Source organism: Gadus chalcogrammus, chromosome 2, assembly GCF_026213295.1.
Source record: "Gadus chalcogrammus isolate NIFS_2021 chromosome 2, NIFS_Gcha_1.0, whole genome shotgun sequence".
Lineage (NCBI taxonomy): Eukaryota > Metazoa > Chordata > Actinopteri > Gadiformes > Gadidae > Gadus > Gadus chalcogrammus.
Genome location: NC_079413.1, coordinates 23,264,011 through 23,403,563, shown reverse-complemented (window position 1 = coordinate 23,403,563; position 139,553 = coordinate 23,264,011). Strand labels below are relative to the sequence as shown.

At 49.0% G+C, this 139,553-nt stretch overlaps 13 protein-coding genes across 19 annotated transcripts; 5 read left to right on the top strand and 8 right to left on the bottom strand.

Annotated features, from left to right (window-relative positions):
- The first annotated feature begins 11,762 nt into the window (after positions 1-11,762).
- LOC130401603 (dual specificity tyrosine-phosphorylation-regulated kinase 4-like) lies at positions 11,763-13,603 on the top strand. Its single transcript, XM_056605488.1, has 5 exons — positions 11,763-11,914; positions 12,162-12,433; positions 12,812-12,969; positions 13,113-13,249; positions 13,414-13,603. The coding sequence occupies exons 2-5, from the start codon at positions 12,421-12,423 to the stop codon at positions 13,589-13,591; spliced, it is 486 nt and encodes a 161-aa protein (XP_056461463.1). The 5' UTR covers positions 11,763-11,914; positions 12,162-12,420; the 3' UTR covers positions 13,592-13,603.
- A 446-nt stretch (positions 13,604-14,049) lies between these two features.
- Positions 14,050-15,634, top strand: LOC130401659 (dual specificity tyrosine-phosphorylation-regulated kinase 2-like). The gene is made up of 5 exons (XM_056605576.1): positions 14,050-14,281; positions 14,368-14,428; positions 14,539-14,635; positions 14,883-15,154; positions 15,532-15,634. The coding sequence occupies exons 1-4, from the start codon at positions 14,138-14,140 to the stop codon at positions 15,103-15,105; spliced, it is 525 nt and encodes a 174-aa protein (XP_056461551.1). The 5' UTR covers positions 14,050-14,137; the 3' UTR covers positions 15,106-15,154; positions 15,532-15,634.
- On the top strand, positions 15,142-16,595 carry LOC130402636 (dual specificity tyrosine-phosphorylation-regulated kinase 4-like). The gene is made up of 4 exons (XM_056606888.1): positions 15,142-15,154; positions 15,532-15,689; positions 16,032-16,174; positions 16,333-16,595. The coding sequence occupies exons 1-4, from the start codon at positions 15,142-15,144 to the stop codon at positions 16,469-16,471; spliced, it is 453 nt and encodes a 150-aa protein (XP_056462863.1). The 3' UTR covers positions 16,472-16,595.
- A 4,636-nt stretch (positions 16,596-21,231) lies between these two features.
- LOC130401492 (uncharacterized) lies at positions 21,232-24,616 on the top strand. The gene is made up of 2 exons (XM_056605304.1): positions 21,232-21,574; positions 22,223-24,616. Exon 2 carries the CDS (start codon positions 22,642-22,644, stop codon positions 23,539-23,541), a length of 900 nt encoding a protein of 299 aa, XP_056461279.1. The 5' UTR covers positions 21,232-21,574; positions 22,223-22,641; the 3' UTR covers positions 23,542-24,616.
- A 1,524-nt stretch (positions 24,617-26,140) lies between these two features.
- Positions 26,141-27,203, bottom strand: LOC130401643 (dual specificity tyrosine-phosphorylation-regulated kinase 4-like). Its single transcript, XM_056605551.1, has 3 exons — positions 27,077-27,203; positions 26,798-26,934; positions 26,141-26,639 (listed from the first exon to the last, which is right to left on the bottom strand). The coding sequence occupies exons 1-3, from the start codon at positions 27,077-27,079 to the stop codon at positions 26,525-26,527; spliced, it is 255 nt and encodes an 84-aa protein (XP_056461526.1). The 5' UTR covers positions 27,080-27,203; the 3' UTR covers positions 26,141-26,524.
- LOC130402630 (dual specificity tyrosine-phosphorylation-regulated kinase 4-like) lies at positions 27,152-33,180 on the bottom strand. Its single transcript, XM_056606876.1, has 13 exons — positions 33,172-33,180; positions 32,139-32,285; positions 31,014-31,212; positions 29,904-30,061; positions 29,625-29,761; positions 29,328-29,468; positions 28,982-29,120; positions 28,797-28,878; positions 28,516-28,688; positions 28,369-28,429; positions 28,162-28,258; positions 27,629-27,899; positions 27,152-27,234 (listed from the first exon to the last, which is right to left on the bottom strand). Exons 1-13 carry the CDS (start codon positions 33,178-33,180, stop codon positions 27,205-27,207), a joined length of 1,644 nt encoding a protein of 547 aa, XP_056462851.1. The 3' UTR covers positions 27,152-27,204.
- On the bottom strand, positions 32,226-52,924 carry scaf1 (SR-related CTD-associated factor 1). Its single transcript, XM_056605055.1, is given in 11 exon segments — positions 32,226-32,285; positions 36,574-36,726; positions 42,541-42,658; positions 45,154-45,282; positions 45,868-46,149; positions 46,317-46,399; positions 47,475-48,514; positions 48,516-49,492; positions 49,550-51,390; positions 51,634-51,726; positions 52,659-52,924. Coding segments are annotated over 8 exon segments (4,536 nt in total). The 5' UTR covers positions 51,308-51,390; positions 51,634-51,726; positions 52,659-52,924; the 3' UTR covers positions 32,226-32,285; positions 36,574-36,577.
- Positions 52,925-56,097: 3,173 nt separating this feature from the next.
- si:ch211-195b15.7 (synembryn-A) lies at positions 56,098-66,541 on the top strand. Its single transcript, XM_056605095.1, has 13 exons — positions 56,098-56,140; positions 56,475-56,572; positions 56,854-56,901; positions 58,694-58,903; positions 59,300-59,382; positions 59,493-59,628; positions 60,305-60,502; positions 61,371-61,465; positions 61,857-61,995; positions 62,587-62,682; positions 63,593-63,737; positions 64,966-65,242; positions 66,255-66,541. Exons 2-13 carry the CDS (start codon positions 56,483-56,485, stop codon positions 66,388-66,390), a joined length of 1,653 nt encoding a protein of 550 aa, XP_056461070.1. The 5' UTR covers positions 56,098-56,140; positions 56,475-56,482; the 3' UTR covers positions 66,391-66,541.
- Positions 66,542-70,607: 4,066 nt separating this feature from the next.
- On the bottom strand, positions 70,608-95,128 carry prr12b (proline rich 12b). Its single transcript, XM_056606860.1, has 20 exons — positions 94,888-95,128; positions 90,239-90,396; positions 89,516-89,680; positions 85,809-88,066; positions 83,355-85,739; positions 82,898-83,128; positions 81,736-81,810; positions 79,599-80,297; positions 79,307-79,535; positions 78,811-78,884; positions 78,450-78,585; positions 78,040-78,299; positions 76,569-76,685; positions 75,270-75,403; positions 74,093-74,907; positions 73,327-73,446; positions 72,800-72,897; positions 72,447-72,578; positions 71,743-71,838; positions 70,608-70,778 (listed from the first exon to the last, which is right to left on the bottom strand). Exons 1-20 carry the CDS (start codon positions 94,968-94,970, stop codon positions 70,641-70,643), a joined length of 8,403 nt encoding a protein of 2,800 aa, XP_056462835.1. The 5' UTR covers positions 94,971-95,128; the 3' UTR covers positions 70,608-70,640.
- Positions 95,129-96,131: 1,003 nt separating this feature from the next.
- On the bottom strand, positions 96,132-100,796 carry prrg2 (proline rich Gla (G-carboxyglutamic acid) 2). Of its 3 annotated transcripts, XM_056605424.1 has the most exons (8): positions 100,592-100,792; positions 100,366-100,388; positions 99,902-100,001; positions 99,172-99,335; positions 98,470-98,503; positions 97,783-97,909; positions 97,000-97,137; positions 96,132-96,865 (listed from the first exon to the last, which is right to left on the bottom strand). In XM_056605424.1, exons 3-8 carry the CDS (start codon positions 99,984-99,986, stop codon positions 96,826-96,828), a joined length of 588 nt encoding a protein of 195 aa, XP_056461399.1. In that variant the 5' UTR covers positions 99,987-100,001; positions 100,366-100,388; positions 100,592-100,792; the 3' UTR covers positions 96,132-96,825. The 3 variants fall into 3 exon arrangements, with proteins under 3 accessions (XP_056461399.1, XP_056461390.1, XP_056461383.1); XM_056605415.1 differs by having other exon boundaries at positions 100,366-100,796; XM_056605408.1 differs by lacking the exon at positions 100,366-100,388 and having other exon boundaries at positions 96,133-96,865; positions 100,592-100,791.
- A 1,832-nt stretch (positions 100,797-102,628) lies between these two features.
- On the bottom strand, positions 102,629-111,867 carry rras (RAS related). The gene is made up of 6 exons (XM_056605394.1): positions 111,033-111,867; positions 110,753-110,840; positions 108,508-108,610; positions 107,013-107,121; positions 103,547-103,665; positions 102,629-102,981 (listed from the first exon to the last, which is right to left on the bottom strand). Exons 1-6 carry the CDS (start codon positions 111,117-111,119, stop codon positions 102,894-102,896), a joined length of 594 nt encoding a protein of 197 aa, XP_056461369.1. The 5' UTR covers positions 111,120-111,867; the 3' UTR covers positions 102,629-102,893.
- An 87-nt stretch (positions 111,868-111,954) lies between these two features.
- si:ch211-195b15.8 (dual specificity protein phosphatase 8) lies at positions 111,955-119,823 on the bottom strand. The gene is made up of 5 exons (XM_056605099.1): positions 115,752-119,823; positions 115,384-115,484; positions 115,043-115,202; positions 114,474-114,597; positions 111,955-114,266 (listed from the first exon to the last, which is right to left on the bottom strand). Exons 2-5 carry the CDS (start codon positions 115,474-115,476, stop codon positions 113,102-113,104), a joined length of 1,542 nt encoding a protein of 513 aa, XP_056461074.1. The 5' UTR covers positions 115,477-115,484; positions 115,752-119,823; the 3' UTR covers positions 111,955-113,101.
- Positions 119,824-119,921: 98 nt separating this feature from the next.
- ap2a1 (adaptor related protein complex 2 subunit alpha 1) lies at positions 119,922-139,051 on the bottom strand. Of its 5 annotated transcripts, XM_056605066.1 has the most exons (23): positions 138,178-139,051; positions 136,470-136,681; positions 133,425-133,618; positions 132,577-132,706; positions 131,347-131,448; positions 130,313-130,572; positions 129,677-129,845; positions 129,167-129,304; positions 128,730-128,912; positions 128,172-128,269; positions 127,722-127,953; positions 126,674-126,859; positions 125,688-125,842; positions 124,664-124,726; positions 124,152-124,223; positions 123,704-123,786; positions 123,302-123,390; positions 122,783-122,907; positions 122,372-122,488; positions 121,844-121,913; positions 121,214-121,348; positions 120,990-121,001; positions 119,922-120,015 (listed from the first exon to the last, which is right to left on the bottom strand). In XM_056605066.1, exons 1-23 carry the CDS (start codon positions 138,242-138,244, stop codon positions 119,938-119,940), a joined length of 2,970 nt encoding a protein of 989 aa, XP_056461041.1. In that variant the 5' UTR covers positions 138,245-139,051; the 3' UTR covers positions 119,922-119,937. The 5 variants fall into 5 exon arrangements, with proteins under 5 accessions (XP_056461041.1, XP_056461042.1, XP_056461043.1 ...); XM_056605067.1 differs by lacking the exon at positions 120,990-121,001; XM_056605068.1 differs by lacking the exon at positions 124,664-124,726.
- Positions 139,052-139,553: the final 502 nt, after the last annotated feature.

Sequence of the window (139,553 nt, the reverse complement as noted above, 5' to 3'; positions counted from 1 at the left end):
ATTTGTCATGACAACTGTTGCACTCATATTGAAGACGCTTCTGATCTGAAGAGATATTGCTCGACGATTTCACTCTGATTATAAATAAGTGTCTTTAGTCTCAGTATTGTTTCTGCAAGGAACGAACGGTCCAGTTGACGATTTGATCCAATAGAAAACCACGGTAGGTGTCCGTGACTTTCTGCCGTATAGTTCGATTTTTTTCATTACACACCGATGAAACTATTTTAATGATTCACTCAGGTATTGGCAGATTAGCAGGATTATTTTGTTTAGGAGTTGATAGGCCCTGTCATTCGCGTTTGTTTAATCGTTTATCTGATGAATCGTTTGAACTGATATGAAGGTAACCATAATGCAGCCATCAAGTCGTCCAAGTATTTTTTTTAAATAATTGGCAAACAAAATCAGATAAATATTTATGTTTGAAAAATATTTTTTTTATACATTTATTATTATTATTATGACTTCAATTTTCTCGATTAGTCAATTGCGCGGGCCAAAATCAGGACTTCAATTAATAGGCCATAGGCTACTCAATTGTGCAGCCCTTAATTAAAATGTGTCGGTTACAAGCTCTTCTGGAGGCCAAAAACCGTGGCAAGAAGTTTATTCATAGTGTATTATATGCCACGAAATAGTCTTCAGTAGGCCTAAATATGGTGATCTCACGGAAATATTTATAATGTATACACATGCACGCACACACACACACAGACAAACACACGGCCACGGTCGAGAGATCATCTCTCTCATGACGTCACAATGAGCTGCGTCAATATCGAGATCTATTTTCTCAGAACCTTTATTGTTTGCATTTGTCATGACAACTCATATTGAAGACGCTTCTGATCCGAAGAGATATTGCTCGACGATTTCGATGATTTCCTTCTGATTATAAATTGGTTTCTTTAGTCTCAGTATTGTTTCTGCAAGGAACGAACGGTCCAGTTGACGGTTTCATCCAGTAGGAAACAAAGGTAGGTTTTCCGTAACTATCAAACACCGAAGAAAAAAAATCGAATGATTCCCTCGGGAATTGAATTGTTTCCCCGTGATATCAAGGCCTCCTATGCGGCCCTCAAGATGGCCCAATTGGCATTAATTAGTTCAGACACAGTTCTCTGACATCTCTTTGCACTTGAGAATCGCGTCTTGATATTGTAAGGCTAGATGTTTATGAGGAGTCACTGAATTAGGCAGCAATTCTTTGAGTTATATCTACAACTTTAAGCACCTGTTTAATAGATCATCGAAGTCGAGGTTTCGGGTTGATAATAGTTGTGTTCTGTCTCACGTCAAATGTTCACTTTTCCTATCAAATAATAATAATAGTAATTATCAAAATAGTAAAAATGATATCATTATTCATAATTATAAATTAAGTTACGTCCCGCCCGGCGCCATTGTGAGACAGAACCATCAGAGGCGACCTCTCATCATGGCCTGTTAGCCATGTTTACGTCAACCTCATCTGCCCTTAAGAACGTATTAAAAATATCAATCTTAAATTATATTATTATTATAAATATCAAGTAGGCTATCTGACACAACCTCCCTCTCCTTGTATCGCATCATAAGGAGCTGAGGAACATGGACGCCCGCCTCCCCAAGCGTGCGCCCCAGCCCAAGCCTCCTGCTCAGAAGAGGGCCGTGCTTCCAGCGCTCACCAAGACCCAGCTGCGACCCCTCCGCTGTGATGGTGTCCTGGTCAGTGGTGCTGCTGAACTAGTCCGCTATAGTGCCCCACATGGCCACATTACCGGAATCATTTCATATGAGACTCCCCACTTTACGGTAGCCTACGTGTATAGTGCATCCACATAGACGTAGCCGGTATGGTAAATCTGGATATGTCTTTGAGAAAATTAATCACGCATGCGCAGAACACCACACGAAATCCTGATTTGCAGACCAAAAAAAGTGTTTTGAATCTAATTAGATTGACTTTAATGCAAAGTGCTCGGTAACGTCTAGTGAGATCATAACCATTGCGTCGCTCCTCCCTCAGGAGCCAATCAAAAGGAAGGACCCTCTGCCCCCGCCGGCCTTAAAGTCTGCGGTGGTGAACAAGGCTCCTCTTCAGGAGGAGAAGACCCCCGTCCTCCCAGACAGCCCCAAGACCCAGCTGAGACCCGCTCTACGTGACGGTTCCCTGGTCAGTGTTCGTGCTGAGCTAGTCCGCTAATGTCCTACACGTCCATATGACCGTAATCATTTTAAATGAGACCCCCCCCACACACACACACTATACGCTATCTGTGTATAGCGCATGCACATAGACATGGTAGCCTATATGTTAAATCTGGATAGGCCTACATCTTTGGTCAAATTAACCACACTTCATGGTGTTGGCCAATATGTCTGCCTGTGCGTTTCTGTAGCCTAGAATTGGATGAAAATGACATGTAGAACACCACATGGAACCCTGATTAGCAAAACAAAAAGAAAGTGTTTTAATTCTAATTCAAATGACTTCAATGTAAAGCTCTCAGCAACGTCTACTGAGATCGTAACCATTGCGTCTTTCCTCCCTCAGGAGCCGATCAAAAAAACGGTCACCTGGAATCTGCCTCTGCTGGTCTATTCGTCTGCGGCGGTGAACAAAGCTCCTCTTCAGAAGGGGAAGACCCCCGTCCAACGAGACAGCACCAAGACCCAGCTGAGACCCCCCCGCCGTGATGGTGACCTGGTCAGTGTTCCTGCTGAACTAGTCCACATTACTTACATCATTTCAATCGTATCAATCGTTAGCCTCATAGCATAATCGCCTAAGTCATATTTTTGCCAAATTGTGATATCTAACCTAACTCTACTCTCCTTACTTCGATACATTTCCCCTTTGCATCTCCGCGACAATATAAAAGCTGAATAAATTAGAAATGTCATGATGTGGGAAGTGGGAACAGCAGGTTTGGCCGATCAACGGTGTGGTCCTAGCTAGAACTGTAACGTTGATTGACAAGTGCTCTCAACCCACCCAGTAGGTACAGTGCACAGGTGGGAGATGGGCTAATAGTATCTGTCTGCGTCCTGCAAGACGGAGGCGTAACTTGTAGTAGGAGGCGTAACTTGTAGTAGGAGGCGTAACTTGTAGTCTGAGGCGTGTCTAGTACTTTTCTAAATCACGGTAGTGATCTTGTCTGTAGCAGTGGTGCGCGGGTACATAAATGACCGCAACTCAGACCTCAAATATTAGGCCTTATATAAAAATAATGCTCCCGACCCGCTCATTTAAAAATATGCTCTTGATTAGCTTAATCATAGCCTTACTTGAAACTGACATCCCTGAGTCATATGCATTTAAGAAAAGAAACCTATTACAATATTACAATGTAATGCATATAGCAGTTTAACATGGGGAACCTGCTTAAGTTTAGCCTACTTAATCCCTTTATACCTTTAACAAAAAGACTGCAGATTAATAATTCAAAGAAATAAAGACAGCAGATTAATAATTCAAATAATACATATTGTTATTGATCGCATGTTGCATGTTTTCAAGGTCCTGCATGAGATAGAAAACAATGATAAATATTACTGATAGAAACAAGACAAGAACAATGTCACTAACAGGAGGATAGTTATGAGAAAGCCTTCAAATTATAGCGTTCACATTACAAGCCCTCATTTTATATATATTTGCCGGTCTTCAATCCATGGATTTCTCAGGTACGTCATCACTGTTGCACTGTGCAAACTCGCAAAGCAAGCAACATCTACTAGCCTGTACAGTATAGAGTATTTTGTGACTATTCACTGTGCATCTCAAACGTGTGCATCGGACTAACTTCACCGAGGTGGCGAAAGCTGGGGTTTCTTCCAACGTTAAAACAGTAGGCCTAAGCGTTCGAACATTTCGTAAAGAATGTTAAACAGTATCACAAACACAAGTAGTCTGCCCTAGTTCTAGAGTTCATTAAGCTTGTAAAAACAAAAAAAAACATTCTTGTTAATCCACTTCTTTTTACTTGCCGACATGAATATCTGAAGATCCGACTTCAAGGAAGATCTCGCGTGGACCACGATTTAGAAAAGTACAAGTAACGCCTCCTACTACAAGTTTCGCCTCTGTCTTGCAGGACGCAGACAGACAAACATACATTTTCTGTGGCTGTATCCATGCACACGGAGCACGCGTGTGTACGTGTGTACGTGTGTGTGTGTGTGTGTCTGTGTGTGAGAGTGTGTGTATTTATTGAAGAGTGTGTGTATTTATTGAATACTTAAGTACAATTAATGTCGGATACTTTAAGCCTTTTACTCAAGTAGTATTCTATTGTGTGACTTTACTTTCACCAGTCAGTTTCTGGGAAGATATCTGTACATTCACTCAAGTATGGCTTCCAGGTACTTCTTCCACCACTGACACCACTTAGTTGCAAACAATAATTGAGACAGTTACTTCAACAAAGGTCCCAATTACAATATCTCGGGAAGATTAACAAATAGTTTGAGGTTGGTTCCAACAGATTGCATTTTATGTTCGCTTCTTGAATTTGAACGGCAATTCATTGCCGTGCAATGAGAGGTCACTGCATTAGCCATTGATGAATGATTGATAAAAACACAAGAAAGTGTTTTAATTCCAAATCAAATGACCTCAATGCAAAGCGCTCAGTAACGTCTACTGGGATCATAACCATTGCGTCCTTCCTCCCTCAGGAGCCAATCAAAGGGAAGGACCCTCTGCCCCCGCCGGCCTTAAAGTCTGCGGCGGTGAAAAAGGCTCCTCTTAGGCACGGGAAGACCCCCGTCCTCCCAGACAGCACCAAGACCCAGCAGAGACCCCCCCGCCTTGCTGGTGACCTGGTCAGTGTTCCTGTTGAGCTAGTCGGCTAGTGTCCTACACGGCCGAGATAACCCCCTCTAAGAGTCTCGTTGTGGAAGTAACGGGAGTCCGCAAACGGCCAAAATCCCTTTCTCCTCCATGTCGGGGTTCAGTCTGTGCTTCAGATTGATGTGGAAGTGGAAGAACCAGAGACGTCTGAGAACCCGACGCAGTCGTTTCAGATTCATAATATTAACCGGAGGCGCACAGCTTTTAGCCCTGATAATATATATTATATTATATAGATATCTATATATTATAGGATATTATTTAGATATAGAGCACCAGGACTCCAGCCGGAGCCCCTTGTTTTAGAATATTTAACAGAACACGGCCAAAAGCTGTGTGCGCCTCCGGATGAGATTATGAATCCGAGCCATTGCGATACATCCACTGTAAACATAAGTGCGTGGTACCGTAGCAGCAAGCTGCTCAGGGCCACACCCCCACTCTCCAGCTTGACCCGCCTCTCTCCTCCTCATTAGCATTTAAAGCTACAGACACAGAAACGGCACGTTTGTGGAAAGCTCATTGTGGGACTGGCTCGTAGTGGCTGTAATTGTGCACCAATGCTGAATTTGGGGAAAGAGACTTCAGATACAGTATTAGGGGACCACTGAGACCAATATAAGGGCATCCAAAAAGTAGCATGCCATGGGACCTTTAAGAAAGAGAGAAATACTCGGTCCTACTGTAATTGTTATCTGGACGCCTGACAACGCTAGCGATTCAGGAGTATTGACCCATTGGCTAATTCGGTGAGAAGTACTTTATGTTTGCTTCTTCAATTTGACGGCAAATCATTAACATTCAAGCATTCCATGCAATGAGAGGTCACTGCATTAGCCAGTGATGAATGATTGATAAAAACACAAACAAGAGTTATATTTCTAATTCAAATGACCTCAATGCAAAGCGCTCAGTAACGTCTACTGGGATCATAACCATTGTGTTGTTCCTCCCTCAGGAGCCAATCAGAGGGAAGGACCCTCTGCCCCCGCCGGCCTTAAAGTCTGCGGCGGTGAAAAAGGCTCCTCTTCCGAAGGAGAAGACCCCCGTCCTTCCAGACAGCACCAAGACCCAGCAGAGACCTTTCCTCCATTATCGTGTCCTGGTCAGTGCTCCTGCTGAACTAGTCCTCTAGTGTCCTACACGTCCATATGACTTACATCATTTCAAGTCGGTTGTAAGATTTGATTCATGATGTATTAGTCGAGGTGGCGTTGACTGTACATAGTTCTCCAGTTTATGTTCGTTAAGTTCTACATAAAAGTAAGTAAGTAAGTTTTATGCATGAATATTTTGAGGGTAATTTATGGGTAATTTTAGGGTTTTATTTAAGCTCATGTACTAAACATACATTTTCTGTGGCTGTGTCCATGCACACGGAGCACACGCTCGTGCGTGTGTGTGTGTGTCGGTGAGAGAGAGTGTGAATGTGTTGATACTTAAGTACAATTAATATCAGATACTTTACTCAAGCAGTATTCTACTGGTCTACTTTTACCTTTTCCAGGGTCATTCTCTGGGAAGATATCTGTACTATTACTCAAGTATGGCTTTCGTGTACTTCTTCCACCACTAACACCACTGAGATATACATCAACAATTAACACTCTGCTACTTCAACATAGGCTCCAATTATAAAAGGGAAGATGAACAAATGGTTTCTAGACTGGTTTCCCGACACATATTATCCATAGAGTCGGGACGGACACTTAATTCAGGGCTGAACTAGCGGTGAATAGTTTAGAAAGACAATACTCTGCCCTAGTGTATTTGTTTTCTGGATGCCTTGCAATGCTAGCGATTCATTCGTTTGGACCCATTGGCTAATTCGGTGTCATGTGATTGTACTTTATGCTTGCTTGTTAAAATTGAACTGCAAATCATTACCGTGCAAATATTTCTTCCGTGTAATGAGAGGTCAGTGCATTAGCAAGGGATATCTGATCACTTGCTAAAACACAGAAAATAGTTTGAATTCAAATTCAAATTACTTCGTTCCAAAGCGCTCAATAACGTCTACTTCGATCATAACCATTGCCTCTTTCTTTCCCCCCTCAGGAGCCGATCAAGAGGAAGGACACTCTGGTCTTAAAGTCTGCGGCGGTGAAGAAGGCTCCTCTTAAGAAGGGGACAACCAACATCCTTCCACCCCTCACCAAGACCCAGCGGAGACTCGTCCGCCTTGCTGGTGACCTGGTCAGTGTTCCTGCTGACTGTGCCTCATTGGCTATAGCATAAGCCAATCAGAGTGCTCTTCTATATTCCATAATCTGCCTAAATCAGCTATTTGATTTAGGAATTTTTGACACTAAGTAATAGATGAACCTTAAAATATGACTTGGGTGATACTTTGAGGCTAACCAAATGACCACAGGCTTTCCTGAACCCCCTTAAATGGTAAGTGTATAGTGCATACACACCGACATGGTTTAATCTGGACGCATCTTTGGGGAACTTCTATTACTGTTTGGGGGTAATATATCTACCATATCTTTCCTGTACAATAAAAATACATGAGAATGACAACACCAAGTAAAACACCACTGTGTTACACAATGATAATTGACACTCTTACACCAACAAAAGCCCCAATTACAAAACCTAGGGAAAATGAAAAAATGGTTCTAGGCTGGTTTCCACAGACACATGTTATCCATAGAGTCGGGACGGACACTTAATTCATTGCTGGACGAGCAGTGAATTGTTAAGAAAGAGAAATACAATGCCCTTAGTGTATTTGTTTTCTGGATGCCTTACAACCCTAGTAATTCAGGAGTTTTAACCCATTGGTTAATTCTGTGACAACTGATTGTACTTTATGTTTTCTCCTTGAATTTTACGGCAAATTATTAACATGCAAGTTTTCCATGCAATGAGAGGTCACTGCATTAGCCAGTGATGAATGATTGATAAAAACAGAGATCATAACCATTGCGTCTGTCCTCCCTCAGGAGCCGATCAAAAGGAAGGACCCCCTGCCCCCGCCGGCCTTAAAGTCTGCGGCGGTGAAAAAGGCTCCTCTTCCGAAGGAGAAGACCCCCGTCCTTCCAGACAGCACCAAGACCCAGCAGAGACCTTTCCTCCATTATCGTGTCCTGGTCAGTGCTCCTGCTGAGCTAGTCCTCTAGTGTCCTACACGTCCATATGACTTACATCATTTCAAGTCGGTTGTAAGATTTGATTCATGATGTATTAGTCGAGTTGGCGTTGACTGTACATAGTTCTCCAGTTTATGTTCTTTAAGTTCTACATAAAAGTAAGTAAGTAGGTTCTACGCTTGAATATTTTGAGGGTAATTTATGGGTAATTTTAGGGTTTTATTTAAGCTCATGTACTAAACATACATTTTCTGTGGCTGTGTCCATGCACACGGAGCACACGCTCGTGCGTGCGCGCGCGCATGCGCACGTGCGTGCGTGCGTGTGTGTGTGTGTGTGTCGGTGAGGGAGAGTGTGTATGTGTTGATACTTAAGTACAATTAATATCAGATACTTTAAGACTTTACTCAAGCAGTATTCTACTGGTCTACTTTGACCTTTTCCACTGGTTTCCCCAGACACACATTATCCATAGAGTCGGAACGGACACTTAATTCAGGGCTGAATGAGCGGTGAATAGTTAAGAAAGACAATACTCTGCCCTAGTGTATTTGTTTTCTGGATGCCTTGCAATGCTAGCGATTACTACGGCAAATCATTACCGTGCAATTCTTCCGTGCAACGAGAGGTCCGTGCATTAGCCAGTGATATCTGATCACTTGCTAAAACATAAAAAATTGTTTGAATTCAAATTCAAATTACTTCGATCCAAAGCGCTCAATAACGTCTACTTAGATCATAACCATTGCGTCTTTCTTTCCTGCCTCAGGAGCCGATCAAAAGGAAGGACACTCTGGTCTTAAAGTCTGCGGCAGTGAAGAAGGCTCCTCTTAAGAAGGGGACGACCAACATCCTTCCACCCCTCACCAAGACCCAGCAGAGAGACCTCCGCCATGCTGGTGATCTGGTCAGTGTTCCTGGTGAACTTCTCCACTAGTGACCTGCATGTCAAAATTACTTAAATATTTTCAGATGAGCCTCCCTATACGCTATGTGTGCAGTGCATCCACATCCACATGTTGTATGGTAAAGCTGGATACATCTTTGAGAAAGTGAGCCACACGTCATGGTGGTTGCCAGTACGTCTACCTGTGCGTTCCTGTATTATGGGATGAAAAGGACATGTAGAACACCACATGAAACCCTGATTTGCAGACACACATAAGTGTTTTAATTCAAATGACCTCGACGCAAAGCGCTCAGCAACGTCTACCGAGATCATAACCATTGCGTCGTTCCTCCCTCAGGAGCCAATCAAAAGGAAGGACCCTCTGCCCCCGCCGGCCTTAAAGTCTGCGGTGGTGAAAAAGGCTCCTCTTAGGAAAGGAAAGACCCCCGTCCTTCCAGACAGCACCAAGACCCAGCTGAGACCCCTCCGCCTTGCTGCTATCCTGGTCAGCGATCGGCTCCTTGAGTCACAATCGCTCTCTCATCTTCTCAATGTTACAAAGAGGATGTCTCTTCACGGTGTGTGTGTGTGTGTGTGTGTGTGTGTGTGTGTGTGTGTGTGTGTGTGTGTGTGTGTGTGTGTGTGTGTGTGTGTGTGTGTGTGTGTGTGTGTGTGCGCGCGCGCGCGCATGCATATGTGTTTTCTATCTTGGACCTAAAGCAGCAGAGAGCGCAGAAACAGGAGAAGTGCTGGAGTTGTGATGGCAAACGAATGACCGCAGCAGGTAAACACACTAGTAGCGGAAATCTTCATCTGTCGACAGCCTTGGCCAGGGGTTTCCCATTTAATGTGCTGTAGTTCATGTAACTGCTATTATTTGAATGCAAAGTTGTTAGAAACGGCCCGCCGTCAGCGAAACGCTTTGTGAGATTTGTGATTGGTTACCGGTCCCTTTAGCGGATCATTTAGATTGCAGACGTCTGTTGGCTCATATCTGATCCATCAGGTCGTCTCTACCCTGATTGGTTTGGGGAATCCATCTTGTTCTCTCTCTTTTTAACTCTTGAATCTTACCTACAGCACCATTTAAACCATTTGGAAAAAACATTTAAACCCCAAGTGTCTCATGAAGAACAGGAAGCCTGTCCCATTCAATCAGGCCATCACTTCCTGCTGAGGAGGCAAGGCATCAACATGCTCCCTGTGTCTTGTTCCTTTCCCTGCACACAGAGGCCTCGACGGCCTTCAGAAAATACCTGACACCGTTTGAGCTGAGGGAAATCAAGAATTACAAAGAGGTTTGGTACCTTGGCATAGATGCACAGAAGATCCAGCAGAAATGCCCCTTCCACCATGGTTATGACGACAGTGAGGGACACTACAAGATGGTAAATACTAACAGGTGTCCTCCTGAGGGATCCTACCACAAACCCTTCAGAGTAGAAGAATGGGCTGTGTTGGGTTCAGCCAGATGTATTCATATTTATTAACATTTGGTTCTCTAAGTTATGATTGGGGGTGTTAAATGCAGGTTATCAAAGACCACATCGCCTACCGCTATGAGATCCTGGAGCTGATGGGTGAGGGCACCTTCGGTCGAGTCCTCAAGTGCAGAGACCACAAAACCCAGCAGCTGGTGGCCATGAAGGTCATTGCGAACGACCCGAGGTATCTTATCATAGATCAAGCCCAATGATAGAGTGAAATCGTTACATTAAACTAACATTTCAAATGTTACCATTCAAATCACATTGCGTCATCAATATGCCAATCCGTATAATCCTAAACATTTACTATGCATGACCCTCAAACCAACCAATCTTTAGGTATGCAGATGAGGCGATGGCAGAGGTGGAAATTCTGGAGCTGCTCCAAAAGAACGATAAGGATCGTGTGGCCAACGTCGTCCACATGAAGGAGTACTTTCAGTTCCGTGACCATCTGTGCATCACCTTTGACCTCATGGGGTGGGTTTGGAAAACAAAAGCCTCATATCCTGCCCACTCATGTAGAAACAACAAACAAGATGTTGGCAATTGATAATATCAGTCCCAATAACAATGCAAACGTTGCTTCAAATAATTGTTCTTGACAAAGGCAAGAAAGAGAGAAAGACGTAGGACAAAGCTTAATGAATATGTAATCTTTCCAGAAAGAACCTGTACGAGATGATGAAGGAGAGAAAATTCAGAGGGCTGAGCACCTCTCGGGTGAGGAGCCATGCCATCTCTCTGGTGCAGTCTCTCCAGCTTCTCAGTAGGTCTGGCATTATCCACTGCGACCTGAAACCGGTAGGAGCCTCATCATGATCCAAGTCCTCCATGTTGACACATTCAGTTAGAATATACACTTTATGCACATGGCTTTGTGTTTCAATATCTATTTTCTGTTTAGGAGAACATCCTCGTATCACACGATAACTCAGAGGTCATAAAGGTGGCTGACTTTGGGGCGAGCCTTCTGGAACGTCGTAACAGTGAGTGTCTCGTCCTTTACCCTGACCGAAAAACACCCATCTTTCAAGGAAGCTACTTCAGAGGAACCGTGTCCTTCTCCACAGCCGCCCCTGTTGCCCAAACACTGATCTACATGTCCCCGGAAGTTATTCTGACGAAGGACTTCAGCAAGGCCATCGACATGTGGAGTCTGGGCTGCATCTTAGCTGAGCTCAAGAGAGGCGTGGTCCTCTTCCAAGTGTGCGACGAGTGTGAGCTGATGCTGGAAATGACGAAGGTAATGAATACCTAGTAAGGTTAGCTTTAGTATTTCAAGGCCCTTCTGTTTTTCTAATGGGTTGGTGTGTGCGTGTTCTGTTGAAGCTGCTGGGTGTTCCCCCAAAGCATATGCTGAAGGACACCCCGCTTGAGAACTTGCTCTCTGGTGAGTAGGAACTAAACCATCCTCAAGTTGTCCGCCCAGTGACACGACGCAATGGTGGTTGGTTGTTGTGTACTTCAGTTGTGTGATGCTGTTGTGTGACGTTGATGCAGGTCCAAGAACCAGCAGACGCCGGGCCAGGCGCCATTTGTCTAAGGCCCTGGACACGGAGAACAAACTCTTCCTTGACTTCATCCAGAGCTGCCTCGAGTAGGTGTACCTCCATTCTGACCCCGGTGTGATGTTTGATACGGTCCCCAAGTCCTCGCTCATGTATTATGTCAAGTTGTTATGAGGACATACAAAGTAGTCCTGGAGGATGCAGCACTAGAACCAGGGTCAGGTCGTGACCATTGGCGGGAAATTATTTAGCGCATATAGAAGGAAACAATGTCTTCCAAATCCAGCCTGTTGCAGATATGTTGATCCCTGTTCTTGTTGATCTGGCGATGTTAAGATACGAGCCGGCGAAGCGCATGACCCCGGATGAGGCCAGGCAGCATCCCTGGATTCTGATGCACTTCCAGAGTCCCAGCTCTAGCGAGGACTCTTCTCCCCACCAGTCCACCAACTGGGAGCCCATGGTGGACTCCACCAGCGCCACAGCCCCGTCCACCTCCGGACCAGGGCCCAGACCGGTCGGAGCCAGGGACAGCAGGAGGGAGGGGCCGCCAAATTAAGGGGGTCCCCCCCCTAATGGGGACAAGAACCGTGACATGAGGCCCCCAAGTGAGTCATGTCCATTTTTGTGTTGTTACAATGACCAACAGTTTTGTCCGTACATGTTTGATCTGATATTAGTTACGAAAAAATACATGGGAGACTAAAGCTTTGCAGTCCAAGGACGTGGAACAACATACATTTAGACTCCAATGTTGTTGCTTGGAGGACATTTTCAGACCAACCCTAGTTTACCATCTCATCATCAACCTTGAGACGAGTTAAGACTTAAAAAGACCACAGCACATTCTCAACCCTTTTGCTGAGAAATAGCATTAAAACCTTCATGAAGGAACGGATGCCTGTCCCTTTCATCAGGCCATCACTTCCTGCTGAGTACAAGCCCTCAACATGCTCCCTGTGTCACGTTTCTTTCCCTGCACACAGACGCCTCGACGGTCTTCAGAAAACACCTGACACCGTTTGAGCAGAGGGGAATCAAACAGTACAAGGAAGTGTGGTACCTTGGCATAGCTGAAGAGAAGGTTCAGGAGACATTCCCCCTCCGCAGTGGTTATGATGACCGCAAGGGACACTATAAGATGGTAAATACTAACAGGTGTCCTCCTGAGGGATCCTACCCCAAACCCTTCAGAGTAGAAGAATGGGCTTTGTTGGGTTCAGGCAGATGTATTCTTATTTATTAACATTTGGTTCTCTATGTTATGAATGGGTTTTTTAAATGCAGGTTATCAAAGACCACATCGCCTACCGCTATGAGGTCCTGGAGCTGATGGGTGAGGGCACCTTCGGTCGAGTCCTCAAGTGCAGAGACCACCAAACCCAGCAGCTGGTCGCCATGAAGGTCATTGCAAACGACCAGAGGTATCTTATCATGGATCAAGCTCAATGATAGAGTGCAATCGTTACAGTAAACGATTACTAACATTTCATATTTTAACTTTCAAATCACATTCCGTCATCAATATGCCAATCCGTATGATCCTAAACATTTACTATGCATGACCCTCAAACCAACCAATCTTTAGGTATGCAGATGAGGCGATGGCAGAGGTGGAAATTCTGGAGCTGCTCCAGAAGGACGATGAGGATGGCGTGGCCAACGTCGTCCACATGAAGGAGTACTTTCAGTTCCGTGACCATCTGTGCATCTCCTTTGACCTCATGGGGTGGGTTTGGAAAACAAAAGCCTCATATCCTGCCTAATATCAGTGCCAATAACAATGCAAATGTTGCTTCAAATAATTGTTCTTGACAAAGGAGGGAAAGAGAGAAAGACCTAGGACAAAGCTTAATGAATATGTAATCTTTCCAGAAAGAACCTGTACGAGATGATGAAGGAGAGACACTTCAGAGGGCTGAGCACCTCTCAAGTGAGGAGCCATGCCATCTCTCTCGTGCAGTCTCTCCAGCTTCTCAGTAGGTCTGGCATTATCCACTGCGACCTGAAACCGGTAGGAGCCTCATCATGATCCAAGTCCTCCATGTTGACACATTCAGTTAGAATATACACTTTATGAACATGGCTTTGTGTTTCAATATCTATTTTCTGTTTAGGAGAACATCCTCGTATCACACGATAACTCAGAGGTCATAAAGGTGGCTGACTTTGGGGCGAGCCTTCTGGAACGTCGTAACAGTGAGTGTCTCGTCCTTTACCCTGACCGAAAAACACCCATCTTTCAAGGAAGCTACTTCAGAGGAACCGTGTCCTTCTCCACAGCCGCCCCCGTTGCCCAAACACTGATCTACATGTCCCCGGAAGTTATTCTGACGAAGGACTTCAGCAAGGCCATCGACATGTGGAGTCTGGGCTGCATCTTAGCTGAGCTCAAGAGAGGCGTGGTCCTCTTCCAAGTGTGCGACGAGTGTGAGCTGATGCTGGAAATGACGAAGGTAATGAATACCTAGTAAGGTTAGCTTTAGTATCTCAAGTCCCTTCTGTTTTTCTAATGGGTTGGTGTGTGCGTGTTCTGTTGAAGCTGCTGGGTGTTCCCCCAAAGCATATGCTGAAGGACACCCCGCTTGAGAACTTGCTCTCTGGTGAGTAGAAACTAAACCATCCTCAAGTTGTCCGCCCAGTGACACGACGCAATGGTGGTTGGTTGTTGTGTACTTCAGTTGTGTGATGCTGTTGTGTGACGTTGATGCAGGTCCAAGAACCAGCAGACGCCGGGCCAGGCGCCATTTGTCTAAGGCCCTGGACACGGAGAACAAACTCTTCCTTGACTTCATCCAGAGCTGCCTGGAGTAGGTGTACCTCCATTCTGACCCCAGTGTGATGTTTGATACGGTCCCCAAGTCCTCGCTCATGTATTATGTCAAGTTGTTATGAGGACATACAAAGTAGTCCTGGAGGATGCAGCACTAGAACCAGGGTCAGGTCGTGACCATTGGCGGGAAATTATTTAGCGCATATAGAAGGAAACAATGTCTTCCAAATCCAGCCTATTGCAGATATGTTGATGCCTGTTCTTGTTGATCTGGCGATGTTAAGATACGAGCCGGCGAAGCGCATGACCCCGGATGAGGCCAGGCAGCATCCCTGGATTCTGATGCACTTCCAGAGTCCCAGCTCCAGCGAGGACTCTTCTCCCCACCAGTCCACCAACTGGGAGCCCATGGTGGACTCCACCAGCGACACAGCCCCGTCCACCTCTGGACCAGGGCCCAGACCGGTCGGAGCCAGGGACAGCAGGAGGGAGGGGCCGCCAAATTAAGGGGGTCCCCCCCCTAATGGGGACAAGAACCGTGACATGAGGCCCCCAAGTGAGTCATGTCCATTTTTGTGTTGTTACAATGACCAACAGTTTTGTCCGTACATGTTTGATCTGATATTAGTTACGAAAAAAGACATTGGAGACTAAAGCTTTGCAGTCCAAGGACGTGGAACAACATACATTTAGACTCCAATGTTGTTGCTTGGAGGACATTTTCAGACCAACCCTAGTTTACCATCTCATCATCAACCTTGAGACGAGTTAAGACTTAAAAGACCACAGCACATTCTCAACCCTTTTGCTGAGAAATAGCATTAAAACCTTCATGAAGGAACGGATGCCTGTCCCTTTCATCAGGCCATCACTTCCTGCTGAGTACAAGCCCTCAACATGCTCCCTGTGTCACGTTTCTTTCCCTGCACACAGACGCCTCGACGGTCTTCAGAAAACACCTGACACCGTTTGAGCAGAGGGGAATCAAACAGTACAAGGAGGTGTGGTCCCTTGGCATAGCTGAAGAGAAGGTTCAGGAGACATACCCCCTCCGCCATGGTGATGATGACAGTGAGGGACACTACAAGATGGTAAATACTAAGAGGTGTCCTCCTGAGGGATCCTACCTCAAACCCTTTAGAGTAGAAGAATGGGCTTTGTTGGGTTCAGCCAGAAGTATTCCTATTTATTCACAGTTAATAATAATAATACATTGGATTTATATAGCGCTTTACAGAGGAAACAAACAACTAAATAAACAAAGAAATGCAAAGTTGACGGGGGATGGGCTGGGGGTGGTCTAGGAGTAGGCAGAGGAGAAGAGACGGGTCTTGGGGTTGGACTGGAAGGTGGTGAGGGACTGGGAATCGCGTATATGTTGGGGGAGGTTCTCAATGTTGGTTTTCAATGTAATGAATGAATGGGTTTTTTAGATGCAGGTTATCAAAGACCACATCGCCTACCGCTATGAGATCCTGGAGCTGATGGGTGAGGGCACCTTCGGTCGAGTCCTCAAGTGCAGAGACCACAAAACCCAGCAGCTGGAAGCCATGAAGGTCATTGCAAACGACCAGAGGTATCTTATCATGGATCAAGCTCAATGATAGAGTGCAATCGTTACAGTAAACTAACATTTCAAATTTTACCATTCAAATCACATTCCGTCATCAATATGCCAATCCGTATGATCCTAAACATTTACTACGCATGACCCTCAAACTAACCAATCTTTAGGTATGCAGATGAGGCGATGGCAGAGGTGGAAATTCTGGAGCTGCTCCAGAAGAAAGATGTGCTTGACGTGGCCAACGTCGTCCACATGAAGGAGCACGTCCACTTGCGTAACCAAATGGACACTCATAACTATATTTAAGATCGATATTTCATTTGGGAAAAATATACCTCCTGCCGTCTCGGTACCTCTGGAGGTACTGAGACGGGGACCGGTGGGTGGAGGCAGTGGAAACGACCACCGGTCGCCAGACACTGGGTCGTTGTCGGACGGAGCTGGTTGAGGATGCAGAGACGGTGGCCAATCGAACGACAGAGACTCAACGCTAAACGAAGGGTCCACAGGAGGTACAAACTGAAGAAAAACCTGACGCACAGCTGGACCTCCCAAAGAGGAGCTTCACCATTTGTTCACAGACTGAGTGTTGCTGGGGGTTATCAGGAGATACTCCATAACCCTGACAAGGTGAAGGAACCCTCTCTGGGGGTTCCTGTTGTGCAGGGCCTGATTATTTGAGGAGGTTTCAGCGTCAGCTGGACACCTATACTCCTGTCTTTTGTTTTATTTATGACATGATTTATTTTGTAATCTCTTCCATGTTTGCATGTCAATAAATCTGTTTTTGTTTGTTTAATACTGGCACTAAATGTACATACTGTACATACTTTGAATGTGAAGGTACATACTGAACTTACTGTGCCTACAATGGGCCAGGGCAGTGGCGTTTCATTACGCCTAAAGGCTTTTCCAACAGACGGGATTGCTGTGGCCCATAGTTTACAGCGGCTATCAGATGGACGGTGTCTGCCTTCTAGCATACTGAAGAGATTGCCGTCTTTTATTACCACCTTTTTTTGTTTTATTTGTATTTTGTTTTATTTATAGTCCTTTACAAATTTGCATGGCAATAAATCTGTTTTTTTATACTGTACATACTGTGCCTACAATGTTTCAAAAGTAAATTGTTCAAGAAAATTATTTTTATTTGTGTCTTTATTGAAAACATCCAGTGGGAAAAATGAGTGAACCCTAGGAGTCAAATACACTTTGAGCCTTCATAAAGTGTTGGGTAACTGGATTAGAACTGCAAAATGTCCCATTGCAAATCTCCTATTCCTCGACGACTGTATTGGTTTCGGACAGAATCTCCAAGAGTTCCTTTATTTGAGGCTACCCACTTATTTCTCAAGAGAGTTGATTTCTCAACTGCTTTCGTAGAAGATAAGGCCTACTGCACAACCAATATTCTCATTAGATTTAGCTACCATGGAGCCTAACTGAAATAGTTTTGTTGTAATATCAGTAATTGAAATCTAACAAAGCCTCTCAAAAGTTGGTTGCTACCTGACGTCTGCCTATCCTACACGTGAATCAAATGTAAGCTTATTAAGATGTTATTAGGCTTACGTTTCTGTAATTGGCCTAGTTTGCCAACGTTAGTTCTATGCTAGCATTAGCCATCCTATACTCTAACTAGATGTTATTTCGAAACTTCTGTTGGAGAAAAACAAACTAGCGAACGTCGTTATATTAACCTGGATGTGGACAGTCGCAGTTCAGCAGAAGAGGCGAAGAAGAAGGGGGCCGGATGTTGACAGGGACAGATACAGTTAGTTATTACAGTTACTTTAATTGCCCCCTGGGGATGAATAAAGTTTTCTTGAATCTTGAATTGAAAGCTACAGTTCAATGAGAAAGGTGAAGAAGAAAGGAGCCTTCCAGTCTGAGAAAACAGGAACCCCCCCCAGAACGGGAACACCCATTTGTGTCCGCAGCTGGATGATATTGGATTTGAGACAAATTTGCCTCTTGACGCGTCTTTGCATCGACTTCTCATGGAGTCGCACCACCCACTCTATTTGGTGTGACCGTACCTTAGGGGTGATTGCAGTGGGTTAACAGCACCATTCATGAGGGCTCCAGAGGGGGTGATCAGGGACAGCTGTGGTATCTGGTGTCTTCCTCTCTTTGCCTGGGCCCAATTTCGGAAAGTCAAATCTCCAAACCTTTATGCCACCTTCCTTTAACCTTTGTGGAAAGCGTCAACGGGTCAAGGCGAGATCAGAACATGGGAAAGGTAAGCACTGTTTAAAATGAATTAGACACTTTTCCTAACCGATGTCATCGCGCAAAGGCGAGCATTGCAAAAATGTACAACAAGCGCTCTTTCATATTGATTTAAATCAGGTTAATCACTTAGGTCGGTATTTTAGGCCACTTGAATCCCAATTCACATAAAAAAAAAAGCCTAAACTTATGTTGACGCAGAGAGTCTGTAAACTTTGTCGGTGAACTGTTGCTTTAAATATGGCTGCCTTACAGGATCATGGGTTACAAATATCTCCTTTCCTTTCGTAAAGGTTGGTCAGGAGTAACCTAAGCTAAAGGTGGGTTAAAGGTTGCATCGAGGCACCTTTCCTAAGCATTTTAAGAATTCTAACAACCTTTTCCAATTATTTCTGGGTCAAAAAACTGAATCCATGAGGCCCCTGGGTTATGTAGTCCTTTCCTTTGTGTTTGCTCAGCGAATGCGGGTGTCTCTGTGTTCCGAAGTCCGAGGTCCTTTTGCCTACATTTGGTGTGGTGCTGGGGCAATCTGAAGCCCGCTGCCCACTGCGGAACGAGAGCGCCACGAGCGCGCAGAGCCGGCAGTATCGCGCTCTGAGTGGCCACTGAAGCGGCAGCAGCCTGGAGTTCCAGTGAACGCACGGCGGGCCTCGAAGCGCCCGACAGCAACCTGGTTTTTATATTTCATTCTCATGTCTGTATGTGTACGATTATTAATGTCCACAAGCAACAGGAAACAATCCACGATAAGTGTAGCTCCCTCCGTTAGGAGGCACGGACACAAGGCGTTCCGTGCGGGCATTCATCATCATGCCGTGAGAACTAAATAAAAACATAGAAATCAAATAACTTACAGAATCAAGAAGATTCTCACAGAGAATAGCATTTGCATAACAACACAACGTACAAATGACTCTTGATTAACTGTGTCCGTTTTGCTGACAGTTACCTACCACACTCGTTATTACCCGGGTAGACAGCCCGTAACCTAACGTCTGTCCCTACGTGGTGGGTTGGACTTGAACCATGTTCTTAATCTTTCCCTGGGTGAGTGCAATCTTACCTATCTAGGGGGTTAGGGAGGTACTCACCGCAGGTCCACAGCCACCGTATAGGCCAACAGCTCTCCCCGTGACACGCGGCACCTCGTCTCCAGGTGACCAGCCCACGCTGTGAATCCCGTTTTTCAGCTTCCCTGTGTATTTAAAAACAAGAGTTCCCTTGTAGAAGTGTCTTGACAGAAATGTGTTTCCTTGGTGTTTCCAGAGGTCCTTTAACTCTGAGTCTCACCTGCAGAATGCCACTCCCAGAGCTCCACCGGCGGCCTCAGCATCGGCGCCGATGCTGAGGCCGCCGGTGGAAGTACCATATCGGCTATATATGTTACATTGTCTGATAATTTGTGGCCCGACAGGAACGTCAGGAGTTGTCGGATGACTGCACTGTAATTCCTACAGCAATGCATGTACAGTTTACCCTAAGGAGATTTTCCTATGTTCACATTTCTAGCAATGACATGGTCTCGGTCTGTCAACAAATTACAGTTCAAACAGTCAAAGCGTAAATGTGAATCTTGTCCAGTCTCTTGCAATCAATCTCCCACATACACTAAGGTATAACTTACAATTTACAATAATTGTCTTCAAAACTTTAGCCATAGTTTACATCAGAACATCCCTCCAGAGTACACTGTTGTATTAACAACATGACTAAGCAATTTGACTGTCTTATCCGTAGACAATGACACAAGGACTTGTCATTCTGATGGCACTGACATGTTCATTGAAACAGTTATTTACTTTTGAGAGATGAGCTAAGGATTTTGAGCAAGAGACTGGCTTTTGCAGGTAATCCATGGTGTTTTGCTATTTGAACGCATTGTTTTGAGGAATGCACTTACTGCTTTGCAAATTTCAATTCTGATCTGAGAAATGTACCAAATCGACTGAGAAAAACTGTAAAACAGACTTGAGTTTGTCGTATTTAAAAATGGGCAAATAAGGTGGTCCAGCAGCACAAGGTAAGACAATATTATAGACAATTAGAGGCAGATATTACATGAATGATGATTCAGAGTAAGAATGTAGGAATGCAAAAGTGCAAATAACATGTGATAAATATGTTGGAGTGCAGTCGAGCAGAATGTAACATAACTAGACCTAATATAAATACGTCAGAAAAGGAGAAGCTATAGAGGAATTGTTCTAACTATTCCTGTCCACTCATACATAGTTGCTGAATTTAAAATAATTATTAGCCTCAATCTCTAATGCCCTTCAGCTTTACAATACGAGTATCAGTTTGTGTCCCATGGTGCGTGTATACTGTATTTACAGAAAGAGAAGAGCCATATGCTCCAGCTTAAAGTCAACAGCGAGAGTCAAGTCTTCTGCCAAAACCGGAAGCGTTTATTCGATTTTATACCGTAATGTATTGCGTTAATTTACACATTACGTAACGCCCAAGCTTTATTTTATTTTCCGATTTCGCCCGTTCATTTCTGTAAACACATTTATTTTATTTTCAGATTTTTATTTTCAGATTTCCGGTGGATGTTTCTGTGCGTGGATGTCTGAAGCGGAAGTTCTGTGGGTGGATGTCCGCAGCCAGACTCTCTTGTGTTGAACTACAACTGTCCCTGTCAACATCAGGCCCCCTTCTTCTACGCCTCTTCGGATGAACTGCGACTTGTGGCACAAATAAGCATATAAGCTGTAACATCCACACAAAGCCACAAGATGGCAGCACCATCACACATACGAGGAAGCCGGAGGCGGGCGATCAACTGTAATTTGACCAATGAGAGCACGTTATACATCATGCGCCTACTCCGTATCTAAAGAGAGAACGCAACCCAGAACAGGCAGTCAGACACTCGAGACAGGCAGCTCATGTATTAGTTGAGGGACGCTCAAGGCAGGGCATCCACGGATTCCAAGATAAGTGTCTCTCCACGCGCGCCTATACAATTCACTTCCTTTAGCTTCTTAGAGATTAGACCAAACCTTGACCAAATAAAGTGAGTTAAAAGCGATCCTGATTCGGTCACCTTTTCAAGAAGAACAAGACCATTTGGCGACTATTGACGTGATTCTGAGGAAGAACCTGGGTTTGGGACTCGTTGCAGACGAGCGACGGGCTGAGGATCACCAGCCCTCCAGGGGCTCATAGAACCAGGTGAGCAGAACCTATTGTCTTAAAGAATGAATTGTCATAGAACCAATATAGACATTTTAAGTGGGGTTGGCGGTCAACCGGCAGCCCCTCGTGTGCCCACCGTAATCCCGGTCCTGGGTTTAGAAAAAGTATGACCCGACGTGAAGTTGAACAATCGCTGAGAGCTCTGAAGGAAGAAAGCGCTTTGGATTTATTGGGAGACAGAGCTGCCCTTAGAGTGGGGGAGGTTGCATTCCAAGCTTATCTGGCCTCCCCCAGATGCAGCCTGGTACACAGGAGATAGAGTGAGAGGGGCTGAAGCTTGGAGAACATATTCCTGGTGGTTGTAAGAACTGCTAACCATGAGGGGCTTAAGCTTTGAATTGACAATCCTAGCGGTTTTAAGACGTTTACTGAGTCCAAATGCAATATATACTTCTAACCCCATGGGGCTAAGCCAACTTGCATGATTCATAAGACTTTTTTTGAATAACTACTAACACGCTTGAATGCATTGAATGCAGTTGTTTTTTCTCCTGTTTTTCTCACAAACACCACAGCTTTACATTGATTTTTTTTTTCATGTGGCCGACAAATCCCTTTGTCTATGAGAGATGGGCTACATTCCAACTCCAACCTTATCTGTTGTTTGTTTCCATCTGTCCGTAGGTGCCGAGGACGTAGAGAGCGGGGAAGGGCTCAGCCCAAAGGGCAATAAATCAAGAGAGAACCCCCTCTATAGTTAAAGTCACACCTAAACGACTCCCCCAGCTCGCAGAGAATAGGAACCATCACCAGTTCTACCTCAGTGACTCCCTCTGCTGGCCAAGAAGAGGAACTACCACCATTTCCACCTCAGTGACTCCCTCTGCTGGCCAAGAAGAGGAACTACCATCAGTTCTACCTCAGTGACACCCCCTACTGGCCGAGAAGAGGAACTGCCACCAGTTCTACCTAAACGACTCCCACTGCTGGACAAGAAGAGAACTACCATAAGTCCCAACTAAGCCCCCCCCTGCAGGTCAAGAAGCGAACTACTACTGCTTTTCCCAACACCTAGCTCCAGAACACGCGCGCTTCCGGACTGGATGATCGTAATGCCAATCGTCATGGCAGCCCGTCCGACAGACGTAGAGGGGAGAGATAGCTACACACCGTGGGGCCATCGTCGGGACATGGTCGGTCTGGCCGCCCGCTTGCCCCGTCTGACGGACGGAGCAGCGGCCTGGATCAGGGAGTTCGAGAAAGAGTCGTCTGGAGTCGTCCTGGGCTTGGGCGATGTACGAGCCATGCTCGACCGTGCGCAAGCTTTCGAACTGGAAAAATTGACCCGAACCGCCGAACTACCCGACAGAACCTTCTTCAATCCATACCGGAACCTCTTCTGGGAGCGCCTCAGAGAACTCTTCCCGGCCGTCACAGTGGGAATCCCCGGCGTGAGCATCAAACCCGGAGAATCCATCTCTGAGTACATCGACAGGGCCCGAGGGCTGTGGGCGGACTGTAACGACTGCTACGCACACAGCTGGCCAGCGGTCGAGATATTCAAGACACAGCTCCTAAAAGGACTGCCAGCCGAGGTCCGGAAGGCCCTGGAGACGGTGGTGGCACTGTCCGACAAACCGTGGGCAGAGTGGAAAGAGCACCTTGTCCATCACTACCGTCTCGATCTAGAGCGGCGGGTAGCCATGGACGATGAACTCAAAGAACTGAAGAGGCAACTCATGAGGTTGCAGATTAAGAAGCTCGAAGAGAAGTCCCTGCTAGATGAAAAAGCTGAAGACACCCAGGAGCCGCCGACACTCTTCCCAACACTTCTGGCCCTGCCACCGGCGTACCAGGGCATCTCGCCGCCCGGGTGGCTGCCCCCGGGATACCAAGACACCGATCCCCCTGAGTACATGATGGCCGCCCTGCAGCTACAGGACCAGGACCAGGGCCAGGGGGGCCGGGCGGGAGGAGGCCGGCGAGGGCCACGACCAAAGTGATCATATCATCTAGAGATAATAGTCGACAATACTTAAAATTAGACTTAATACGTACGATAAAATGTTATCCAAATTTCTATTTCATGTTATCCACAGTGAAGGATTGGGGGGGGGGAGTCTGTTGTGTATGTTGGGGCTGCCGAGATAAGGGAGGTGCTTCCCCACTCAGAGTGGTGGAACACACCAGGGGGTACTGAAAGCATACTTCTGATAAAACAATACGGTTAGTAAGGAAATGGTCTTCACTATAATTGATTACAATTACATTTGTGTCAACCAATTTATGACTTGTGATCAGATATTCACATTATGGCTAATTTGTTTTTCTTTAGGTTTTGTTTATTGTGTGTCACTGTACCGTTATTAACCAAAAGTATGACCATAATTGTTGGGATGACTATTCTACCCAGTGTTCTGTAGTAACACCTGTATCTAAGAGAATCAATATTCCTTGCTTACTTGAATGACGAATTGTTGAATAACCACTGACGGTTATGTTCGTTATTGCATAGTATTGTTTGGTTGCAATTGTAACAAGTCGATTCTGTATCACTGCACTGATAATGGAACTGTTGAATTTCTTTGAGCCAGTTGGGAACATGTTCCTAACTTTTGGTACAGCCGGGTTGACGACACCTGGAGGAGGCTCACATGTGATCGTGCTAGTAACCTCTCCATGCGAGCCGCGCCCTGGACAAAAAGGGACGAACATTGGATTCATGAATTACAGGTCCTGATGACACCAAAGGAAACGGGAGCGACTACAACGATGTCCGAAACCCCCCACATGCATACAGCGCACCAATACATGAAGATCACCCGAGCCAGTCAAATCCATGCGAGCCTGCAGGGAATTTTAAATCTTAACTTGTATTCTTATGTCACATTTTTTGTACTTTCGACTTTCAATGCATGCTGAAAGTGTTCAACTTTGTATTATTCATATCTAGAAGTATTAGTTGGGATTTATATGGATGCATTTATCTGCCTATACAATTCCCCTCGTTTTGCTACACAGACCAAACCTTTACCAAATAAAGTGAGTTGAAAGCAATCCTGATTCTGTCACCTTTTCAAAAAGAACAAGGCAGACGGTCCACAACTGGGTTGATATAACAAAATTGCTATGAATCTTTTCTCAAACAGAAGTTTCAAAATAACCTCTAGTCAGTATAGGATGGGTAGCCTAGCATAAACCTGACGTTAGCAAACTAAGCCAATTACAGAACATCAGTCCAATAACAGTTTAATAAGCTTACATTTGATTTACGTGTAGGATAGGCAGACTTCAGCTAACATCGAACTAGCTCGCTAAGCCAATTTTTTAGAGGCTTGGTTAGGTTAAATGACTGATATTACAACACCACCATTACAGGGAGGCTCCATGGTAGCTAAATCTAGCAAAAATGTTAGGGTTGTGCAGAAGGCCTACGTGTCAATTATCTTCTACGAAAGCAGTTGAGAAAACTTGTGTCACTGTTAGCGTGTGGCAGGCAGGCAGATAGGACCCAATAGCAGACAGTTTAGGTAAAGGGTCATTCATTAACATTCATTCATTAACGCAAAAGGCAGGGAACCCCGGGAACACACAGGACACAACTCACCACGAACTACAAAGATCCGACAAGGAACAAAGGAAAGACAAGGGCTTAAATACCAAACACACACAGAGGAACAGCTGAAACACATTAGGGGAGGGAGCAGTAATCACACAGGAGGGAAACCTGACCGGACATGGGGAGAGACAAGACAGGGATACCAGAGTAAAACAGGAAACACACCAATAAAAGACAAGGAAACAGACAGACCATGACAACAACTCTGTGACTCTGCCCTAGATATAATTGAGTGGCTTCAAATTAAGGAACTCTAGGACATTCAGTCCGAAACCAATACAGTGGATTAGGAACTCTGCAATGGGACATTGTGCAGTTCAGTTACCAAATACACTTTATGAAGGCTCAAATAGTTTTTGACTCCTAGGGTTTATGGGAGAAATTAACCATTACTTTTATATTAACTATGAGTATTATCAGGCCTATATATCATATCGATACATTAATAGTGGAAAGCAGCTAAAATCATCTCTGAATTCATGTGCACACTATGGGACTCGGCACGGTGCCACTGAGTCTGGGGTCAAGGCGCACTGACGTCAACCCTCATGTTTAGATTAGATTTGCGTCCACCAGATGTTTAGATTAATCAACCTAATGTTCAGATTAGCGTCAACCTAATGTTCAGATTAGCTTCGACCTAATCTTTGGATTAGATTTTCTGAGGATGTTGACCACAAAGCTAGTAACGTATGACTGACAGCTGTGGGCAGGCATACGATGTGGAGAACAGCTCTGTGTGTGAGGATAAAAAGCCCGGGATCTTCTGATCGTTAGTGTCTTTGCAAACCATACTCGGCTCTGTTGTTCCTAGTTTGTGGGAACAATAAAGTCTCTCTCAGTACTTGCTCCGGACTCCTCGATTTCTTTTGCTATCTCTCAGTTAGTCGAAGTGTTAGAGAACTCAGGTGTAGTTTCTCCCACAGGTTCACTTATTCTTCCCACTGGATGATTTCCATAAAGACGCAAAATTAAAATAATTTCTTGGAACAATTTACTTTTGAACCTTGTTGGCACAGTATGTACAGTATAAAGACAACGATTTGGTGGCATGCAAAAATTAAAAGGATTATAAAATAAAACAATAGAAGGGAGTGATAAAAGAGTGCAATCTCTTCAGTATGCTAGTAGGCAGACATCTTCCATCTGATAGCTGCAGTAAGCTGTTGACCTCAGCAGTTCCTACTGTTGGAAAAGCCTTTAGGCGTAATGCAACGCCACTGCCCTGGCCCATTGTAGGCACAGTAAGTTCAGTATGTACCTTCACATTCAAAGTATGTACAGTATTTACATTTAGTGCCAGTATTAAACAAACAAAAAACAGATTTATTGACATGCAAACATGGAAGAGATTACAGAATAACACGTCACAAATCAAAGTGGACGAGCTCCTTCATGTGGACGACGTTGGCCACGTCAAGCTCATCTTTCTTCTGGAGCAGCTCCAGAATTTCCACCTCTGCCATCGCCTCATCTGCAAACCTAAAGATTGGTTTGTTTGAGATTCATGCATAGTAATTGTTTAGGATTATACTGATTGGCATATTGATGACGGAATGTGATTTGAAAGGTAAAATTTGGAATGTTAGTTTACTGTAACGATTGCACTCTATCATTGAGCTTGATCCATGATAAGCTACCTCTGGTCGTTCGCAATGACCTTCATGGCGACCAGCTGCTGGGTTTTGTGGTCTCTGCACTTGAGGACTCGACCGAAGGTGCTCTTACCCATCAGCTCCAGGATCTCATAGCGGTAGGCGATGTGGTCTTTGATAACCTGCATTTAACACCCCAAACATAAATTAGAGAACCAATTGTTAATAAATATGAATACATCTGGCTGAACCCAACAAAGCCCATTCTTCTACTCTGAAGGGTTTGTGGTAGGATCCCTCAGGAGGACACCTGTTAGTATTTACCATCTTGTAGTGTCCCTTGATGTCATCATTACCAATACGAAGGGGGTATGTCTCCTGAACCTTCTCTTCAGCTATGCCAAGGGACCACACCTCCTTGTACTGTTGGATTCCCCTCCGCTCAAACGGTGTCAGGTGTTTTCTGATGACCGTCGAGGCGTCTGTGTGCAGGGAAAGAAACGTGACACAGGGAGCATGTTGAGGGCTTGTACTCAGCAGGAAGTGATGGCCTGATGAAAGGGACAGGCATCCGTTTCTTCATGAAGGTTTTAATGCTATTTCTCAGCAAAAGGGTTGAGAAGAGTCTTTTGGAGGTGTGCCGTGGTCTTTCTATGTTTTAACTCGTCTCAAGGTTGATGATGAGATTGTAAACTAGGGTTGGTCTGAAAATGTCCTCCAAGCAACAACATTGGAGACTAAAGTATGTTGTTCCACGTCCTTGGACTGCAAAGCTTTGTGTCTCCAATTTCTTGTTTTGAATCCATTATCCGATCAAACATTGTTCGGACAAAACTGTTGGTCATTGTAACAACACAAAAATGAACAATGACTCACATGGGGGGCTAATGTAGCAGTGCATGTCCCCGTAAGGACGGGACGGGCTTCATTTGGCGGCCCCTCCCTCCTGCTGTCCCTGGCTCCGACCGGTCTGGGCCCTGGTCCGGAGGTGGACGGGGCTGTGGCGCTGGTGGAGTCCACCATGGGCTCCCAGTTGGTGGACTGGTGGGGAGAAGAGTCCTCGCTGGAGCTGGGACTCTGGAAGTGCATCAGAATCCAGGGATGCTGCCTGGCCTCATCCGGGGTCATGCGCTTCGCCGGCTCGTATCTTAACATCGCCAGAACAACAAGAACAGGCATCAACATATCTGCAACAGGCTGAATGAGGAAGACATTATTCCTTCTATATGAGCTGAATCATTTCCCGCCAATGGTCACGACCTGACCCTGGTTCTAGTGCTACAACCTCCGGGACTACTTTGTATCCCCTGATAACAACTTAACGTAGCACATGTTGGAACAAATACATGAGCGAGGACTTGGGGAGCGTATCAAACTTCACCATTGGGTCAGAGTGGAGGTGCACCTACTCAAGACAATTCTGGACGAAGTCAAGAAGGAGTGGGTCCTCTGTGTTCAGGGCCACAGACAGACCCGCCTTGGTCATGTCTCTGCTGTTTCTTTGACCTGCATTAACGTCACAGAAACATCACACAACAACATCACACAACAACAACAACTGAAGTACACAACAACCACTGGGAGGACAACTTGAGGATGGTTTAGTTTCTCCTCACCGGAGAGAAAGCCCTGAAGCCGGGTCTTCTTCAGCATATCGTTTGGGGGCACACCCAGCAGCTTCAACAGAACACGCACACACCCACTCATTAGAAAAACAGAAGGGCCTTGAAATATTAAAGCTAACCTTACTAGGCATTCATTACCTTCGTCATTTCCAGCACGAGCTCGTACTCATCAAGCACGTTAAATAGGATCTGGCCTGTCTTGAGCTCGGCTAAGATGCAGCCCAGACTCCACATGTCAATGGCCTTGGTGAAGACCTTCGTCAGAATGACTTCTGGGGACATGTAGGCCATGGTCTGGGCAATAGGTATGGCTGTGGAGAAGGACAAGTTCATCAATCAAATGAACAGTCGCTCCAGAAAGAAATTGCTACCTTTAAAGATGGGTGTTTTTTGGTCCAGTTAAAAGGCCAAACACTCACTGTTGTGATGTTCCAGAAGGCTGGACCCAAAGTCAGCCACCTTTATGACCGCTGGGTCACCTTCTGATACCAGGATGTTCTCCTAAACAGAAAATAGATATTGAATCCCAAAGAAATGTGCAAAATGGGTATATTCTAACTTATTGTGTCAACATGGAGGACTTGGATGATGATGAGGCTCCTACCGGTTTCAGGTCGCAGTGGATGATGCCGGACCTACTGAGGAACTGGAGAGACTGCACCAGAGAGATGGCATGGCTCCTCACCTGAGAGGCGCCCAGCCCTCGGTACTCTCTCTGTTTCAACACCTCCAAGAGGCTCTTTCTGGAAAGATTAGACATCATGAGGGTCCATAAAGCTTTGTCCTAGGTCTGTCTCTCGTTCACCTCATTTCTTGGCCAAGCACAGATATTTGAAGCAGCATTTTTATTGTTATTGGCACTGATATTATCAATTACAAACATCTTGTTTGTTGGTGTCTTATTTCTGTATGAGTGGGCAGGATATGAGGCTTTTGTTTTGCAAACCCACCCCATGAGGTCAAAGGTGATGCACACATGGTCACGGAACTGAAAGTGCTCCTTCATGTGGACGACGTTGGCCACGCCATCCTCATCGTTCTTTTGGAGCAACTCCAGAATTTGCACCTCTGCCTTCGCCTCATCTTTAAACCTGTTGATTGGTTGGTTTGAGGGTCATGGATGGTAATTGTTTAGGATTACTTGGATTGGCATATTGATGACGATGTAATTTGAATGGTAAAATATGAAACATAAGTTGAATGTAACGATAGCACTCTATCATTGAGCTTGATCTATGATAAGATACCTCTGGTCGTTCGCAATGACCTTCATGGCTACCAGCTGCTTTGTTTTGTGGTCTCTGCACTTGAGGACTCGACCGAAGGTGCCCTGACCTATCAGCTCCAGGACCTCATATCGGTAGGCGATGTGGTCTTTGATAACCTGCATTTAACACCCCCATTCATAACTTAGAGAACCAAATGTGAATAAAGTAAATACATCTGGCTGAACCCAACAAAGCCCATTCTTCTACTCTGAAGGGTTTGTGGTAGGATCCCTCAGGAGGACACCTGTTAGTATTTACCATCTTGTAGTGTCCCTTGCGGTCATCATAACCATGGCTGAGGGGGCATTTCTGCTGGATCTTCTCTGCAGCTATGCCGAGGTACCACACCTCCTTGTACTGTAGGATTTCCCTCTGCTCAAATGGTGTCAGGTGTTTTCTGAAGACTGACAAGGCATCTGTGTAAAGGGAAAGAAACAAGGCATGTTGCTCAGCAGGAAGTGATGTGTGTTTCTTCCTTCATGAAGCACGGGGGGTTTAAACGCTATTTCCAAACACAATTGTTTAAATGGTGCCGTCGGTAGGATTCAAGAGTTGAAAAGAGAGAGAACAAGATGGATTCCCCAAACCAATCAGGGTAGAGACGACCTGATGGATCAGATATGAGCCAACAGACGTCTGCAATCTAAATGATCACCTACAAGGAGGGGAAACCGATCACAAATCTCACATAGCGTTTCACTCCCTAATGACTGATTTCTAACAGCTTGCAATCAAATAATCGCAGCAACATTACCCAACGTACATTCAATGGGAAACCTTTCGCCAATGCTGTCAACAGATGAACAATTTCCACCACTAGTGTGTTTACTTAACAACAAACTGCTCACCATCTTTGGCAAAGACTGTCAGCCACTCCAGAGCACGAACACAAAGCAGAAGAGCATGATCAGCTCAAGACTACACACAATGCCATGTACGATTGACAGACCGAGGAAATAATTTGTCCCCAGGGCCGTGCAACTGTACAATGTGTCCCTGAAGGGAGGAAGAGGAGAGATAGACGTCTCTGCGTATTCTGTCTCCCTTTCCACCACTTCCACGTCCTCCCTTAAACAGTGTACTGACTGTCCACTGTTTACTGAAACAATGTTTACTGGCTTTATTAACCCTTATGCACAATCGCTCCCTCCTTCCCCAGGCACAAGCCCTTTTATCCGCACTACCATCATGACACATATTATTCGAGAGCACCTCAGCATATAAATATTGTCCATATTATCCGTATGGATATTTTATATTATCATCTTGTTTATGTTGTATGTGTATGTTGTGTGTGACGTCTTCAAGCTACTGTGACTTTGAATTTCCCCATGGGATCAATAAAGTATACACCCATCATCCATCTACCTGCTGTGGCCAATCGTTGGCCATCACACCACCGGTACTTCTCCGTCTGCACTCTCTGCTTCTTTTGGTCCAGGATAGCAGCAAGGCTTGGAGCTCTCTGTGGGGTTGTGTCGAAGTCTGGAAGGACGGGGGTCTTCTCCTTCGGAAGAGGAGCCTTTTTCACCGCCGCAGACTTTAAGGCCAGCTTTTTGATTGGCTCCTGAGGGAGGAACGACGCAATGGTTATGATCCCAGTAGACGTTACTGAGCGCTTTGCATTGAGGTCATTTGAATTAGAAATAGAACTCTTTTTTGTGTTTTTATCAATCATTCATCACTGGCTAATGCAGTGACCTCTCATTGCATGGAATAACTGCATGTTAATGATTTGCCGTCAAATTCAAGAAGCAAACATAAAGTAAATACTCCTGAATCGCTAACGTTGTCAGGCATCCAGAAAACAATTACAGTAGGACCGAGTATTTCTCTCTTTCTTAAAGGTCCCATGGAATGCTACTTTTTGGATGCCCTTATATTGGTCTTCGTGGTCCCCTAATACTGTATCTGAAGTCTCTTTCCCCAAATTCAGCATTGGTGCACAATTACAGCCACTACGAGCCAGTCCCACAATGAGCTTTTCACAAACGTGCCGTTTCTGTGTCTGTAGCTTTAAATGCTAATGAGGAGGAGAGAGGCGGGTCAAGGTGGAGAGTGGGGGTGTGGCCCTGAGCAGCTTGCTGCTACGGTACCACGCACTTATGTTTACAGTGGATGTATCGCAATGGCTCGGATTCATAATCTCATCCGGAGGCGCACACAGCTTTTGGCCGTGTTCTGTAAAATATTCTAAAACAATTCATAATATCCTATAATATATAGATATCTATATAATATAATATATATTATCAGGGCTAAAAGCTGTGCGCCTCTGGAGAATATTATGAATCTGAAACGACTGCGTCGGGTTCTCAGACGTCTCTGGTTCTTCCACTTCCACATCAATCTGAAGCACAGACTGAACCCCGACATGGAGGAGAAAGGGATTTTGGCCGTTCGTGGACTCCTGTACTTCCACAACGAGACTCGTAGAGGGGGTTATCTCGGCCGTGTAGGACACTAGCGGACTAGCTCAACAGGAACACTGACCAGGTCACCAGCAAGGCGGGGGGGTCTCTGCTGGGTCTTGGTGCTGTCTGGTTGGACGGGGGTCTTCCCCTTCCTAAGAGGAGCCTTTTTCACCGCCGCAGACTTTAAGGCCGGCGGGGGCAGAGGGTCCTTCCCTTTGATTGGCTCCTGAGGGAGGAAGGACGCAATGGTTATGATCCCAGTAGACGTTACTGAGCGCTTTGCATTGAGGTCATTTGATTTGGAATTAAAACACTTTCTTGTGTTTTTATCAATCATTCATCACTGGCTAATGCAGTGACCTCTCATTTCACAGAAATGAATTGCCGTTCAAACTCAAGAAGCAAACATAAAATGCAATCTGTTGAAACCAACCTCGAACTATTTGTTCATCTTCCCGAGATATTGTAATTGGGACCTTTGTTGGAGTAACAGTCTCAATTATTGTTTGCAACTAAGTGGTGTCAGCGGTGGAAGAAGTACCCCCGGAAGCCATACTTGAGTGAATGTACAGATATCTTCCCAGAAACTGACTGTTAAAAGTAAAGTCACACAATAGAATACTACTTGAGTTAAAGTCTTAAAGTATCCGACATTAATTGTACGTATTCAACAAATACACACACTCTCACACACAGACACACACACACACGCACACTCGCACATGCACACACGCACCACAGAAAATGTATATTTGGTATAAAAAATGAAGCCAACCAACCCTCAAAATATTCACGCATTAATGATCATACATTCATGTAGAACTTCAACTTGAAATAATCTTACAAGAACTTAAAGAACGTAAACCGGAGAACATGTTCAGTCAGCGCCAGCTCGAATCATGAATCAAATCATGAATCAAATCTCCTTACATCTGCCGCGGAGGTTTGAGTGACAAGTCTGCTGGCCCTCCCTCTCCCCTTATTACTATTGGACGGGTGCCCATCTCCCACCTGTACACTGTACCTACTGGGTGGGTTGAGAGCACTTGTCAATCAACGTTACAGTTCTAGCTAGGACCACACCATTGATTGGCCAAACCTGCTGTTCCCACTTCCCACATCATGACATTTCTAATTGATTCAGCTTTTATATTGTCGCGGAGATGCAAAGGGGAAATGTATCGAAGTAAGGAGAGTTGAGTTAGGTTAGATATCACAATTTGGCCAAAATATGACTTAGGCCTACTGTACGTCCACATCAGAAGCGAATTGAGCGACCAAATCGCCGGAAGTCATTCACTTTCTATGGACAAGAGCGACCAAAGCGACCAAAGCGACCAACGCTACCAGCGGCCAAAGTTGAGCGACCAGAGCGTCAAAAATAAGTTGAAACCTTTTTAACTTTATGCAAATGACTATGACGCGCTTCAGCGGCCAAACACTGACAGCCAATCGGAATGTAGACGCTCTTCGCTTGCGTGGATCCCAGGGAACACCGGCAGGCACTTTGGTTCCTACCTACCTTCATTCACTAGCTGAACAAAATGTTGGCTGAAGTACTAATCGCGGCTGTAACTGGGCACCCGGTGTTGTACGACCCAACCCTTTTTCAGTTTAGAGATCGGAACGCCAAGGCCCTGGCCTGGGCGGAGGTGTCACGCGTGGTTGGTTGGTCTGGTGAGTGAGTTAATGAAACGTTTGAGATTATTGTAAAATAGGCGCCAAGCCGCGCCATACATGCCTGCTAACCGAGATCCTAGCATACTAATCTTCCTTGCTCTGAATGGGACGATATCGTTTTCAAATATGGAAAATACATACGTTGTGCAAAGGAATAATACGTTGTGCAAAGGAATAATGCACGCATAATAATGCAAATTAATAATGCACGGAACAAACGTGTCACTTCAATGCGGTTTAATTGAGGATAGACAGCTGACAAATGACCATTTAGCTTTATCCAAAGCAACTTACAATAAGTCATTTGACATAAGAAGTGCAACAATATATTGCTGTAAGTGACATATATAATGATAATGACAGCTGTGTTTTCTGTTTTGTGTTCAATAGTTAATGAGTGCATCAAGAAGTGGAAGGGTCTCAGGGACACCTACAGGAAGAATAGGAAAAAGGAAAAGAGGAGGAGGAGTGGTGCAGGGGCAGGTGGAGGGAAGCCATGGAAGTATGCCCGCATAATGGCCTTCATAGATCCATTCATGGAAGACCGCCAAAGCCAGACCAACATGGCAGGGCCAGTGAGTGAGAGTAAGAGTGAAGAGGACACAGACCAGGACGCCCCGGGGAGAGCACAGGCCACTGACCAGCTAGCACCACAGGCCGCTGACCAGCTAGCACCACAGGCCGCTGACCAGCTAGCACCACAGGCCGCTGACCGGCTAGCACCACAGGCCGCTGACCGGCTAGCACCACAGGCCGCTGACCGGCTAGCACCACAGGCCGCTGACCGGCTAGCACCACAGGCCGCTGACCAGCTAGCACCACAGGCCGCTGACCGGCTAGCACCACAGGCCGCTGACCGGCTAGCACCACAGGCCGCTGACCGGCTAGCACCACAGGCCGCTGACCGGCTAGCACCACAGGCCGCTGACCAGCTAGCACCACAGGCCGCTGACCGGCTAGCACCACATGCCGCTGACCGGCTAGCACCACAGGCCACTGACCGGCTAGCACCACAGGCCACTGACCAGCTAGCACCACAGGCCGCTGACCGGCTAGCACCGCAGGCAGCTGACCAGCTAGCACCACAGGCCGAGGAGCAGGCAGCAGGAAAGAGCAGGAGAAAGACAGGACGAGGCAGAGACCAGACTCGTGATGCTGTTGATGCGGAGAGGCTCATCCTAGCTATAGAGGCTGTTAGCAATCGAGTAGTGAGTCAGAGTCCTCCAGAGGACTCTGACTCACTATTCTTTCGAAGCCTCCAAGAGGATTTTAAAAAGCTGTCTCTTAAGACTAGAGAGGATCTAAAGTTCCAAATGTACAGGATGGTGTATGAGGCCAAGTGTCGGGAGGTTGACATGTGGGTTGAGGGGAACGGGGTGCAGCTGACAACATTGTGAGGGGTGTTATAGTAAGCTTATTACCCTCGCAGTGCTGTCAGCTGCACCTTGTTCTTCTCCCCCACATGCCATTTATATATATACATACACACACACACACACACACACACACTTCAATTTTACAACTTTCTTTTGATGTTCTCTTTCACATGTACACAAGTTTGTTTCTTTGTGAAGTTCCCACATGTGCACTTTTATCAGCATTTGCTGATTTGTTAAATTGAATAAATATTTCCAAAGAAAAGCTGTTGTGTTTATTATTTTAAAATCGACAATGTTATTCTAAAATATAGGCCTATGCTGTGAGGGCATTAAATGACTGCAACTACCATTGGTTTATAATGTAGTATGCAATGTAATGTGTAGGAGCCATCTATGTTCACCCTTTAGTTTAGTTATTTTAGCCACTTGGGGGAGTATTGCATTGACTGTTGCATCACTGGGATCACTGGGAATTATGTATATACAGGTGAGATGATCAAACATATAGGATAGCTACCACATAATGGATTATTTTTTGCAGAAATGGAAGTCATGCTCTTCAATAAAGTTTTTGAAATCGTCACATAAACAAAGTAACCGACAAGAAGAGGGATAAATGACAAGGGATATATCTCTTGTCTTTTATCGCTCTATTCCCCACTATTCACGGAGCCTGAGGTGAATAATTGTTAATTAAATAGTCTAGATAGATAGATAGCCTAGTCAAGTCTTTATTAATACCAAACGACACAAATCGTCGGGAATCCATTTAGGTGGCTCGGCCCACACAGGACGGTAGCCTACAAGACCACACAGAACAAGTCTGACTGGACATACACACAATACAGATCATTAAAACTAGACACGCGTTTATAGATAGATAGACAGAAAGGCCTAGATAGATAGATATGTTCCATTATTTGCCTTGCGGAGCCAACCAGTCCTGTGCACGTATGCAAATTAGCCATGTGCGCCAATGTCTATTTGTTTTGAGTGTGACGAATGAGTGCAGATCATGATTTGCAGATGCAGATCAGTGAAACATATTTTAACTAGCCTACTACAGCACGCAGGGTTTTTTGTTCTCGGTTGTAATTACCCTACATTTTAGGAGTTTTTTTATATTGGGGGGAATCACTGTCTTGTTGTCGAAGCACTTTATCCAACAAGCAACACCGTCTCGGCAATATGGCCAAAGTGTATGGGAGTTCACTCTTTGATATGGCTGTCTGCACTAAAAGCATACGGCTCCTTTAAATGTGTCTGCATAATTGAATTGTACGTCATGAGCGACTTGAGCGACCAAAGCGAACAGAAATATTCGCAGCGAAACTTAGTGAGCGGTCGCTCCTGGTGTGGACGTACGCGATTATGCTATGAGGCTAACGATTTGAAATGATGTGAGTAATGTGGACGTTTAGGACATTAGCGGACTAGCTCAGCAGGAACACTGACCAGGTCACCAGCAAGGCGGGGGGGTCTCAGCTGGGTCCTGGTGCTGTCTGGTTGGACGGGGGTCTTCCCCTTCTGAAGAGGAGCTTTGTTCCCCGCCGCAGACGATAAGACCAGCAGGGGTAGATCCCAGGTGACCCTCTTTTTGATCGGCTCCTGAGGGAGGAAAGACGCAATGGTTACGATCTCAGTAGACGTTGCTGAGAGCTTTACATTGAAGTCATTTGAATTAGAATTAAAACACTTTCTTTTTGTTTTGTAAATCAGGGTTTCATGTGGTGTTCTACGTGTCCTTTTCATCCAATTATACAGAAACGCACAGGCAGACATATTGGCCAACACCTTGAGGTGTGGTTAATTTGACCAAAGATGTAGGCCTATCCAGATTTAACATATAGGCTACCATGTCTATGTGCTTGCGCTATACACATAGCGTATATAGTGTGTGTGGGGGGGAGGGGGGGGGGGGGGGTCATATGGACGTGTAGGACATTAGCGGACTAGTTCAGCAGGAACACTGACCAGGACACCGTCAGGGAGGGCGGGTCTCATCTGGGTCTTGGTGCTGTCTGGGAGGACGGGGGTCTTTCCTTTCCGAGCCTTTTTCACCGCCGCCGACTTTAAGGCCGGCGGGGGCAGAGGGTCCTTCCCTTTGATTGGCTCCTGAGGGAGGAGCGACGCAATGGTTATGATCTCACTAGACATTACCGAGCACTCATTAAAGTCAATCTAATTAGATTCAAAACACTTTTTTTGGTTTGCAAATCAGGGTTTCATGTGGTGTTCTACACATGCCCTCTTCGTCCCTCTATACAGGAATGCACATATTGGCCACCACCATGATTTGGCCACCTCCAGATTGGCCACCTCCAGATTTACCATACCGGCTACGTCTATGTGGAATCGATGCACTATAGGCTACCGTAAAGTGGGGAGTCTCATATGAAATGATGCCGGTAATGTGGCCATGTGGGGCACTATAGCGGACTAGTTCAGCAGCACCACTGACCAGGACACCATCACAGCGGAGGGGTCGCAGCTGGGTCTTGGTGAGCGCTGGAAGCACGGCCCTCTTCTGAGCAGGAGGCTTGGGCTGGGGCGCACGCTTGGGGAGACGGGCGTCCATGTTCCTCAGCTCCTATGATACGATACAAGGAGAGGGAGGTTGTGTTAGATAGCCTACTTGATATTTATAATAATAATATAATTTAAGATGGATATTTTTAAGGGGACGTGATGTTTACGTTCCAGCTTGTTGTACCACATGGTTCGGTAATGCCGTGTTCTTTTGGAAAAAGTCTGCCGAGTCAGGATCGCTTTAACTCACTTTATTTAGCAAAGGTTTGGACTAGTAGACTATGAAGCAAAAGGAGGAGAATTGTACAAACACGCGTGGAGATACACTTAGTAGGGCATCAGAAGGATGCGTTACCTGGAGCGTTCTAGCCCCCGGGGCTATGGGTTGTAACTTTAATACTGGGCAGACGTGGACTTATTTATGTGCTCTGATTGGCTAATCATGGTGCTGAACTCCCGCCTCTCTGGATGTTGTATGTGTCTCTATGCTGCTCCCTTGTGGCTATGTGTTGGCACTGCAACCTGTTTCGTGGCCCTGAACTTCTGAGTTCGTCGAACGCCTGGGCCGCTCGTATCTCTAGAATTGATACGTGAATGAATGGCTTCTTGTACGGGCCGGACGCCTCCCTAGGAGCCGGATCCCTCCCTAGGATGGGAACGAGACCTCTCTAGTCGCCAAGGACATATGTGGCCTGTTGGTATGAATGTGTGAATTATGTTACAGTAATAAAAAAAGTTAACATTTGATGCTATGACACACATTTACATCCCGAGATTTCAGAGAACTAGGTCGAAACAAATTCCTATTTAGCATTTTCAGTCATCCTGGAGGAAAACAAGCTTTATGCAAGCATCTGATAAAATGTGTGCGTTAATATCACGGCCGAGGGCCGTGATTTAACTCTTTACCTTTTTATGGTGTTCAGTGTCACGGATTGGATGGATTGATGACTAAAGTTTAATCAACAAAACAATAGTTCATTAGGTGAATTAATTAATTAATATTTTGGTATCGACTTTGGTGAACGACGTGGCCGATTTGAGGGCCGCATCATGGGAGGCCTTCACGGAGAAACGATGCATCAGATAAACGATTAAACAAACCCGACAGGGCGTATCAACTCCTAAACAAATTAATCCTATTTATTTGCCAATACCTGAGTGAATCACTAGCATTTTTTTCATCGGTGTGTGATGAAAATAAATCGAAGTTTTCTCAAGAGTGGCAGAAAGTCACGGAAACCTACCCTTGTTTCCTGCTGGATCAAACCGTCAACTGGACAGTTCGTTCCTTGCCGAAACAATGCTGAGACTAAAGACACTTATTAAAGGGAAATCGTCGAGCAATATCTCTTCAGATCAGAAGCGTCTTCAATACGATTGCAACAGTTGTCATGACAAATGTAAACATTAAAGATTCTACGAAGAAAATTATTTTAATCCAGCTCATTGTGACGTCATGAGACAGCTGACCTCTCGACCGTGGCCGCGTGTTTGTCTGTGTGTGTGCGTGCATGTGTATATAAATATTATTTATCATAAATATCATATTTACTGTAGACTATTTGGTGGCATATAATACAACTATGAACAAACTTATTGCCAAGGTTTTGGGATTCCAGAAGTGTTTAGCCAACAATGGGCCTCATTGTTGCACAATTAAATAGGCTAGGCCTACATATTAATTTATATCGTCATTTGGCCTGCGCAATTCACCAATCGAGAACATTGAAGTCATAACAATAATAAATGTATATAAAAAAAAGATTGAACAAATATGAAAATAAATCTGACTTTGTATGACAATTATTTAAAAAAAAACGACTTGGCTGCACAATTAAATAGGCTAGGCCTACATATAAATTTATATCGTCATTACTTCAGATCAGAAGCGTCTTCAATATGAGTTGTCATGACAAATGCAAACATTAAAGATTCTGAGACAAAATAACTTTACGCAGCTCATTGTGACGTCATGAGGGAGATGACCTCTCGACCGTGGCCCTGTGTTTGTGCGTGCATGTGTATACACATTATAAATATTGTCGTGAGATCACCTTACTGAAGAACTATTTGGTGGCATGAAATACAGCAATGAACAAACTTATTGCCAAGGTTTTGGGCTTTAAGAGCTTCCAACTGACAATGGGCCACTGTGGGAGAAATTAACCATTACTTTTATATTAACTATGAGTATTATCAGGCCTATATACATCAGGCATAAACATTAATGGTGGAATGTAGAGAAACCACACCTGGACCCAGAGTAATGGCCTGATAAGGCACCAAGGACTTTGGGGCCCAGACTACAGACATCCTCCCATTTTTAGATTAACTACACAGGAGATGAGCACATACGTAAGGGAATGTAAGGCCATTTTGAACATATACCAGGATGGTCATATATTACATGCATGACAGCTCAGTTTGGATAAGAGGGACTGGGATCGGAGCGCCAGTCAGTGTGTCTTTTGCAAACCACATGCTCGGCTCTGTTGTACCTATTTTGTGGGTGACAATAAAGTCTCTGTCATTACTTTTTCCGGACTCCCCGATTTCTATTGCTCATAGCTAGTTGAAGTAAATTAGATAAGCCGTTAACAAAAATTGCAACACCACAAATTAATTTAGTGCTGTACAATTAAGTAGGCCTACATATTAATTGAAAAATCATGATTTTGGCCTTTGCAATTGACTTATCGAGAAAATTGAACTCATAATATTATGAAAATAACAATGACCAACATAAAGACCCTGGGTTTCAGGTTGGAACTCCCTCATGTCCACCTGGAAACCAAACACAACGGTGTATGATTTATTGGCCAGTTATTATCAATCATGAGCAACTGTCCCAAAATAACATGCGATAGATGGGTGGATTCCTCCAGATAGTAAGCAGTTATTCAGTTTATTCCAAAAGTTAAAGTCGATTGTGACAAATCGTGGATTTGTTTCCTGCTGCTTTCTGAGTCTGCGATGAATCACTGAATTACAGACATGAATAATCGTACACATAGGCTACTACAGAATACCAAAATGACAAATTAAAAACAGCGGTTCGCTAGCTGGCGGTTCGACCCGAGGCCCGCCGTGCTTCCACTGGAACCCAGTCTGCGGCCGCTTCAGTGGCCACTCAGTGCGCGATACTGCGCGCTCATTGCGCTCTCGTTCCGCAGTGGGCAGCTGGCTTCAGATAACCACAGCATCACACCAAACGTAGGCAAAAGGACCTCGGATCGCCCCAGATTAGTGCCCTAATAAATTGTGCTCCTAACCCCAAATCCCCCTTACGCTGTGTGTAAATCCACCCAAGTCACTGCAATCACAAACACACTTCACAATAAAGGCTCCTAGTTCATAGTTTATTTCATGAACTGCAGTAAAGAAAAACTAAAAAAGGCGGCCATTATAACAAAATATAAATATAACATAAGATCCCCCCTTCCCCTTGCTATTAAATGTTCTTCTTGTGAATGGGGCCTTGTACGGTCCACCACCATATCCTCTTTCCCCAGAAGAAGCAAAACTCAGTATTTAATGACTTTGATTTACCTTTGAGCACTTCCTATTATAGGCTACTGTCTGTTTAAAATGCTGAATACAATCGACCAACACCACTTAACGTTTGTATCAAGAAAGAAAAAACCCATCCTATTCATGCCACCACAGAGGCAAATCAACGGCTTTGCTTTAGCCACTCCCATTCCGAGTGATCGATCACTATACAAATGTTACTTTTTAAGCTCGTGCATGTTTCCGCACCTGAACGATTTCATGCCTGTCTACGCTTCGAACTCGTGCGTGCTGCAGAAAAGGTGCAACAGCGACCCCTGGGGTCACACTGTGGGTAAAATAATATGGTTTGACACTCCCAATAGTAAAATACAAATATTAAAGAATACAATAGGGTTCCTACATTATCGTAGGACCCCTAATAATACAAACGAATACAATAGAGTTCCTACGTGTTTTGTCGGACGACCCCTAATAACGTGCAATGATGCACCCGGGAATAATCTGACTGGTAGACACTGCCATCTAGTGGACATGTCTGTGTAGCTGCTTTTTTCAATAGCCTCTTCATGAACGTTATTTTGAGCGTGGCTTCCGTCGTATCAGTTTTGTAAATTGAGTTGATCGATTATGCATCCACCTCTCTGGAATCAAAGTTTGTGACTCATAGCTGCAGATTTAATTCACATAATTTTACTCAGTTTACCACTGTATGGCCACGTACATGTGTACGTTTGCTTATATTTGACAGGCAGCTACAACAAACAAAATAGGACAGAAGTAAACTTAATAAACTTGTCACACATTGCGCCGTCGGCCTTCCAGCACATTCATTCAGTCACTCCAACGGATCAACATTCACATTCATCCAGAGAGACGAGCCCTCGAGAGTTCAAGAAAAGAGAGACTCAAGAGGCGGACTTCTATGTTCAAAACCATCCTTTTATCCATTCCAACATAGTACCTGGCTCACGGACAGGTTCAGCGCGCATATAGTTCACATCGAGAGAGCGATAAAGAGAGATAAAGAGAGAGACAACTCGCTGAAGTTACGTAGTGTACTTACAGTATGTACAACTTTTTTTTTTTTTTTTCCCCCCCAGGTGTGTGTGTGTGCAAGAGTGTATCCCCCCACAGAACACTAAACATGGGCTTCTTGTATACGGGACGTGTACGACATTAGCTGCCCCCCTGCCCAACGTAACAGACACTGAATTAAAACCAAAGAATTCAAATGATACAAAAAAAGGTTAAAACCTAAAAGCAGTCTGGAATGGCCTCTGAAGGCCCAGTTCAACGTGCGAGGGGGGGTTCATCAGTCTGTAGGAGAGGGGGGACGGGGGGTCTGTGATCGTGGTCAGTAATTCAGCTGATGGTCGCGGTCCTCGTCGTCCATGTTGCGCCCGTGCTTCCGGAAGTACTTGTAGCGCTGCACGTAGAGCTTGACCAGGGTGCTGACCTTCACCGGGTTGATCTCGCCCGTCCGGCTGTGGCAGATCTGGTGGGGGGAGGGACACACACACACACACACACACACACACACACACACACACACACACACACACACACACACACACACACACACACACACACACACACACACACACACACACACACACACACACACACACACACACACACATTAATAAAGGAGTACTTCTCATCTCTTTGAATGCAGCCCACAGTTTAGAAGCCAGCTGTGGATCGCTGCTGAACGAGTTATCCGTTGGTCGACTAGGCGTGGACCATCTGGTGACCGGGGGGGGGGGGGCTCAACCACTCGAAGCCCAAGGCCCTGGAGACCGCCTCACTAACCCCCAACCACTGTGGTAGAAGTTAATGATTATGTTCTAAGGTAAACCATGATTATTATTAGGCCTGTATATCTAATGGTAGGAAACATTGAAAGCGTCTCTGGATCCTGATCCAGGGCTGGACACGGTGCCAGGGAGTCTGGGGTCAGAGCGTACGTTGGAACCCCCTACAGGAGCAGGAAGCTACGGGGTCAATGCGTGCTGACCTCAGCCTGGTGTTCTAGATTATCTCGTTGACCAGTCGCTTGGAGGAATTTGTGATTGATTATGGGCGGACACCTCAAACAAGAAACCGCCATGTGTGTGTGGATAAAGAGGACGCGGGATCTGTTGACCCTCAGTGCTTTAAAAACCATTCGGCCTTGTTGTTGTCCTTTTTAAACTATAAAGTCTTTTTTGTCAATACTTGCTCCGGACTCCTCGATTTATTTCCCTCTCTCTTAAGTTAGTCGAGGTGTTTGTATCTTGGTTGATTCCACCACACCATCCGAGGGACGGACACCGTGGGTACCCTCCTGGGAGTCCCTCGCGTCACCTCCCGGGACCTCCAGCGGGAACTGAACCCCAAAAGAGCTCAACCCAGGACGCACTGACCCACCGAGAGCTCAACCCAGGACGCACTGCCCCACCGAGAGCTCAACCCAGGACGCACTGCCCCACCGAGAGCTCAACCCAGGACGCACTGACCCACGAGAGCTCAACCCAGGACGCACTGCCCCACCGAGAGCTCAACCCAGGACGCACTGCCCCACCGAGAGCTCAACCCAGGACGCACTGCCCCACCGAGAGCTCAACCCAGGACGCACTGCCCCACCGAGAGCTCAACCCAGGACGCACTGACCCACCGAGAGCTCAACCCAGGACGCACTGACCCACAAGGAAAGCTCAACCCAGGACGCACTGCCCCACCGAGAGAGAGCTCAACCCAGGACGCACTGACCCACAGAGAGCTCAACCCAGGACGCACTGACCCACCGAGAGCTCAACCCAGGACGCACTGACCCACTGAGAGCTAAGGCAGACAGCCACTCTCCAGTCGGCCGTTGGCGGGAATCTGCCATTCCTCAGGGGCTTCCCAGGATGTCTACTTAATGGATATTTTAATTTTATATTTATATTTAGGATAAGATAAGATATACTTTATTCATCTCAGCAGAGAAATTAAGGTGTTCCAGCAGCCAGCATACATAAACAACACAACACGTAGAATTAGCTGTCAATCAGAGATAAAAGTACAAAATGTGTGCAAAATATACAGGTGTGCAAATGAACAGTTGCAAAAAAAAAAAAAAAACATATACATTATATATGTATATATAAGTTTGATATATATAAAAAGGACAGCTACATTTTAAATGAATATTCTTCTGTCCGTACTAAAAAGGGGAGTTATTATAAAGTGCAATTGCAGTAGCTAAAAAAGTATTCTTGATCTGTCCTTTCTGCAGCTTAGCTGTCGTAGCCTCCCACTAAAAACACTCTTTTGTTTACTCACTAGATTGTTCAAGGGATGCGTGTTATCGTCCATAATACTCAACAATTCCTGTACCATCCTTCTCTCCATCACCACCTCCAGGGACACTACAGCAGTCCCCAGCACAGAGCCAGCCCTCCTCACCAGCTCGTTAAGCTCTTTAGAGGCACAAGCCATGATGCTGCTGCCCAAACTGAGGGCTGCAAAGAAAATGGCACTTGCAACAACATGCATAACGTTTTGCTACACACATTAAAAGACCTAAGCTTGCTCAAGAAGTAGAGTTTGATCTGAGCCTTCTTGTAGACGGCCTCCGTTTGTTGCTTCCAGTCCAGTTTATTGATCATGTGCACACCAAAGTACACCAAAGTATTTATGGCTCTCTACTACCAAACCAGTCCAAGCAGCGTTGTAAAAACCCACAATGTGGACATGATAAATGGACTGCGTTAATATCGCGCCTTTTTGTATCTAATGGTCACCAAAAGCGCTTTAAAATATTGCCTGACGTTGACACATTCATCCACACGTTCACACACCGACGGCGGAGTCGACCACGCGAGGTGACAGCCAGCTGGTCAGGAGCAGTCAGGGTGAGGTTGTCTCGCTCAGGGACACCTCGACACTCAGCTAGGAGGAGCCGGGGATCGAACCCCCCCCCCCCGCAGTCATCCCACCGCTCCGTGAGACTAGCCCAGCGCGTACCTTGTGCACGGCCTTCCTCAGGATGTCCTTGTACTCGTCCTTGTTGATGTCCTTGCGCTGGTAGTACGGCTTGATGGCCAGCTTCACCTCCTCCACGGCGCGCTCCTGCGTGTGGAGCTTCTTCAGGTACTGCGGCGACAGAGGGGTCAGTTAGCAGGGCCCTGACGGGGCTGTGAGGCCCACCCAATGACGTTCAGGGTTTCCCCAACAGCACTCTACAGCTAGGGCGGCCGCCTGAGCAACACACGTTACTGCCGCACTAAGTCATCGTCGTCGGAAATAACTAAATTATTATACAAGTCGTAAATATTATACAAAAGTACAAGACAGACTTGAGGCCTGACGGCATGCATGAAAATAAGCATAAAAGGTCCACCTGTAAAAGAGTGCAGTTACCAAAGGGCCCTTGAAGTGTTATCTATAAAAACAACGGAGGACAGCCTGCAGCGATGCTAGGCCTCAGCTCTGCCATCAGCAGTGACAGTGATCCTCGTGTGAGTGTTTAATAAATAACTGTTGAATCATCTGCCTTTAAACCCCACCACCACCGCTAACACATTGTCTGAGGGGAGACCCTGATGTTGAACTTAAAGATGCGGATCAAACACACTCCTGCCTTTGAGCTTAGAGACAGCCGTTCTGAAGTCCCACAATGCAACGGGCTAACTGTGACCGTGAGCGCGACGCAGCCAGCGGAGGGGGGACCACGCGTACCTTGTCCGGGTCTTTGCTCTCACTGTCCCATCCCATGTCCCCGGAGTCCCCCCCCATCCCCGACAGCCCGGCGGGCAGGGGCGGGGTCTGGGCGCAGCCGCCCCCCAGGGAGAGGCCGGCGTGGAGGTGGGCGGGGGGCACCTTGGTGAGGAGGAACTGGGCGGGGGCGGGGCCCGAGGGCAGCGAGGAGGGGGGAGGGTTCAGGGAGGAGGAGGAGGAGGACGAGGCCGAGGAGGGCGGGGCATGCTGCTGGGACTGGCTCTGATTGGCCTGAGAGAGGATCTGCACGGAGAGGGAGACAGGAAGGAGGCGGGACACGGACGGACAGTTGAAGCAGACGTTAAAAGCATTCACCGCCACGTTTTAATGTTACAACAAAGCAACACAAGGCTACACAACTCATCCCGTCATACAACGGGTTTGAGATCGATCGGTCAACACAGTCTCACCTGGCTCGTGGCGTGGATGAACTCCTGCGCCTTCGCTCGGCTGGCGATATTCGCCTCCTCCATTTTGAAGAGCAGAGCCGTCACTGAGAGACGCAGAGAGAGAGAGAGAGAACGCAGTCGTTAAGATGCTACATGTGTGGAATCAACCGTTAAAAACACCTCCTAGAAGGTCAACCTCCATGCACAAACCACGACAATAAGAAACCACACTAAATGCTCGTGCAGAGAGCCTGGGACATCTGATCTAAAACACACGCAGGCCGGTCGGACAGGGAAATCAAACCAACCGCTCTACTTCTGTTGTCAAATGCACAAATACAATTCAACCTGAAGGTTTCCGATTTCTTTTAGGTGCAACAGCCTCATTCTGCTGGAGGCCAGCGGTGTGTAGTGTGTGTATGTATGTATAGTGTGTGTATGCATTAGGGATGGGCGCGAGGAATCGATTACTCGAGTACTCCTCGTTACAAATTAACTCTGTTGGACAGGCAAACTCGAGTTTGCATACACACACACAGACAAGTTTTCTGAAGACAATGTATACATTTTCTGTGTGGCACCACTGGCGCGTGCCGTGCACAAAGCAAATGAAATGCATACAATTTCTGTGCGGCTCGTGCCGTGTGTGCACAACGCCAGAATTCAAAAAGTTAAGGGATGGCAGTTAGAGCAAAGCGCAGCAAAACCGTTACAGGCCTTTGTTCGACGTGATTTCAAATGTGAGACGCATATTTATTTTTGCAAGGAAAATGTGTTTTGAACGTTTGCCAAAATAAATAATGAATACTCTGATAACTCTTGGCTGTTTTGAATGAGAATAAGCATTACATGTTTGGTTGGTAATATTGCCGTTCATCATCAGGCCAATTCCTGCTGCAGATGCGTTGCATTCTAAAAATAGATTTGATTTAACGAGTACTCGATTGATCCTCGAGGAATTCATTCGATCAGTCGAGTTTGGAATTGACTATTCATGCCCATCCCTAGTATGTATACCTGTGTGTTGGCTGCAGTATAGTGTGTGTGCGGTGTGTGTGTGTGTGTGCGTGGGCGTGTGTGTATACGTGCGTACAGTATGTAGGCGTGCGTGCGTGTTATAGTGTGTTTATAGTGCGTGTGTGTGTGTGTGTGTGTGTGTGCGCAGCAGGCTCCACTCACAGGCCAGCACCCCTCCGGCGGTGCAGTCCACGCCCGAGGGCAGGCTCCAGGGCAGGGGCACGGCGGCGGCGGCGGCGGCGGTGGGGGGCGGCGGCGGCGGCGGCGGGGGCTTGCTGGCCGAGGAGGACGACACGGACGAGGAGGAGGAGTTGTGGTCCGAGGAGGCTGGCGGCAGCGAGAGGCCGCCGGCGCCCCCCGCCGCCGAGGCCGACGAGGACGAGGAGGAGCAGGGGGGCGAGGCCAGGGCCTTGGGGGCGTCGTCCTGGCCCGAGGGGCCCGGGGCGGCGCCGGCGGCCTGCGAGGGGGCGGGGCCCAGCGGGCTGCAGGGGGCCGGGGTGGGCGTGGCCGGAGGGGCGGGGCCGTCCTCCGCCAGGAAGGAGGGCTCGGGGGTCTTGCAGCTGCTGTCCACCGTCTGCGAGTCGGGGGACGACTCCCGGGCGTCCCGGGCCGCCGGCGCCGCGGAGACGGGCGGCGGCGGCGTGCGGGGCGGGGGGGAGGCGCCGGAGACGGGCGCCGCCCCCCCGCCGGCCGAGGACGAAGACGAGGAGGAGGAGGAGGAGCTGGGCACGGGGCCGGCGGGGGCCGGGTGGGGGCTGAGCCGCGTGCCGGCGGCCCCGGCGGCCGGCGGGCTCTCGGCGCGGGCTCCGCCCCAGTCCTCGGCGCGGCCCTCGGGGCCCCCAGCGGCCCCGCCCCCTAGGGGCCCCGCCCCCCCGCCGGCCCCGCCCTGGTCCTTGGGCTTCTTGGCGGCGCGGCGGCGGCGCTTGGTGGCGAGCGTGGAGGAGGGCGAGGAGGCGGAGGAGGAGGTGGAGGTGGTGGAGCTGGGCGTGGCCTTCTTGGCCCTGGCGGCGGCGGGGGCGGTGGGCGGGGCCGCCAGCGCGCTGCGCTTGCCCCTCTTGCCCGGCTCCTTGCCGCGGCCGGCCAGCGAGAGGGGCTCCGAGCAGGGCTTCAGGAACGGAGACCGGCTCTCGTTGTCCCGGCGGAACACCACCGCGATGGAGCCGCCCACCACGGGGCCCCCCCCCCCCCCCCCCCGTGGACCCCAGGTCCATGCCCAGCTTCCCGGAGCTGCTGGGGGCCCCCGTGGTGCTGCTGACCCCCTCCCTCACCATCACCGACACCTTGGACTGCAGCTTGCCCTTGCGGCCCCCCCCCCCGCCCTCCTTCTTCAGCGCCTTGCCCCCCGAGCGGGCCGAGTCCTTGCGGCCCGCCTTGTCCCGCTCCTTGTCCTTGCCCGCCTTGCGGCCCCGCTTGGGGGCCGGGGGGGCGGGGGGGTCGGCGGGGCCCGGGGGGGCCGGGGAGGGGCCTTTGCTCTTGGTGCGCGCCGCAGAAGAGGAGGAGGCCGACGACTCGGCCAGGACGTCCCGCGACTTGGCGTCGTGGGACTTCTTCTTGGGGTGGTGGCGCCCGGCCTTGGGGGCGGCGGCCTTGGCCTTGGGGGAGCGCAGCAGCTGCGGCTCGGGGGGCAGGGCGGCGGGGGGCGTGTCCTCCAGAGAGGGGTAGTCCGAGTCCAGCGCCTCGCCGTCCAGCGACCGCAGGTCGATCTCCAGCTTGTCCGAGTAGTGGTCCGAGTCGTAGCTGTGGTAGCGCGGCGGCGAGCGCGAGCGGCTGCGGTAGGCCCCGCCCCCCTCCGCCGCCTCCTCCGCCTGCCGCCGCTTCCTCTTCTTCTTCCTCTTCAGCGAGCGGTCTGAGCCGCGGGCGGGGGCGGGGCTGGGGGGCGAGGCAGGCTCGGGCTCGGGCGGCGAGCCCGGGACGGTGGTGGTGACCGTGATGGTGCGCTTGATGGCGAAGAGGTCGGCGCCGTTGAGGTCCTGGATGGACGGCGGCACCACCGGGCGCCCGTCGCGCCGCCGCCGCCGCTCCCACGGCCGCCCGTCGCGCTCCACCTCCTCCTCCTCCTCCACCACCTCCTCCACTCGCCGACGCCCCTCACGCCCGTGTTTGGACTTCTTGGTGCCGGAGCGCTCTCTGCTGCTGGAGCGCTCCTTGCCGTCCCGCTCCCGTTCCCGGTCCAGGTCCCGCTCCCGTTCTCGCTCCCGCTTGCCGTGGCTGGAGTCCCGGTCCTTCCGGTCTTTGGCGCGGCGGCCGCGGTCCCCGCTCCGCCCTCGGTCTCTGTCCCTCTCCTTGTCTCGGTCTCGTTCCCGGTCCCTCTCCCGCTCCCTGTCCCTGTCCCGGTCGTGGTCCCTGTCCCGGTCGTGGTCCCTGTCCCGGTCGTGGTCCCTGTCCCGGTCGTGGTCCCTGTCCCTGTCCCGGTCGTGGTCCCTGTCCCGGTCGTGGTCCCGGTCGTGGTCGCGGTCCCTCTCCCTCGGTCGCTCCTCGTCGGGGCTGGAGAGCGAGCGCCGGCTGTGGGCGCCACGCCCCGACGAGTTGTGCGAGCGCGACGTCTCGGGGCTGCTGTGCCTCCTCTTCTTCCTCTTGCGGCTGTTGCTGCTGCTGCTCCGAGGCCGGCCGCCGGCCTCCTCGGGCCCCCGCCCCCTCCTGTCCGCAGCCCTGCGCTCCCGCTCCCGGCTCTTGTCCCGACTCCCCTCCCCCTTGGCCTTCTCCTTGGCCTTCTCCTTCATCGTCGTCGCCGCCGCCGCCGCCGCCGCCGCCGCCGCGCTCTTCTTCCTCTTCTCCTCCTTGTCGCCCCCTCCCTTGCCCTCCTTGCGTCTCCGTCGGTCGCGGTCCTTGGAGCTCTTGGACGACTTGCGGCTCTTGCTGCCCCGCGGGGCGGCGGCGGGCAGGGCGATGAGCAGGGGGCTGGGCGACCCCGGGGGGGAGGAGGGGGGCAGCGAGGGGGGCGGCGGGGGCGGCGCCGGCACCGGCTGAGGCGACAGGGAGGAGGAGGAGGCGGGGGCGGCGGGCCCGTTGCGGAAGCGCTCCTTGCGCCGGCTCACCAGCTTCCGCCGCAGGTCGCCGGCACCCACCACCACGGCGTCGTCCTGCAGCGAGCCGTCCGCCGGCCAGGCGCTCTCCGTGCGCACCGACACGAAGCCGTCGCTGTCCAGCAGCCGCAGGACGCGCTCCGGCTTGGTGCCCACGGAGAACGGCCCGTCCGAGGGCAGCGGCGGCATCATGGCGGCCCGCTGGGCGCCGCCGCCGCCCGCCTCGTTGACCGAGGGGACGATCTCCCCCTCCTCGATCTCCGAGTGGTCCGAGAGGTCGCAGCCGCGCTCGCGCTGGCTGGCGTTGGGGGGCCGGTCCAGCCGCCGCCGCAGCGAGAGCTTGATGAGGGGCCGGGGGAGGAGGAGGGCGGTGGAGTCCGGGGGCGGCTCCTTCTTCAGCTTCTTTCCCGCTCCGCCGCCGCCCTTCTTCCCGCCCCGCTCCTCGGCGCCGGGCCCCTCCTCGCCGTCCGACGCCGGCGAGCCCGTGGGGTCAAAGGGGTCGTATTTGTCCCCTTCGTCGTCATCGTCCTCGTCGTCCTCGTCCTCCTCCATGGCCCTCCCGTCCAGCTCCCCGTCCGTCGGGTGGAAGGGGTCGTATATCTCCCTGCAGCCCCGCTCCAGGGGCCGGTCGGCGGCCGGTCGGCGCCCGGGGCCGGGGCGGTCCGAGGATGAGAAGGCGGAGCTGGAGAGGGACGGCACCGAGGCCGAGGTGGACGACACCGTGTCCCCGGACAGCCTGGCCCTGCCACCGCCGCCGCCGCCGTCCGGGGGGTCCTTCACGTCGTCGGGACAGCCCGTCGCCGTGGCGCTGGGACAGGAGGACACCGACGAGGGGGAGGAGGGCGAGGAGGAGGGGGACGAGGGGCTGGAGGTGGGGGAGTAGGGAGGGGGGCTCTTTGCCACGTCCATGTGCCCATTTGGAGAAGGGGCCGAGGGCCTCTTCTTGAAGCCCGCGGCTGGTGATAAGTCCATGGGCCCCGGAGACAGGTGGCCCCGTGACCTGGAGCTAGGCGGTCAGGGCAGGGGGCCACACCTGAACAGATCAGGGAGGGACCCTAGGACAGGAAACATGAATAGTGCGGTTAACATCCATCCAACTTCAAGCTCATCCAGTAATTTCCTTCACATATTTCTGCCAGTGTATCCCATGCAGTGACTGATGCCACCGCCATACTTCGGCTTTCTATGGTTCAACCGTAATATGTCAATCCATTTAAATTATAACCACGCACCATAGCGCAACAAGCGTACGTCAGGTGAATGGTGACATTTCTTTAATGAAGAGATTTCAAGATTACCTGTCTTCCTGATAGAAATAAATGGGCAAATTCGGGATAAAAGGTACATTCAGAGTTGATCCCTCCGCCTCAACACGCACCTAAAATTAAAAGCTGAAACAAAGAACCACATTAGTGTTTGATCGTCTATTCTGACAAACCGATTTTGCTAAGCCTTCTTATGCTTGCAAAAAAGGGAACAGTCGAGCCATCTTCCTCGGCTTGTCATTCTGTTATGTATGGACAGCATAGCAAGAAAAGACGATCTAAAACTACAAAGTGCATTTTCTCAAGTAACTTGGTAAATGAGTGAGCAGGTAAATGAGCATATCCATTCATGTGGAGGGCTATTAAAACCCCTTTGGCGAGGGATTGCCAAAGCTGATACTGTATGATGTGATAGAGGGACTGGTCCATCCCATCCCTGGTTTGAGCTGAGCAGGTTGACGCCGGTTCGGTATGCATCTTCGCATCCTTTACGTGTATTCAATAATAAACGTCCTTCTCATTTCCGATTAGATGTAGAATGTAGAATAGGCAGTAAAGACCGGCCGGTCGTCCAGATGTAATAAGGGGATTATGCAGGCTAGGTTTTGAGGCTCATTTGACAGCAGCATACTCAAGGCACATAGGCTAATTATTCAAAAAGATGAGGTGCATTGGATGCAACAGTACACACACACACACCAATATGTCTCGACCAATCTCAAAAACAGATTTGGTTTAAACAAACTGAGATTGTGCAGCCTTGGTCAATCCATTCACATCAACATCCCCCACATCCTAGAAATGAATTTACCCGGCTCAGTAAACCTCGGCGCTCGTTTATACGCCATTTAAAAAGGTTTGACATTGTATTTTGTATTCTCAAGTTCGTAATTGTAATATAATACACCATGTCAGGCAAAGCAGTGATTGTCCGTCTAGGTCGCTGGACAGCTGCATGGTATTTTGCCCCTTACTAGCTGCTAGCCAACATTAGCAGAATGCTAGCTAACTCCAGCTGCCTGCAAGCAGCACAGCATAATCCACAGAAATGCAATTACCTTCGGTTCTTTTATCCGTTGTGTGGAATAAAATCCATTGTGTTCCGATCACGGTTGTTTCCTACGCGACACAGAAGGAACATTCAAAACCGAGTCATATGTTTTTCTTTTTAAAATCACAAAAAGAGGCCCAGCCCATCAACGTCCGCCATTTTATTTTTCAGACACCACAAACCACGCCTCCCTCAAAGCCACACCCCTTTCAAACCTCAACCATTATAAAGAGAGGCAGAAACATGGACGGCAGAAAGTGAAGCGGCTGCCCAAAGCAGTGGTAGCCAAGCCAAAATCACGCCTCCTCTAAAACACGCCCATCTGTACACGACGCTACGGTGGCTGAGGAAGACAATAGACCATAGCGGTACGCAAACTGTTCTTAAACGTGCAGTGTGTTGATTTTAGTGCCATCTAGCGGAACGGACTTGGCAGAATGGAATAAAGTAACCATGGTTTAGGTAGTGTATAAAGCCATGAAATTGTCGTTGTCTTTAACGCAATCTGGATAAGACTGAGCTGCTCTTTGTTCCACATTGGGCATCTCCCATCACACAATTCTGTGCGACTGACTCTGACGGCAAGAAACCTGGTTTTGACACTGGATGGATAGCTGTCTTTCGCTACCAGAGTCGCTTCATAACCCACTCCTGGAAATGGTTGCTGTCTCTTCCTCACCTAGAAGGCACAGCATGTTTTTGTCCGGGCTATCGTCTACTCGTGTTTTGATCACTGCACCTCCGTCCTTACTGGATGGTCTGCCTGCATGTTCCGTTCATCCACCCACCTCATCCAGCTCGTCCAGAATAAATCAACCCAGATGCTATACCTACCCAAGTTTTCCCACGATGCACAACTTTTCCGCACCCTGCACTGGTTTACCGGTTGCCGCTCAAATCCAATTTAAGTCGGTCCTTGCTCAACAATGGTGGCTCCCCGCTGACATCAGAAGAGCTGGAACCCTATCCATCTCCCACTTCAGGCTTAAGACTCATCTGTTCAGTCATGCATCTTGGCCCCTGACCTTTTTCTTCCCTCAAATACACTAACAATTATTTTCTATCTCTTCTTTCTATAATGTAGCACTTATATCAGTCTGCCTATTTGATCAATTTTATGTAATAAAATGATTCTTGCACTTTTTGGGGTGTCTTCATAGTTTAATGCACGCACGTTATCAAACGGCAGGGGAAGCCTGGAAAATCGGATGGGATTTTTTATAAAACCAACTGTTGTCATACAACATAAATATAATAAAATAATTATTATATTAAAAGTATTCCAACTAGATGAGCCATTGATTTGGTTTCTCTCTCTCTCTCTCTCTCTCTCTCTCTCTCTCTCTCTCTCTCTCTCTCTCTCTCTCTCTCTCTCTCTCTCTCTCTCTCTCTCTCTCTCTCTCTCAGGCTATCCCCAACGCTGTCTTTCGCTGTCTCCAAAATGGAGGCTTTTCATGACATATATTTATGGGCCAAGTCACAATTAATTACTTAAATCCCAATGGATGGTTCACGACATGTTAATTAGGAGCTTGCTTAATCATGCCCATTGAACGACCCCGCTGACCCCATCTTTGTTTTAATTACGCTTGTTACTATGCATCTATACATACAGGCCCCAATTTCTGCTCTAGAAAAAAGGAAACCTGTTAATCCCTCCAGATTTACCATCTAGTCAGAGTATTTATTAAGCAAGCTTCAGCTTTGAAAGGGGACGTATTATACCACCAGGTTTGACATCACAAGTGGGCGTGTCATACCTAGATGTGTGCCAGATAGATCAGTCTACCAGCCTAACCATAGGACTGTAGAAAATGTTACTCATCTATCCATCATGTATCTATGTGGACGCGCCCACTTGTGATGTCAGAAGGGGCAGATTTTCAATTTTGCTAATCACACTCCACAAGCTGGTGGTGTAATATGTCACCTTAAAGGCACAAGGAGGTAAGATTTAGCTGTTAGTTGAGTGTACTTTGTTAAATTTGCCCAGTCACCCGTCAGCTATCCTATTAGCTATTGTAGTCGTCCATTTCAGAGAACAGGTTGCCACCATGTGTCTGGCTCCTGCTGCCCCCGTTGGACGGGAATAAAGTGCTGTTCGGTACAGTGAGGACTGTTGGTATGGCGATGACGCTTAGATAGCGTCAGAAACAGCAGTCCAATCAGCACAGGCCATGTCATGCACGTCACATAGGACATACGCAGGCACACGTCACACATTCACAAGCACACGCATGCACAGAATAGGTGTACACTAAATTAGGTGTAGTGGGAGTTAACAACACAGGCTTGCTGAAATAGTCAAAGACCTTTATGTGGTGTAAAGAGAGCTCAGCAAGGGATTAGATTTAGGCCGAATACCTTTCACATCAAGAATGAAATAATGGGAATGAAAGACATTACATACATATATGTTTAAATATTTAATTGAATTGTGCAAGAACCCAAGATCATTGCTTATTAGATTAATTAAGCAAGTCTTATCACCCACATGAATCTGCTCAGGCAGAGCTTAATTAGCGCATGCTACCAGGAGACTGCATTCCTCTGATCAGTTCAGCTTTAATATTCACCATCCGGGTCTATTGGATTCTCCTGTATATGGAAAGGTAATATTTTCAATATCACCATGGCAACCAAGCTTTGGCAGATGGCATAACAACAAACAAAAGAAAGACCTGAATCAAGAGTAATCCTAAATCCTGATTGGTATTCTGCATGCAGGAGTTTCCATATTCAGGCATCTCAAGATGTGACACCAAAACAACCACGTTTAAACAAATGACGTGCTGTGAAATCAACCACCAGCTTCAATATATATGTTATATAGACAGGAAAGTAAGGGAACTTCACCTGATCGGGGGACCTAGAGGGAGCTAGAGAGCTATTATATTATTATGTCAGCAGGAGAGTCGAACTGGGCACAATAGACCTGCCAATGCTCTGCTAGAATCTTTGCTCCACCGCTACTCAACGGAGCAAATTCACAATTTGTCTACTTAGGGAGAGTAGGCCTCCAACAAAATAATACCCCCCTTCCCGCCCAGAGAGAGAGAGAGAGAGAGAGAGAGAGACAGAGAGACGGATGGTGAGGCCTAGAGACAGAGATATTCATATACTATGGATTGTATGAAGGGAGGCCTCACAGGTATTTTGTGTACAAGTGGCCACCCTCAGAGTCTGCAGTCCAGTCCATGCAGTGCTCTGTGGCCCGGCCCGTTGCCGAACGCAAAACCCAAGGCATTAGAGCTGAGCTCATCCATGATGATGAATGAGATTTCAATACCGATGAGCCGCGTTAATCCTGCAGGGTTTAGAACGGTGAGGGACGCAGAGCGAGAGACACACACAACGTGTCTTCGAATCGAAGGATAGAGAGGTGGCGCGTTAAAGGCAGGAGATGCGCGTGTAGAACACTTCCATCGAACCCGTGGCTCACACAGTTCCCGGAGTCAGACCCGTCAGGAAAACACCAAGCCCAAACAGGTGATAGTGACAACTTTGCCTTTGTTTGTGACCTTTATCACTTAAAGGTGCTGTGGGTAAGATTCAACACCTATTTGATTGTAATGTTTCAGAAATGGCACAGCCATCTTTCCGCTGATTAGTGAGTGAAATATTTGAGTTGACTGTGCCTGCCTCTATATGGGGCATATATATTATATTATTTACGGTTGTTTTGTTTAAAAACCCTGCTCTTCTCTGTTCTCTCTCTTTACAAATGTTTAGTTTGACCTACAGCAACTTTAGAGCATGTGCACGTTACAGCCCTTGTACACTACCAACATATTTTTAACGTATTCTACTTTTTTTTTTGCAGCTTTAAGCATGGCACCGAACGTGGAGAGGATTCTCCAGTGCATCGACCGAGGGGACCAGGAGAGTGTCCAGACGCAGCTGGCCAGCTACAACACCGTGGTAAAGACTTCAAGTGCTGTTATCTTGTCGTGCCTCTGTCTTCTCAGCCGCACATCTTGGCCTTGAGGGGAAGTTACGTAAAGTGTGGTCGTGCATCATTGTGCAGTGATGTGACGGAGGCAGAGCAAAGCATGCTTGAAGGCCTGCTCGTTTCTAAAAGATGATGCACGCAGCCGTGTTTGTTTTCTACCTGTAGAGGGCAGCCGTGCAGAGTTTGCAGTGTGAGTTCACCGTGAACTGTGACAACTTTCTTCTCTTGTTACCCCCACCCCCACCCACAGTACGCAGAGTGCTTCTTCTTCAACGTGGAGGAGTGGGAGAGACGAAAGGTCGGGCCAGGAGACAGAACTAATGTCCTCCACCCAACGAGCCTTCCCAGAGCTCCTCACCTTCTGTTAGGCTACGGGCTGTTGTCACTCGCCCCCGCCTCTTCCCTTGCGTTATTAGGCCCTTAAATGTCACACTCTTGTTTTTTTCCTCCTATTATCTTTGCCATTCGTGTGCCGACATACATTTTTTTGCCTGCATGTTTCCCCTTCTGCCATGTGTTTCTCTCTTTCCTTCCTTTTTCTCTCTCTCTCTCTCTCTCTCTCTCTCTCTCTCTCTCTCTCTCTCTCTCTCTCTCTCTCTCTCTCTCTCTCTCTCTCTCTCTCTCTCTCTCTCTCTCTCTCTCTCTCTATATATATATATATATATTTGATCGGCTTTTCCTTGTCCTTGTAACAATAGCTTAGAACAACCTGCTGATCAATTTGTAGTCCACTCATCCATCTGCTAACCTCCCCTCCAAAAATTGTACCTATCATTGTCATCTGTTTTCATTCCCCTGCATTACCCTCTCTCTCTCTCTCTCTCTCTCTCTCTCTCTCTCTCTCTCTCTCTCTCTCTCTCTCTCTCTCTCTCTCTCTCTCTCTCTCTCTCTCTCTCTCTCTCTCTCTCTCTCTCTCTCTCTTGCCACATTGCACCTTTTAACAGTATTTCTTCTTCTCTGGCCGGGTTTGTACCCATCTGTCTTTGTTTGGAGGACTACAGCAACAAGAACTGGACGAGGTAAGAACAAAAGGTGTTTGTGAAAACAGGTGTGTGTGTCCAACACTATACCAAAACAGATAGAAGCTCATGCGCACGGCAAAGCTTATTGTTCACACCCTGACTCAGCATGTCCTGCTCATCCAGACTGACCTTTCAGATATCCCATCAGCTTTAGTGCTACTGTATGACGTGTGTCTCCTAAGGTTTGTGGTTGCACCGTATCGACAGATTGCTAAACTACTTCATAATTGCAATCCACGCATCATTCTTCCTCATGCTGCAGCACGGATCAAACTGTGCTCTGTTTTGTGTTATCAGATTTCGTTTTCTGATTTTTTTTAAAATTATTTTCTTTGCACGACAGTTCAGGAAGAACAAAGTGCGAGATTATGTCCCTGAGTCCGACTCCGACTTCGACTCAGGCTCTGATGAGGCAGACCCTGATCTCCTGCTACGACAGGTAGTCTCTGTGTGTGTGTGTGTGTGTGTGCGTGCGTGCGTGCGTGCGTGCGTGCGTGCGTGCGTGCGTGCGTGCGTGCGTGCGTGCGTGCGTGCGTGCGTGCGTGCGTGCGTGCGTGCGTGCGTGCGTGCGTGCGTGCGTGCGTGCGTGCGTGCGTGCGTGCGTGCGTGCGTGCGTGCGTGCGTGCGTGCGTGCGTGCGTGCGTGCGTGCGTGCGTGCGTGCGTGCGTGCGTGCGTGCGTGCGTGCGTGCGTGCGTGCGTGCGTGCGTGCGTGCGTGCGTGCGTGCGTGCGTGCGTGCGTGCGTGCGTGCGTGCGTGCGTGCGTGCGTGCGTGCGTGCGTGAGTGAGTGAGTCAATGTCATCCATCATTGAGTAGTTCCCCTCCTCACAGCCGTGCAGCCATCGCCACACACACTCCACCGAGTGTGTGTGGCGTTGGCTGGCCTGGCTCAACCTGTGCACACTGATTGCTAAACGCACAGCCTCCCCCAGCCTCGGAGTCCAATCGGTGTGACTCTGGGTCAGGGGAGGCTGCTTAGACCAGCCGCCGTCCACACACACTCCCACACACTCCTCTCCGTCTGCCTGCTCCCCACTCACTCCACCTTCTCTCCCGATCTGCGACGAAGAGGCTGGCGGCGGCCTTGCTGTGCTTCATCGGCAAGCAGCCGCTGCGGCCGGGGGTGCTGTCGGCGTGCCTGCGCACCCTGCGCATCCTGTCCCGCGACCGGCAGGCCCTGGGGCCCCTGGTCACCGACGGGGCCCTGCTCACGCTGGCCGGCCACGGCGGCATCTGCTGCGCCGCCCCCGTCCACGAGGAGGAGGAGGAGGGGGAGGGGGTGGGGGAGGAGGAGGAGGAAGAGCAGGCCATCGTCTATGCAGTAGAGGACGATGAGGTGGTCTACCACGACGCCAGCGGCTGCCTGGCGCCCGCGGCGGCGGCGGCGGCGGGCGACGGTGAGGCCTGGGGGCCCGACGGCTGGGGCAGCTGGGAGACCACCAGCGAGGAGGAGGGTGGCGGCCCGGCCTGCTGCAGCGTGGGCGTGGTTGTGGAGGCCGGGAGCCCCGCACCCGAAGGGTCCCCGCCCGCCACGCCTCCGTCGGACCCCCACCGGAGCCCGAGGAGCCCGAGGACCAGGGGGGCCGGCGGCGCGGGCGGCCTCCTCCTGGCCCGGGGCAAGAAGGACGCCAGGGAGGATCGGAGCGAGGGCGGGGACCCCCCGGAGGACGGGGAGGTGTGCCGGAAGGAGGCCATGAAGACCCTGTGCAACGTCATCTACAACAGCCCCGAGGCGCAGGACAGGGCCAGCGCGCTCAGGTACCGACCGCCGCGCTCCGCTTCCTGTTTGGGCCGGTCTGAGGGTCACTAAGCCCCAGAACCGTCTTGTTCTGTGCACCGTTTCATTGTCGTTGAACCCCCCCCTCCAGGCTTCTCCCAGGGCTGTCCCAGAGGCTGAAGCTGGAGATCCACACCGGGGAGCCCACGATTGTGCAGTTCTATGAGCTGAGGCTGCTCTTTCTGTTGACGGCCCTGAGGCCTGAGCTCAGGAAACAACTGCAGCAGGTGAGTTACAAGTCGTGGCTTTTAGGCCCAATCCCATTTCTACCCCTTCCCCTTACCCCTCCCCCTTGTTTTGAAGGGGTAAGGGGAAGGGTTTAGGGGTAGAAATGGGATTGTGCCTTAAAGAGCCAGTGTCAAACTGCGACTGTATTTGACTCCCATGACGCCATAAGCGCCTAACCCATGTGTGCCTCTTTGGGCCCATAAAGAAGATTGGGTTTGATCATGTTTCGATAACCACTTCACATGCATGGCTCATCATGGACTTATTTTCTATTTTCTAACAAATTAATTTCCATTAAAGTGCTGTACAATAGGATTTAAATAACTTAAAAGAACAAGAATATAACCCACCACAACAACAAACCTACGGGGAAAATGTCAACAATTATCTTAATATACATCCGAACGTCAGCTAATAAACCCATTCTCTGAGTTTAGTGCAGGAGCTTCCATAACGGCCAAACGCACTCTCAACCGTCCCCAGGAGGATGGCTAGCTCTTTCTTCTTCAAGTTATTTCTTGACAACCTAGCAAGTATTTCCTTGCCTTTTAAATGACCTCGTGGTTAGGGGGGTGTCCTGTAGAGCGGGCATGTGAAGCCTTCTGAGACTTATAGGGCTACACAAACTAAAGGGAGTCCCTTGACTAACGTCCACTCTTGCTTCGCCCCGCCTAGGAGCAGGGAGTGGCTATGCTAACGGCGGGCCTGAAGCAGTGTCTGGCCGTCCGGCGGGGTGAAGACCACGACGAAGAGCTGGGTGAGCCCGGCCGGACGCCCCCCCCGGTGCCCAGGGAGGCCTCGGAGCGCGCCATCGAGATCCTGAAGACCCTCTTCAACATCACCTACTCCTCCCGCCGCCAGCAGCCCGACGAGGTCGGTCCTGGGGGTCCGCGGTGGTCAGAGTTAAAGGGGCCGTAGGTTGATTTAAAGGGGCGATGTTAGGCCACCGGGTGAGAGTCTGATTAGCCGTCACAAGCTCGTTTTCATGCTTTATTATAGAGGCAGATAGACAGGATGGTACGCAAGATAGCTGTTAGTCTTTTCCTGTGTTTTAGTGACATCACAAGTGGGCGTGTCCACCTAGATGTATGATGGATAGCTAAGCAACGTTAGCTACAGTCCACTGGGTTGGCTGGTAGACTGATCTATCCAGCACACAGCATGCGTCTACGTGGACATGCCCACTTGTGATGCCACTAAAGCTCAGGAAGAGGACGGTTTTCAAAAGACTCACACCTGGTGGCATAATGTCACCCCTTTACGAGCTGAGACTGGATGTTCAGTTTGTAAGAAACAGCATAGCGATCCGTCAGCTATTATTGAGTGAAATATACTCTGAGGATATGTTACGAGTTGACTGCTCCTGTCTCTGTATGAGTTATTTCTATTTTAGACCAACTTATTTTGACCAATCACGGGAGGGATTCCCTTATTGGCACAGGTAATACAAATTACCTGTCAATCAAAGGCGTCTGAACTGCAACCCCTTGCTCGATGGCAGACAGGGAGGTAGTCGAGAGGGTTTCTCTCTCTTTTAAAAGTTAAAAGTTAAATCGTAATTCTCACACCTTTAAATGTGAAAGGGAAAGTCGAAAAAGTTACCAACTGTGAAAATAATAACTTGGCACTGCTGTTTTACAACTAGGCCTACACCCACATTGAATACTTCATTGATGGTTAAGCATCTGCTATAAAATGGTCCAACTATAAATAATTGAGTCTCTGTCATAATGAATGACAGGAGGAGGCTGCTCTCTATCGCCACCTGGCGGACATTCTCCGGCACTGCCTTCTGCTGTCCTACGAGGACGAAGACCATTCAGAGGAGGTCCAAGGGTCAGAGAAGCTTGTTTGGACTGACTTAACATGCACTGCCCTTCTCAAGCAACAACACAGATATGATGTTGGTTAAATCTTACCTACAATATCTATAACCTCTTCACTGCCACCTCTTTTTTTGAACACTTCCAAAGACATGTCTAAGTACATCAATGTATAACTCAGTACCTGTGACGACCGCATTCATGACAGTGGCATGACTGGAAACGTATCACCTTGTTGTTGTGTAACATTGGTGTTCTGCACATTTAACGATGAAACGCAAAAACACTAAAACAAAGCAAAAGCGCGTCCACCCCTTGTAACGAGTGTGTGTGTGTGTGTGCTGAGAGACAAACATTACCTTAGTTACCGAGCTCACCGTTACCATGACGTCGCCCCTCCACAGGCACACGGTGAACGTGCTGTCTGCCCTGCCCCTGCAGTGCCTGGACGTCCTGCTGTCGGGGTCCCCGGGCGAGGAGGTGGGGGTCAACATGGACTGTGTCCAAGAGCTGCTGCTCTTCATGGAGAAACGCATCGAGCGGGTGAGGAGGCAGTGTGTGTGTGTGTGTGTGTGTGTGTGTGTGTGTGTGTGTGTGTGTGTGTGTGTGTGTGTGTGTGTACGTGTGTGTGTGTGTGTGTGTGTGTGTGTGTGTGTGTGTGTGTGTGTGTGTGTGCGCTCACCATGGGGGAGTTGATGGATGATGATGGTGATGATGATGAAGACAGTGATGGTGATGATGACAATGATGAAGATGATGATGGGGATGATGATGAAGATGGTGATGGGGATGATGACGGTGATGATGATGAAGATGGTGATGAAGATGATGATGGTGATGATGATGAAGAGTGTGATGATGATGAAGATGGTGATGGTGAGGAGGATGGTGATGGTGATGGTGATGATGATGGTGATGGTGAGGAAGATGGTGATGGTGATTATGATGAAGAGGGTGATGATGATGACGATGTTGATGTTGATGATGATGACGATGGCGATGTTGATGAGGGCAACTGTGATGATGCCATCATCCTCGTGTCCGACGACGACGCCGAAAATGGAGATGGTTATGATGACGATGATGATGGTGATGATGAAGAGCCCTGTTCTCCATGGCCTGTGTCTGACACAGGGCCAGAAGCTGAAGGAGAAGCTCACGCCGGTGCTGAACCTGCTGACGGAGAGCTGCCGAGGGCACAGGGAGACCAGACACTACCTCCGTCACCAGGTGCCCTCTCCTCCTCCACCACCCTCTGTAGAGGTCCTCCATGTATACACAGATATATGAATCACTCACCTCACTTCAACTAATGCCCCCTCTTTCCAATCGCTCTCTAAAGATATCATCCTCGTATACACAGACGTATTATTCACTCACTACACCTTAATCTATTTCTCGTCTTTCCATCGCTCTCTTTAGATTTCATCCACGTAAACGTAGATGTATTAATCACTCCCAACGCTACACAATTAATATCTCATCTTTCCATCGCTCTCTATAGATATCATCCATGTAAGCATAGATGTATTAATCTCTCACCCCACTTCAATTTATATCTAAACTCTCTCCATCTCTCCGTATCAAACACAGGGCTGCAGACAGGGTTTTGGAAAATAGTCACACTTCTCTCGCTCGCTCTCTCTCTCTCATTCCTGAAAGACACTCTGAGAATAATTACGAGCGAGTTCTCTCCTACACGGTAATCACAAGTGGCCCTGAGTGCGCTCGACGTGCATTGAAGGCTTGTAATCCTGACACTCGCAGACGCCTCCTTCCCCTGTTACACTCCTCATCTCCTGAGTCCGCGCTCTGGCTGGCGACAACGCCGTGTCCTCCAACTGTAGCAGCGTCTAACAGTATCAGCTTATAGAGAATCAGTACTGAACATAGGAACACTTGATATGCATTGGATGGGTGAATCATATCATATATTGCATATCTTTAATTAGATCATATAAAATTACAATATTCATAAATATTGCAGCATATTTTATGCATAGTAATAAATATTATATACGTGTTTTATAATATGTTTTTAGATAAAGATATAATGAAGTATGATAGGTGAATTCGGACCACGCCTCCAGGTCTCCAGATGACCCCTGACCCCTGACCCCTGACCCCCCCCCTGCCCCAGATCCTGCCCCCGCTGCGCGACGTGGCCCTCCGGCCCGAGCAGGGGCCCACCCTGAGGGGCCGGTTGGTGCGCCTCATGACCCACATGGACACGGAGGTGAAGCACTGCGCGGCAGAGCTGCTGTTCGTCCTCTGCAAGGAGAACGGTACGGGACGCTCACACGCAACAGCACAGATTGATCTGTACATAATATATATCTATATGTATGGAGGTGCCGTCGGTTCGGTGAGGTTCCAGGGCTGCACAGGTCACATTATACCTCTGTGATAAAGAGTTTCCTTGACGCACAATGTTGTTGGTAAAAACATATACACAATACAATACCACAACCGTCGAGTCACTTGCACAACTCCAGCGTCCCTCCAGTCCAGAACTCTGGCCCTCTTAAGGAGCACCACAATGGGTGTGGCTCAATTAGCCTCTGAGCCACAGCTGCAGACTATTACAGGGCTAACAGCCGGACTGGAACATGTGAATCTTTTAAAACATGTTAACACAGTGAAGATGCCATTCACATCTTCACAACCTCCAACACTGATACAAGGAAAAGCTTGTGTAATTATCAAGCCGTGAACCTCAAGGTTTACCGCAGAGAGGGGGAACCTGGCCGGTGCCATAACAGACAGACATGCTGCCTGACAAGCAGAACAATCGGAGAAAAATGGTTGAGACTGAATGGTGTCACCAAGGCTACAGCAAAGGCCAGGACAGACTCCTTCCTTTGTGTCCTCCAGTGCCAAGGCCCACAGAGAAACGCTGTATCTCAAATCAGTTTGCGACGCACGAACTGCTGTTCAGCAGTAGTGGATTGTAAAGGACTGTGCGATATCTTTAGCACTTGGATGTAAAGCCATCATATCTATTACATATTTTTAGCGGGGAAGACTTTGTCTCGAGACAACGTTTCCGGATTTACATATTTATATTCAAACACACAGTATATATATATATATATTATATATATATTAGTGCTGTCAAGCGATTAAAATATTTAATCACGATTAATCACATTAATGTCATAGTTAACTCACGATTAATCGCAATTCTTTTTTCTATGCTAAATATCCCTTAATTTCTACACACACACACGAGGATACACACACACACACACACAGATATGTGTTTCTACACACACACACACACACACACACACACACACGGATACACACACACACGGATATGTGTTTCTACACACACACACACACACACACACACACACACACACACACACACACACACACGGATACAGACACACACACGGATATGTGTTTCTACACACACACACACACACACACACACACACACACGCGTGTGCGTGTGTGTGTGTGTATAAACACATATCCGTCCCCCCGCTGTCCCGTCCCGTCCCGCAGTGAACCGCTTCGTGAAGTACACGGGGTACGGCAACGCGGCCGGGCTGCTGGCGGCGCGGGGGCTCCTGGGGGGCCGGCCGGGGGCGGACCCGGGGGGGCCGCAGTACTCCAGCGACTCGGACTCGGACACGGAGGAGTACCGCGCGGCCAAGAGCCGCATCAACCCGGTGACGGGCCGCGTGGAGGCGGAGCAGCCCGACCCCATGAGGGGCATGACGGAGGCGGAGAAGGAGCGCGAGGCGCGCCACCTCATCGGCCTCTTCAACCGCCTCTCCCGGTGGGTGGGGGTGGGGGTGGGGGTGGGGGTGTGTGTGTGTGTGTGTGTGTGTGTGTGTGTGTGTCGGTGTCGGTGTGTGTGTGTGTGTGTGTGTGTGTGTGTGTGTGTGTGTGTGTGTGTGTGTGTGTGTGTGTCGGTGTGTGTGTGTGTGTGTGTGTGTGTGTGTGTGTGTGTGTGTGTGTGTGTGTGTGTACATGAATGTGTGTGTGTGTGTGTGTGTGTGTGTGTGTGTGTGTGTGTGTGTGTGTGTGTGTGTGTACATGAATGTGTGTGTGTGTGTGTGTCGGTGTGTGTGTGTGTCGGTGTGTGTGTGTGTGTGTGTGTGTGTGTGTGTGTGTGTGTGTGTGTGTGTGTGTGTGTGTGTACATGAATGTGTGTGTGTGTGTGTGTACATGAATGTGTGTGTGTGTGTGTGTGTGTGTGTGTGTGTGTGTGTCGGTGTGTGTGTGTGTGTGTGTGTGTGTGTGTGTGTGTGTGTGTACATGAATGTGTGTGTGTGTGTGTGTGTGTGTGTGTGTGTGTGTGTGTGTGTGTGTGTGTGTGTACATGAATGTGTGTGTGTGTGTGCGTGTGCGTGCGCGCGCGTGTGTGTGTCGGTGGGTGGGTGCGTGTGTGTGTGTGTATGTGTGTGTGTGTGTGGGTGTCGGTGGGTGGGTGTGTGTGTGTTACTTTGGTGTGTGTGTGTGTCTGTGTGGTGTGTGTGGGTGTGTTTATTTTTGGGTGCTTGTGTTTGCATGTAACTGTGTGTCTTTGTGTGACTGTGTGAATTCTTGTGGTTGTGTTTATTTTTTGTTGGGTTGGTATGTGTGTGACTGTGTGATTGTGTTTTTTTTTGGTGTGTGTGTGTGTGTGTGTGTGTGACTGTGCGTGATCTTGTGTTTTTTCTTGTGTGTGTGTGTGCATTTGTTTATAAAGACATTCGCACATACACAAGTTCACGTGTGTACATGCACGCGTCCTCACGAGGTATAACCACTGACGTTAATGTGTCTCTTTAACCTCTGACCTCCAGGGAACAGATCATCCAGCCAATGGGAATGATGACGGATGGGAGACTAGCGCCCATGTGTGGTCAGATCAGGAGCGGCACCGTGGAGGAAGAGGAGGAGGAAGAGGAAGGGGAGGATGAAGAGTACATAGATCAGTAGCATTAGAGAGGAAGAGGAAGAGGACTGTTGGGGAAGTTAAAACTGGTTGCAAACTATGTCAAAATAAATTCCCGAAAACAGACAGACAAAGAAACAGACAGCAAGTAAGACAACAGTAACAAATGACAGAAAGAGAGAGAAATACAGCAGACGTGACGATTTGAACAAAGGAAGACAGATATATATACAGCCTGACTGACAGACAGACAGACGGACTTGGCAGACTCATTTTATTTTTGATAGTCCTTTTTCATGCGCTTATAGACGGCATGCACCCCCACACACAGACACACACACAGACACACACACACAGACACACACACACACACACACACACACACAGACACACACACACACACACACACACAGACACAGACACACACACACACACACACACACACACACAAATACTTTCAAACACACACACACACACACACACACAGACACACACACACACACACACACACACACACACACACACACACACACACACACACACACAAATACTTTCAAACACACACACATACTCAAACACACACACCAAAATAAAACACACAATCACATACAAACATGCACACACACAAACATGCATGTGTGCACACATAAACACACACACACACAAACACACACCACCATGCTTGTGATCACACCAACACACACACACACACACACACACACACACACACACGTCCTTGTTTCCATTGTAACAGAACCCCCTCTACTGAAGTAGGAGTGGTAGACAGGCAGCAGCCCCATTCTGAGCCAGGAAGAAAAGGAGAGAGAAAAGGAAAGCCTGTGGACAGAATGTACTACTTTCCTTCTCACCATGGCAACCAAAGCATTGCTCCCCTCTACGTTTTCTGAGATTCTGCCTGCTACTGACAATGAATAAATACCACCACTTATACCTTCAAGGGTGTGTTGCGATTTGATTCAAGGAGAGGCGCAGACATTCTGTGATTCTGTGTGTGTGTGTGTGTGTGTGTGTGTGTGTGTGTGTGTGTGTGTGTGTGTGTGTGTTTGTTAGCGTGTGTGTGTGTGTTTCTTTGTGTGTGTTTCTTTGTGTGTGTGTCTGTGTGTTGTGTATCGTCTTGGTCTTTTTTTCCTTACTGGTATTTCCGTCTACCAAAAAATCCATAATTGCCAGTGACCGGGTTTTGAAGAGCCTTCACCTTGTTGCAATGTTTGAAAGCTTCTCACATGTGTATGTTGGTATTATTTCATTCAATCATAGGTAAAAAAAGTATATATAGATTGAGTGAGCAGCAATTTAATGACAACTCCATTCCGGTGTATTTTAAATTGGTTCTACTCTAGGAAAAGTATTTTTCGTCTTGTAAGTATCAAACTAAAATATGTTTTGGTCGTCGTGACTGTTTTGTAGGCTTGAAGGTTAGATTTTTATCCCATTACTTCTCTTAAAATAATAATTTGGAATTAAATGCATATGTTTGTTGAAATAGAACGCAAGGCCTTCCGTTTTGGTTTATCTAATATTGTTTATATTAATTTATATTCTAGTACCTCAAATTATGTTGTTATATATTCCCTCACGTTATGATCTACCATGGTCCCTCACATTGTGATGTACTATGGTCCCTCACATTGTGATGTACTATGGTCCCTCACATTGTGATGTACTATAGTCCCTCACATTGTGATGTACTATAGTCCCTCACATTGTGATGTACTATAGTCCCTCACATTGTGATGTACTATGGTCCCTCACATTGTGATGTACTATGGTCCCTCACATTGTGATGTACTATAGTCCCTCACATTGTGATGTACTATGGTCCCTCACATTGTGATGTACTATGGTCCCTCACATTGTGATGTACTATGGTCCCTCACATTGTGATGTACTATGGTCCCTCACATTGTGATGTACTATGGTCCCTCACATTGTGATGTACTATGGTCCCTCACATTGTGATGTACCATAGTCCCTCACATTGTGATGTACTATAGTCCCTCACATTGTGATGTACTATAGTCCCTCACATTGTGATGTACTATAGTCCCTCACATTGTGATGTACTATGGTCCATTACACTGGGATGAACTGTATTTTTCATCCTTAAAGCCCAGATTGCGGCTTTATTTCTGCAAATAGGATTCCGCTTTGTTTGTTCGCTGTAATTAGTTTTCATTATTCTTTGGCCTGACCAAACTCCCAGAGGTAATAAAACAAAAACAAATTTCATTTAGCTGTGATCTGAATATATATATTCCTCCGAAGGAATCCTGTTCATTTACAAACAGCCCAGCAGCTATGGTACATCGTCTTTCAATCCACTGGCAAATATTAGATATGTTTTGCGCTCCGTAACTTGGCAACAAGCATGACGCACACACATGCACGCAGGCACTCATAAAAACACACACCAATACACATGTGCACACACACACACACACACACACAAACACACACGACCCACACAGTCACTCATTATCACACACACACACACAAACCCACACACACACACACACAGCCACAAACAAACAGAGAAAGGGAGATTTCAGCTGCAGTTTGCCGTTTCCCAAATGTGCTGTCTAATAGTGAATAAAGGATGATGGTTATGATTATGATTATGTCGTCCCGTGCTCCGGTATTAAGGAGATAAAGAAGAGTCAGCGGTTCGTTTCGCCTCACGAAGCAACCCGTCCCGATCTGCACAGGAAGCAACCCGTCCCGATCTGCACAGGAAGCGAAGGCATGAGGGGCAGAGCGGGACGACGGCCTTCGATCACATAGAGGCCGTTAAACAGCAGACTTTAACGCCACCAGTTCTGTATGTCTTCTCTCTCATCTGACTGACACACAGTGTGAGATCGGGGCAAATCAAATGTTACAATACAACTAAATGAGGATTTAGAGCAGATACAACCGTATGCAGTTGAGATAGGATAGGGAAGGATTTGGATTTAGAAGAAACTGACCTAAGATATTTCACACCTGTTATTTAGGATATGAGCATATTCAACATTACCACTGAACAACAAATATTTTGACCTGATTTCAAAATGAGTAAGTGAAATGAGATGAGGCACACAGGCATTGGCTTATTCATGGTCATTTCCATCGTTTTAACGGATTTATTTCCTTTTTGTCAAATACAGGAAGTTCATGTACAGAAATGGAACTGGGAATTTAGAGACTGAAGCAGCTGTACAATATTTACAGGTCAAAAACCAAACAAAAGATTTGCATGAGAGTTTACACAAAGAAGTTAAACTCCCCGAAAATAATATTAATAACAATAACAATGATGATCATAATGGACAACAAACAGATAAAAAGGACAAACTGTAAACACAGACTTTTAACGCTTTTTAAATCATCCCACCGCCATACTTTTCTTTTAGAAATGGACGGCCAATTTAAGTTTTTTATTTTTTTTCCCAGACAAAAATCCCTTGCTTTCTCTCCTCTGTCACCGTCTTTTGGAGAACAAACAAATAAAGAACACAGATAGCATAGATTTAAATACATTATCCCCTCAATCTTTTTTCTTATTAAAGCTGACAGAAATGAGGGAATTCCTCGCAGTCCTGTGAGACCCTTCATGTCCCTTCTTCCATCTTCAGTCTCTTTTTTTTTTTACTTGACCCGCTAGACAACGTCTGGCAGGCGCCTGGCGGCTCATTTAATGCGCACCGCAATAAAACATTATCATTATTATTCAAAAATAATAACAGCAAACAATCCCACATTCGGGAGGGTCCTTTTTAGTTTTTTTTTAAGTTTTTAAAAATGTCCTTGTATAAATTATACAAACCATAGTTATTAATACATATTTATAGCGCTTAAATGTGTCGGTTTCTTGGTGTCGGTGTGAGCGCGTGTGAATTTGCTTGTGTGTCTGTCTGTGTGTGTGTGTGTGTGTGTGTGAATGCGTGCGTGTGTGTATTTGTCGATACACATCTCAAACAACAATGGAAAAAAAAAAAAATCTCTTCGTTTTTTTTTTTAAATCGTGCCAACCGAAGTCGCCGCGGTCCTCGTACGGGGCCTGATACTCGTCATCACACATTCACTATTTTTTTTTTTTATTGTCCGCAAAAAAAAATTGCTGAGTCAGCGGTTCATGGCCTCTTTAATACTCGTACTCCTCTGCCAGGGAGAGCCCTGCACCATCCAATAAATACTGCCGGATCGGATCGGGAGAGCTCATGTCTTTTCACAAGCCGTACTCCGCCACCTCCACCTCCACCTCCTCTTCCTCCTCCTCCTCCTCCTCCACCTCTCAGGCCTTCGCGCTCAGCGTGAGCAGCTCCATGAAGGAGGTGAAGAGGGTCTCCAGCCAGCCCTGGTTGGCCATGCACTGCTGCACCACCTCCTCCTGGCCGGGGTCCTCCTCCGCCGCCTGCTCGATGCTGTCCGTCTGCGGGAGGGGGCGGACGACGGGCAGGGTTAGACGCCACTCACCAGGGGGGGGGGGGGGACGACGACAAGGGGTGGGCTGCGGGGGTTATGACACTGGGAGCCATGCTTACATTCTGCAACCGTTTGGGGAGTGGAGGCTACTGGAGTCTCGATTCCAGAAAGTCATCGGTTTATTCAGAGGGAAGTAAACACGCTCACATCCTGTTTAGACTTAGGCGGGGGGGGGGGGGTTAGGGGAGGTCTCTGCCTGGTATGCAAATGGTCACACAGGTTTCAGGTTTCCATGATCTCAGTGAATGGGCGGCGGCGTAGCAACCATAGGGAGGTGGTTTACGTTGCCGGGGAGAACGTTGTAAATCACTTTTAATGATACCGTTTCTAAGGCGAGAGATCGAGGGGGTTTCGACGACGGGGATCTCCGTCTCTCGTGCAACTGTTACCGACATTCCACAGCATTGCGATTACCCAACCGTGTGGCCGATCGAGGAGAAACTCAAAACACGTGTGGCTTGGAGCGAGGCGACTTTGAGGGATGTGAAGGTGGAATGTTTAAGGGTCGGCACATTTCCATGTCGACCCGTGACCATTTTGTCATAATTTTTGTCCTCATTATTTATGAATGTCATAATGAGAGATGCTGTATATGAAGCGTCCGAGAAGCTTTAAGATAATTTATTGAGAGATTACTGCAATAAGAACGTTAAATTGTAATAATTCTGGACTTATAGCATTTTTTTTTATATAATATTATTTTTGGATTCAAATATTTTTATATATTTTTTTAAATTCTGGACCAAAATCAACATGCCATTCGTACATTTGTACTGTGAAATTAATGTTAATTAACTTTTTTTTTTTTTTTTTTATTAATTATTTTTTCTATTGTGAAGCCGAAGCCAAATTTCCAGAAATGGCCGACAGAGATCTAGTGTGCGCGGGCGGCTGGGCCGGTGGTTCCCTACCTCCTTCTTGCAGTGCAGGAAGGTGTGGTACTTGTAGTGGTGGAGCGAGTGGTAGAGGCTGTACACCCGGCACGCCTCCGTCGACAGCTTGAGGTCCTGGGAGAGAGACCGAGAGGGAGAGACATAGATCCGTCAGTCTGGAGAGTCGCAATACCATGTGATGTACAAAGTCACATCTGTACAAGACGGCGACGCACAGTGAACATATTTTAATCGCACCCTCAGATTGGTTGCATTGAAAGACAGCATAAGTTTAGTCGAGAAAAGCAGCAAAATAAAATAGGAATTATAAAAGAGTTGAAGTTTAGGTGCCAGAGCTTTTATTTGAGTGTCATAAGTTACAAGTGCCATCACCATCTGTCAGCTATTAGAGCGGGAAACGCTCTGAGAACATCTCTTCTAGTGGACTGCACACCTGACTCTGAATGAGCACATTTTAGATTTGAAACTGCTAGCTTAGCTGACCAATCAGGGAACCTCTCCCCGGATTGGTGCGAGGGATCCATGTTTCCTGTCAATCACAGGTACGTGAATGCAACAATGACCGAGAAACATCGGGAGGGCGGGACCAGCGAGGGGTGGGGGACGTTCAATTGGTTGTTGAGGTTAAGAACCGGTCGCTCTTCTGTGCTCTTCTGTTGTCACAACTCCCAGATCGTCTTAGCAGCTTCAATGCGACAATAAAGACTTTGAGGGGGTCTCACCTGGGGTTTGGGCGCGCTCCTCTTCACGCGGTTCAGGGTCTTGCGGTTGTAGGCCTCCCCGCCCAGGTGCACCTTGATGGAGCCCGAGTCCAGGGGGTCGGCCGTCATCTTGGGGAACACGTGCAGGGTCTCCTGGGGACGAGGCAGGGGGCGGGGACAAGGTCAGGACGGGCCAATGGGAGCTCACACCGCAGCGCTCACACACTGAGGGGCTCTGAATCGTCCGACGCTCGTCCGTACTCATGATGTGTGGTCAACACGTGCGTGTGTGTGTTTGTTAGAGTTGACTTTAATGCTTAAATCATTTAATCCGTAGAAAAGAGCTGTGAACCGGAGCCCACTTGTTTGTTTACCTGGTGCTGGGCGTTCATGTTCGCTCTTCTCACCAGCCTCCTCTTCGTCTCGTTGAGCAGGCTGTCGATCTTCCTCATGGGCGGGAGGTACAGCTCGTCTGAGGAACAGGCAGCGGCTCAACGGATAAGAACCAACGAGGGAGAAGCCATCACAAACATACTAACCTGAAGAGTGGACTCAGCAAAGCTAAAACAGAACTAAATGAACTGAAGTACACGTAGCTAAATGAACATTACAGAAAAATAAACCAAGAAATACGTTACTAACTAAATAACTAACTAACTACCGAGCTAACTAACCCAGCCATGATTAAATAATACAAAACAAGTGTTTCACATCCAGGGCCGCAGAGTCACGCACACACACACATCAACACACGCACACACACACAAACGCACACAAAACACCCAGACACAAACACACACAACGACGCACACGAAACACACAGACACAACACACCATACAAGCATGACCACAAACACACAGACAGGAGGAGCTTTCTACAACATGGTCCCCCCCCCCTCACCGTGCGTGTCCTCCAGGGCCTGGATCATGTCGGGGTCCAGAGCCGTGCTGACCAGCATCTCCACGTAGCTCCGGTACATCTCCCTCATGGCTCGGCTGTTGAGCCCGCCGCGCAGCGCGCCTGGGGGGGGGGGAGGAGGGAGGGGCTTTAATACAAACGTGCTCACGAGTGATGTCAGCTGACCAGTAGATCAATGTTCCCCAAACCATCGCGACCCGGTTCACAAAAGGCCTCACCCAGAAACCCTGAGGAGAACGAATTTGTTTCATGTTTACTGCCATTTCCTCGACCATATATGGTCTTAAACCAGCCGTTTCAAAGGGATACATTACAGCTTAGTTCTATGCACGCGTTATTAAATACATAAAACACAAGTTAAGTGCCAGATACTCATTAAAGGTGACACATTGTACCACCAGGTGCCGTAACAAGACCTTTTGAAAATCGGCCTCTTGTGACGTCACCAGTGGGCGTGTCCACCTGATGAGCGCTGGATAGACGAGCATCGTTTGCTCGATTCTCTTGGTCATCCCACTCACACCGGGTGGTATAATAATTCACCTTTCAGATCAATACTTTAGGATCCTGTTTCCTGTGTGATCAATACGTGTGGATACGAGCAGCGGGAGTTCTGTTGAGATACAGTGGAGCCCGTCTGTGTGTGTGTGTGTGTGTCTGTGTCTGTGTGTGTGTGTGTGTGTGTGCGTGCGCGTGCGTGCGTGCGTGCGTGCGTGCGTGTGCGTGTGTGCGTTCGCTCCCTGCTGACCTTCGTCGTCGCTGGCGCCGTCGGCCGAGGAGGAGGAGTCCGAGGAAGAGGAGGGCACCTCCTTCAGCCACTTCTTCCTCTTCTTGGGCGGGGGCTCGGCCTTGTCCTTCAGCCCGCGGGCCCTGGAGGGTCGCTCCGTCACCTTCTCCGCCTCCCTCTTCTCCCCCTTGGGCTTGCCGCGCTCCCCTCCTCCTCCTCCTACGCTCTTCCTCTCCTGGGAGGCCTGCCTCTTCCTCTCCCGCTCCTCCCTCTCCTCCCTCTCCTTCCTCTCCCGCTGCCTCTCCTTCTCCTTCTGCTCCTTCTCCCTCTCGCGGCGCTCTCGCTCCTTCTCCAGCTTCTCCTTCTGCTCGCGCTCCTTCCTCTCCCTCTCCTTCTCCCGCTGCTCGCGCTCCTTCCTCTCCCTCTCCCTCAGCGACCGCTCCTTCTCCTTCTCCTTCTTCTCCTTCTGCTCCTTCTCCTTCCGGTCGCGCTCCCTCTGCTCCTTCTCCTTCTGCTCCCGCTCTCTGTGGTCCCTCTCCTTCTCCCTCTTCTCCTTCTGCTCCTTCTCCTTCTGCTCCCGCTCCCGGCGTTCCCGCTCCTTCTCCTTGCGCTCCCGTTCCCTCAGCTCCCTCTCCTCCCGCTCCTCCCGCTCCCGGGCCTTGCGCTCCCGTTCCCGCTGCTCCTGCTCCTCCTTCTCCCTGTCCTCCTTCTCCTTCTGCTCCCGCTCCCGCTGCTCCTTCTGCTCCCGCTCGCGGAGTCGCTCCCGCTCGTCCCGCTCCACGCGGGGCGGGGTCTGGCTGAGCGCCGTGGGCGGGGGCTTGGGGAGGGACTGCCGTCTGCCAATGAGAGGAGGGGACCCACGTCAGTCAACAAGCAGCGATAAGACGGGTTTGCACACTCATAAGAATTCATCTTTAATAATCCAAAAGGTTCACGGTTTTTCCCGACAGACCTTTTTCAAAAGTGATGTTAAAGGTGACATATTGTACCACCAGGTGTGCGTGTGATAAGCCATTACAAGCTGTTTTGAAAATCAGCCTCTTCTGACATCACAAGTGGCCGTGTCACTCATCCAGTTGGACACGCCCACTTGAGGCGTCAGAAGAGGCTGATGATTTTCACGTTCAGTCTGCTACCCGGAGCCCGGGTGCATGAGAGGAGCCGAGCCACGGCGGTGTGGTCGTTGTGTTGTTCTCACCTCAGTGTGAGACCTGCTCTGTGCCACGGCTTCCTGGAGCACACGCGCACATAGTCCTTCTTGTTGACGTTCTCCAAGAACTTCACGTATAACCGTTGGTACCGCATTTTGGCGTCGCCAAAGTAGCCAAGGTACTGCAGGAGGGGAGATAGAGAGAAGAATTAATTACTGCTCTGTATTTGAGACACACGCATCGTGAGTCTTGATGATAAATGACTGACCTTAGTTTGTACTGAAACAACAGTTTGGTGATCGTGTTTCCTGGTTGTTTTTTAAAACTACTTTCCTGCTTTTTATACCTCCCTGGCATACTTTTATTTTGATATTCTTCTAAGAATTACCTACTAAACTCCTCCTTCATACTTTACGAATAGAAAAATAATTACAACGTTATGTACTACCTTCCTATCAAAACCTGTATGGAAATGTATCAAAACATTTATACTATTTATACTTTCAAAGTAATTCAACTTTAAACCCTCAACTCCCATATACACACAGGATTGTTCTCTGTTCTGGAATTTTCTAAGCAATGGTATTAACACTTTTTACAAGAGCAACGTTAAATGTTCTCCACAAGCACACACTGAAATCTATAAATCTGTTGAAAACATACTTCATACTTTATATGAGAAATTCATACTCTACTGACTACCTTACTGTACAAACGGCCTATACATTGACTCCAATCGTAATATTCATACTTTTTAAACGATTATACCTTTCAACCAAGAACACTATAAAAAGAAATATCCCAGCAATATCCACACCAGAGCACCATAGCAACCACCTAGCACACCCTAGCAACTATCTGAAACACCCTAGCAACCACCTAATTAAATCCCAGGAACCACCTAGAACAAGATAAAGACCCAAAGAGAACACAATAGACACCACCCAGAACATCCTAGCAACCGACGAGAACACCCTGGCAACCGCCCAAAGAACCCAAGAAGCTACAGAGAACATGTATCAGCCTGAAGACTGTAATACGTTACTAAAGACGTATTGAAGACGTAATTTTCAGAATTTTTTAATATGTAATTTCAGAAAAAATTGCAGGGTTTACCCTGCAATTTTTTCTGAAATTACATATTAAAAAGTACATATTCAATCCAATACCAGGTGCATCTCAAACGCTGTATCTATGAGCATAACGAAACACCTGTTATTTTGCAGTATTTGAAAGAGGCTTATGGAAGAATGATCATTCCCTTTAGGAGAGCAGCGGCAGCGTACAGTGCTTCACGGCGTGGGGGAACGGACGGCTGCCAGTCAAAGCCCAGCGCGGTTACTCACGTTGCTGGTGGCACAGAACTGACGCTGTCCGTCTTTGATCTCAGGGCTGAATTTCTGCAGCAGGGCCTTCTGCACCCTCCAGATGGGTGGAGGCTCACGGCCAGTCTGCAAAGCCAGCTGGGAGACACACACACACACACACATACACGCACACACACACACACACAGACACACACGCACACAGACACACACACACACACACACACACAGACACAGACACACACGCACACACACACAGACACAGACACACACACAGGCACACACACACACAGACACACACACAGACACACACACACACACACACACACACACACACACACACACAAAATAGCTGTAAGTCAACTTGGCAGCAAAATACATAGCAGTGATATGGAGGGATTTGATCCTGATCCAAATCTGAACTTCAATGTTTTAAAGACGCAGCATCCAGTGTGAATGTGGATTCAAATGGCCCTCTGCGGGTTAAATGCGTGCTATTAAATGGTTCATTTTGCAATTGGGTCAGCAGGTAATGTCAATTTAAGTTTCTGACTGCATACCCCTAAACCTGATGGAAGTAAGTGGAGTTGAAAAGCAATTAAAGTACTAATAAAAGTGTCTTCACTGGCACCAGCAGGGTGACCACTGATGAAAATATAAAAGGTTTACTGGTATACAACAGTATTACACTGTTGGACTGACTGCTCCCGACGATCTAGCTCCTCGCATGGAGGACTCCGCCGTCGGTGTTTGAGTGTGTGGAGGAAACTGTGTGACGCTTTGGCTGAAACCGTCTTCTAAAAGACGGCCGTCTTCCGTCTTTCTTTCTTTCTTTTTTGCATTTTTTGTGCTTGGTTAGAGCGAGATATAGAGGCATGGGAGATAGAGGGGAGGGCGGAGCCTATATGGTACGGGGCTGGGCGATACGACGATATATATCGTGTGATGATATAAAAATGTCTATCGTTTCATATTATGCTCTATCGTTTACATCGTCTTGTCGCAGATCACACTCTTTACGGTAATATTTTACGTCATTTGGACGACGCTTTACATTCTCCCACACGGCACACGAAGGCAACACAAACAAACATGGAGGAGAGTGAACGGGACAACTCTGAGCAGGAGAAGGACTCCGACGACCAGCCTAGACAAAGTGAGCTCGTAGCTAAAAGAGGGGCTACGAAATAGGCCTGTCCATGTGGTCACTTTATATAAACTATTTATTCATTGAATTACAGAAAATGTGCTAGATCGTGATATATATCGTGATATATATCACGATATATATCGTGATATATATCGTGATATATATCGTGATATATACCGTGATATATATCGTGATATATATCGTGATATATATCGTGATCGGGATATGAAGGACCTGTATGGGGGTATGATGTTTTGGTCGTATCGCCCCGCCCTGCACGCGCTCTACGGGCGCGCCAGTGGGCCGGCCCCTCTCCAGTTTGTTCCGGGCGCCCCCGCCTACCTTGAGCGTGCCGATGTCCTCGGTGCGCACCACGAACTCGTCGCGCTCCCGGAAGATCCCCTCGCCGCCGCTCTCGCTGTCCTCCTCCTCGCTCTCCCCGGCGATGGCGGCGTCCGCCTGCTTCTTGGCGAGGTGCAGCGAGGTGAGCCGCTGGGATGCCGGGGGCTCCTCCTCCGGCGTGGGCGGGGACGGGGGCGGCGACGGCGACGACGCCGCCGACGAAGAGGCCGAGGAGGAGGAGGAGGAGGCCGAGGGCGAGGCGGGCGGCGGGCGGTCGACCGCGGGACGGCCGGCGGCGGCGGCGGCGACGTCGGCCGCCGCCTCTTCGTCCTCGTCTTCGTCGTTGCGGTCCTCTTCCTCGTCCGGCTCGGGGGCGTCGGCCTCCGGGTCGAGCTCCGCCTCCTGCTCGTGGTCGTGGTCCTGCTCCGAGGAGGAGGGGGGCGGCGTGGCGGAGGGGGGGGGCACGGAGGCGGCCGCCGGCGGGACGGAGAGGGGGGAGGTGGCCCCGGCCGGGGGGGAGGCCGAGGGGGGCGGGGAGGAGCCCGCCACGGCGGCGGCGGCGGCGGCGTTGGCGGCCAAGGGGGCGGAGTTGGCGGCGGCGGTGGGGGGGGGAGGGGGCGGGACCCTGCGGACCGGCCCGCGGGACCCGTCGGTGGGGGAGGAGGAACCGGGCTCGCCGTCCACCTCTTCCTCGTCCTCGTCCTCCTCATCCTCCTCCTCCTCCTCTTCCTCCTCCTCCTCTTCGTCAGGCCTGGGGGGGGCCGGGGGAACCGGCAAGGCAGCTGGCGGGGAGAGGGAGGGGGAGGGAGGGACGGGCGCCAGCACTGGGGGGGCGGACGGGGAGTCTGGAGGGGAGACGGAGAGAGGGGGAGCAACAAGGATGCAGAGAGGCTGATCAGTTGCCTGGTAACCGTGAGACGGCGACACACTCAGTGGTACTGTTACTGTTACTGTACGGACGACAGGGGACGGAGCTCAAGGCCCGGTTATGGTTCCACGTCGACACAATGCAACGGCCGCGCAGAGGCTCCGACACAGTCGGGAACCTGTCTTTGTTTCTGCGTCGGGTTTTAATAAGCGGACCGATCACAGAAAGGCGAAAGGTTACAATTTTTGGGAGACGTACTTCAGGCCCTTGCGTTGCGTCGACGGGGAACCATAATCAGCCTTTGAGTGTACATACGGCTTCGTCGTTAGGCTGGCTAGATGGACACACAGACTGATAGAGACAGACAGACAGGAAGACGGATAGACGTGTAGACAGTACCTTCAACTTTAGGAACCTCCAGCATGTGGAAGTCGGCCAGCCTCCTCTCCTCCTCCTCCTCCTCCTCCATGCCTCTCTTCCAGGCCTCCTCCATGCTGGCCTCCTCTCCTCTTCTCCTCATCGTCTCCTCCTCGTCGGGGCCCTCTCCCTGCGCGGCCCTCGGCTCCCCGTCCTGCTGCTGCTCCTCCTTCTCCTCCGGGCCCCTCGCCCTCTGCTGCTGCTGCTCCATCTCCTCCTCCAGCTCCTCCTCCAGGGCGTCCAGGTGGTGGTGGTGGTGGTGCCGTCGCCGGCGCTCCTCCTCCTCCTCCTCCTCCGTCACGGCCGTCACCTCCTCCTCCGCGCTGGCCGGCGTGAGCAGCGGCGGCGTGGGGGGCAGGGGCGGGCTGAGCGGGGGCGGGGCCCGCGGGCTGGGCGGGGCCTGGGCCTCGGCCACGGCGGCGGCCATGGCGGCGGCCAGCGAGTGCGGCGTGTCGTAGAGCGCCGAGATGGCCGAGGAGATGCTCTTCTGCAGGTCCTGGTTCTTGCTGACCGAGTCCTCCTCGTCCGACGAGAAGGAGGGCAGCGTCTCCAGGTTCCTCTTCAGCTCCTCGTCCAGACGCTTGCCCGGGCTCGGGCAGCCGCCGAGGCCCAGCGAGCCCGCCTCCTCGTCTCCGTCGTCCCCGTCGTCGCCGTCGCCGTCACCGTTGCCGGCAGATGCTCCGCCCGCCTCGCCGAACTCGGCGGCGGCGGCGAGCTGCTGCTCCTGCTGCGACGGCGGCGGGGCCAGGGGTAAGGGAGGGGGCGGCGTGGACAGCGGGCGCATCCCCCCCTTCAGGGAGGAGCAGGGGTCCCCGCCCGCGTCCTCCTCGTCTTCCTCCTCCTCGTCGTCTTCGTCTTCGTCGTCGTCGTCGTCGTCGCCCTCGGGGCCCGAGCCCTGCTTCTTCCCCGTCTTCAGGAAGTCCAGGAAGGACGCCACGAAGCCGGGCTTCAGCTCGGGGGCCTTGTCCTCCGTCTGCAGGGAGGGGAACGCCACGGAGGGTAAGAGATGAGGGATGACACCGATGGTACGATGGGATCACGTTTGTCGATCATAAGACTGTGAAGTCAGGTAGAAGGTGCTGCAGGTCACATCGAATAGCTATCGTTGGAGTGGCCTGTGTTAGAAAGGCTGTGGCCGCCCGTCAGGTATTAGTGAGTGGATTGCGCTGTGTTCATTAAGTACTAACCCTTACCCTATTTCGAACCAATTAGGGAATCTCATGCCTAATTGGTGGAGGGAATCTAATTCGCCTGTCAATCACATGCACACGCCGTTATAATAGTTCCTCCACAGGTGTTGGCGTGCAACAGGAACAGCTAACCCAGGAGCAGAGAGGGAGTAAATGCTTTTTTCGAGTTGTTTACTTTCCAAATCCTGCCCGCTTCTGCCGTTTTATGCTCTCTCTCTGCAACACTCAAATGCTACCTAGACTGGCTAAAAACCAGCCACGCAGTACAGCCAAAGTATAAAGTACAGTCCACTATCAGGAGAGGGTGAATATGTAGACAAGAAAACAGATAAATAAACAAAAGAAGTCAAGGCAGCTAAGAGCTCTAAGTAAAACAGAGAACGCAGTATGTTTGATGGTGGAGTATGTGTGAAGAATATATCAAAACTTTTCCCAGAGATAGATACTAAATGGCAGATGGAGATAGATGTGACTATGTATCCAATAAGATGCGACTACACACTTGATGTTGCCACGGATATTCCAGTTATGTGGTGTTATGTGCGCTACGGATGTTATTTTGGTCCCTTGACAATAGCGGTAATACGACTCCACGGCCAGCAGGGGGCAGCTGAGGGCTCACCATCAAAAATCGGGTAACCGTGGCAACAGCTACCCTGGCAACAGCCTTCCTCTCCTCTCTGCCTTTCTCCCCCTTTTGTCAGTCAGAGAAAGCGGACTGTCACTCAGGACTATAGAGTCTCCCTCTCGCCCTCTATTGGCGGCCCGAAACGCTAATGTATGTCAAAGAACGTCAAATGAAAAGCAAAACAACATAACAACACATACGGCGTTCCGAACCAGCAACCGCCGTGTGGGGTCACGGAGATCTCCGTTAGATCCACGCTCCGAGCTGCTTGGAAATGGCTGCAACCCGAAGGATTTTCCGTTTGATCGATTTCAACCCCTTTTTCCCACCTTAAAGTTCACCCGGGATATAAATAAGGTCCACCCCCCCCGCCCCCCCTCCCTCGAGGGAACCCTGCCCTCCCCTCGCCAAGTTTGAATATGTGAGTGTGTGAATTATAGATGACCCTGCAGGTTAGGTATGGGTTTATTGTGCGCTGGTGGTGAATGTGTATTGGGTGGTGTGTGTGTGTGTGTCGATGAGTGTGTGTCGATGAGTGTGTGTGTGTGTGTGTGTGTGTGTGTGTGTGTGTGTGTGTGTGTGTGGGGGCTTACCGTGCTGGAGAGCTTCTGCATGGTGGCCCAGGCTTCGGGGGTCAGTTCCTCATCCATCTCCCTCTCCCAGGTCATCTGAGGCAGAGGGGGGGGGGGGGGGGTCAAAAGGAAGAATGAAGACACACAATGGGGTAGATAGGATATATATACACCATATATATATATGTGTGATTTTGGGTGTACTTCGTTGGTGGCATGCTAGCAGTGCTACCCTAGATATTCTTCTTATCACTCCCCCCCCCCCCCACTGGGGGGGGATAAGAAGAAGAAGAAGAATATCCAGTGTGGCACTATTCACGTGTTGCAGTGAATAGTTACAAATGGTGTAGCCTCTGTTCTCCGAACCCATTGTTAAGAAATTGTATTGTGGCCATCAGTCGGGCTATCTATCAGGATTGGATTAAAAGGTTGAAAATATACTTTTTATGTGTATGCATATATGTAGATATTTATGCAGACTCTATATGATACGATATGATAATGTAATAACCAAAAGCAAGCTTATTTTTTATCATAACAATTGTTCAAATGAAGGCAGGAACCAATTCTTCTAGCAGTGTTTGAAATCACCAGCCGGAATTACAGAAAGATATTGTCCCATCCCGTTTATAATTATTTCCTCAGCTCCCCGTGTCTCAAGCTGTTTTGCTGTTTGTGTATAATTTGACAGCAGAAATGTGAAAACTCGCGGCTTGGGTCACACATCACCGAGCGCCAGCTCAAACAAAAAAAAAAACTAATTTGCGATTTCCCAGAAAACATTTTTTTCTAGGACGATTCGCCAGCCTCTTCAAATGAAGAGAAAGAGATAATACGAGGCGGTGTGTAACTTACCACTATATTGACACTTGAAAAGCGTGCAGACTTTCGCCTAGACACCAATTGTCTCAGATGAAAGCTCTGCCACATTATAAGCATATGGCGGCACAGCTAATGATTGGCCCGTGTCTATTCTGCCGCCGTAATACACATCGGCGTATCACCAGCATCAGCATCAGTACCACCTCGTACACACTCCCCATAGAAGGCTCCCAGGTTGGTAGGGCTATGTTCATTTAAAACCCCCAGGAAACCCATCAAACACCCCCCCCCCCCCCCCCCCCCCCGAGTGGACACCAAACAGGGGTTGTTCCCGGTGACATCCCTCCTCCCGGTGGCTCACCTCAGGAGCCTTCTGCTGCTGCTGCTGCTGCTGCTGCTGCTTCATCATCTTCTCGTGGCTGGGGTTCAGGTCGGCCCTGCCCATGTCCATGCTGGGGGGGGGCCCGGGGCTCAGGCCCAGCGAGGGCGCCGAGCCCACCGAGCCGTCGGACAGCACGGGCTCGTTGCTGGACAGCGAGTCCGTCCGCAGCAGGGCGTCGGACGAGGGCATGGATGCGATGGGCAGCTTGATCTGGGAACACAGGGAGGGGCCAGGGGGGGGGCTTCGTCAACGGCTATAGGAACACAGAAGGTCATGACCGAAGGCTACAACTAACCACAGCCCCCTGAACACCGACCAAAACCACCTCACGTCGTTCTACTCTGCACCTTCATCGCTATTTGACACAGTAGGCAGGATGTCACCCGCCCACGAGGAGGGACAACATCAAACAATGTGTGGGTGCGGTTGGGCCCACCTTGATGGGTCGGATTGGCTCCTGGTGCTGCGGATGCTGTTGGTGCTGGGGGGGCGGCTGGTGGTGCGGGTAGGGGAGATGCTGCTGCTGCTGCTGCTGCTGCTGCTGATGGAGGTGGTGGTGTTGGTGGTGGTGCAGCTGGGGCGGCGGCGGGGGGGCGGCCTGGTGATGGAGGTGTTGGTGCTGCATCTGCTGGTGGAACTGCTGCGGCGCGTGTTGCTGTACTTGTTGTTGCTGTTGTTGTTGTTGTTGTTGTTGCTGTTGCTGTGGGTGATAGGGCAGGCACGGCGGCTTGGCCATGTCCCGGTGCATCTCCAGCATCCCCTCGTCCCGCCGGCCCCGCCCGCGGCCCCGGCCCCGCCCCCTCTTGGTCTCCCCGCCGGCGGCGCCCAGGAGGCCGCGGCAGTAGGGCGGCTCGGGCAGCGGGCGGATGCGGGGCCGGCCTCGGGGCCGCGGGGGGCCCTCGCGCTTGGGCTTGGTGGGCTTCCGCCCGCGCTTCTTGGGCCCCTCGTGGGGGAGGAGCTGCGGCGGGTGGGCGCCCATGGGCGCGTAGCCGCCGCCGCCGCCACCGCCGGTGGTGGGGTGGCAGAACTCCATGTCGCCCATCAGGGGGCTCAGCCCGCTGCCGCCGGGGGTCCCGCTGCCCGCCTTGCGGCAGCTGGAGACCAGGTCGGGCAGCATGTCGGGCAGCCGGCGGCTGCTGTTGAGCCGGATGTCGGCGGGCACGTCCGCCTTGTCCTCGTCGTCCTCGAACTCGTACTCCTGCGCGTAGTTCTTCTTGGACGCCGCGGGGGGCTCGCGGCGCTGCTTCAGCAGGTGGAAGGAGCTGGTCTTCAGGAGCTTCTTGGGCCGGGACGAGCAGAAGATGGGCGAGGTGAGGCCGCCGGGGCCCGTGTTGCCGCCGCCGCCGCCCAGTCCCGGCAGTGCTCCCATCATCTTGTTCACCGAGCCGTCGCCGGGCACGCCCGAGCCCGCCATGCCCAGGCCGGAGGCCTGCGACTGGATCAGGCCGAGCTGCTCCGTGTTCACGGTGGACGGCAGCTCGTGGCTCTTCAGCGCGTCCAGGTCCAAGTGCATGCCTCCGTTGCCCGTCTCCGGGAGGCCGTGGCAGTACTGTCCGTAGCCCTGGTCGCCGTGGTGACCCATCATGTCATACCCGCCCCCTGACGCCTTCATGGCCTCCTGGCCCTGCCCCCGACCCTGGGCGATGCCCTCCTGGACGCCCTGGCCCGCTCCGGAGTCCCCGGCGCAGCTCGACTTGTAATCCTCCGAGCAAAACATGTCCTCCATCCCGGGGAAAAAGGACCGGTCTTCATCCTGGAGGAGAGAGTCCGGGAAGCAGATGGAGGTGAGCGGTACGAACCTCTGTTGCTGCTGCTGCTGCTGCTGAGTCTGATTGGGTCCTGCTTTGCCCACGGGGCTCCCAGTGTCAAACTGGTGCTCTTTAAGCTGATCTAACTGGGAATGTGCCAGCTGTGGCTCCGGCTCCCGCGGTTGGGCCTGCTGCTGCTGCTGCTGCTGCTGCTGAGACGTTGCCATGTTGGCGGCCAGCTGGTGGGCGTGCGCGTGGCCCACGTGGGGGTGCGAGAGCTGGTGGTGGGCGTGGGCCTGGGGCTGGTGATGGGCGTTGTGTTGGCCGTGGGACTGCTGCTGCTGCTGCCCGCCGAGGTGGTGGAGGTGCGACGGCGCCGACATCATGTCGGGCTCGGAGAGGAAGTCGTGGAGGTCTGAGGCCGTCTGCTGGGGGTGGAGGTGCGCGGGGAGCCGGTGCTGCTGCTGCTGCTGCTGCTGCTGCTGTCGGTGTCTCTCTCTGGTGGCGCCTTCCCCCCCTCCCCCGACGGACACGCCCCCCCCCAGCCCGCCGCCCCTCTCGGGCAGGGCGCCGCTGTCCCTGCTGTTGGTACGGGAGAGCGAGCGCTCCAGCATGTCCAGCGGCGACACCGAGTTCTGCCCGCCGGGGCCCTGGTCCCTCGCCTGGGGCCCCCGGCCGTAGTGGGCCTCCATGGCGTGGGACTGGAGCTGGAGCTGCAGCTGGGAGGACTGGCTCTGGGGGTGGGGGTCCACCCCCGAGCTCCCCCCGCCGCCGCCGCCGGAGCCCATCATGGCCTGCTGGGGGTCCATCTTGGTGCGCGCGGTGTGGGAGAGCACGGACTGCAGCATGTGCGACGGCACGGGCTGGTCGGCGGGCGCGTCCATCAGGGACATGGAGGCCTGGCCCTGCCGCGCCTGCTGCTGCTGCTGCTGCTGCTGCTGCTGCGCGTCGGGCGTCTTGCGCAGGTAGGGCAGCTCGCCCGCGTCGGGGCCCTTCTTCAGCTCCCTGGGGTGGGGGTGGGCGTGGGGGTGCGGCAGGCCGTGCTGGGGGTGCTGGGGGTGCCGCGATGGGTGCTGCGACGGGTGCTGTGAGTGCTGCTGCTGGGGGTGCTGCTGGGGGTGCTGCTGCTGGGGGGGGTGCGCCGACACGTGAGGGCCGTGGTGGGGGTGCTGCGAGTGCTGTGAGTAGGGGTCCCCCCGGCCGTAGTGCACCACCGAGCCCATGCCCTCGTGCTGCTGCTGCTGCTGGTGGTGCTGGGGGTGGCCGCCGTGAGCGTGGGGGTTCGAGTGCGGGTGGGGGTCCGCCCCGACGCGACTCTGCTCCGACTTGGTCTGCTGGTGCTGCTTCTTCAGCGACATCTCCACCTGGCCGTCCAGGCCGCCGCCGCCGCCGCCGGGGGCGCTGTTGGTGCGGATGACGCTCTGCAGGTGGTAGCGCTCCTCCGATGCCTTGTTCATGTCGTAGGCCTTGGAGCCGCCGTCCCGGGCCTGGGCCGCGGGCTGGCCGGGGGGCGGGTGGGCGTGGTGCTGGGAGGGGTGCGGCACGGGGCTCTGGGCGTGCAGTAAGTGCTGGATGAGGAAGTCGTCCTCGTCCTCGTCCTCCTCCTCGTGGGGCCGGTCGACCCCCAGCAGGTCGGCCTCGGCCTTGGCCTTGGACGAGGAGGAGGAGGAGGGGTGGTACGACTGGCTCTGAGCCGCTCGGCCGTCCGGGTAGCCCTGCGGCGAGGACATGAACGCCGGGGAGAGGACCGACGACAGGTATTTGTTGCCGCCGCCGGCGCCCCCCGGGGACTGCGCCGGTCGCGGGGGGACGGGCGAGTGCAGGCCGGGCCGGACGATGGCCGAGTTGCTGGAGGGGGAGGGGCTGGAGTCGGGGATGTGGTAAGAGCCCCCGTTGCCCCCCGAGGGACCCCCGCCCCCCGACCCCGAGGACACGCCCCCGGCCGACGACGCCGCGCCGGGCCCCGCGACGCCGCTCCCTGATGAGGCCCCCGCCCCGCCGTAGCCCAGGGACGGGCTCCCCGCGCCGCCCAGGGAGCCCTGCAGGGAGCCGTAGCTGGACTCGGCCCCGTAGACCACCTCCGCCGAGAACGAGCGTCCGCCGGGCCCCAGGCCGCCGTAGCCCTTCCCGCCAGAGGGCAGCGGCCCTGAGCTCAGGTCCTGGGCCTGCGGTGAGTTGAAGCCCCCGTAGGGCTGTGCAATGTGTGCAGAGGGGGGCTGGTTAGGGGAGTAGGACTGGGCCTGCTGCTGCTGCTGCTGCTGCTGGGGGGGGGTCTGGCCCTGCAGGCCGGCGCTGGGCTTCACCGCCGTGACGGGGGAGCCGTACGCAGAGAGGCAGGGCTTGGGCGCCGCCTGCTGGACCGGAGTGGAGGAAACCACGGGAGGGGGCGGCGGCGGGGGGGGGGGAGGCGGCACCGACTGCGACGAGGGCTGTTGGCGCGAGGGCGCCGACGCGTTGGAGCCGCCGCCGCCGCCGCCGCCGCCGCCGGAGGCTGAGGAGGAGGATGACGAGGTAGAGGAGGCGGAGGGGGGCGTGTGGGGCGTGCGGGACGAGGCCGACCCCGAGGAGGAGTACCCGCTGCTGGAGCCGGAGCTCTTGGTCGGCTTGGCGCCCGCGGCGGCGGCGGCGGAGGAGGGGGCGGAGCTGGGGGCGGAGGGGGCGGGGGCGTAGGGGGCCGGGACGGCGGGGCGGTAGGCCTGCGCCTCGCCCCGCGACGAGGGCTTGGGGTCTGAGGAGGGGCTGAGCTCCCCGAGGGGGCTGCAGGACACCGCGGCGTGCCGGTGGTGGTGGCCCGAGAGCTGCTGGTAGCCCGGGGGGCCCCCGCAGCTCAGGTAGTGCTGCAGGGGGTGGGGCCCCGGGCTCTGCAGCTGGGCCTGCGCCGCCGAGGAGCGCTGGTAGTGCTTGATCACGCTGTCCTGCCGCGGGACGGCGCGCTCCTGAGGGGGCGGGGCCTGGGGCGGGGGCGGCCCCGACGAGAACATGGAGGTGTTGTAGAGCTGGGACGACTGGTCCTGCAGCTGGGAGGACAGCAGGTTGAACTGGGCGCTGGAGAGGTGGCGGCCCGGGGGCCCCGAGGGGCCCTGGGACTGGGGGGGCCCCGGCGGCTCCTGGCCGCCCCCCCGGTAGGCCGAGGCGCTCTGCGAGGACAGCAGGCGGTCGAAGCCCAGGCCGGGCTGCGGGGGGGGCTTGATGTGGAGCAGGGGGTCGTGGGGGGACAGCAGGCCGTTGGACGTGGGGCTGAAGGTGGGCGTGTCCTGGAGGGAGAGCGAGGGGGTGAAGGAGCGCCCCGAGAAGGGCGCCGGGTGCTGATAGGCCGAGAGGGCGGAGGACGACGGGAAGGAGCCCGAGCCGGGGAGGGACCCCGAGATGAAGAGCTCAGCGGGGGCCGGCGTGTGCATGGCTGGAGGACAGAGGGGGAGAGGGGGGGGGTCAGGGGGGGGTCGACGCCAACTGCAGTGGGTCAGTCACATAAAAGCCAGTTTAACTTTTTGTCCCGTTTCTGGTTCGGGGACTGGTTTTGCTGTGGCATGGTTAGAGCATTTTAATTATATACATATCTAAGAGATAAACATATATTGTCCCCTAGTTTTCCTTTCTCACCCTGCTTGCACCTATTGTGAGCCCCTTTGTTAGTTCCCCCATGTTTCTTTTGTCTTTGTGGTTACCTTGCGGTCTTGGGACAGGTAAGAAAGAGGCCTCTATACATTTACACGTAGTGCTCTTCTTTGTTAGTAACACTAGGCTAGGAGTGTTGCTACCCACTGTACTTCTGGCTAAGTTTAGTTAGGTTAGCGGACGTGTGGTCCGCTGTATTAGCTGTTAGCTTAGCTTGTTTTGTTGGGTTCTTTTCTTTGGCAACACTCAAATCCCAAGGCCCGCTGGCTTTGTCGTATGTTGCTGTTGTGTTTTTGGCAATCAGCCCCATTAAACCTATGTTCAACCTTATCCGTTGCTGTTGTCGTTCCTTTATTGTTTCACTCACCAATTGTTTCTTCATCTACGCCCATAACCCGGTTAATTGTAACACCCGTTACCTCCCCTGCTACCCCAGTGGGAGTTGTAACAACTGTGTTCCAGTCTTCAACTAGGTAAACATCCCAGCAACCAGTAATCAATATGTTACTGTCACGACCCTAACGAGGGGAGCCTAACGAGCTCATTGACAACACCTGAGCTGGGCTTATTTAAGTAGACCTGTGAGCCCAGTGTCAGGGTGGTTCTCGTGTGGGAGACACCCCTTATTGTTTGTTCCTTTGGTCTGTTGGTTTAGTTGTATCCTAGGTATGTTTACACCTGACAACAACTACACCCATACACTTTTACGTACGCACACACTTGCATCACTGACTAGATTGAATACACACGCCATACCTTATGTTAATAATAATAATAATAACATCGTCATGTTATGTTATATTCACTTGATTATAATAAATCTTCAATCTTCAATATCTGCAAAGATTGACCAGGCTCTGGAGCCAGTCCCACAATAACTTCTGCAGGCTGTAAACCGTGATGCACAATGCACTGCCTTTTGGTTAAAGTAGAGCCTTTATTCCCTTTCTTACTGTTGCAAAGCAACCATAGCTTCTCCACAACTAAAGCTACGTGCACTGAGCGCTGTATTTTATCGTTTTGTAAGGACATCGCTTTGTTGGTTTCAACAATTTCATACAATTTCAGCCCATTGTTCAGCCTGTTGTCGACATGAATAACCTCGGACTGCAGGCCCACAAGGCCATTATCTTACCACACATGCACTGGTTTATTTTTAATAACATATTGGGATTATTTGAACAAACCAAAAAAAACCCGACGGCCATGTTTTCCCGAGCGAACGCCCACTCACCAGACTGCCAGGACGGAGTCCGGAACTGGGACAGGAGCGAGGAGGCAGAGGGCGGGGGCTGGGGGCCCCGGGACTCCAGGGCCGAGATCAGGTTCATGACGGACGGGTCGTGACCCGAGGGGCTGCCATGGTGGTGAAGGCCGGCGTCAAAAAGTCCCGACAACCCTGGGGGAGCACATCCCAAGAACCACGAGGAAAGTCAAGAAGAATCAACCCTGGGGGGGCACATCCCAAGAACCACGAGGAACGTCAAGAAGGAGTCCGGGTGAGGGAGGAGTACAACGGTCCAAGCTCAGCCGAGAACAAACAAGACATCTTTAGAGACGGATAATATCTCCACGCTCCATATACGATTTGGAATAGGCGTTATAAAACAGAATTCTTCAATATCGTTATAGCTTCTCATTGTGCTAAGTAGGTGTTTGAATATAAAAAGAAAGATGAAATGTGGCACATGATGTGTAAGAGCCCTTTGTCGTTATGCACTTTATTTTTTATAATCTATAAAAGGCGCATACAAAAATACTTCCAGTTCAACAAAAGATGTTTTCGTCTTGGAACACGCTACGTTGTGATTGACGGCTAATGTACGTCTCCGGCAACATAGAATGAAAATTGAACCCTTTGGATTCACCAGCCCCATACCGGCTGTTACCAGGCAACCACTTAGGAACCAGACCTGTTATTTCTACGGACGAAGCGCACACTTTTATCAGGCCTCACCTAGGCTCCGCCCAGCTGCCCCCCAGGCTCCGCCCTGTCCCCCGCTCCCTGGATGGTGATTGGTTGCATAGCCCTGCAGGGGGTGGGGGCTGCCGTAGGCCTGGCGGTGGAGCAGCTCTGAGTCGGGGTGGGAGGACCTGGAGCTGCCGTACACCAGGCTGAAGGGGGGGGGGGGGGGGGGGGGGGACACACAGAAAAACAGGGTTCACATTTTAAGCCGGATCAATACCCAATCCCAAATGAAAATCATAATTGACCAGAGAGCCCCATGTTGTGAGGGGGGGGGGGGGGGGGGCTATTGAGTCTCAAGTGAAGTCTCAGTGACGAAGGTGTGGGTAAAGGTGGACAAAGGTATTTTTATAAATATATGTTCAAGTCATTTTTCCCTCTTAACGAAAACGCTTTCAAAAGGTGACCGGTAAATTGTCGTATGAGGCAGGCGGAGAATCGGGAGAGAGTCCCTTGGTATAACGATGACAATACCAGAGCTACAGAACTGACAATGGTCCAAGATTGATCTGTGTGCGTGTGCTGCTTCGCGAAGGGGAGAGCACACTGTAGATCAAGCAAAAAGCCACTTCATCAGAGCTCTTTTTTCCTCTATAACAGCAATTGCTATAATTCTATCGACAAAGTCATTGTGCGGAATATTAAACATTATATTGTCAGATGAGCGATGAGAGCTGAGGGATGTATTGAGCATATGAATAGATGGAAAACAGAGAATCCACAGCTTTGCTATACCCACATACATTTCAGATACAAATCTTGATTCCTGAGCGAAGTACCTTCCATGACACAATAGCTCCCTCAGGTTCAGGTGATGGATTGCCCTTCTAACCAACATACAAGCTTCAATAATAGGTATTTATTGACTTCAAACAATAAAACGAATTAAAAGAAAGGAGAAATATGAAAAGAATCACATCCAACCATTGTCATTGAAAGCTAATAGAATATGCTAAATATTTATATTGATTTTTGAGAGGTTCACATTTGGTGATTTAGTCTTTAGGTTTATGTATCAATTTATAACAGGTGCAATTTGTCATGGTTAGAGTTTGGGTTCTGAATTAAAATCATGCAGATGTTATTTTAATTAATTGATTAGTTGGACAACCGCACAGTTTAGTGTAACAAATGCATTCCAAGCATGGGGGTACAGCAAGATAACCTATTCATTATTATTATGTATTAAATTAATCACATAATTTAAAATGACAATTATAAGTGATGGACCAAATCTACAGAAATGACCTAGTCCTACGTAATTGACTAGAATGTATAACATGAAGTATTAATTATTTGCATTTCTGCTGCTATAAACAGCAAGCGTTTCATATTTTCACTCGGTGAATGATTAAATCGACTAATCTTATCTGACTGATAAATCGGGTTATCATTTCATCACTATTCAAGCATAAATCAGTAAAAGCACCATAATGGTTGGCTATTAAATTGAGGTTAAACCAGCACCATTTCATCCTATGTTTGCTGCTTGTTTGTTGGTGTTTGTACCAGAGAACAGGTGTCTTTGTATGTTTGTTGGGTCGTAAGTGTTGGCCACATCTTGGGCCGTTAAGTCAGGCATAGTGACAGAACGAGGGGCGCACGGCTCTCGTGACTCAGCCTTTTGCTGGGTGTGAGGCGGTGTGGGGTTGGACTGAACGAGCCCCTATGGCCCGCCTCTGTCTGAGTACTGAGCACTTCCCCAGTCTCGTGAGAAGTGGTCCATCATTTCAGGTACTGCGTTTTTATGGCTTGCGTTCCCCCCCTCCTCTCTCTACTAGCACAGTCCAATCAACAGCGATCCCAAGCCTCTACCTGAGAATCAGCCGGAGTTGGACTAGCCGTGACATTTAAATTTAAGTTGATTACGTGATTTCTGAGTCCTCTTATAAATGAGCTCCTAATACAGTGTATTTCCGAATGCACTCCATTGCTCTCCACGCTGTAGGCCCTTTTGATAGACGGCAGTTCCAATAATTAATTTGGACCTTTTTGACTCAATTGTAATGTTTCTTGGTGGTCTCAGTTTGTTTGACTGTGCATGCTTGAAAGGGTAATCAAGCTGTATAATCCAATGTGTCTGAAATACCTATAACCGTGTGTGTGTGTGTGTGTGTGTGTGTGTGTGTGTGTGTGTGTGTGTGTGTGTGTGTGTGTGTGTGTGTGTGTGTGTTCATATTTCACTGTCTGACTCCGTGTTGACTTTGTAATGTGACATGGTGAGCATTAAATTGAATCAGCAGTAGAAACTATAATACAGCTAACCTGGGATTGAATATCTATTCATGCATAGGCATTTTCCATTAGAATTGGCCAGACTTCTGGCTTACAAATTATACTGCAGAGATTTTACACTTTATGATTTTTTTAAATACTTAATGGTAGGGTTAACGCCTCACATCATAAAGAGGCATGTATACAGTTAAAGTATACGATGTGAGAAACCCCCTTAAGGTATTGATGCTTTCTGGTTACGAACAGGATATGAAGAAAATGTATAATCTTCAAGTGGCTAAAAGAGATAAGAGTGTGTGTGTGTGTGTGTGTGTGTGTGTGTGTGTGTGTGTGTGTGTGTGTGTGTGTGTGTGTGTGTGTGTGTGTGTGTGTGTGTGTGTGTGTGTGTGTGTGTGTGTGTGTGTGTGTGTGTGTTTTTAGTGTGCGTGTGTGCGTGTGTGTGAGAGTTCAGTTACTATGTAAGAGCATCCACGGGCAATCGACAAAGGCCTAATGGGTTAAATCTAACACAAATTGTTAAACCTAAGACAAGACAGACACGTGCTCAAATTGATCAACATGGTCCTAATAAAGTGCATACACGTTTACAATGGATCGCTCTTGTTTTATTTCCCCCTGCCTCATCAGGGGAAAGATATCAGGGAACATAAACGTTCTCGGAATATAAATCCACTGCCACGATGCTTTTACCAAATGAGAAATGAAAGTGAATTTTGCAGGCAGGGGATGCACATGGCATGAACTAGTCCCCACACAGGACTCCAGACTGTAGCGAGATTGATTCGGTTGTCAAGGAGACTAGAAATGTGTAGCTGGGTCGAGTCTGAGGTGTAGCTAATGCAACATAGCTAGAACGGGCCCAGCGTTTTGACAATGCACATGAACGTAAACGTTTGCTTTAATAGACCGAATCGACGGCTGCTGTAATGTAAAGAAGCATATGGAATCTGCGGGAGCGGGAGGAAAACCAATCGGTCTCCCCGTCTGATAGCTAGCCTCTAGCTAGTCGCTAGCCAGCGGTGTGACCGTAGACGGCAGCTAGCTTATGACTCCATCTATGGCTGTCTTTATCGGTAATTAGCCAGGGCTAATCTTAAAACGAGCGAACTATTTTCAAGTCAAATTTATCCATTCCTCAATTTTAATCAAAAAATAAAGAATGCATATGCGCTTTACATGTCCCGGGGACGCCTTGGTGTGTCAATAAAATGTGCAGAATCACCAGCGGTTTAATAAAGGTGCTTTTAGAATAACCAGGGGAGACTGCTAGTGCTAGCCGGATGCTAACGTGGAATGTAAGTAATTAGCATTATATGATGTGTGTCTGCCCCACACCTAACAACGTTAACACGTGTAACGCCATGGTGTTACGCCTGGAGTGGTCCTGTCATATCATATAATAGTAATAATAATAAGAGCAATTAATGTTCCCGTAACTAATACAAGCCCAGTCACACGTGTCATGACAAAGTGCCATAATGTAACGTTGACTCAGAAAGCTTGTCGTTTTCCTGTTTATTAGGGGTAATAATCATGCAACATAAACATACCTAGCGACTGCGGATTGTTTTAATGTAACTTGCTCTTATTTGCATATGTGCCTTCTGTAATTACATGATGCACGAGAGGAAGGGCATGATGCATTTCACATATAAACATTCAATAATGCATGTGCGTGCCGCGGATCGATTCGTCCACATCGATATCAAAACCACAAATGTCATTTAATGGGACGAGAAAGCAGACTCGACGCCGTAATGTTTCCGTCATAAAACACGTAGGATGCGAGACAGTGAGCTACTAGCTACAGTAACGACACCAGCCAGCTGCCGAGAGTGCAGTAGCTCTTGTGCATCGCACTGCCAAATGTATTTGATTTGTACTGCTAATTACTGAGCCACCAATCAATCGCATCTGAAGGCATGAAATCAGGGTCGTTGTGCCAAAGCCTTACTCAAACACGTATGTGGCCGTGCGTTAAATGGGGGGGTTGGGGGTGGGTGAATTCCAGCGCAATAACCATATCTAATATTGTTCTTTCATATTTGATCATACGTTTTGCAAGCGGCATCCACCGACCCATCCCCCTCTTTTCGCCCTCCTCTCCTCTGTCTGGGTATACCTTCCGTGTCATGTGTTAACCCCCTCGATCGCATTCCTTGCGTTTTCGAGACACCCGCTTCCCCCCCCCCCCCCCCCTGTTAATGACAATACGGATCCGTATACCTGCGAGATGCAAACAATGTAACAGCCGCCGTGTCGACCGGGTGCGAATGCGGTGGGAGCGACGGAGGGAGCGTGGATCGCGGTGCCTCTATCGGCATGGGCATTGTTAGAGCAAGCTAAGCATATTTATGCATTCAGCGTAGTCTGGGCTGCTCATGCACGGGGCAGCAAACGCTTACCTTGCTTTCGCCGATCGCTCGTAACTCCATCCCGTACCAGCGCCCAAATCACCGAATCCAGTACCAGGATAATTTCTATCCATTAAAGAGAATACTGAGGTGATGAAGATGGAGCCTTGTTCAAGGGGGGGAAGGGGGTGGGAGGATATGCCTTGAATTCTTGCACGCTATCACTCCCTCGGTCCTCTTTTTTCCCTCTGCTCCGTATCTGTTTATTTCTCCCGTTTCACGAGCGAGTCCTCAAGACTGGGACCAGCGAGGAGGGGGAGCGGAATGGAGGAGGAGGAGGAGGGGGAACTGGAGGATACAGAAAGGGGAGGAGGGGGTGGATAGAGAGAGAGAGACCGAGTGAGAGAGAGTGAGTGTGGGGGTGGGTGGTGGGTGGGGACATGGTGGTGGTGGTGGTGGTGGGGGGGGGGGTCTCACCAACCACCACCACCACAAAAATCCGGTTTCTTCCCTCCCTCCTCTCGCCCCCTATATATTTCAATGTCTATTGTCTGCCTCAACAGAGCCGCCGGTTCAGCTGATGGCGGAGGGAGGCGGTTACGGGCTAAAATATCAGATGCTCAGACGAAACATTCCACCGAACGCAATGGGCTTCTGTAGCGTAGCGAACTACGCATTCAGAGCCTTTTTTATAAATTAAAGGCATGAGCTTGAAGGGCTCGGGCGACGAGACTGGCTTGGTATAATTCTGTACAAAGAAAAAAAAAACTAAAAACGCAAAATGTTTTTTTCATTAATGACAACGGCGCACGTTTAATAAGGGGCCAGCAGTGAGCATATTGGATTTGTCCTACGTGTGTGACACAAGTTTTAGTGGTACGGCCATGTTCCGCGTTGGGTGTGTAGCCTGATGTGAGGACAACACGGAGGCCCTGTAGTAGAGCTATTTTCGGTCATTTTGTTCAGAAGACGCCATTTTTAAGAACGAATGACTGGGCTGGCTGGCTCGCGCGTTTGCACACTCCCTCCCTTCCTACGATTCTCTTCACCCAGTACACACACACACACACACACACACACACACACACACACACACACACACACACACACACACACACACACACACACACACACACACACACACACACACACACACACACACACACACACACACACACACACACACACACACACACACACACATATAGACACGCATACATATATACACACACACAGACACATAAATACACACACACACACACTGCAGATACGGCTTTTCGAGTCTGGTACAGACGTTGTAGTAGGCTAATGTAACCGTCGTAGGGCGTTCGAAACGGCTTTATTAAATTCGGTTTTAAGATTTTTTTTATTGATAAGTGCATCGCACGTTGAACAACTGCATGGACAATTAGATCTAGCTTAAGGCTATAGCTTATATTGCTCTTTGTAGGCTCAATATTCTTAAAATACGCAATAGCATACCACATACCATTATAAATCTAAAAGGAAACACCCTCTGTCCATAACATTATGGTTCACATTGCATCATTCGCGATGCGCAGCTTAAGGTCCACAAATGTTGTTCGCCGTAATATGCCTATTTAAATACATTTGTGAAAACAAAACGATCTTTATTTAAAAAGTGGCATTCAACATGTGTAAAAGTAGCCGAACAAAGCTTGTGAACATAGTTTATCATCTCTTAAAAATGTCACTTTATTCTTTCACTTTTAAAGAAACCTTCACATTCACTAAAAGCATAAACTTAATAAGAAGTCAAAATAGCCCCTGAAACCAAGTAAAACGTAATCTGCAGCCAAGAACACTATCATATCTTAAATGCAGACGATTGGAAAACAACCGGAATCGCAAAATTAATAAGACTGCATCACACTATTTTTCATCAATTTATGTAACAAACTCGGTGTAAAAATCGCCTCACAACAGTGCTAAACCATAAAAACAAAAACAAACAAAAACTGCATTTATTCATCGTTCCGCTGGATCGGGAGGTTCGGATGGCGCCCCCCTGTGGACAAAAAGAATATTAAAAATATATATGACTATACAGTGTACATCTCTCTCGAGTCCCGCATTGCAAATATACCTGCCGCTACGGTTTTTCTGAAAGACGACCCCCCCCCCCCCCCCCCGTATACATACCCAGAGTAGGGTGGGGGCGGCGCGTCGTGCTGCCCGCTTCGGTTCAGAGCCTCGCTGTACGACGGCAGGGCGGGCAGCGCCGTCAGTGGGGTCATCTCCGGGGCCGGGCGGCCGTCAGCAGCTAGTCTCACAGGAGAGCTGGACCCCAGGGGGACACGGTGTAGCATTAGAGCAATCCTGTTGCACTGCGCTAAGTAACAGCGGGCTCGGTGGCTCACCCTGGTTCCATTCCAGCCTGCAGGCTTTCGCTACGCGTCGTTCCCTCTCCCCCTGAATATTGACCCCCTTGGGCTGTCAAACCTCACTGCACTGTTACCATAAACATCCCCTTAAGAAGTTGTATTTAGATACCCTCTAAATGACTAGAGAAGACAATATAATTATACTCTGTGTTTTCAGTGCTTGAAAAAATAGTAAATTATATTGTAATATTAAGCACAGAAAATACAGAGTATGTCACACACATTTCAGTGGATGTCATGTATGTGTACGTCACGAGGTAAATCCTTTGAATCTTCAATCCAACGCCGACACATTCGATTGTTAGATGTTCTTTAACATGTTTTAGTTCACTGAGCAAACTTATGCCGTTTGCTCAGATGTGCAGAAGAACCCCCTCATTCCTCCTCCCGATCGTTGTGACTCTAACCCTTCCCTAAAGACACGCCTAGCTCACCTGTAACCCGTCCACCCCTGCCCCCCACCCTCCCACCGTCGGGGCCGCGTCCCTCCGACGGTGGGAGGCTGCAGGTGTAGCTCCCCTCTTGGGGATGATCAACGTACCTGCCCGACCTCCTCCCGGTCTTGTTGCGGGACTTGTAGCAGTAGAGGCCCAGCACAGCGATGATCACGCCCGACACCAGGATGGCGATGAGGCCCGCCACCAGGCCCGCTACGTCCACCGGGGGGGCTGCAAGCAGCAGTCATCACACTTAGCTGGAGCTGGGACCCTCTCTCTCTTCCCCCCTCCCCGCTGAACCACCATGCCGTGGGCCAACAGGGCGCACTACGACGCTGGTAGCCCGGTGCTAAGCGGCCGGGCCGTTTGAACCACCGGGATCAGGCTGAACCACCGCGTTGGACCTCAGCGAGGTTAAAAGGGGAAACTGAATTGTAAAGGGGCTATGTAAGGTCTGGCCTTCTTTAAAGACAGGAAGTTGACTTTTCTTTTAGTCGACCCATCAGTATTTTCGTGCCGTCTGTTCTATTGTCTTAATGCACGGTCAAGCACCTTGAGATCGTCCCAAGCGATGAGAGTTGCTAGACAACTTAAATGTATAATTATTAGAATTATCATTTTTATAGGTCATCAGTATATATTTTATAACTCATTCTGTGAGATGTGAGATAAAAAACAAAATACGGTGTTTGAATACATATATAAACATCTAATTTGTGGGTCGGGTGTTTTAATTTCAAACAGTCAAATCATATGCAAAGGGCCTTCACAAAATAGAAGTAAAGAGTTACCTTGATCGCCTGCATATGAATTCCAGAAGATATTCTAGAAAATGGAAGCATAAGAAGATTTAACGAAATAGCTCTATTTGGAAAAAAACGTTTAGGTGAACCTTTTGCACACACACACACACACACACACACACACACACACACACACACACACACACACACACACACACACACACACACACACACACACACACACACACACACACACACACACACACACACACACACACACCTCCTTCTCCGCCCCCCCCCCACTTGGTGAAATATTTGCAACTCACATCTGGCATCAATTGGAGAGGGCTCTCGCCTTTTTTTATGTAGTGTAAATGGTAAAACAGTTTGCTTTCTAAGCTTCCTTTCCCCCCCCCCCCCTTTACTGTTAATAACAATAGTGTGTTAACATCGGATTAGGTCAATGTCCAAACAAAACAAATAGGCCTATATTGTATAATTAAAGACTCTTAGACTGTTGGTCCAGACTGATTCTACCAGGACCCAAATCGGATTTCTTCAGCTCTAATGTCTATTCTTCAGCTACCACGGCAGAAAACAAACTCTGAATTGTTGGGTGTGTGTGTGTGTGTGTGTGTGTGTGTGTGTGTGTGTGTGTGTGTGTGTGTGTGTGTGTGTGTGTGTGTGTGTGTGTGTGTGTGTGTGTGTGTGTGTGTGTGTGTGTGTGTGTGTGTGTGTGTGTGCGCTCACCGTCTGCTCGTCGTCCTCAAACACCTCTCGGGCCTCCTCGAAGCTGCAGGTCTCCTCGCGGCACTCGCGCTCCAGGTCGTCCGAGCGGACCAGCTCAAAGTCCCAGCTGTTGTAGAGCAGCGAGCGGGACAAGAAGGACGCGGCGGGCCTCTCCCCCAGGAACACTGGCCCAGCCACAACCACAGGGGGGGGGGGATCAGCACGGAGAAGGAGGAACACCGGCCAACATCAACCATTTGGGCAGAGGAGCCAAATGGTTACACGACCAGAACCGTGTGCCGATAAAATCGGATGACAGAGAATTCATCTAGTTCGGAATCGATCAATTAATTGTACACAAATGCAACATATTTGCAGCTTGATGCGTCAGAAATACTACTATTTGGTTCATGGATCATTATCAAGATTCAAATGTATACTTTAGTTTCTCTTTATTGCTTGGAAGCACTTTTAAGACGGCACGTTGGAGCTGCTCCATTTGGATGGGCGTTTCCAATTCTTTGTTACAGTTTATCAACTTTAAAAAAATATTTGTGGATTGAAAATCTACCAATAAGGATTAGTTGCAGCCATACTGACAATTCCCTGACCTGTAATAAAGATGAATAAATTCAGCACAAATAAAACCAGATCTGCTGGGAGGCTAAAGGCAATATAACGGCTCAGTAGCAAACAAGGGGAATGAGTAGCCTAAAACTCAGACAGAAACAGATGGATATATTTCTCTTACCTTCATTATTGTTGTGGATCAATCTTGCTGAAACCAGATGGAGAACCAATACTCGGCCAAAAAAGATCACTGCAAAGGCTGGCATTTTCAAAAGCAAAAACTAAGGAAAAATAAAGTAATAACCTTATTATTATTTGACAGTTAAAGTTAATTCAGCAAGAGAGGCTATACTAGTGCCATTTAACATCTGATGGGTTACCCTTGTCAAACACAATGACTTCTGTGTATCGCTGTATTCCGTGGTTTGTCACCATCTAGTGGTGGGTTACGTTTGGTTTGTATCCCAACGATTAGGTATCATCATGTAACCAGAATATGAATATACGAATGGGATGTCGTACAATCTAGTGCGTAGATCATATATACGCACTAGATACGTAACACCTCAAGCTTATATTCAGCGCACGGATCCGTCTATTTCGTATTTTCAAAAAGGCGGTAGGCTACAGACGCTTCCAGCTTACCTGACTGGTGTTTCCTTTAAGGGCTGAAACCGTCCACATAAAAAAATAAACTATTAATAGGAAATCTTCTTTGTTTTCAGACACTCCCGCGCGACATATTGAAGGGCAAACCCAAAAGGTTTGCTATCGATATATTTCCTTGTGTTTGAGACGGAACTCAAAAAGTGTCTGCTGTTCACCTGTTTTCCCATAAACACCATCCCCGGCTTCGCGTCACGCCACATACCTGTTTAGCAACATACTTGCTGAAGGCTTCATAAGCAAACAGCGAATCAGCTGGTTCAGAGATCACGTCCAAGGGATGATAGAACGAAAGAAAAACAAACCGAACGGATCAGCGGGGTTTCCTCGCGTAACATTGGCTGGCAGAAAAGTTTGTTCCTTAGCCTCTATTGGTAATTAGGGAAGGGGTGGGCTGATTGGCATTGGAGGGTGGAATCTCCATTTTAGTGAGGTAGGTTAATTGAGGAGGACTGGATTTCAGCGGCAGATTGGGTGATGATTTGGAGACTTCAAACTATTAATCGAAATTAGACTATTTTATTTTTAGGCTAACTAATATACACTTAATTAAACGTGATTATATATAAAGAATGCAAGATAGCAGTGACAAAGAACATTAGACACTGGTAAGAGTAAATCGTTTAATTGCATACAAAACTCCTTTGGTAATTTTTTTTATTAGGTACAAAATTGCTTGTGAGAACTGCTGGTCGCAAGCTTGATAAACATTGAAATGTCGAGTCGAAAGACGAATAATAAAAACATGTAGGAAAAAAAACAGGAATGCATAACCAAAGTAGATGGACAAAATGGAATACACACCTAATCATTGTACCATTAAATGTTTGTAATAATCTTTTCAAAATATACTAAATTCAATTTAAATTAAACAACGATAATGGTCTTGTGAAAACCCTGCTGCTGTAGCATATGAAATGTAAAGCTGATGACATTGAACTAACTACAACGGTTAACATGGGACCTTTGACTGCAGGTAGGAATTCTTTGTTCTCCTAGTCCATGCACTTCCTGTATATGCCCCTCCCCCTAACACCCCCCCCGCATACCCCCAAATGGCAACAACTGATATCTAGACAGAGACCTTCTCCCTGTGGGAGCCTCATTAACAATCATATTAGGCCAGGGGTAGGGAAGCCATCTCTGATATCTCTTAGGACCGAAATCTCACCACTTAAAAGGCCATTAGGGAAACTGCTGTGCTCTTCAACGAGGGAACACGACCTCTTAGAAACGTATAACAACTCAAATAATGCACACGTTAAAACAACAACGTACATGCGTTTGGGTTTTTATCATCCGCCCCACGAGACACACCAGACCTAGCTTTGGCTTGTAATAACTTGCACATTTTGCGTGGGCGTTACGGGATATCTTGCCCGTTGTCTGTGCTGAGGCAACAAACATGAGATAAAGTAAACACAACCCATCGATGTGCGACTGGTGGGCAGAAGTGAGTTCCCCCAGGCTACGAGGCTGGGACGCGCACTAGCATCCTAGCTCAGCCCAAACATAACAATTATAAGGCGTTTTAGTGTTTTATAAGGTGGTCTGCTAGACCTAAGCTAAAATCATGGCAAAAAAATAATAAAGCAAAAGTTACATGCTCATGAACCTTGTGCCTTTTAAAAATCAACCAACAAAATGAAATAGTACCAGTGTTTGAAAAAACGTCTGCAGTCATCCCTCTCCGGTCTGCGTCTTCTTTCTTTCTTTTTTTAAAGCAAAACAACACTTAAAGATAAAAAAAATCACACTTAAAGCTGTAAGACTAATTTGATCCACTGTCATTGGATGGAAACGCAAGACCCTTTGAATGCCTTTTGCTAAGCACGTCTTAAAACACCGTTCAACCTCGTCAGGCGTTCACAAAGGCTGACTCCAATCACACCCCGCCATCAACCCTCCACGGTCGGCAGTGAGGAGGTTGGATTTACCCCTCTGCCCCCCCCCCCCCCCACCCCCCCAATTCTTTCCACTAATAATTTCCCTTTCACATGAAAAGACAGAACCACAGTTAATACATAACAAAAATTATAATAATAAAAAAAATGCTTCTAGCAACAAAGTGCGGATGAAACCATCTTAAATTGGAAAAAAATGATTTGTTCTCTGCCAAGATGCTGCTACCCCCGCCCCCCCCCCCCCCCCTTCCCCACACACACACACACACACACACACACACACACACACACACACACACACACACACACACACACACACACACACACACACACACACACACACACACACACACACACACACACACACACACACACACACACACACACACACACACACACACACACTCCCCCCTCCAAGGCCACTAGCACTCATGCACCGACGGAAATACTGCAGCTCGCGGTCCACACACTCGCTTTTCTGTTCTTCCCCCGCTCCATCAGACAAAAGTGTCGAGGCGAGGGGGGGGGGGGGGGGGGGGCTTTTGGTCTCCATGGCAACAGCGGCGTGATGGGAGCGGCGGGAGCGGCGGGCGGAGGCCCCGGCTAGAGGAGGGTGCAGGGGCAGCCGCCCCCCTTCTGCTTGCCGGTGTGGCTGGCCGGGGCGGGGGGGCTCTCCGTCTCCTGAAACCTCCTGTGGAGGACGAGAGAGGCATGAGGGAGTGTGTGTGTGTGTGTGTGTGTGTGTGTGTGTGTGTGTGTGTGTGTGTGTGTGTGTGTGTGTGTGTGTGTGTGTGTGTGTGTGTGTGTGTGTAAGGGAGTGTGTGTGTGTGTGTGTGTAAGGGAGTGTGTGTGTGTGTGTGTGTGTGTGTGTGTGTGTGTGTGTGTGTGTGTAAGGGAGTGTGTGTGTGTGTGTGGGTGTGTGTGTGTGTGTAAGGGAGTGTGTGTGTGTGTGTGTGTGTGTGTGTGTGTGTGTGTGTGTGTGTGTGTGTGTGTGTGTGTGTGTGTGTGTGTGTGTGTGTGTGTGTGTGTGTGTGTGTGTGTGTGTATACTGAGTGAGTGAGTGTGTGAGGGAGTCAGTGAGTGAGTGTGTGCCCGTGTGTGCCCGTGTGTGCCTGTGTGTGTGTGTGTGTGTGTGTGTGTGCGAGTGAGTGAGTGAGTGAGTGACTGCCTGGTTGTGCCGTGAGCGGGCGAGTGTGTGTGCGTGCGAGCGAGTGAGTGTGTGTGCGTGCGAGTGAGTGAGCGTGCGAGTGAGTCACCTTATGGCGCGCACCACCTCCAGGAAGGCCTCGTCCACGTTGTAGCGGTTCTTGGCCGACGCCTCCATGTAGTGGATCCGGTGCTCGCGGGCGAAGCCCTGAGACTCGTCCCTCGAGATCTTCAGGGAAGAAAGGAACCAATTAAGAAAAAAAGAGAAGAAAAAAAGAACCAGTGCGTTCTGAGCTCTGCTGATGGTACGTTTGAGCCCTGTCCCGACCCGACCGCCCACCTCGGGGTGCCTCTTTGGGTTAGAGTGGCCTCCCGACCAAGCTCTGAACCCGAGAGGTCAAATAAACACCGCCCAATGTAATCAGCGGCTACAGACATCTTAATTGGTGACGAAAAAAAATGCCCTCATTATTTTTGTGAATAATAATAATAATAATAATACATTTAATTTAGAGGCGCCTTTCAAAACACCCAAGGTCACCTTACAGAGCATATAGTCATCATACATATTTAAAAAAAAAACAAGACATTGTGGAAAAAATAAATAAATAAATAAATAAATAAATAAACATAAGCAATAAGAAATAAATAAAACAAAAACAAGACAAAACAAAACAAAAAAAAAAAAAAAACAATCAAAACAGTGATCAGTTAGACGTTGTGTGCGAGTTTGAACAGGTGAGTTTTGAGTTGTGACTTGAAGGTTATAATGGTGTCTGACTGTTTTATGTGTGGGGGGAGGGAGTTCCAGAGCCTGGGTGCTGAACAGCTGAATGACCGGGCACCCATTGAAGTGAGTCGTGATGTGGGGATACATAGTAGTCCAGCAGAGGTTGAGCGGAGGGAGCGGGAGGGAGTGTATTCTTGGAGGAGGTCGCAGAGATAACTGGGGGCTAGGTTGTGGAGAGCTTTGTAGGTGAGGAGTAGGGTTTTGTATTGGATGCGGTAGTGTACTGGGAGCCAGTGAAGTTGAATGAGGACAGGGGTGATGTGGTCAGATGATTTGGTGCGGGTGATGATCCGGGCGGCTGAGTTCTGAATGATCTGCAGTCTGTTGATGAGTTTGGTGGGGAGTCCGGTGAGGAGGGCGTTGCAGTAGTCTATGCGTGATGTGACAAATGAGTGAACTAGGATTTCAGTGCTGGATTGGGTCAGTGATGGGCGGAGTCTGGCGATGTTGCGGAGGTGGAAGAATGCAGTCCGGGTGATGTTGTGAATATGGGGTGCGAATGAGAGGGTGTTGTCCAGGATGACGCCGAGGCTCTTGACTTTGGAGGAGAAGGGTACTGGGAATCCATCGATAATTATGAGTGGAGCTGGGGTGTGTTGTATTAATGAATGTATGAATGAGATTAAGACATTCGGACCAAGTAAAAAATTCCATAATTTCTATAATTCTTTTGCTAACATATTCACATTTGGCTGTTCACACTAGTAACCATTGTTCAAAGGAAAATCAGAAGGCATTCTGGGATGATTCTGCCCCATTCACTCCGTTGCCATGGCTATTGAGGGCCACGACAGCTACCACGACACGTACTGTGGAATTGCACACGCACACGAAAATGTAAAAAGAAACCCAAAAATAGCTTGGTTTGCTACTAAGTGTGGGTCAGCTGTCTGCAGGTCTGTGTGAGTAATCCGACACAATCACAACAGCGCCCACACACACACACACACACACACACACACACACACACACACACACACACACACACACACACACACACACACACACACACACACACACACACACACACACAAACAGTCACATTTTCCCAATGAACCAACTCCCATTCCAGATGCTTATGCCTCACCATGTCAGACTCACACTGAGGGGTAGAGCCACTGGTCCTCTCCATTATCTTCATCACCCTGGGGAGATCACGACCCAATACAACCAAGGCTTCTAGCCGCACTCAATGCTAACAAGCATTGAGTGCTTTGAATGCTAACCGGGCCTGCCTCCGCCGACAGAATACAGTGGGCTCATCCACCACGGCATACATACATACAACATCGATAAGCGCGGGGACTCAAGCGATGATGATCTTACAACAAAACGTTGCGACACAAAATAACCCCGAACGAGCTTTTGATGCAAATGTAAAAAAGGCCAGTTTCCACAACACCATCGGGCAGGGCCTGGCAGCTAACCACAACACCGTAACCTCAAACCCAACCACGTCTTGACATTACGTTGTGGCAGCATCTGGCTCAGGGGGTGGATTGAGACAACTACTAGTTGGGCTGGTAACCGGAAGGTTGCTGGTTCCGTCTTCGTATTGTGAATGTGTTCTTGAATGGGTGAATGTTGGGCAATATTGTACAGCGCCATTAGAGTTCAATTGAAATGTTATCAAAGTACACGACTGCGCTGCGATGGCACAGAAGTACTCGCACACCGAGACAGGTCAGCCATGGCCGTGACAATGCTAGCAGATAGAAGAACCACGGTAACACAGTGCTGCAACAGAGCTTCAAAAAGCCCATTCTTTTCACACATCTCTCAAATAGTCGATGAACGTGGTTTCACAGCTGCAGGCTATTGCGGCAATTCCTTGTTAAGACTTTGACTCGACTCATTAGTCATCACTTGTGTATGCAGTGCGCACAAACACACAAGCTCTGTTTATTAACGCTTATTTCACACCCGTCTCCCACGGGGGGAAAGATGCGCATGTGAGAACAACACACCCAAATCTACCGTGGCATGATCAATAAGCCTCTGCGCAAGAATGTGTGCAACCCACATTTTATTTGCGATTACGCTTTCCACCGCTAATGATCAAAACACCGCCTTCGAAATTACTCATGTCTGAAATTCCTCATGAAGCGTTGTGCACACGCCTCCACCACCACCACACGGGGGAAACACCCAACACCACCTGCACCGTTTCCTGCGCTGCGGGGGGCTTGGAGAAGAGCCCCGGGGCTACGCACCTCGTACCACAACGCTGTTCAGCAAAACGCTTAAAGGGGGGGGGATCTTCTGCCACCAGGTGGGAGTGTTATCAGGCATTACAAGGCTGTTGGAACATCTGCCTCTTCCTGTGTGTTTCAGTGACATCACAACTGGGGAGGGTCCGCCTAGATGTACGCTGGATAGATCCGTCGCGTCGGCTCAGCTCACGAGGTAGAGGCGTTGTCTTGGCACCGAAAGGTTGCTAGTTCGATCCCCCGGCTCCTCCTAGCTGAGTGTTGATGTGTCCCTGAGCGAGACACTTAACTGCTCCTGACGAGCTGGCTGTCGCCTTGCTCGGTTGAATTAACCGATGTAAGGCGCTAAATGCCATAATTGTAATTGTAATCAGTCAACCAGCCCACCCAGCGGACTGTAGCAGACGTTGCTTAACTGACTATCCATCTTACATCTAGGTGGAAACTCCCACCTGTGATGTCACAGGTGTCAAAGGCCTTTTTTCAAACGGCTTGTAACGGCTAACCACACTCACACCTGGTGGCGTCATATCCCCGCTTTAAACCATCAAACAAAGGCGCTAGCAGGCCCCTCACCGCTCGCTGCTGGTCCAGGTCGGCCTTGTTCCCCACCAGCACCATGGGGAAGTCATCGCGGTCCTTGACCCGCAGGATCTGGGTGTGGAACTTCTGGATCTCATTGTAACTAGAGATGGAGGCAGAGAAGGAGAAGAGTTACAGAGAGAGAGTTACAGAGACAGAGACAGAGACAGAGACAGAGAGAGAGAGAGAGAGAAGTTACAGAGAGAGGGAGAGAGAGAAGGAGAGGAGTTACAGAGAGAGAGAGAGAGAGAAGGAGAAGAGTTACAGAGAGAGAGAGAAGAGTTACAGAGAGAGAGAGAAGAGTTACAGAGAGAGAGAGAGAGAGAGAGAAGAGTTACAGAGAGAGAGAGAGAGAGAGAGAGAGAGAGAGAGAGAGAGAGAGAGAGAAGAGTTACAGAGAGAGAGAGAAGAGTTACAGAGAGAGAGAGAGAGAGAGTTACAGAGACAGAGACAGAGACAGAGAGAGAGAGAGAAGTTACAGAGAGAGGGAGAGAGAGAAGGAGAGGAGTTACAGAGAGAGAGAGAGAGAGAAGGAGAAGAGTTACAGAGAGAGAGAGAAGAGTTACAGAGAGAGAGAGAGAGAGAGAGAGAAGAGTTACAGAGAGAGAGAGAGAGAGAGAGAGAGAGAGAGAGAGAGAAGAGTTACAGAGAGAGAGAGAAGAGTTACAGAGAGAGAGAGAGAGAGAGAGTTACAGAGACAGAGACAGAGACAGAGAGAGAGAGAGAGATACAGACAGACAGACAGACAGACAGACAGACAGACAGACAGACAGACAGACAGACAGACAGACAGACTGTTAACACAAGGCTAAGCAACTGTCTGCGCGTGGCGGGTTGCTGGTCTCTGGCGGGGGCTCGCCGCCTGCTGTTTACTCGGCCACGGGGGAGGAATGGGACATATGCACTGGCGTCACGCAGCGCAAAATAAGTGACACGTTTGGGGAAGATGGAGGAGGAGGGAAGATTCACCAGTGCAACCAACTCATTTGACTGCTGGTAATTGAGACTTCTGCATCTCTGTTTTGTTCTCGCTACACCGAAACGCGATGCCTTCCTCATAGCACCTTATATTAGACCTTAAAAAAGGGAACAATGACTGCTGTGAATGTTTGACCGTAGAGTATCGACCAGCTGTGGTCGACAGGTGCTAATGACCCACATCAGGACTGGATAAACATGGCTATTAATGTTAAGTTTAAAACTAACAGATTAACATTTACATTTATCAGACGCTTTTATCCAAAGCGACTTACATTAAGTGCCAAGCACTAACCATCGCTAGGTTAACCCATTCTCTGTATACAACAAAGATAGCTAGGATAAGATGCTACACAATAATAAGTTATATTTTTAAGTGCAAGGAACAGGAACATAGAATAAGTGCGTAAGAGGGTGTGGGGGGATAAGGCTAGGTGAACTCTGAACGAGTGAGCCTCGAGTAGAACAAATGATCAAATAAACGATCGCCACACACACTCTGCAACCTTACCTTCCACGGTCATTGAGGGCGAACACCAGCAGAAATCCTTCTCCTGATCGCATGTACTGCTCCCTCATGGCCCCGAACTCCTCCTGGCCGGCCGTGTCCAGGACTAGGAAAGACACAAGAGATCTCTAAGAGGGGTCTCCGGCGAGCTCTACAAATCAGCCGTGAATCGGTAGTACATAAGACAACTAACTCCTGTATGTAAATGGTTTTATGTAGAGCCCGACCGATATAACGGCGGGAGAATATATCGGCGGGATGATATTATCGGCCGTTATTCGGCATTTTCTAAACCATCAGTATCGGCCGATTCATTCATATTTTTAAAAAAAGTGTTTTTGTTTTTTTTCCGGTTATTGTGTTTTTGTCAAAGGACTGAGTTTCATATCTAGAGTTTGTATTTTTATACATTTTATTTATCAGAACTTTGATACATTTTGATTGACTTTTCTGTTGTGACAATAAAACAAAGTTTATTTTTAAACTGCATTACCTTATTATTTTAGTGAGGACTCATAAATAACTACAAATAACCAATGTTAAGGAAATCTGTTTATGTACTGTTACGCGTTTCTGGAATTTCTTTTTTAAATATATATCGGCCGATATATCGGAATATCTGATTTTTAAATAACTAAATAATTGTATCGTATCCAGTTTTATGAATTGACATCCAATGTAAAACATGTGCAGGACAGGACAATCTATAATTAAACAGATGTTAAACGGGTGAAGCCACACCCATTTTAACACTTGAAGGCTGTAAAAGATGGATCAAACAGACGGGATATTTCAGTCTCTCTGGCAGTCTTTTGAAAAGAAAATGGGGAACATGTAGGTAGCAAATGTGCAACATGGCTAGCATCAGCTTGTCTGTCAGAACGCATTTATTACCGTGTAGAGATCATTTATTTAGACTATAAAGCTGGGTATCACCAATAAATCAATCACTTTATTTCATGACTAGACAATAACAATCAATTATGACAGCATTATTGAAAAAGCTCCCAATCTTGCTGCTCTTTCATTAAAGGGTTAGGATTAAACCACTTTGTTACTTAGGACAGTTACTTTGTTCAACATCAGTTAGGTGTTCATGAAACTATGTGTTGTTCTGTCTCTAAAAAAAAGCTTCACTGTGATAAAGGTTTACTTTAACATAACTTAAGAGGCATGAATGCTGAATATAGTACATCATGACTATATTTTACTACACTATATTTTTGGGGGGCAGAGAAATGTCTGACATTTTATGGGCATAATGTAACCAGGGCAAACTGATATTTTGTAGCTTTAAGATCTGTATCAAGGCCAGACTTCCCTCAACTCTTTATAATATAATTTTTAAGCATAAGGCCAAGTTGTGCGGACAGAAGGGTCACTTGTGTTTGCAGATTACATTTCTGCCGGCACATACTGGGGTATTTTGGCTTGTTCCAATCCATCTTGAAACTCATGGAGGGTTGCTATTCAGCAGAGCACTTTTTACTAGTTTATTTGTCATGTTAAGCCAAAATCGTTTTCAACATAGGCCTACAATGTTTGAAAAACGTAAAATACATATAGGGAGTTTCTGTGTTTCAGTTCCATTACTTTGTGTTTCATATCCATTATAACGCAGTGACTCAAAATATATCTCTCCAAATCGTCTAAGAATACCCCATGACAGGTGTTTGTTTCAAGAGATCTGTTAAACAAATGAGTCAGTCAGGCCCAATTCAGATTTATGGAGAAAAGAAAACCTAGAAGCAATCCTTGATCATACCAAAGTATACAAGAAAAATGACATGCTTTCTCCAACATAATTACAGCTGGCACCACTGGAAGCACAGACAACGCAAGTCCTTAAAGTTGCCCTTTTCCCCCCCCAGCCACGCATATCTTTAACGACATGACGGCAGTGACGGAAAAACTTATTCCCCTACTTTGCTTACAGCTTAGAAGAAATCGAGTGCAAGTCGTAACACGGCGCTGAATCACCTTCCTTGCTGAATGACTTCGCAAACGGGCGGACTTACTTTGAGACTACACGGCGAGCGAAGGGTGCGACCGTCTTTTGGACGTTTCCATTGGGTTCCGATCCATGTTATAAATCACCCCATCGCGACTCACCTGCCCTTGTTATAGTCCTTTATCTCTGGATTTTAGGCTATTGGATATGTAACTCAACCAAGCACCGACACACGACGTGATATATAGGTTGGCCGAACCTGTTGAATCCTATTTGATCGATAGGGTCGCTACTCACTGTCCAGTCTCGTCTCCTTTCCATCCACGGTGCATATTTTGGTGTAGGAGTCTTCGATGGTGGGATCATAGTCGGACACGAAGTACGACTGGGGAGTAAAATCACCACGGTGTGGTTAAACAATACATTCGCCGCTTACAACATCTATGGCAAAACTGGTGATTTTAAAGGATCAGTCGTGGCCTTCTATGAAAATGGACGGTCAGATCTTAAATGTTGACCACAACTGCACCACATTGTACCCCTATCCGCTTATAACACGGACCACACACGCACTCACCTGGATGAACTGGATGGTCAGGGCGCTCTTGCCCACTCCGCCTCCGCCGACGACCACCAACTTAAATCTCTCCTCGTCGTTAGACATAGCGGCTATGGATCCAGCGGTTGTGTGTGTGGTGTGATAGGCCTGGTAGGGCTGGAACTTACTGGACTGGGTGTCCCAATTATAACGAACTAAACACAGAGTTTAGAGCAGACATACAAATGGGGCTTACGCCTTTTCGAGGGACCAAAGGCGAAGGGGTTTGAATTCTGCACAAGGCCGAAACATGGGCGTCTATTCTTTTTTTTTATTATTTCGAAAAACTATCCAACGGTCCTGGAGGCTTTAGTTACTTATTGTTTTTTTTATCTTGGTATAAAACAATCTGCCACGTCCGGGGCATACATGTTCCTGTCCAGATCGTCACTGTAACGCGAATATTCCTCTCTTTTTTTTCTCCTTCTCCTTCGCTTCACATCTGCAGCGAATATAAACGATGGAAGTCTTCCGTCCAGGAACTGCGACTCAACGATCGATCTTTTGTCCAGGGAAAAAAGCGTATTCGACACTCGCCTTGGATAAACCCGTCCGAGGGTGGGCCAACTTTAACACTGTTACTAACAAAAAAACTCCAACGGTAAAGTTACGCAGTCGAACCCGATCCAAGGTTTGTCTCTTGCTCAACGGTCTCTCCGGAGCATGCGTGTGCGCGCTACTCTTTTGTGTACTGCGATGTTCCCTTAAGATTTTCCTCGACCTATGTTCCTTCTTTTTCTTTGCCTCAAGGCAACTTTTTTCGTCAACTTTTTTTTCTCTCCCAGTCAAAGCTTTGACCAAATCCTCGCGTATGTGCGATGCGTATGTGCGAGGGGGCGTGTCCAGCAGGGGGGTGTCAATCAGCGGGCGGCTCTCGGGCTCCGCCCCTCGTCTCCTCTGATCATTTCTCATGCAGCCCCTTCTAAGGAAAAAAGGCATGCGATTTTGATCAGAATCCATAAGGTTAATTTTGTATTGCTAGTTGTTAATGTTGTTTTCAATGGCTATGCCCGACAATACGATCGGTCTTAAAAGCATTGAGGTGGATTTGAGTTCCAAAGTGTCACTTTTCTGTCAATTTCCTTATTTGGCAATGAAAGGTTATCATTGCTTGGCATTCGACTGCAGTAGGTCAGGGCTGTACCGTGTCGCCTAACCGTTCACAGGTCTAGTTATTAAATGGTGTGAGACTAATATTTTTCTAATTATTATTTGTTCGTCTAAGGTTTCATCCTGTTAAATCGTGCTACCTGGTCCTTGTTCATGAGGTGCCTTATTTCTACCGGATGTGAGTCACCAAACCCCGCCCAGAGATGACGAGTGGGAGACTTTTTCAAAGCCGAAAAGTAAACATTATTATCTTTTCCGTTTGAGAACTCAAAGGGTAGAAAGTTAAACGTATATGCAGTGTATACTTTATGATCATTTGTTTGAAGAAGGACACTGAATCAGCACATCTATATTAATCTAGAATTGAAGCAAGTGTCATAGACGTTAGACGACATAATGCAAGATTAAATTGCAGTCTTTAATGAACACTGTTTTCTTAACAAGTCATAGCGGCAAAATACAGCTCTCAAAATATCGGCATCTTATAAATAACAGGAAACACAAAACACCTGACAACTGTCAGTTAATAAATAGGAAAATAACATAATCAAGCGTGTCCTGGCATCTGGATTCAAGGTATACCTCCCTCAAATGCACATAGATAGTACCTTCTCAGGTCATTAATAAATAAGACGTCATTGAAAAAAATGGGTTCCTTCCCAGTTCCTTTACCGCAGCAAAATGTCATAGGCAGGGGTACAGTAAACATGCGATATGGTTACCTCAAAGGGACACATACGCTGTCATAACTTTAGCTGGTGCACATGCGTACATTTGTGCGTACACACAAAAGTGCGCAAAGGCACATGCACCCACATACATAACACGAGCTCGGCTTTCGCTTGCCTTCTCATAAACAGACAAAATTCGCTTAAGGATTATTTTGTAAAAAGAGTCTCTTGCTCCCACTCTCCGCCAGTAGAGGGCGCCCTTCTTCATCAGCACCTGTACGGCAGAGCAGCCTGTCCCATTTTAATCTGGGGCCCCAGCAGCACCCCGAGCAGCATTCTCTCCCCCCAGCCCAGCAACTTGTTGAGGGTCAGGTTGAGCGGGGACAGCGGGCTCTGGTCCTCCACAGCGCTCTCCTCCAGGCCCAGAGTGGACGAGCCCTTCTTGTTCTCTGCAGACGGCTGCTGGTCGACTATGGTGCTGGTGGTGGTGGTGGAGGTGAGTGTGGGGGTGAGTATGGGGATGATGGGGAGGCGGAGCTGCCTCCTGGCCGCCTCCCCCCTCCTCGTCTCCTTTCGGTTGGCCGTCTTCTGACTAGGACTTTGAGCCTGGTTGGGGGGGCAGACAGCTGCGCTCTTCCCCTGGGCTCTCCCCCCCAGCGGGGCTGGGCCTTGGGGGGCTGCCAGGGCCGGCATGGTGCTCCTCGTGCAGGAAGAGGAAGCCGACCTCCGCTGCCTCTGGCTTCCGGCCTCCGGTGCAGCCGACTCAACAGCTACCTCTGCTGGCGGGTCGGGGTACTGCCCGGCACTTCCAACACGAGCCGTCTGACTAGCTGGAACGGAGGCGGTGTCCGCCTGCGTCTGTGCGGTGGCTGGGTGCGGCCGGCTGGGTGTGGGTGTGGTGACGGCGTGGGGAGCGTTGACGGTGCTGAACAAGGAGAGGGTGAGGCTCCGGCGCTTCTCCAGAAGGGAGGCGTGGCCTATGGGGAGGTGCAGGTGAGCAGGGGGGGGCGTCGGCTTGCGGCAGGGGGCGGGGCCCGATGGCTCGCTGGGGGTCAGGTTGAGCGAGAGGTCTAGCGTCTGGAGCTTCCTGGAGAGCGCGCACGCCGCCGCCGCCTCGGAGGGGTCCTCCGGCGCCTCGCCCCAGCGGGAACATCTCTGGGCGGTTTCCTCCGTGCGGTCGGTGGGGGCGTCCCCTCTGGCGAAGGCCCCCGGGTCTCCAGCAGGGAGGAGGTTGCCCTGGTGGTCCAGGCCGGGGCCCGGGGCGGGCAGCGGGGCGGTGGGGGGGACGGAGTGGTTGGCGTTGGGGGGGTTCAGGGGCTGGATGACCAGGCGTCCGTCCGTGGACTTCTGACGGAGGCTGCCTTGGAAGTGCTGCAGCTGGCCCAGGAAGTTGAAGTTGGGGGAGATGGACGGCCTTCTCTCCTTCACAAACCTGGACCCGGGAGAGAACGGAGAAAACCCCTTCAGTTGGTTCAACGTTCAACGCCATCGTTGGAGCATTACGGAAAACTATTCACTGAATGCGACGGATGAAGTACTACATCTTAACGCAAAGACACGCACTATAGTGCACACGTGCACTGTACATTATGTAGTCATGTGTCCCATCGCGATGCGGCTGGGAGACCGTGATACTCACCTATAGGCGTGGTCCAGGTCCAGCCCCATGCTGTACATGATGTAGGCCACAGCCAGCGCCGGGGAGCGGGAGATACCGGCTGCACAGTGGACCAGGACGGCTCCTCCAGAGGACATGGCCCCGTCTGCAGAGAGACACAGCAGGGTACAGGGTCAGGGTCCATGGTCAGGGTACATGGTCAGGGTCCATGGTCGTTGTACATGGTCAGGGCACCGTGGTGCATTTTATCGCCAGGGTTTTATCTCCTTAGGTTTTGTGGGTATTATTCTTCAGGATATTATTGCAGAAAATATTGAATGTTTTATTTATTGTACCAAATGGAGTGCCATTCATATCGGGTTATGATTATTGTAGTAATAAAAGGTCATGTTATTTACTACTCTATAACACTATAACTACTACTATAGATGTAGGGCAAGTAGGCTACTGCATAGTACGTTTGCAGGGCGAGTAGTCAAATCCATAGAAGTTATAAAAAGCAGGCAGACCCCTCTATTGATAGGTTATTCAAAGGGCAGGCAGACCACTCAATAGACGCGTCACTCTGTATTGCATCATCGTGCGCGTACCGATGAAGCGCAGCGCCGCGGGGATCCAGGGCAGAAGGTCGTCCCGCAGAGAGTCGTCGATGGGTATGCGCAAGTACTGCGAGACGGGCAGGAAGGAGGGCTGCGGACTGCAGCGACTCACGCTCAAGACGTAGGAGATCCCTCTGGCACTGAGCGAGTCCTGCAAGGATGACAATTGTATGAACGCCTCGATACTAACTTCAATTTATTTAGATGCATATAGTCGAATATAGACTGTGTGGCGGCTATATGCTTGCTCCATGACTACAGCCACAATAAACGGACTACGTGTCTTGTTTTCTGGGAAAGGTATTTGGACGATGGCTAGTGAGTGTGTTTACCTGCGTAACGTCCCGCTCAGCTCCAAGGAAGAGATGCGGCAGAATGAGAGACAGCGGAGGTCGCTCGCGCTCTCCCTCCCTGCAGAACACCATGGCTGGATCTGGCGCAGGTGGAAAACAACTCAGCGTTACTATGCACCCGTGGTTAAACAAGATATTGGAAAAGAAGAGGCATTTAAAACATTATGCCTTTTACCCAAAGTTAAATGTAATTTGAAAATGTAACTATAATTGCAAACCATGAAAAATGTAAATGGTCGAGGAATGCTGTGCAAAGTAGTCTGCAATGCAGCCTGATATTGAATTCTTGCAAACACCACAGAAAATGCAAATGGAAGTGACGAAAACTGTTTTGGTTTACTACTTACGATTAGATTTGTGTTATCCAAAAACTCCAATATGCAAACTTGAAATCTTGCTCGAATAGCCTTGCGACCAGACAGAATGCCGAAGCTGTTGGAGCGGTCACTTCCAGAATCTCGGACACTTTGGTGGACGAAAAAAATAACACAATCAACACAGATCTGGCGACGTGCACTCCCTTCCTCTTCCTCGCCGTCCTTGCAAATGTTCCCAACGTTTGTTGTTGTCCGACTATACCTGAGAGAAGCGAAAAGGATGAGGTAATGCCGTTCAACGCTAAGAATAGCGCTTTAGTAGGTGATGTCATTTTCAGCCAATCACAGGCCACCGCGAGTGCTGACATTGCGCAGGCGCGCAGCAGCCCGGTTCGTCCTCATCATCAATTCATCAGAGGAGACCTCTGCATTTTATTGTGATGAATCGTACCTTTTGATTGAGCACTATCCCCCCCACAGGCGCCATTGTTGCGGGCTAGTCAAAAGAGCATTCAACCCACGAATTCAGTCAAACAGGCTAAGCTAATGTATCTTCCCAATCGCTGTATTTATCGCGCATGTATGGTTGTTTCTGTTTATTGAACGCGTTTTACATGATGCGTATTGCATGACCAAAATAAATGACACATTCTGAATGAATAAATGTGATCTCATCATGTCATCTATAGTCGACTGTAATCGGTTCATCATCCGTCTGCACGTCAGTCAGTGTAGCACTGTTTTTAAGTGAGCTGCGTCATCACATTTATTTACAACTCTTGTGCGTTTATGCAATGCGCTGAAATCATTTCACACGTCGCAACAACGATTAAAAATGACGACATAATCATAGGTATCTTCGACTACATCTGTTCTCGCCATCCCCCCCGAGATTCCTTTCTGCATCTTACATGCAGTTGTTTGTCCCAGATGTGGTGTGAGAGGGATACGCCTTCAATAGGGAGTATTCAACCTTATTTTAGTGGAAACAAAGCACGTTTTGGGCATGGGTTTTATTCAGTCTAGGCTACTCACTACCAATCTATCTAGTCCTTACTTCTCTCAAGGACGCTGTCAGTGTCATATATCTAGTCCTTCTCTCAAACGAACGTTAGTATCAATCACCTACAGTCCTTATTTTCTCAATCACTGTTAAAGTGTCATGTATCTACAGTACCTCATCCAATCTCTGTTAGGGTCATGTACCTAAAGTACTTCATTCAAATTCTGTTTGATCATTTATCTACAGTACTTCTCTCTAACTCCCTGTTAGTGGCATATATATATATATTCATTTCTCTCAAAACCTCTGTTACAGTGTAATATATCTAGTTCTCTGAAATGCTGTAACAGTGTTATATTTCTAATCCTTCTCTCAAACACTGTTAGTGTCATCCAGTCCATACATCTCTGCAACGCTGTTACAGTGTCATATTTCTAGTCCTTGCTTCTCTCAATCAGTGTTACAGTGTCTAGTCCTTACTTCTCTCAAACTCTCTGTTAGTGTCGTATATCTAAACCTTCTCTCAAACACGTTACCTATCATGTATCACTGGAAATTATTGAATGACTTTTGGACTTAGTCAATGAATGACTTTATGACTTAACCATCATATATGCCTATCGATTTTACGACCCAGAGATTTTTTCAGTCCTGCTTTACAGTAGCTAAGGATTTCATATGCTTGGTCTATGCTAGTAGTGGGGATTTAAAGAAGTAGAGCTGTATTGTCACAAAGTGTAGTTCAGACACACTTATATTGTAGGAGCAGGTAATACTATATATCAAACACAGGACCACTTCAGTTGAGTATATGGCATAGTTTTACTTTCACATTTTTCAGTACAGAGTAAATCTTAAATCTAACACAGGTATTTGACAGGATTTAACACCGATACACGGGGCTGCATTAGCTAGCGGATACTGCATAGACCCACACGCACGCAAACACACTCACAAATGACTATATTTTCACTACGATGGTCAACTTCCTGTGAGTGGCGTGTATAGCGACGCAGGGCACAATACCTGTTAAACTAATATGAGTTTGTATCATAGATGTCATTTTTGGGACACACACACACACACACACACACACACACACACACACACACACACACACACACACACACACACACACAACACACACACACACACACACACACACACACACACACACACACACACACACACACACACACACACACACACACACACACAAAAATTGGGTGCCGGTGTGTGTTTATGCAAGAAGGATAGGGAAGGGTGAGTTTAATTCAGTCGTCAACCTTTCTGAAATGTGTACTAACAAAATAAGATCAAGTGCCATTGGATACAGCCTACCAAGATTGTTGGAGTAAAAAATGTAATTAATTACGAAGCAAATCACAATCACCTCCCGAGTACTCTATGTGTGTGTGTGAGGGTTTGAGCACAGCAGGGCCTTGAGACCATGTTTGGGGATTGATAATGCGTCCTCTCCTAATTAAAACGTGCTCGTCTACCACCGTCCCTGGCCTAGTACTGCTGCGCTGCTCAGCCTAAAACGTGTCACGCCATCACACGTCAAAAAAGGGCAGTCTCAAATTCATAGCGCTAAACTCCCAACGGAAAAACTAAATAAAAATGAGGGACAGCCACAAGCGTTTACCTGGACGAATGTCAGACCCGGGGGACGGTTAAAAAGAACAGCAAACCCAGCTGGAAGCCAAACCAGCTCTGACACGACACCACCCTGGCGTTTGTGTTTTAACACTGTAAACCCGACCAGCTGTAGCCTGCTACGACTACGCAGGCGGGCTCGCTCACTCCTACTCAACGCACGCCCGGGTTCTCTGGTCGGTGGCCCGTCTCACGCGTCTCCAGAACGGGACCTCGCACGCTACTCGCCTTATTTTTTTTTTCCAATGACATAAACACAAGCCTGAAAAAGGAATGTACTAGAATGCAAAAAAGATCAATGCACACAAACTGTCGAGACGCAAACGCATCACAGGAACACGTCAATAAGTCCACTAGGAAGAAACAAAAAAAACAAAGCAGTGAAACAAAAAAAACAAAAAAAGACAAGTTGATCAAAACTACAAAAGACAACCAAAAAAAAAAACTGCATACTTAATTACATGATTTATATTTTTCATAAACAACACGAGCAGAATCATGACTTCTCTATATTAACTATATATGCCCGAATGGAAGAGAGGGGGGGGTTTGGGGAGGGGGGCAGGGGAGGGCTCTCCAGGGCAAGGTGGAGTTAAAGTGTATGCCAAGGATTAGAAGGAAGGGCAGGTCTCCGGAAGACGCCTAGAAAGTGCACTGGCCATTTCCACTGGAATTGAGTAGGCGGAGCTCAGGAGACGGGGAATGACGGGGAACAATGTCCCTTCAACGGGGACATTGAGGGGACAACCCTGCTGGGAATGTTAGTGATGGTGGTGAGGGCGAGGGCGAGGGAGGGCCGGCGGGGGGTATGATTGCAGAGCTTAGTTCAGACCCCTGAGGTCGGACTTGTATTAGTGTGGTTCCCACTCGACCCAGGCCCCTTGACCCTGCGCCGCGAGCCAGCATGAACAAGACGAGGACAAACATCAAGCCCATGGAAAGTGAGTGTCTGCCCGTTTGAAATGATCCAGGATCCCACATGGACAGCAGCCGAGGATGCGCGCCTACCGCAGACACGCCGTCTCCCACACACCTTATTTTGCTAGCAAGCATAGCTTGTAATGTCCACTCGGTGCCAGCAGTCGTCACCACTACAGGAAGTGAAGGGGCGGGGTGGCTGGGAGGGGGACGGGTGTGACGGGAACTAACCTGGGGGGCACGCCAGCACGACTCTGGACACACACACACACACACACACACACACACACACACACACACACACACACACACACACACACACACACACACACACACACACACACACACACACACACACACACACACACACACACACCGGGTGACAATAGCAATGACAATAACGTGGCTGACCGCGCACACGGCAGCAGCAGCTGCTTCTTTTTTTTTTTTAAACATTATTTTTTTTGTTTTTGTACTTGTTATTCTTCCCTTATTGGTCGGTTACACCTTTTTACTTCCTTGTTTACTTGGAAACTATGATGGAGTCGGACAGGGTGGGGGTGGGGGGTGGGGGGGGGGGGGGGGGGGGGGCGGGGGGCTGGGAGGGACTTCATCTTCCTCCCCCTCAGCGCGCGCTCAGAACTGTTCCGCCAGCAGGTCGCACAGCCGCTTGGAGACCGTGTCTTTACTGCTGCGCAGCGTCAGCCGGTACATCTGGGGAGGGAGGAGACACAGCAGGCATGAAGACAGCTGCCGGGGGGCGGGGGGCAGTCATGGCGGCGGGGGGGGGGCACTGAATGGGTGTCGCTGTGTCTTTGCCGACTTGCGGTGGCCAATAGGATGCAGAAGGCGCAGCAAAGGCTACAGGGAGACCGCTAGCACACTGGGGGGGTGATACATGCGTCTCTTGACATGTAATGAGGGCGTAATAACACACAGAGTGGAGGAGGGAGAACACGACGTAAGAACAGACAATTACAGAGGCAGGGAAATGAAAGAGAGACGGTACAGGGAGACCGTGGAGAGGACATAGGTCGTAGAACAGTAAGAGTGCTATAGGGTACTGGATGGATATAATGAGAGACAATACCGTTGATAACAGAAAGACTCCCTTTGTATATATATCCATTAAGCACGCGAATGATCAGTTGATAATAAAAAAGGCCAGTGTCTGTTTCAAGGGGCTGTAAACACTTTAAATGAAGCGGACATCTCAACAGGATCTCTGCTTCAATCCACTCTCCAGGTGATTTACCCCCGTGAGCGGTATCGTGATCGGGCCAGGCGGGTCACTACATCCACATCCTTAAACAGGCGGGTCACTACATCCACATCCTTGTACAGGCTGGTTTGGGCCAAAGCCGTTGGAGGGAACTTCACTAAAGTGACCGAAAGCGGGTGGGTGTCAGATCAGGTTGAACCCCTCTCTACAAGACACACACAAATCAAGCTAACTTCTTACATGTCTATATATATTTATATTTATATACACATCCAACAGAGGATCTTTGGGGTGGGAGATGGACTATGCAGAAGAGTTTGAAAGAGCAGACTGAATCATAGTACAAAGTGATCACCAACGAAGAGACCACTCTGGAGGTTTATGTAAAAGAAATTAAATAAAAATGGATTGCATACGAGAAGGGGTGGGGTGAGAGAGAGAGAGAGAGAGAGAGAGAGAGAGTTACCTGGACGCCAGGCTTGAGTTGCAGCAGCAAACATACGCGCACGCATACACACACACGCACACAAACACACAAAAAGAATCACACGGACAGCTGTGAGTGATGTCGTGTGGGCAGCGACACACGCATCGCACACAAGGGCACCCATCGCCGGGGTCCGCTGTGTGTACATAAGGGTCATGTTAGTGTGTCTGGGTGCGTGTGTGCGTGGGCGTGTGCGTCCTCACCTGGGCCTGCGCGTTGGGCTCCAGGCGCAGGAGGACGCCCACCTGCTGCGACTTGGTCTGGACCACGCCGGCGCACACGTAGTTCTCCGGGTTGGGGTCCACGTTCTCCAGGAGGGCCGTGCCCAGACCCAGCAGCTGAAACACACACACACACACACACACACACACAGAGACACACACACACACACACACCACACACACACACACACACACACCACACACACACACACACACACACACACACACACACACACACACACACACACACACACACACACACAGAGAGACACACATGAGTACACACACACACACAAACACACAGACACACGAGTACACACACACACACACACGAGTACACACACACACACACGAGTACACACACACACACACAGAGACACACATGAAAACACACACACACACACAGAGACACACACACACAGTCACACATGAGTACACACACACACACACACACACACACACACACACACACACACACACACACACACACACACACACACACACACACACACACACACACACACACACACACACACACAGAGAGACACACACGAGTGCACACAGGGGAAGTGCGGTACTGCTCTGTGCGCCCGTGTGTGTTCCTGGGCGTACCTTAGCCTTGAGCACTTCTGTATCCATGCCGTGGTTGGCCTTGAAGATCTTCTGTGCTTCCTGCTGCGGCCTGAGGAAATCGATGCAACGCATCGTTATATTAGTATTAGTGATGAAAAAACATTTCAAATAACAATGTAGTACTAAGTAGTGAATTTCTTCATTTGAGGACAGAAATTGAATTTTGAGGAGGCCACCGTGTCGTTAGTCGACTGGCTTCTTGTGTCATCACTCTAGTGGCCTTTAAATAACGGAAGTACTTAACTTAAGTTCCAGATGCTCAGTCAACCCCCTCACTCCTTCAACACCCTGCCTTCCTCAGACTTTACCCCGTTCGCTTTCCTTTCACTCAATCAATTCAAAGCATTGATAAGGAAAGCAGACTTATCTTTACGACTGCTAAGGTGTAGTCTCCCCCAGACGTTTCCGTATAAGAACAGTTCAACCAATGAGTCTCTGAAGAGGTAATCTCTGATCGAACCAATACTACCTAATCTAAATGCGTCGCCGTCAAGCGACCGTCCTTACTGGCTGAGCTGTTTCCAGCGCTGGAAGAAGTCCGTCGCGGCCATCTCCGTGGGCTGAAAGAACTTGTTGATGGTGACGGGCAGCTTGAGGGTGATGTTCTGCAGGGCTCCCCCGTACCTGGATAGATGGGGCGCACGTAGACACGTCAAACCCGCGCACCTTGCACTCTCCGTTTCCACTGGAGGGTCAGAGAACTGCAACTGTTCGAGTTCGAGTACGATTGTTAGGTTAATTTATCTTTTCAATTTCTTATGACAAATGTACTTATTGTAAGTCGCTTTGGATAAAGCTTCTGCTAAATGCCCTAAACCTAAATACGAAAAAAGCAAAACAAAGTACATATCATGGGTTGATTAACGTGCCCCCGGTTCTCCTTCAGCGCTGCCGTTCCAGCGCGGAGCCGTGCGTTACCTGAACTTGATGTTGAGCTGCGGGGCCTCCGAGAAGTCGGTGATGCACTCGATGTTGAGCACCTGCTGCACCTGCGCGCCTCCCTCCACCAGGGGCTCCACCGGCTTGGTCTGAACGTTGAGCTGTGAGCCACGCGTGTCAAGGAGCATCACAGAAGACACAGACGACACGCAACACCGTGGGACTAGGAGGGCGCCGCCCTTCTTAACACTAGGAACGAGTCCGTTTGGTTAATGAAAGGAACACTATTGCAGCCCGTTTAGACCATTTGATCAAAAATAATAAATTGATCTGTGGTCTTGATTTTCAACATTACAATCTATTTTTTATTGCAAGTGCAGCGGAAGTACCCCCAGAGATGAATGACTCAGAAATGGCCAAACATAGTGGGGTTTAACGCAGCCCGCAGAATTGATCGACTTGCAGGTGCATGACGTTAACCTGCTGGGAGTGTATGAATGCGGTAGGAAGTGGGAATAGTCTGGGAGTCGTGAGCACAGGTAGCGGGGTGAGGATATGAGACTGCAGCTCCCCGGGGTAGCTGACTGTGGTGCTGAAGCTGGCGAACTGCACGGACGTCTTGTTGCCGTAGAACAAGTACATTCTCCCTGGAGGACGGACACACACACACACACACACACACACACACACACACACACACACACACACACACACACACACACACACACACACACACACACACACACACACACACACACACACACACACACACACACACACACGCGCACGTTAGAGAGCATCAACGCTGCATAAAAAGATGCTACACTGTGGTTTAATTCCAGGTAATCCCCTGGGTAATGGTCACATCACCGTCTCCCAAACAGGAGGGAACAGAGAGGGGAGGAACAGCTCATTGAGGATGTCCTCGCGGCGCCTCACGCGCTGAACCCGGGAGCTCACCCAGATTCTGACGGTACTCCGACTTGATCCCGATCTGCAGCAGCTGGTTCTCAAACAGCACGCCGTTGTTCTTGCACACAAACCTGAGGTGGCGCGGAGGGGAACACAACGAGGTCAGGGAGACTGGGAGAGAGTGGGGGGGGAGAGAGGGGGGAGGGGGGGGAGGGTCTATTTCAACGGAGAGTCACGACAGCTGCTCGGGGCTGATGTTGAGAACAGAGTTGCCATTTTATTAAAAATGAGTAAGAAGGCCGACTGAACGGGATATGACGTAAGGAAATAAACTACCTCTCGTGGCAGGGAGCGAATAACGTAGACTGGGATTAGGGTAGGCTTAGGGTTAGGGTTGAGACGCCACCGAAACACCAGACATGGCGTAGATTAGCGTGGGTGGGAGGGCGAAATGAGGTGGAGGGCTGGGGGGGGGGGGAGAGTTAGCGAGCCTTACTTGTTCAGAAGCTCGTCCGCCTCGGGCAGAGGGGGAGCGAGGTCCTCAGAAGCCGCAGAAGGGGGGACAGAGCTGGGGTTTTCAGGGTACAGAGACAGGGCAGCCCAGGGGAGTCGTGGGAGAGAGAGAGAGAGAGGGAGAGAGGGAGGGGGAGAGGGAGAGAGAGAGAGAGAGAGGCCCGGAGAGAGACAGAGGGGTGGAGGAGAAGGTGGAGGTAAGGTGGAGAGGGGAGCAAGCCATGGAGCCCAGACCAGGACGAGAACAGCACGATGGAGAGAGTTTAAGAGACAGTTAGAAAGAGAGAGAGAGGGGGGAACAAATGCAGAAACGGTTAGTGAAAGCATCACGGTCAAGTTTGTATTGAAATGAGAGCTTTCATCTGAATGCAAATGAGACGTTTGTCGCAGGCTCAAGAGACCGAGTAGACAAAAACAACAACTCCTGTGTTGTAACTAAGTCCGATGATATGTGGTTGCCTAAAGTGACATGGTGCTTTACTACTGGCCCCTTACTCAGAGTCACCAGGAGCCTCGACCAATAGGGTGTCAGAGGTCTCCGTGGGCGGTTCCAGATCTCTGCCAATGTCCAATCACGATGAAAGGACAAGGGACAGATGCACACGCAGACACACACAGATACATAGATATTTACATTTATGCAACACACACACACACACACACACACACACACACACACACACACACACACACACACACACACACACACACACACACACACACACACACACACACACACACACACACACACACACACACACACACACGAGAGAGAGAGAAGTGGAGAGAGGGAAGGAGGAGGAAAAAAAGAACGAGAAAAAAAGACAGTCACATAGATAGCAGAGATATAAAAACGAAGAGAACAAGATTAGACACACAGAGAAACACGCAGAGCGAAGAACAGACAAGACACAGAAGACCCGGCACATCCGTCTCACACGCTGAACCCCCGCTCTCCGTTGGACGAACCATGTCACACGTTAAGGTCACGTCGCTGTCACCACAAACCATGGCTCGTTAATAAAGCAGACTTAAAGGGCACCACACAGGTACATTGGGGAGTGCTCCACCCCTGCGATCCACACACTGAATACCAACCGTCGTACACAGACAAAATGCAGCTCATTAACAAAGGAAGTCAAAGTGTGCCTTTGCCTTGCTGTGCAGACTCAATTAAAGCTTACACAGTATACCACCAGGTGTGAGTCCCTTCACTAGTGGGCGTGTCCACCTAGATGCGTGCTGGATATATCAGTCTACCACCCTACCCAGTGGACCGTAGCAAACGTCGCTCGTCTATCCGTCACACATCTAGGTGGACACGCCCACTTGTGATGTCAGAAGAGGACGATTTTCAAAACGGCTCGTGACGGCCAATCCCACTCACACCTGCGGGTATAGTATGTCCCCTTTAAGTTTGGTCCGGGTCATACTTAGGTCGAGGCCTAACCCCACAGGGACAGTACTCAGCGGCGCGTCGGCAGGTAGCCCGTGTTCAGCCGCGCCGCGGGGAGCTCACCTGAGGAAGCCGTCGTCGTTCACCGCGGCGGCAGGACCGCCGGCGCCAGACTCAGAGAACACGTCGACCAATAGGCTGCCGGCGCTCGGGGCGGCGGCGCTGACGGGGGCGGCGGAGCGCAGACCCAGGAGGTCGGCGGACGGGGAGGGGGTGGACTGGAGCAGAGCGGCGGGGAGAGAGCAGCAAGAGGCCATCCATATTAATGAGGGATGAATGATTAATCCAACTCAAACCGAGATCGCAATGCAACAGAACGCGATCCGCAAACGCAACGGCTGCCATTTTGTTACTGTTGAGTTCAGCAAGATTCGTATTATTTTTCTTTTATAATTCAATGGTTAAATAAAGATGTTATAATATCAATTCATGCCTCGAGTCATCTCAACACATGCCTGGCCTAAAGGACAGAGCCGTATATATATGTTGACTGCTTCCAATGACATGGTGGTCATACTCTAGAAGGATTTACTGCTTGTTTAGTGAATAATACAGAACTTAAAAAGAAAAATCACATACAAAATCGCAATCGCGATATTGGTCGAAATAAACGTAATTGGATTATTTCCCCCAATCGTTGGGGTAACCAGCCCTAATATTACTGCGTTAATTATCTTGTTACCCTGAACCACACATGGGTCGCTTGATATGCATGTACGGATCGTGAGGGATATTCTTTTGGTTTCTTTGACCCAAAAATACATAGAAAAGGGTTGATATTAGGCCACCCGGTGTGAGTATGAATAGCCACATCTAGGTGGACCCTCCCACAGTAAAGGCGTGCACGGGCTAACCACACTCACACCTGGTGGCATCATATCAACCCTTTAAAAGAAAAAGGTTAAAACAAATGACGACAAACCACCGGGGTTCATGTTGATTGGGCTGAAACGATGCGACCCTTCGTTTCAGCCCATTTCTGTGACTGAAGCTAGGGACCACGGGTCCCTCTTTGGGGTAACCTGAACCAAAGCACAGCGTCTACTCACGGCGTTGGAGGCCGACATGGCGGAATCAGGCCCCCTGTCCCCCCCTCCGTTCAGCTCCCCGCCCTCCCGCTTCCCGTCCTCCAGCTCGGACACGGGCACCACCCCCGGGCCCTTCTTCTTCTTCAGCTTGGCCAGGATGGACGACTCTCTCTCGGGGAAGGGGGGCATCTCCTCCAGCACTGTGGCCTGAAGCACGGGGGGGGCACAAGGGGGGGGGGGTCAGCAGCGAGGACCCAGGTCCCTAACCCTACCCCCTCAACACACACGGACTGCCTACTACTGTTAGTGCACTGCTCCGTCGCGCCCCAATGTGTAGGGCGCCTCAAATCGAAAGCGGGCTGGGTGGCAGGGCAGATGGTGCCGTCCAGATGGCCATACACACAGAGTGGACGCAGATGGCTCCAAGGAGGTAGGATACACCAGAACGCACTTTCAGTTGAGCAGATGGCCACCAACATAAAGAATAGGAATGTACCGATACGTCGTCAATATACGATGATCAGAGGGTTTACTCGGTTGAAATGTCTTAGTTTAATTACTTAAAAATGGGATCATGTCAATGATCCTTCAGCCCTTTTAAGTCATGTTTCGTTTTAACCCTCTGGCACCGTTTTGAGCCTCTTCGAAGGGCGGCTACGTCAAGGCGGTGCTCTTAAACAGAGCAGAAGGCACCGCATCGGAACAGGGCTTCAGTCTAGAGAAACCAATACCGAGACAGCAGGGCTGGACGGACTGTCTTCTTTACTATCCTGAAGGTGGTCTAGTCTCAACTAAAGGCTTAGTTATGGTTCCAAGTCGACGCAACGCAAGTGGGTTTACGGACCCATTGCGTTCACGCGGACCCTCCTTTCGTCCACCGCAAGGGCGTCACTCGCGCCTCCCAAAAACGGTAACCCTACGTCGAGGTGACGCGGCAGCAACCCGACGCAGAACCAAAATCAGGTTCACCCACTGAAGAGTCGACTGCGCGCTCATGGAACCATAACTGAGCCTTCAGTGTACCTGGGCGGCAGACGTCACCCCGACCCCACCGCTCGAGTGCACTGACCAGGACGTCGGTGCTGGCGATGGAGGACAGCTTGAGGTACTCGACGGCGCGCTGCTGCAGCTCCACGTCCGAGTTGCGGATCTGGCTGTCGGAGCGCAGCACCTCCTGGATGGTGGCCTTGGTCTCGGGGAACAGGTTGATGAACTTTATGTAGGCCGAGAGCAGCAGGGCCCGCGTGGGCACCGAGCACAGGTGGAACTTGGAGTGGAGGAGGTTGAACTGGACCAGAGGGCTGGAGGAGGGGGGAGAGGTTGGGGGAATGAGGCCAAGTGCCTCCTGCTCATGCAGGTGGAAACTCTAAACATTAACACGGGTCACCGTGTTCCGTGGAGTCTTACGTTGTCGTAGTCATGCAAGAGCAACCATCATCAACCTGACTGACTGACTAGCCGATGGCCAGTGTTCTGATGTGAGCGCGAGGGGGGGGGGGGGGGGGGGCGACCTAATTACCTTGAGCGGGGGTCTCCAGCAATGAGATTACCAAACTCTCCCAGGATGTAGCCTCCCACCTTGACCATGTTCTCGTGGCAGGCGGGGGCCTGCAGCGCCTGCAGCAAGGAGGTTGATGCAAGGGTTAGCAAACGCAGACGGATGGGACATCCTATTAATGTGAAAGTATTAAGTGTTAATGGGGAGGCTCCCTCGAATCGGTCTTCTTGACCTTTCCCATGTGATCAATAGGAGTATTAGGTATTAATTGTGAAGCTCCTTTGAACCCGGTCTTAATGAGACAACTCCCATGTGATCAATACGAGTGTTAGGTATTAATTGTAAGTCTCTTTTGAACCCAGTCTTAATGAGACCTTTCCCATGTGATCAATAGGAGTATTAGGTATTAATTGTAAGGCTCTTTTGAACCCGGTCTTGGTGAGGCATCTCCTTTGTGATCAATAGTAGTGTAAATATCAAGCATTGATTGTGAGGCTCCTTTGAACCCGGTCTTGGTGAGACGTCCCCCATGTGATCCATAGCGGTGTAAACACTACCGGGGGTTAACTGGGAGCCTACCTCGAACACGGTCTTGGCGGCGTAGCCCTGCACGTCGTCGCGGTTGATGACGATCTGGATGACGCGGTACCACACCTCCTCGCTGACGTAGTCCCCGGCGATGCGGATCAGGTTGAGGATGGTGTCCACGTACCACGAGTAGTCCACCGCGTACTTCTCCGCCAGGATGGCCACCTTCAGCACCTGGGGTGGGGAGGGGGGGCGGGGGGTTCGTTCATTAGAAATGCCAGAGCCATCCGTCAGCTAGTCACGCGCTCGTCAATTGCGGAGAAACTCAAGGGGGGGGGCGGAGAGGGAGAGGGTGTTTTTATGGGTTGGGTTTGAAAGCTTGAGCTAGTCTGCTACTTTCTGCTCTCTCTCTATTTCCAGCTTTTCTACAGCCCCTTTGAAGCACAGTGACTTTTCTCTTTGCTGTGTGTGTGTGTGTGTGTGTTTACCATCTCCTCGCGGATGGAGTAGTCGGCGGTCTCCAGGTAGCTCAGCATCTCCGCCACGATCTGCTTGGCGTTGCTGCGGTCGCACATGGCGTAGAGCAGGTCGGCCGCCCTCTGACGCACGCTCACGTCCCTCTCCGTCTGCTCGGGGGGGGGGGACGCACACACACAGACGGGGGGACGGAAGAATTAGCACCAAGAAGAACAGCATAGCATTCGGCCATTTATTTTACATCAATTCTTCAGTTTAAAAAAATTGAAGACTTCTTCGCCAACGTATCAGAGTTTCAACAGTATGAAGACACGTCTTATAAAGTTCACGGTGGGTCACATTCCCACCATCTTTCCCTGCCATTGTCAATCATCTGCCTCTCTAAAATCCCCTAGTTCAGCGAGTGGTACATCTCCGGCACCACTGAAATACAACACAAACCTCAATACCATGGCGCATGATTAGCTGAGCCTTCTTTTTAAAAACATCATGAAACAAAGTGTGTGTGCGCGTGGACGGACCTTGAGCGCGTTGATGACGGTCTCGATGTGCGTCTTGACGGCCTCGTGGGAGAACTCGGAGCTGGCCAGGGTGCACATGCTCTCCAGCGCCAGGTAGCGCAGGTTGGTCTCGCGGTGCTGCAGGAACTGGCCCAGCTGGTTGCAGGCCCGCACCAACAGGTTGGGCTCGCTGAACGGGGGGGGACCCACACGTTAAGTCTGGGGGTCTCCACACCCCCACACCCCCAGTACTCTCCTAGGAACACCCCTCGGGACACACTTTAGGCCCAATCCCATTTCCACCCCTTACCCCTCCCCCTTGTTTTGAAGGGGGAAGGGGTAAGGGGTAGAGATGGGATTGGGCCTTAGCGTTGTGTAGCATCTTAGCCTAGGTATCTTTTTTGCATACGAGGAATGGATCAACCATTCCCCTTAAATGGCAAATTGTAGAAGGAGAGGTTTACCGCCGTTTAATTTCCCCTTTATTGATCAGAACCATATTCTGATATTCAATATTGATCAGAAACAAACATCCTATTCATAATTGACATCAGAGTTGATATTGGCGAGCCCTATGGAAGCCTCGTTCTGGTTAACACAGTTTAAACACCAGAAGTGTGTGTTTTGATGTCTGGTGTTGCCTCCTCGCTCCCCTACCTGTCATAGTGGATGATGAGGGAGATGGCCTCGAAGAGGATGGCGTTCTTGGCGTTGGAGTGCTGCACCTTCTTGGACTTGGGCGGCTCCTGGGCCTTGTTCAGGATGGTCTCCAGACACTCCACCAGCCGGCCCTTGACGGCACCATCCTCTGGCGGGGGGTAGCACTGCAGCAGGCGCAGCAGCTTGCAGGACAGCCACGGCGCCGGGACAAAGTAGTAGGTGTAGTCCTGGAGGTCTGTGGAGGCAGACGACACGATCTGCAGGGGGGGGGGGGGGGGGAACGGGCAGAAAAAACAATCTGAACTGTGCTAACATCAATCGGTTTGTCTTGAGGCCGATGGATTGATTTTATATTGAAAGAGGGGACTAGGTATCGTCTTCGGTTTTGGATATCGTAATATGGCACGGGTGGTTTTGCTGTGGTTTTAAAGGTCGCAATACAGTGAAGGGACGCAATTTCCTGAAACGACCAAAGCTATTTTCCTTATTAACTTAGTCATTGTTACTACCCCCAATTCATTTCTGAAATGGTTAAATAGGTTAAAAGACACGATTTAATGCAATCAAGAAGCTGCAGAGCTATGCAGCAGGTTTCATTCTCCTTTGGATCTCATCTTGGCCAAGGTCTGACTCAGTTACGGCAGAGCCTCAATAACAGAACGAAACCGGAAATCAAATCGTCTGATTTGTGTGTTCCATATACCACACCACAGCGCGCCGGGGCTCTTCTAGTCTGCGACCCGCTTTGCATGAATTAAGCTCTGCCAACCGAGGTGAACTCAAACCAAGAGTGGAACTGCACGACCGTGCTATTCATGCCCGCCGGTCGAGTAGAGTGCACTGTGGGCCATTACGTCACTTTCTCTTTCTTCAATCCAAACACAGCCCTCACACACAGAGCTGAGCGTTCTGTCGTTTGAACCCGACCCTCCGGGGGCGTACACGCTCACGGCTACTGTCTTTGACGTCGCCAGGCGGTCTAGCGGTTTTCGAGGCGTTCACAGAAAGGAGGCCAAAGAGCAACAGCCTACCCTGCTGAGCCGGGAGACGGCCAGGGACACGCAGGTCTTGAACTCGTCTGGGTTCTTCTGGCTGAGGCAGGTGATGAGAGAGATGGCTGCCGTCACCACGCCCTGGAGGGAAAGGAGGGGTCAGAGACAGGCAGAAGACACAGTGGTACTACCACAGCCAGCTTATGAGCCACAACCAACGTAGTGGTGGTTGGGGCTCATAAGGTGGCTGTGGTACGGCTCTGCATTTTGAATACCGTACACTCGGCAACAGGCGTTGTTTCGAAATGTACGCTAAAAATAAACTAATGATTTGTTTCAACACTAAATAAATTCAATGTGTTGACGTTCGCTAGTCTCGGGCCCATTCAAGAGAGACACTTAACTGATGGGACCACAAGAATCGACAACTGACCTCCAATTAAGTTATTTAGAGTTCTCAAGGTGTGCATTAAAAAGACAAGAGATTATTGACTTCCTAATATCCCTTCAACTTATTTAATGGGAGTTTATTAACCCTCCGGGCTACGTAGCAGGGGGCCAATTACTGTACACTTGCATCTCAGCGACAGTGCAGCAGAATGACGCTACGTGCTTTAGACCCGCCACTAAAACCCTGAGGGTATTAGCTGACTTTGACATGAAGATCAATGTACTTTCTGATATTTCCCTGAGATGATATCTGGCAGGTGTGTAGTGGATACATACCCCTGCGATGAATTATGCTACCTAGCGTTCATCACTGTGGACCATCGCTTTAACTAGTGATGCGTGTCTGATTCTTCAGGCTCATAGATCAGTAGTGCATGACTGAATCCTCTGCTACACACTAGGGCTTTGACTTTTGCCCAAAAATCATATTCAAAGTTTGTTTGTTTATTAATATTCAAATATATTCTAATATTTATTAATGATATTTTGACCTTTAAATGCCTTCAGTAAGACCTGGATTGGGCTTTGCAGGGTTTCATTACCGGCGTTGCTATAGTTACAGGTCTTGCGTGTTCGAACGGTTTATTAGCTTTCTAATCAATCGCTGTCTAATCAGTACTTCATTCACTGCCTCTTCCGTGGTCATTACAATATTATGAATAGACTGCGTCGGGTTCTCCGACGTCCCTCCCTCTTGGCCTGCCCATAACAGGTTCCAATATTAAGGGCTGCCTAATATTCGTTTGAATTTTGATTTATTTTTTGATATTCGAATTTTATTCGACTAACGAAGTTGGGAGTCGAAGCCCTACTACACACCATGTGCTGGTCGTTGAGGAGATGCACCACGCGGGAGGTCCACTCGCCCATCAGCACCAGGTCCGGGGAGGCTTTGTAGAGACGCAGTAGACACAGAGCTGCCGACTGCTTCACACTGTCCATGGTGTCCCTGTGAGAGAGACCAGAGGCACCGTGAGCACCGCCCTCGGTCAACAACGAGATGCCCCGCACACACACGACACGGCGCCACTGTCTGGATCACCATAGAAACCCTGTTTACACAGAGCTCATGTGAACGGGAGATCCTTGTGGCTTACTCAAGTCCTCCGCTGCATTTAGACTATGAATTTGATATCGTCTAAAACCTCTTTAGACATAATATCGTAATAACATTACCCATCGGGCGTCTGGAACCATACTAGAGTTCTAAACAGTAAATGGACTGCTTTATATAGCGCACTTCTAAGCAGCAGCCACTCGAGAGCTTTGCAATTAATACCCAACATTCACCCGTTCACACGCCGACAGTGGTGTGAGCACTGCAAGGCAACAGCCAGCTCGTCGGAAGCAGTGAGGGTTAGGTGTCTCGCTCAGGGACACCTCGACCCTCAGCTAGGAGGAGCCGGGAAGTGAGGTCCACCTGCTCAAGTACCTCCTGAGCGACTGCTCTACATTCAAATAGTCTGTCGACAGTGATTTGACTCCGGCTCCATGCCTTAATCTCAAGCTTGAAGTTAGATTTACCAAGACTTAGCTCGGGTATTCGGAAAATAGTTTGGAAACGCAGCCCAGGGCTGCGTTTCCAAACTATTTTCCGAATGCCCGAGCTAAGTCTTGGTAAATCTAACTCGGGGAGATGGGCCCTGGGCCTTCCGCGGACAACTCACCCGGCCACAAGGATACGAGGGATCTCCCCGGCGAAGGCCTCGGCCATCTCCCTGCTGCCGACGTTGGCGATGCAGTGCAGAGCCAGGCACATGAAGGTGGGGTTGCGGCTGGACAGGTCGTTCTTGATGGCGTTGTTGATCAGTCGGATCAGCTCGCTGTTGCTGTTCACCAGCACTGAAATGAACAGGTAGCCCTGAGGGGGGGGGGGGGGGGGGGGGGGGGGGGGGGGGGGGGGGGGGGGGGGGGGGGGGGGGGGGGGGACACACACAAACAGACAGCCAAAGGGTTGCATCAATGCCTGGTATGTGATCGTGGCCCTTTCGACGAAAAACAGCCAGTGGAAGGCCAAGCGAGGACAACCGAAGGACTGTGGCGGGGATGACAAATAGAGGAAGGAAATGGAAAAAGTGAAATGGTGGCAAAAGAGAGGAGGCGAAGAAGTCCTGACTGTGCATGCCAGCATGGTATTATATTAGAAATGAAAATCAATAATGCAGTCGAACGCACAGGACTGTTTTGATGCGTTTCTGGTAAGAAAACCATTCCAACAAAATAGCGAAGGGCATTCAGAAGAATCCTCTGCATTCCTTTTATCATTTGTTCCATTAGGACAGCGATGGCAGAACAAGGGGCAAATGTGACCAACTCAAAGGCTATGTGTTGGTTGAATGCCACCAGTGCATTCCTTTGCCGTTTCATTCAACTGCATATTTTCAGTCTCAAACTTCAACACCGTGATAGCAACGGTCATGTGGCAGGATGTCCATATCTTTGTTTAGTGTTAAAGTTCAAGACCTTGTCGAATCGCCTCAATGGGTGCAGTCCTACATTCCCCCCCATTTGGTTTATAAGTCCTGACACATCAAGTTTGAACCTCTTGACAATTTCCTTTTCCTGATGAAATCTACAATGGAAGGGGACCATGGCACATGATATTTTTCTGCTCTATGTCCAATTACTTTAACATCCAAAAGCCTTCTGCTGCTCTGAAAGAAATCTTAAGGTCTGTGGGTCTTGCTGGGGCTGTAAAATGTGATTTGCCACACATACAATTGTCAAACGCAACCATGCGTTCTTTAGATATCAAGTCAGCAAGACCGACTGGCCCAGTCATCTCTATACTAATTAAAAAGTCGAATCAACGTGATCTGTACCACGGTTTACGGAGAATTCCAATGCAATTCCGAAGAAAGATTAAACGTATTTAACGGCTTATTTATGTAAATTCCTTCCCTATTTTGAGTCTGACCAAAGAGAACTGCAGAGAACTGGAGGCACCTAGAGGACAAACCAGGATGCTAACACACTCACACCTTATACCCCAACACTTGATAAAATGTCTTCCCAAAATAATTGTCTGATGAAATGAGGGGGCCTCAGTGAGTGACACAAAACATGTCCCATAAATATTGCTGACAAGAAGGGAACTAGTACAACTATTTCCACATTCAGCTGCCATGGAGGATGTGTGGCTTTGGATTACAGTTGGGTGTGAATAAAATATGTTTGCCATAAGAAGGATTTTTTTTGGTGTAAAAGGTTGTTTTCACACCTGAATTCAAAAGATTAGGTAGTGAATTTGCTACTTCCTTAGATTGAAACAACTGTTAGTGTTCACACAGCTGTTGAATGGATTGCTCGCCTCATGGACAGAAAAACTGGCGGGAAACTCACAATGCTTCCTTGTTGTGGACAATGATAATGGAGTAACAACCGCTTTCTGCGGTCTTGGGTTCTTTCAGTTTCAATTCATTAATTTACTGTTTTTGTGAGTGACCAAGATCAACTACCTTGTATAGGCCTAGAGGGGGAGAGATTTAACCTCCTGATTGCACCACGTTCGACTGAGACTCAGGAAAGTTCACTCATTCCTGGCTGAATATGTTCGACATTTCTTTGTTTCTTTGTTAAATTACTATATTTGATATATACTATATATATATATGGGCGGCAGTAGCTCAATGGGCGGCAGTAGCTCAGGAAGTAGAGCGGGTTGGCTGGTAACCTGAAGGTTGCCGGTTCAATCCCCGGCTCCTCCTAGCTGAGTGTCGAGGTGTCCTTGAGCAAGGCACCTAACCCTGACTGTTAGCTCCCGACGAGCTGGCTGTCGCCTTGCATGGTTGACTCCGCTGTCGGTGTGTGAATGTGTGTGTGAATGGTGAATGTGAGGCAACATTGTAAAGCATTACATTTACATATATATCAAATCACGTTCACATCAAAAGTGAACTGAAACATAGTTCAGTTGGAATGTTTAAATGAGCGCTCAAACCATCCTAAACCACCATACTCTCGCTTCAAATACTTCTGGACTGGATTTAAAACAGACCAAACACCTCAAGGGTGAAAGCAGGCGATAGTGAGTAGAGTGTTTGTGTTTTTTGACATTCAAAATGATTACTCGCAAATTGCTTGTAATTATAGTACAAATATGACAATATAGTTCCGGCCAAACCAGTTCATTCCCTACTGAGCAATTATATAATATTCGTCATAGATTTGTATAACAACTTCCAGCCCTACTCAAGGATAGAAATAGTTTGTTAATGGAATGGTCCTGCTGACATTATCTCCACAACTCCTATGCAGTCATTTGTTAACATCAATTGTCCCTTACTATATATACAATACACATATCAAACAGCAGCATTATGACACATTTTCACAATCACATAATTGGGAGCCAAATTTATATAAAATATGAATAAGCATGTTATTGGTTTTTGTGTAAAAACCTGTAGGCATCAGTACAATAACACCATCCTTTTGAAACAAAGGTTATCCAGCTTATCCTTTTCTAGGAAGGAACAACAAATTAACTTTTCATTGATCTTTAGTACAGTCAACAAACTAGAGTTGGGGATTCGGGGATTCAGCTCGGTGAAATGCTGCAAGAGCAGAGGCTTTTGTTTACTGTTCAAAGGGACTGCTTCAATCAGATAGAGCACTTTGACCGCAATAAACGCGGTTGCAAACTAAAACTGGGTTGCAAGACAAAAACCTGATAGACAGACACGAGTCAATAAACGATTGGCAACACTTACAATTTGTTTCTCTGTGTACTTGTTGGAACTGAGAAGGTTGACAGCTTCCATGTGTCCAAAGTCGATGTCATGGCCGAGCAGGAATATGAAGAGCAGCTTGCAGACATACTTCTTCTTGCTGTAGCCATCCAGGGCCTTGTCCCCCTTAAACTTGGAGCGGATGTTGGCCAGCTCTTTATTGATCCGCTTGATCTCGGCTTCCTTGCTTTTACCTAGGGCGAGAGGAAGGACAAGTGAGGATAGCGTTTCTCTCTGTGACATACAGGAACACAGACAGCCTGGCGAGAGCTGCAGTCAGTGCCCCAGCCTACACAGTAGAAATATCCAACATCGACAAGCTTCACGCTGCTGAGACTACAACCATGACCAAAGATTCTGGTCAAAGTTTTTGTCCAAACACAAAAAAGGAAGAAATTCCAGGTTCCACCACGTGGATAAGATAAGGAATGTACGTAATCATTTTAAGTTTCAAGGCAAACAAATAACTAAGACTAGGGCATGTTTTTCTCTTGGTAGTGAATAAAATGTGATAAATATGTCTGTAAAAGGCTGGCACAATGGGCCAGCAGTTAAGTGTGAATAGATTCTTAGCTGATAAGCCACTGGAGGTCCCCCCCTGGGTGGCATCTGGCAATCTTAAGAACCAGTCGGTCTCCAATCTGCTCCAAGTTGTTTTCACTGTCTGAAGACAAAACCCAGACGAAGAAGAAGGACACCCCGCCCTAATGGCCTTCTGTCAACCCAACGTGTAGTCACGTTTTTGGAGCAGTGCATGTAGACCGAAGCTACAGCAGTGACCTTTGTGGGCTAAGCAGGTGACAGACTCACCACATAACCAAACCTCTATTCGACACATAAGTTGAATTCAAATTCACCCTTTAGTTTTAAAACTTGAACATCAACCATCCACAACAATTAGTCAGAAACAACATATAATGCAGAAATAGATATCCAATTATCATTAGATCCATAATTGAAGACGTAACACCACAAACCTCTAAATAAGCAGTACATTTACTGCATGAAAATAAACTCAGTCCAAAACAAGACATGCCAACATATAACTTATCCTCTGTCCTGTTATTTTTGCTTTATAGTGCATTGATTTGCCTCTCATCAACAGAGATATTTTGCAGATGTAATATGAAAGATATGTAGCCAATAGAGCAGAAACTAGGTATAGAATAGTTACAGCAGAGAGAAGCCTACAAATGGATGCTAGGCAATAACGGTGAAAATATGCATCCCAGAAAAGTAATTTAATGTAAAAATGAAAAGTTCGACTTTGACACATCCTCCTTCAGTTGAAACAAGCATCAGATAACTGGGAATATCTATTGTAACTGACTTTGTGACCAGTTCCGACTCTAGGGGGTGGCTGATAAAGAGTGTAATCTATAAAAACGATAAAAAAGATATCGCATTCTTCTTTCCAATCGTCCTGACAGCAGTTAGTAACCACTGCTTCGGAAGGTGACGTTTTGTCTCTCCCAGTGTATCATTAGTTCACAACGGGGACCACACTTTGACATGGACCTTTTCATACTGAATGCGGTAAACTATATTTAAAATGTGTGCACTACGCCAGAAAACGAGCTTTTGATCCCCGTGGAACCCGCTCGTTACCTCGTTCACAGCACATATAGCGCAAAACAAACACTTGATTACAATTCATTAACAATATCCATTCAAAGATCCATGTACTCACAATTACGGATATCGGATATGAACACGGCCAGTCCGCGCATCCCGTCTCCCTTCGACACCGCCGGCATTTTTGCAGGATTCTCTGTTCACTCCGACCTCTCTGGTGCAAATGAACTGGCGTCGGTCAGCTTTTCTGACTGCCCGTGCGTCGAAATACAAATGTTCCGCTGAACGACAACGAGCCCAGCAATAAACTCCGTTATAACAGCGAAACAGACCGATCAGACGCAACCGGGAACGATAACTTTGTGATTAGCTATTGAAGTTGCTCTAGGCTTGCGTTGGTGACCGAAGATAGCATCGGCTAGATTAGCCCGATGGCGGTGGATCAACTAGCAGCAGGGTATCCCCGTTAACTAGCTCGTTTCCGCCGATTATGGGTAGCTATTTCATTCAATCCCTTCCGATGACAGATTGGAAGCAATACGAGCTGCTGGATATGACAGCGCACGACATCCACAGTAAAAAAAATAGCCCGGGTTGAACCGCCTATGACAGAAAATTCCGCAGAAAAATAGGACCAGGAATGTGACGTTGAAAATGTTTTCCGAAAATGTATGTTAGCTTCGATTCACTCACGGTCAAGCTAGCTAAACAGCTAGCTAGCTAGCTGGCTAGCAATATCATTCAAATGCTGGAATACATGACCAATCGAACGTAATCACTCCTCGAACAGTCGTAATTCCCCACCAAATATAGGGACTAAGATTCCAGTTATATTAAACAATTTGCAAAGCGTGGTAAATAGGAGCTCGTCAGTAATATAGAGCAAGTCTTATCCGCAAGCCTCTTCTTGGTTGCCTGGACAGGGCTCGTGACAGCAGCGGGTCGACTCGACGCAGTTTAGTCTCGCGCACGCTCGTCGTTTCCTCCTGCTGGCACCGACCCTCCGTGCAGCTCCAGAAAATAACAAGCCTGATTGGTTGAAACAATATACCTCTGGAAAGTAACGTTAACGGAACATTGTCAACCAGTGAGGAGAGCAGAGTAAACATTGGAAAATAATCAAATGCATCAAATATGTATGTAAGTATAATACACGTATGTGTGAGGAACGCCGTTTCCAGACCCTGTTTCCAGTCTGCACTCATAATAAGGTTATTGTGAGTGCAAACGCGTTTCTCAAGTAGATATGCAATTTAAATGCCTTTAAGGAGTGGGACGTACAGTGGCATTTAAAAATTGCCAGTGTACTGCGCTAAACATTTGTTGCCACTGTATATTTTTGCTGATTCATTTTTTGTTCGTTTTCAGGGTAGGCCTATTGCAACTTTGGATTTCACATGCAGTATGAAGTTATTGTTATGGATTGACCTTCCTGTATGTTCTTGTTGCCAATCCTGTCCGAATCATTTAACTGATAATGTGCATGCTTGC

Excerpts from the sequence above, each read along its gene's own strand:
- LOC130401603 (XM_056605488.1), top strand. Across the intron at positions 12,970-13,112 it reads GCAAGGGACACTATAAGATG|GTTATCAAAGACCACATCGC; the intron begins GTAAATACTAAC and ends TTTTAAATGCAG. Across the intron at positions 13,250-13,413 it reads GTCATTGCAAACGACCAGAG|GTATGCAGATGAGGCGATGG; the intron begins GTATCTTATCAT and ends ACCAATCTTTAG.
- LOC130401659 (XM_056605576.1), top strand. The coding sequence starts at position 14,138 with ATGTCCCCGGAAGTTATTCTGACGAAGGACTTCAGCAAGGCCATCGAC. Across the intron at positions 14,282-14,367 it reads TGATGCTGGAAATGACGAAG|CTGCTGGGTGTTCCCCCAAA; the intron begins GTAATGAATACC and ends GTTCTGTTGAAG. Across the intron at positions 14,636-14,882 it reads TTCATCCAGAGCTGCCTGGA|ATACGAGCCGGCGAAGCGCA; the intron begins GTAGGTGTACCT and ends GGCGATGTTAAG.
- LOC130402636 (XM_056606888.1), top strand. Across the intron at positions 15,690-16,031 it reads GTGAGGGACACTACAAGATG|ATGCAGGTTATCAAAGACCA; the intron begins GTAAATACTAAG and ends TGGGTTTTTTAG. Across the intron at positions 16,175-16,332 it reads GTCATTGCAAACGACCAGAG|GTATGCAGATGAGGCGATGG; the intron begins GTATCTTATCAT and ends ACCAATCTTTAG.
- LOC130401492 (XM_056605304.1), top strand. The coding sequence starts at position 22,642 with ATGATCGTAATGCCAATCGTCATGGCAGCCCGTCCGACAGACGTAGAG.
- LOC130401643 (XM_056605551.1), bottom strand. Across the intron at positions 26,640-26,797 it reads GTCATTGCGAACGACCAGAG|GTTTGCAGATGAGGCGATGG; the intron begins GTAGCTTATCAT and ends ACCAATCTTTAG.
- LOC130402630 (XM_056606876.1), bottom strand. Across the intron at positions 30,062-31,013 it reads CCAACGATTGGCCACAGCAG|ATGCCTTGTCAGTCTTCAGA; the intron begins GTAGATGGATGA and ends CCCTTTACACAG. Across the intron at positions 28,259-28,368 it reads GCTTCAGGGCTTTCTCTCCG|GTCAAAGAAACAGCAGAGAC; the intron begins GTGAGGAGAAAC and ends ACGTTAATGCAG.
- si:ch211-195b15.7 (XM_056605095.1), top strand. The coding sequence starts at position 56,483 with ATGGCACCGAACGTGGAGAGGATTCTCCAGTGCATCGACCGAGGGGAC. Across the intron at positions 58,904-59,299 it reads AGGAGGAGGAGGGGGAGGGG|GTGTGCCGGAAGGAGGCCAT; the intron begins GTGGGGGAGGAG and ends GAGGACGGGGAG. Across the intron at positions 63,738-64,965 it reads CGTCCTCTGCAAGGAGAACG|TGAACCGCTTCGTGAAGTAC; the intron begins GTACGGGACGCT and ends CCCGTCCCGCAG.
- prr12b (XM_056606860.1), bottom strand. The coding sequence starts at position 94,970 with ATGGATAGAAATTATCCTGGTACTGGATTCGGTGATTTGGGCGCTGGT. Across the intron at positions 79,536-79,598 it reads AGGAGGAGGAGGAGGAGGAG|ATGGAGCAGCAGCAGCAGAG; the intron begins CGCCGGCGACGG and ends CTGGAGGAGGAG. Across the intron at positions 74,908-75,269 it reads AGAGCAGGTCTCACACTGAG|ACGGCAGTCCCTCCCCAAGC; the intron begins GTGAGAACAACA and ends TCTCATTGGCAG.
- prrg2 (XM_056605415.1), bottom strand. The coding sequence starts at position 100,404 with ATGTGGACGGTTTCAGCCCTTAAAGGAAACACCAGTCAG. Across the intron at positions 100,002-100,365 it reads TTAAAGGAAACACCAGTCAG|TTTTTGCTTTTGAAAATGCC; the intron begins GTAAGCTGGAAG and ends ATTTTTCCTTAG. Across the intron at positions 98,504-99,171 it reads TTGAGGACGACGAGCAGACG|AATATCTTCTGGAATTCATA; the intron begins GTGAGCGCACAC and ends TCCATTTTCTAG.
- rras (XM_056605394.1), bottom strand. The coding sequence starts at position 111,119 with ATGTCTAACGACGAGGAGAGATTTAAGTTGGTGGTCGTCGGCGGAGGC. Across the intron at positions 108,611-110,752 it reads AAAGGAGACGAGACTGGACA|TCCTGGACACGGCCGGCCAG; the intron begins GTGAGTAGCGAC and ends TGTCTTTCCTAG. Across the intron at positions 102,982-103,546 it reads GAGGTGGTGCGCGCCATAAG|GAGGTTTCAGGAGACGGAGA; the intron begins GTGACTCACTCG and ends CGTCCTCCACAG.
- si:ch211-195b15.8 (XM_056605099.1), bottom strand. The coding sequence starts at position 115,476 with ATGGTGTTCTGCAGGGAGGGAGAGCGCGAGCGACCTCCGCTGTCTCTC. Across the intron at positions 115,203-115,383 it reads CTGAGCGGGACGTTACGCAG|GACTCGCTCAGTGCCAGAGG; the intron begins GTAAACACACTC and ends TCATCCTTGCAG. Across the intron at positions 114,598-115,042 it reads CGCGGCGCTGCGCTTCATCG|ACGGGGCCATGTCCTCTGGA; the intron begins GTACGCGCACGA and ends GTCTCTCTGCAG.
- ap2a1 (XM_056605066.1), bottom strand. The coding sequence starts at position 138,244 with ATGCCGGCGGTGTCGAAGGGAGACGGGATGCGCGGACTGGCCGTGTTC. Across the intron at positions 136,682-138,177 it reads CATATCCGATATCCGTAATT|GTAAAAGCAAGGAAGCCGAG; the intron begins GTGAGTACATGG and ends CTCTCGCCCTAG. Across the intron at positions 126,860-127,721 it reads TCGCCAGCACCGACGTCCTG|GCCACAGTGCTGGAGGAGAT; the intron begins GTCAGTGCACTC and ends CCCGTGCTTCAG.